Here is a 144,179-nt window from a genome sequence, read left to right as displayed (position 1 = left end):
ATCTACCTGTCGCAAGTCAAACAGATGAGTTTTAGTAAAATATTGATTCAGTATTGTAATCTACAAACACATCGATCCCTAGCATTTTATCAGCAATCTTTATTTACACTATAAATGATTTGTTCTATAAATGATTTTGTCTTTCTACTGCCACTTATATACCTAGTCTCTTGCAAAATATATTTTGCCATCTCAATGGCCTGCTCCTAGGTAAATAAAGTTCAGATGAGAACGATAACAACATGCTGTATAAGAAAGTGAAGTTAGTCCACAGTCTCAGGTTAATTCTCTGCCAAAGTGATTAGAAAGCTACTGGTTTTAGGAATGTTGTGCAGCAAGTAACCTCAAAAGTACCTAGCCACATTCTCAGAATATCATTCTCAATTTCCGCAAGAGATCATCACGGTAAAGACACATGAGAAGCTGACATATTCTATAATCTTAGAGTAGTGATTCTTACAGATAGATGTACTTTTGTACCCGCAAATTGCTTTACTTATATATTAATGTAAATCAATAAAAATATAAATATACCCAGCTTTGCTTTTAGAATCTTTTGTTGACAAGGAACAAGGAAGTGGTTGGATGCATGTCAGACATGACAATGTTGTGCTGTTTTTCATTTTTCACCAAAATGATTCACATTTACCCTGAAGTACCCCACCATACCAGATTCACCACTTCTGTTTTGACCATCTAACCCCCACCCTCAAAATAGCCTCGGTGAAGTATATGAATTTTCTTATTTTATGTGTTATGTTTGTTTTATATATGGACATTCCTTTTAGACTGTGCCAAAGACGTTTACTGACCCTTTTCAATGGTATTGACTGTCTTGTACTAAGAGCTGAATACTAAATTGAGATTCACACTGCCATGTACAAACCTAATCTTCCTTTCACTGAAACTGCACATCATCTGCATATTAAATGAGCCTGTATGGACAGGAACCCTAGCTGTTTTGAAATTGCTCGTCACTGCCTGTAAACAAGCCTGGTTTGAATCTCGCCCTCATCAACCCACTTGACCTACCGCTGAAACTGAGTTAATTAATTACCTATTGTATCTGTAGTGGGGGTGATAACAAATTACTAACGTGCTCATCGTTTCTGATAATACAGAAATGTTTGTCTTTTATAGCATGGCCATCTAGTGATTGCCCTCTACAGGTGAGCAGGAGCAGTATTTTTAAGCACAATACTGTGGGTAAACTGTTGGTATGGCATTGATTTGAATCAGTAGGCTACATGGCTGTGTGTTGTCAGGAGGGGTAATCTGGGTTAGCTCACAAGGGACAAAGCTATGTGGGTTTGGTATGTGACTGATTCAGGAACAGCCTAATTGGGCCCCAGTGTTTCCCAAAGGACCAAGAACTGTGATGACGTTGCGTGTTTACTTCCTGGTTTGGCTTATTTGTGCTGGAGCAGAGAAATAGGAGCCAGCCATGACCTGATCACTGCAGTGTTACATACAAACAAAACAGAGAGACAGGAGAGGAAAGGAGAGTTATACCTACCATCTCACAGATTATTTATAAAAGACGACTCTTTAAGTAGACATTAGTAGGGAGTCTGTAAGAAGCGTTATGGTACTATGCAGCCATCATTTAATTTGCCTGCTGTGGTGTACAATTATGTCCTGTAGATGGTGGTGTTGATTTTCTGGATTGGAGCTTTGTCAAAGGTTACTGAAACATTTACTGAGAGCAGTGGAAAAACTTGGGTTTCGGAATCATCTCATTAGAGATACAAGGTTCTTTGTAAAAATGTAGGAGTTGTTGGAAATATTAATGAAATTGAGATGATTTATTGATTATAGCTGCTATATTTTTTTTATCAGCCTCCAAAACCTGCACTGTTGATAACAATTCAATTCCAAGGGTGTGTGTGTGTGTGCGTTTGTGAGAGAGTGTGTTGGTGTGTGTGCATGGCAGGACTGGAAGTGTGCAGTGTGTGACTACAATGTGTTCACACTACACATCGGCATCGCTTGGTGAAACATCGGAAGCCATTCACTTTCAATGGAAGGAAAGCAAGAGAAGTGGAGTTGGTGGGGGACCGTTGAGCGATGCGCGCAGTGGCGAGGGAGCTGAACAAGGTAGGACTAAATTTGGGTAAATCTGAACTTCATGCAAATCCTCTGCGATATTGCGACTCGAGTGACCAGTCGAAGCTCACCATAGCTTCCAGACCCTACTGGAGTAGCTGAAAATGGCTGTTGTTACCTAGTACTACCTAGCTAGCTTGCTAGTTAGCATCCACATGAGGGAGAAACTAGCGTGGCTAGGCGAGTTCCGCTTGTGTAGTCAAAACCGGGCTTTCAATCCATATTGCTGAAGTTCAGCGTTACAGCGTGATTGAAATTTTAAAGTCAATTGCACTTCCTGATTTGGCCTAGTTTTTCATCAATGCTCATTAAGAAATGTTAGTGGCCATGACAGAAGGAAAACAAGAGTTGTCTTGGGGGTGTGGTTTGATGTGGGTGATTCTTGGGTGTGACTTTGCCATTCAATCACAACAAACAAGTGCAGTAGTGAAAACAGCGAAGTAAGATAAGCTAGCTTTGCTAAGGAGAGAGCGACGTTTTGAAGTTGAGGACTTCTCCCCTCCTGACTGACTCGCCATCTCAAGAAGGTCAGATAATTCAGTTCTACTGTATGTGTAGTCTGAAGCCTGTGCTGACCTTGTGTTTAGCTAAGGTGACAGCAGCTACCAAGCATAGGTTGGTGATAGCTGAACCTGGCTATACAATCTAGATGATATTTCTCTGCCAAATCAGTTATGTCAAGATAGCAAGAGCCAGTGTCTGGAATGTGTATTATAAGACACTCATTCTATACTGAACAAAAATATAAACGCCACATGCAACAATTTCAAAGATTTTACTCAGTTACAGTACATATAAGGAAATCAGTCAATTTAAATAAATTCATTACGCCCTAATCTATGGATATCACATGACTGGGAATACAGATATGCATCTGTTGGTCACAGATACCTTAAACAAGAAAGGTAGGGACGTGGATCAGAAAACCAGTCAGTATCTGGTGTGACCACCATTTGCCTCATGCAGCGTGACACACTTCCTGATCAGGCTGTTGATTGTGGCCTGTGGAATGTTGTCCCACTCCTCTTCAATGTCTGTGCGAAGTTGCTGGATATGGAACACAGTCGTACACATTGATCCAGAGCATCGCAAACATGCTCAATGGGTGACAGGTCTGGTGAGTATGCAAGCCATGGAAGAACTGGGACTTTTTCAGCTTCAAGGAATTGTGTACAGATCCTTGCGACATGGGGCTGTGCATTATCATGCTGAAACATGAGGTCATGGCGGCAGATGAATGGCATGACAATGGGCCTCAGGATCTTATGCCTGCCCATACCATAACCCCACCGCCACCATGGGACACTCTCCACTACTGTGGAGACGATACTACCTACTGGGAGTTGAATGCACACAGTCTTCAGTCAGCTCAGCTGTCCTACAACACAATATTCTATAACTGGCTCGTCTCATCTCTCCTTATGTCCGCTGGTAAATCTTTCCCGGAAGACAAATCCCAGAACTAATATCCCTACATGTGGACATTGCACAAACATCGCCCAGCTAGACTGTACATACATCAACAACAAAAAATTAGGAATGTGTTTGTGTTACAAAGACAAAACATTTTCTACTGTAATTATCATATTAATGTGCTTATAAAGACAGTATGCCAACACTTAACCTAACATATCAGTTGTGTGCGGAGTACAACTTCAGCTATCTAACCAGAACTAGAATGGCATTTCTATTTCTATGGTCCATTTGCCCAAATCTAAGGATTGGGCTGTCTAACACACTGACACGATTGGGTTCAGGTCCGGGCTCTGTCTGGGCCACTCAAGGACATTCAGAAACTTGTCCCAAAGACACTCCTGCGTTGTCTTGGCTGTGTGCTTAAGGTCATTGTCCTGCTGGAAGGTGAACCTTCACCCAAGTCTGAGGTCCTGAGCACTCTGGAGCAGGTTTTCACCAAGGATCTCTCTGTACCTTGCTCCATTCATCTGTGCCTCAATCCTGACTAGTTTCCCAGTCCCTGTCGCTGAAAAACATCCCCACAGGATGATTCTGCCACCACCATCCTTCAGACATGACTCTTGTCCTTCAAGCCAAAGAGTTCAATCTTGGTTTCATCAGACCCGAGAATATTGATTCTCATGGTCTGAGAGTCTTTAGATGCCTTTTGGCAAACTCCAAGCGGGCTGTCATGTGCCTTTTACTAAGGAGTGGCTCCGTCTGGCCACTCTACCATGAAGGCCTGATTGGTGGAGTCCTGCAGAGATGGTTGTCCTTCTGGAAGGTTCTCCCACCTCCACAGAGGAACTCTGGAGCTCTGTCAGAGTGACCATTGGGTTCTTGGTCACCTCCCTGACCAAGGCCCTTCTCCCCCGATTGCTCAGTTTAGCCAGGCGGCCAGCTCTAGAAAGAGTCTTGGTGGTTCCAAACTTCTTCCATTTAAGAATGATGGAGGCTGCTGTGTTCTTGGGGACCTTCAATGCTGCAGAAATTGTTTGGTACCCACCCAGATATGTGCTTCAACAAAATCCTGTCTCCAAGTTCTACGGACAATTCCTTCGATCTCATGGCTTGTTCTTGCTCTGACATGCATTGTCAAGTGTGGGACAGGTGTGTGCCTTTCCAAATCATGTCCAATCAACCTAATTTACCACAGGTGGACTCCAATCTGTCACGTTCCTGACCTGTTTTCTGTTATTTTTGTATGTGTTTAGTTGGTCAGGACGTGAGTTGGGGTGGGCATTCTATGTTTTGTGTTTCTATGTTTAGGTCATTGGGAATTAGCCTTATATGGTTCTCAATCAGAGACAGGTGTTTGTCGTTTTCCTCTGATTGAGAACCATATATAGGTATGTTGTTTCACATTGTTTGTTGTGGGTGGTTGTCTTCCGTGTCTGTGTATGTTACACCACACGGGACTGTTTCGTTGTCGTTCGTGTATGTAGTCTGTTCCTGTTCGTGAGTTCTTCGTGTATTTATGTAAGTTCCATGTTCAGGTCTGTCTACGTCGTTTTGTTATTTTGTTAATCATTTCAAGTGTTTATTGTTTTTTCGTCTGGATATAATACATTTGTTATGTCAAACTATCACGCTGCGCTTTGGTCAAATCCCTACTCCTCCTCTTCTTCTGAAGAGGAGGAGGACGACCGTTACACAATCAAGTTGTAGAAATATCTCAAGGATGATCATTGGAAACAGAATGCACCTAAGCTCAATTTCGAATCTCATAGCAAATGGTCTGAATACTTATGTAAAGGTATTTCTGTTTTATATTTTTATTAACTTTTCAAAAACATTCTAAAAAAACAGTTTTCGCTGTCATTATTGTGTATTGTGTGTAGATTGATGAGGAAAACAATTCATGTAATACAAAGGCTGTAACATAACAAAATGTGGAAAATGTCAAAGGGTATGAATACTTTCCGAATGTATTGCAGTTGTAGCAAAATGCTTGTGTTCCTAGCTCCAACAATGCAGTAGTCTCTAACAATTCACAACAATACACACAAATCTAAAAGTAAAAGAATGGAATATATAAATATTAGGACGAACTATGTCGGAGAGGCATTGACCAAAATACAGTATATACATACACTACCAGTCAAACGTTCTTCAAATACCCAACCTTTGCCTTGATGAAAGGTTGACCACAATCTTGTCATTCTCTCATGGAGCTTCATGAGGTAGTCAGCTGGAATGCATTTCAATTCTTAAAAGTTAATTTGTGGAATTTCTTTCCATCTTAATGCGTTTGAGCCAATCAGTTGTGTTGTGACAAGGTAGGGTTGCTAAACAGAAGATAGTCCTATTTGGTAAAAAACCTGGTCCATATTATGTCAAGAACAGCTCAAATAAGCAAAGAGAAACAACAGTCCGTCATTACTTTAAGACATGAAGGTCAGTCAATACGAAAAATTTAAAGAACTTTGAAAGTGCAATCGCGAAAACCATCAAGTGCTATGATGAAACTGGCTCTCATGAGGACCGCCACAGGAATGGAAGACCCAGAGTTACCTCTGCTGCAGTGGATAAATTCATTAAAAAGTTACCAAACTCGGAAATTGCAGCCCAAAAAAATGCTTCACAAAGGCCAAGTAACAGACACATCTCAACATCAACTGTTCAGAGGAGACTGTGTGAATCAGGCCTTCATGGTCGATTTGCTGCAAAGAAACCACTACTAAAGGACACCAATAAGTAGAAGAGACTTGCTTGGGCCAAGAAACATGAGCAATTGACCTTAGACCGGTGGAAATGTATCCTTTGGTCTGGAGTCTAAATTTGAGATTTTTGGTTCCAACTGCCGTGTCTTTGTGAGATGCATAGTAGGTGAACGGATGATCTGCGCATGTCTGGTTCCCACCATGAAGCATGGAGGAGGAGGTTTGAAGGTGTGGGGGTGCTTTGCTAGTGACACTGTCTGTGATTTATTTAGAATTTAAGGCACACTTAACCTGCATGGCCACCACAGCATTCTGCAGTGATACGCCATCCCATCTGGTTTGGGCTTAGTGGGACTAACATTTGTTTTTCAACAGGACAATGACCCGACACACCTCCAGGCTGTGTAAGGGCTATTTTACCAAGGAGAGTGATGGAGTGCTGCATCAGATGACCTGGCCTCCACAATCCCCTGACCTCAACCAAATTGAGATGGTTTGGGATGAGTCGGACTGCAGAGTGAAGGAAAAGCATCCAGCAAGTGTTCAGCATATGTGGAAACTCCTTCAAGACTGTTGGAAGAACATGCCAGGTGAAGCTGGTTGAAAGAATGCCAAGAGTGTGCAAAGCTGTCATCAAGGCAAAGGGTGGCTACTTGAACAATCTCAAATATTAAATATATTTTGATTTGTTTAACACGTTTTTGGTTACTACATGATTCCATATGTGTTATTTCATTGTTTTGATATCTTCACTATTATTCTACAATGTAGAAAATAGTAAAAATAAAGAAAAACCCTTGAATTGGTAGGTGTTCTAAAACTTTTAATCTGTAGTGTATGAAATGAGTAAAGCAGTATGTAAACATTATTAAAGTGACTCGTGTTCCATTATTAAAGTGACCAGTGATTCCATGTCTATGTATATTGGGCAGCAGCCTCTAATGGGCAGGGTTGAGTAACCAGGTGGTAGCCGGCTAGTGATGGCTATTTAACCGTCTGATGGCCTTGAGATAGAAGCTATTTTTCAGTCTCTCTATCCCAGCTGTGATGCACCTGTACTGATCTCACCTTCTGGATAGTAGTGGGGTGAACAGGCCTTGGCACGGGGGGTTGATGTTCTTGATTGTCTTTTTGGCCTTCCTGTGATACCGGGTGCTGCAGGTGTCCTGGTGTCAGGCAGTGTGCCCCCGGTGATGCGTTGGGCAGATCGCACCACACTCTGGAGAGCCCTGCGGTTGCGGGCGGTGCAGTTGCCGTACCAGCCTGTGATACAGACTGGCAAGATGCTATCAATTGTGCATCTGTAAAAATTTGATGGTCTTAGGGGCCAATGCCAAATTTATTCAGCTTCCTGAGGGGGTATTGTTTTTTAAGCCTCTGTGCAGGGGTACTGTTGTAGTCAGACATGAGTCAGCTAGTACCACCATAGCTGCATTAAATATGTAGTTGTGCCCTAGACATGGGTTGCACCTCGGAGGCTAATGTGACTGTCAAACCAGAGCCAGAGGCATGGTAAATCCATATAGGGCTTTTCAGTCTCAAATAGCCATGATCCTTTGAACGCGCTGCGAGTGATGAAACAATTGAGCCCTATTCAATGAAGCGCAGTGGGCGGAAGGGTGATTTACAGGTGGAGCTTGGCAAAAGGGGGCATGAATTGTTGACATAATTGTAATCCAAACCCATCCTTCATTTACTTGTGACGCACTCAGGTTCCAATCTCCGTTTTAGACGAGACTCCGTTGACACTAGAATAAAGGTTTCTGACTCATATCGATGCCACATAGCGATTATTTTTTTTAGGGCAGATGTTATTTAAAGACAATGTAATCGCGTTACACGGAACTCAAACTGGCTGCGCACGTGCGCCATCGTGCATTCAATTGTTTTGTTCCCCTACACCAAACACGATCAAGACACACAGGTTAAAATATCAAAACAAACTCTGAACCAATTACATTAATTTGGGGACAGGTCGAAAAGCATTAAACATTTATGGCAATTTAGCTAGTTAGCTTGCACTTGCTAGCTCCGACAATTAATCCACACATAAAACGGTCAACCGAATCGTTTCTAGTCATCTCTCCTCCTTCCAGGCTTTTTCATCTTTAAATTATATGCTGATTGGCATCTAAACTTTCATAGTATTACCACGACAACATTCTTTTATCTATCGCTATGCAAACAAGGCTGATTTCCACTACAATTTCGCTGTTTATACAGTTTTGTTTAGCTAATAAAATTAAAAAATTCATTTGAACTACTTTAGGGTACCTTGTTAACATTACAACATGAAATCCATGTCTTAAACATTGTTACGTTTCGGAAATGGCAAAGAAAACGTGTAATCTGCTTGACACATTAGTTACTTACCTTACAGATATCGAAGTCAGCTAATTTCCACTCCATTCATATGCAAATCCGTTTGATGCATACACTGGCTTGTCTGGCTGTCCTTTTTTTAAATTTTAACCTGCCCTTCTCTTGTCTACACTGAAATAACATCATTTCAGTAGTCCTCTATTATGACTTTTTTTTTTTTATCGCGCATACAGTAGCTCATTGGTACACCCTTGTGGTTGAATATATATGTATCTATTGTAGGTCCTAGGACACAATAATGAATAATGTGAAACAAATAACTACCATCAAAGGATACCTTTCAACTTACAATAATGATCACCTTGTGAAACAGGTGTGAATACCAACCTGGCAATATTTCAGATTTTAATACATAAACTTTGATTGTTTTTGGTACAGTTGTGTCATTCATTTATTTTCACAGATTTTTTTTTTAAACTCATGGCAATCAGACTGAAATAATGAATTATGGTGTGTGGAATAAAGAAGTGGGTGCTGTGTGGTTGGGAGGCTCTGCCTGTCACTTGTTTTCAATATTCAGTCTCGGAAGGGGGACTTGAAGAGGGAGACTGCGAAGTCCAGGGACTCTTTGTTCTGAGTGTTTGCAGTGCTAGCAAACTTTATTAGCAGATAATGACAACATGACAATAACAGTAGCTTTAGATAATGTAATGAGATGGAGGATGGGATGAGTGGGCAGATTGTTGGGCAATCAGATGCATAATTTCATCTCGAGGGAGAGGAGAGAAAGAGTTAAAGGATGAGGAGAGAGGAAAGAGTCAGAATCAAGAGATGCTTGATCAAGTGCTGCGGCTAGTTCTTCCTGTCACTTGTCCTCGACAGGCAGCCAGTCCCAGTCAGGGGTTCTACCTCAAGCTGGTCCCCTTACGCCTCAGAGCACAGAGAATCAGACTGAGCCGAACTTACTGGCTCTGGTGGATGGGATACTTCCTGGGTGGCTCGGACAGTTGACGGTCCTAAAGTCATTTGGAGAGGTAAATTGAAGAGGTACATTTTTATGAGCTCCGCATAACTACCATTTCTTGCATTCTCAAATGTCAACCAAAGCTTAACATACTTTGTCTCACAGGCTTCACCGAAGTGTAAGGTGTCAGGGATTTCAGTGGTCGACCATCCAACTACTCCAACTGGAGAAGATTGTTGGCTTACCCTTATGGCATTCTTGAGGGTCTGGTTAGTCCGTTCATCCAAACCTGGAGAAGGGGTAGGAAAGGGATATCTATTGACAATGCAAGATATTGAAATCTGTCTGATTATGTGCCATGGAAAAACAATAAAAATGAATTGAAAAAATAAATAAAAAAAGTTGGTCATTAGTTTTTACTTACACTTGTATGTTGACTTCTCCATTGATGTTGTTTTTAAGTTTTGGCTGACTTTTCTTAGCAGATGTACAATCGTCGCAAATTTAGTTATGGGGAGTTTCAAGCCTTGGAGTGAACATAATTGTACACTCGCAAACTCGACTAAAAACGAGGGCTGAGGGGCTTACGTTGCAAACTTCCCTTGCTTGGCTATTCATTTGGACCGTCCTCCAAGATGGTGACGGGGATTCCTCCATGGGCATAAGTCGAGGGTAAATGGACGAGGGTGTGTCTTTAATGAGTGTGAACCACAGCACTGACATTCATCAAAATCATAATAATTTCAGATATAATAGAATGTGATTGTTTCAACAAAAGGTTCTTTCACTTGCCGAGCTGTCCACATCCTTGACAATCCCTCGCCAGAAGAAGCGTAGGTTGATTTTGGAGATCATGCGCTTCACTCCGAAATGTCCAGCATGCGTCTCTGTCAGCATGGCCTCCTTCTCCTCCTTAGTGAAAATCACCCTCCTGTGTGGCTGGCCATCCTTCCCCCGTAGGTACATGGGATTTCTTAACAAGTTGGAAGACAAAAATGGTCGAAATACTAAAATCTAAGTAAATTTGCACTAATGTCTTTCTCTTACAATCTCTCTGTATGGGTCTCTAACAATGTGAGGGCAGTTTTTTATTTTTTTATTTAACCTTTTTTTAACTAGGCAGCAAGTCAGTTAATAACAAATTCTTATTTACAATGACGACCTACAAACAGTGGGTCAACTGCCTTGTTCAGGGGCAGAACAACCGAGTTTAACTTGTCAGCTCGGAGGATTCGACCTAACAACCTTTGCAGTTACTGGCCCAACGCTCTAACCATTAGGCTACCCAGTTGGAGTTTCCATAATTGTTTACACCTATCTATTTGATTCATCAGGGATAACGTATAGCTAGATGCCTCAATGTGACAGACATATAACTAAATGTATAGCTAGCAACATGTAGATGACCAACTAACGTTAGCTAGATGGAAAATTGTTGTTAACCTCTCTAGGGTATGTGGGACGGTAGCATCTCACCTCGTCAACAGCCAGTGAAACTGCAGGGCGCCAAATTCAAAACAACAGAAATCCCATAATTAAAATTCCTCAAACGTACAAGTATTTTACACCATTTTAAAGATACAATAGTTGTAAATCCAGCCACAGTGTACGATTTCAAAAAGGCTTTACGACGAAAGCACACCAAACGATTATGTTACGTCAGAGCCAAGTCACAGAAAAACACAGCCATTTTTCCAGCCAAAGAGAGGAGTCACAAAAAGCAGAAATAGAGATAAAATGAATCACTAATCTTTGATGATCTTTATCAGATGACACTCATAGGACTTCATGTTACACAATACATGTATGTTTTGTTCGGTAAAGTTCATATTTATATCCAAAAATCTGAGTTTACATTGGCGCATTATGTTCAGTAGTTCCAAAACATCCGGTAATTTTGCAGAAAACCACATTAATTTACAGAAATACTCATAATAAACATTGCTAAAAGATACAACTGTTATGCATGGAATTTTAGATCCACTTCTCCTTAATGCAACTGCTGTGTCAGATTTCAAAAAAACTTTACGGAAAAAGCACACCATGCAATAATCTGAGTCGGTCAGAGACTCTAAACGCTCAGAGACCAACACAACCCAAACAGATATCCGCCATGTTGTGGAGTCAACAGATGTCAGAATAGCATTATAAATATTCACTTACCTTTGATGATCTTCATCAGAATGCACTCCCAGGAATCCCAGTTCCACAATAAATGTTTGTTTTGTTCGATGAAGTCCATCATTTATGTCCTAATACCTCTTTGTTGTTCGCGCGTTTAGCCCAGTAAACAAAATTCATGACGCGCGATCACTAGGTGCAGACGAAAAGTCAAAAAGTTTCGTTACAGTCCGTAGAAACAGTAAAGTGGCTGTTCCACTGGATGTCATAAGGTGAATGCACCAATTTGTAAGTCGCTCTGGATAAGAGCGTCTGCTAAATGACTTAAATGTAAATGTCAAACGATGTATAGAATCAATCTTTAGGATGTTTTTAAAAATAAATCTTCAATAATGTTCCAACCAGAGAATTCCTTTGTCTTCAGAAATGCAGCGGAACGCAAGCTAACTATCACGTGAACGTGCATGGTCAGCTCATGGCTCTCTGGCAGACCTCTGACTCAATCCCCTCTCATTCGCCCCCACTTCACAGTAGAAGCCTCAAACAAGGTTCTAAAGACTGTTGACATCTAGTGGAAGCCTTAGAAAGTGCAATATGACCTTATTTCCACTGTATCTTGGATAAGCAAAGAGTTGAAAAACTACAAACCTCAGATTTCCCACTTCCTGGTTGGATTTTTTTCTCTGGTTTTTGCCTACCATGTGAGTTCTGTTATACTCACAGACATCATTCAAACAGTTTTAGAAACTTCAGGGTGTTTTCTATCAAAATCTACTACTTATATGCATATCCTAGCATCTGGGCCTAAGTAGCAGGCAGTTTACTCTGGGCACGCTTTTCATCCGGATGTGAAAATACTGCCCCTATCCCAAAGAAGTTAAATGGTTGTACATAAATCCTTCCAGTTATCTAACATTAACAGTAGAAATAGAACGTTACGTTACCTTGAATTGAGAATTTCTCTGCCCCCCTACGAATGTTGTACCTCATGTCGAGATCAGTGGTGCTACTGCCTTCATAGTACTTTGCCTGGTTGGAAAGATAAAAGAAAATCTCAGAGGGATGCCATTGAAGTGCAAGCTACATACAAACAGAAAGCAGCTACAATAACAGTTAGCTAGCTAGATAAGCAGAAAGCAGCTACAATAACAGTTAGCTAGCTAACCATAGATAACGTTAGCTAAATAAAACTGTCTGGCTGGGGTAAATAAGTAACTAGCAATGTCACAATAATAAATCTAAAAACAGCTTAAATGATTTATTCCTATTTAACAATATGTACTTATATAAGGACAAATATATGGTAAAGAAATAGTGTTCTCTTTCCAGTCTTTTCGGTCCTCTGAAGCAGCAGGTAGTCAGCAGGTTGTCACCGTCAAAAACACCGTCCTTGGAGAGCAATTCTGATGTAATAATTTTGCGCGGACTGAGCGAGCGCTTCTGAGGTGAAATAGAACTAGAACTGCTGACGTCCTCCTTCCTTTGCGACCGCTACGAGGTAACCATGCAACCAGTATAGCAACGGACGCTTTAGTTCATTACGTAATCCGGTCAGAATGTTGCAAGTTCTAGCAACAGAAACTAGAACTCATCGAATCCCATTGTGACGTTAAGAGGGACACTATTTGGCGGGGGGATACTATTTGGCATGACAGGCCCCCAAAACAAATTTTGCTTAGGGCCCCACACTGGCTAGAGGTGGCACTGTGTAGGCTCAATTGGAAATTACTTCAGCAGTAGAACAATAACAAAGCCGATTCCCCGCCACTCCCCGCAAACTCTCATGTTTTTAGGCTATATAGTATTTGTTTACATTTACTCTGTTTACAAACAAGGGAGTAAACAAAAAAGCTTATATTTTGGGTTCTGATAGGGTACAAGAGTTGAACTAACCTCATTTATAAGTTATATTCTTCAAGAATCAATGGGTATATATCATTAATTTAGAAGTCCAAAAACGTATGTAGCAACTGGATATTGCCCCTTCAAAGCTAGAATCTGTAGTTGTAACATTCATTTTTGGACTTCTAAATAAATAATATATACCCAATGATTTTTAAAGAATACAACTTGTAAATTCCTCTTGAGCTTAGTTCAACTGTCGTGCTCCATCAGAACCCAAAATATAAGCTTTTTTCCCTCCAATGTTTGTAAATAAGTAGATATGTAAATGTAAACAAACACAATAGCCTCAAAACATAGTAAAAACTACGATATCACAGATGGTCAATAATAGCATAATAGCTCTGTCAAAACATTTGAGTGGTTATATGCTTAATGCTTGATGGAACTATCTCAACTCTGCCATGTGATCTTAAACGGCCCAGAAAGCAAGAAGTTTAACACCAAAAGCTATATTTAGACAGTCTCAGACAGTGGTGTCAAGGCAAAGTCTCCCCCAAACCAGATACAGTATAACTGAGGACAAAGCCAAGAAATACTATTGAGGCCTGGGTAATGATGTTTTGTTGTTTTGTAGTAGCTGTATGGGAAGTTTCTCTCTCTCCTTCACTTTTAGTGTCTAGCGTTGTTTTTCGTGCTGGTGTTGTAAGTGTCGAGTAGATTTACTTCTGTCTCTCTCGTTACCCCCCTCTTTCTCTTTTCCTCTTGTTTTCTCTGTGTTTATCGGTCTCTCTGTCTCCGTCTCAATCTCTCAAGCATCTCTCTTCCCCCAGGCACGGCCTCCCTGTCAGCTTCTCCTCCTGTCTACTCTCTCTCTCTCACTCTCTCGCGCTCTCTCTCTCCCTTCCTGTCACTCAGAACTTGGTGACAGGGTTCTATCTCTAAGCCAGGATGACTTGCATAAACCACCATCTGAAAGTAGGTCAGAACAAAGCTCCAACTTCCTGCACATACATTGCTGCAGCTAAACCTATACAGTGGCAAGAAAAAGTATGTGAACCCTTTGGAATTACCTGGACTTCTGAATAAATTGGTCATTAAATTAGATCTGATCTTCGTCTAAGTCACAACAATAGACAAACACAGTCTGCTTAAACTAATAACACACAAACAATTATACTTTTTCATGTCTTTATTGAACACACCGTGTAAACATTCACAGTGCAGGATGTAAAAGGTATGTGAACCCTTGGTTTTAACAACTGGTTGACCCTACTTTGACAGCAATACCCTCAACCAGACGTTTTCTGTAGTTGTGGATCAGACCTGGACAATGGTCAGGAGAAATTTTGGACCATTCCTCTTTACAAAACAGTTTCAGTTCAGCAATATTCTTGGGATGTCTGGTGTAAACCGTTCTCTTGAGGTCATACCACAGCATCTCAATCAGGTTGAGGTCAGGACTCTGACTGGGCCACTCCAGAAGGCATATTTTCTTCTGTTGAAGCTATTCTGTTGTTGATTTACTTCTGTGTTTTGAGTCGTTGTCATGTTGCATCACCCAACTTCTGTTGAGCTTCAATTGGTGGACAGATAGCCTTACATTCTCCTGCAAAATGTCTTGATAAACTTGGGAATTAATTTTTCCGTCGATGATAGCAAGCTGTCCAGGCCCTGAGGCAGCAAAGCACCTCCAAACCATGATGCTCCTTTCAACATACGTTACAGTTGGGATGAGGTTTTGATGTTGGTGTGCTGTGCTTTGCTTTTTTTCTCCACTCATAGTGTTGTGTGTTCCTTCCAATTAACTCAACTGTAGTTTAATCTGTCCACAGAATATTTTGCCAGTAGCGCTGTGGAACATCCAGATGCTCTTTTGAGAACTTCAGACGTCCAGCAATGTGATTTTTGGACAGCAGGGTCCACCCATGAACACCATTCTTGTTTAGTGTTTTACGTATCGTAGACTCGTCAACAGAGATGTTAGCATCTTCCAGAGATTTTTTGAAGTCTTTAGCTGACACTCTAAGATTCTTCTTAACCTCATTGAGCATTCTGCTCTGTGCTCTTGCAGTCATCTTTGCAGGACGGCCACTCCTTGGGAGAGTAGCAACAGTGCTGAACTTTCTCCAATTATAGACAATTTGTCTTACTGTGAACTGATGAACATCACTGCTTTTAGAGATACCTTTGTAACCCTTTCCAGCTTTATGCAAGTCAACAATTCTTAATCTTGGGTCTTCTGAGGTCTCTTTTGTTCAAGGCATGGTTCACATCAGGCAATGCTTCTTGTGAATAGCAAACTCATTTTGTGAGTGTTTTTTATAGGGCAGGGCAGCTCTAACCAACATCTCCAATCTCATCTCAATGATTGTACTCCAGGTTAGCTGACTCCTGACTCCAATTAGCTTTTGGAGAAGTCATTAGCCTAGGGGTTCACATACTTTTCCCAACCTACACTGTGAATGTTTAAATTATGTATTCAATATAGGCAAGAAAAATACAATCATTTGTGTTATTAGTTTAAGCAGACTGTGTGTGTCTGTTGTTGTGACTTAGATGAAGACCAGATAACATTTTATGACCAATTTATGCAGAAATCCAGATAATTCCAAAGGGTTCCATGTCACAGTAGATTCCATGTCCAAAAACAATATTCTGATACTGGAAATGCTATCTGGTCCTATAACACAACTTCACTCATAGGATTCTACCTCTAACCCAGGATTACATGCATAAACCACCATCTTTAAGAGAGCAGTTGTGTTATTGGACCAGCGCTGAACAGAGCTCCACAGAGCTCGGTCAGTAAAACAGTGCAGGGAAAAAATGAGCACAGCGATGCGATGTGAACCAGGGTCAATAACTTGTCATATAAACCTTCAATTAGCTCGGTTCCAAACATTATTATGAGCCGCCCTCCCCTCAGCAGCCTCCTGTGCTCAGAGCCCTGCACTAGAGGTCGACCGATTATGATTTTTCAACGCCGATACAGATACGATTATTGGAGGACCAAAAATAGCCGATACCGATTAATTGGACTATTTTTATATAAACTCAGCAGAAAAGAAACGTCCGTTTTTCAGGACCCTGTCTTTCAAAGATCATTCGTAAAAATCAAAATAACTTCTCAGATCGTCATTGCAAAGGGTTTAAACACTGTTTCCCATGCTTGTTCAATGAACAATAAACAATTAATGAACACGCACCTGTGGAACAGTCGTTAAGACACTAACAACTTACAGACGGTAGGCAATTAAGGTCACAGTTATAAAAACTTAGAACACTAAAGAGGCCTTTCTACTGACTCTGAAAAACACCAAAAGAAAGATGCCCAGGGTCCCTGCTCATCTGCGTGAACGTGCCTTAGGCATGATGCAAGGAGGCATGAGGACTGTAGATGTGGCCAGGGAAATAAATTGCAATGTCCGTACTGTGAGACGCCTAAGACAGTGCTACAGGGAGACAGGACGGACAGCTGATTGTCCTCGCAGTGGCAGACCACAACAACTGCACAGAATCGTTACATTCGAACATCACACCTGCGGGACAGGTACAGGATGGCAACAACAACTGCCCGAGTTACACCAAGAACGCACAATCCCTCCATCAGTGCTCAGACTGTCCGCAATAGGCTGAGAGAGGCTGGACTGAGGGCTTGTAGACTTGTTGTAAGGCAGGTCCTCACCAGACATCACCGGCAACAACGTCGCCTATGGGCACAAACCCACTGTCATTGGACCAGACAGGACTGGCAAGAAGTGCTCTTCACTGACGAGTCGCGGTTTTGTGATGGTCAGATTTGGAGTGATGGTCAGATTTGCATTTATCGTCGAAGGAATTAACGTTACAACAAGGCCTGTTCTCTGGAGCGGGATCAATTGGAGGTGAAGGGTCTGTCATGGTCTGGACCGGTGTGTCACAGCTTCATCGGACTGAGCTTGTTGTCATTGCAGACAATCTCAACGCTGTGCGTTACAGGGAAGACATCCTCCTCCCTCATGTGGTACCCTCCCTGCAGGCTCATCGTGACATGACCCTCCAGGATGACAATGACACCAGCCATACTGCTTGTCTGTGCGTGATTTCCTGCAAGACAGGAATGTCAGTGTTCTGCCATGGCCAGCGAAGAGCTCGGATCTCAGTCCCATTGAGCACGTCTGGGACCTGTTGGATAGAAGGTTGACGGCTAAGGACATTCCCCTCAGAAATGTCCGGGAACTTGCATGTGTCTTGGTGGAAGAGTGGGGTAACATCTCACAGCAAGAACGGGCAAATCTGGTGCAGTCCATGAGGAGGAGATGCACTGCAGTACTTAATGCAGCTGGTGGCCACACCAGATACTGACTGTTACTTTTGATTTTGACCCCCTTTGTTCAGGGACACATTATTCCATTTCTGTTAGTCACATGTCTGTGGAACTTGTTCAGTTTATGTCTCAGTTGTTGAATCTTATGTTCATATAAATATTTACACATGTTAAGTTTGCTGAAATTAAACGCAGTTGACAGAGAGAGGATGTTTCTTTTTTGCTGAGTTTATATATTTTTAACAATGACAATTACAACAATACTGAATGAACAATGAACACTTTTATTTTAACTTAATATAATACATAGAATCTATTTAGTCTCAAAAGATAATGAAACATGTTCAATTTGGTTTAAATAATGCAAAAACACAGTGTTGGAGGAGAAAGTAAAAATGCAAAATGTGCCACGTAAAAAAGCTAACGTTTAAGTTCCTTTCTCAGAACATGAGAACATATGAATCAAATTTCAAATGAAATCAAATTTATTTATATAGCCCTTCTTGCATCAGCTGATATCTCAATGTGCTGTACAGACACCCAGCCTAAAACCCCAAACAGCAAGCAATGCAGGTGTAGAAGCACGGTGGCTAGGAAAAACTCCCTACAAAGGCCAAAACGTAGGAAGAAACCTAGAGAGGAACCAGGCTATGAGGGGTGGCCAGTCCACTTGCGTAACAGGTGGTCAGCCTGCCACGCAGTTTCCTCGTGGATTGCAATGTAATCGGCCATAATCGGCATCCAAAAAGACTGATTAACGATTGTTATGAAAACTTGAAATGTACCCTATTAATATGCCATGCCGATGAATCAGTCGACCTCTACCCTGCACCCCGACACCCAGGGTCTGTTGACCCAGTCAATGCTCCTGCAACCCCTGAGCCTGCACCCCGAGGCACCAAGGGTCCATTCTCGGTTGGTAAACAGTTCAATGTCTTGGTTGTCATGGTCACTTGTTTAGCCCTAATCACACAATGTAGCTGTCTTCAACAGGGGTGGGCAATCTTATCCCCAAAGGGCTTTTGTTACGGCAGGGTTATGTTCCTAAACATTATTCAAGGAGAGAGTGTGGATCAAGGAATGTACAGTTCCTTGAGAAAGTATTCACACACCTTGACCTTTTCCACATTTTGTTGTGATAAAGCCTAAATTAAAAATGTATAAAATGTAGATGTTTGTGTCACTGATCTACACACAATCCCCCATAATGTCAAAGTGGAATTTTTTTTGTAGATAGTTTTTTATTAATAAAAAATGAAAAGCTGAAATGTCTTGAGTCAATAAGTATTCAACCCCTTTGATATGGCATTCCTAAATAAGTTCAGGAGAAAAAAATGTGCTTAACAATTTGCATAATAAGTTGCATGGACTCATTCCGTGTTCAATAATAGAGATTAACATGATTTTTGAATGACTACTGTCACGTTCCTGACCTGTTTTCTGTTGTTTTGGTATGTGTTTAATTGGTCAGGGCGTGAATTTGGGTGGGTAGTCTATGTTATGTGTTTTCTATGTTGGGTTTATGGGTTGCCTGGTATGGCTCTCAATTAGAGGCAGGTGTTTGGCGTTTCCTCTAATTGAGAGTCATATTAAGGTAGGTTGTTTCACACTGTTTGTTGTGGGTGGTTGTCTTCCATGTCTGTGTATGTTGCACCACACGGGACTGTTTCGGTATGTTTGTTCGGTTTTTGTGTAGTCTGTTTTCCCTGTCCGTGCGTTCTTCGTGTTACATGTAAGTTCTTAAGTATAAGTCTGTTTAGGTCGGTTTCTTATTTTGTAATCCTTCCAAGTGTTTGTTTTCGTGTTTCGTCTTTGTGTTAATAAATCATTATGTATGCACAACCCGCTGCACGTTGGTCGAATCACTACTCCTCCTCTTCGTATGAAGCCGTTACAACTACCCCATCTCTGTACCTAATTCGTACAATTATCTGTCATGTCCCTCAATCGAGTAGTGAAATTCAAGCAAAGATTTAACCACAAATAATAGGGAGGTTTTTGAATGCCTCTCAAAGAAGGGCACCGGTAGGTACATTTGTAAAAAATATATAAAAATATAACAATAATAAAAACAGAAGCTGAATATCCCTTTGAGCATGGTGAAGTTATTAATTACACTTTGTATGGTGTATCAATAAGCTCAGTCACTGCAAAGATACAGGCATCCTTCCTAACTCAGTTGTCAGAGATGAAGGAAACCGCTCAGGGATTTCACCATGAGTCCAATGGTGATTTTAAAACAGTTACAGAGTTTAATTATTGTGATATGAGAGAACTTTGGATGGATCAACAACATTGTAGTTACTCCACAATACTAATGTAAATGACAGACTGAAAAGAAGGAAGCTTGTACAGAAAAAAAAATATTCCAAAACATAGATCCTGTTTGCAACAAGGCACTTAAGTAATACTGTGGCAAAGAAAATGTTGTCCTGAATACAAAGCATCATGTTTGGGGCAAATCCAACACATCAGTGAGTACCACTCTTCATATTTTCAATCATGGTAGTGGCTGCATAATGTATGCTTGTCATGGGCAAGGACTAGCGAGTCTATTAGAATCAAAAGAAACGGAAGACATTTATGTGCACAGGCAAAATCCTAGAGGAAAACCTGGTTCAGTTCTTTCTAACAGACACTGGTGTCACATATCCCTCTGGTACTGCTGCTCATTCCGTGCACCAGATCCAGAGTTCTACGTCACCGGCTTCTAGTTGTCACTGGGTTGGTTGGTGGTTCATTACCACCCGCCCCGGACTGTATTGTCTAATTACGCACACCTGGTTCCTATTTCCCCCTGATTAGTAATTTTATATAAATATATGTGCCCTTTGTTAACCATTGTGGTGTTCAGTTATTGTTCCCATGTCTGTTGATCCATTGTGGTGTTCAGTTATTGTTCCCATGTCCGTTGATCCTGTGAGTACCTGTGTTGTTGTTTCGGCTTTTTTTGTGCATGGTTTTTACTGGTCTCATCCCGTGCATTATTACAAGTCCCGTGCATTGTTATTACGTGCCTCGTCCAGCGTATTTATTAGAGGTTTAACCTTGATCTTTTGTTTGGGTTATATTCCTGTGTGTTTTGTATACGTGTTTGTTTTGGGCTTCGATTCCCTCATAGCTTTGACCATCCAAATCGATGGGCATCTACGGGAACGACGGAGGAAGAGGAAATTCGATTTCGCTCACACGCCCAGGGCTCCCACCTTGCCTCCGAGTCAACCCGAAGCTCCCGGCGGTCTCGTTGCTGAGAGGACCCGAGGCTTCCCAACCTGCCCTGAGGGCTGTCGAAGACGGCCGAGTCACCGCTTCCTGAGCCTAGGCCACTAAGCAGAGCTGGGCTGTCGCCAGCGGAACAGCAATATAGTATCGACAGGAAGAGTTGTCTGTATTGCGGTACTCTTGGTCATTTCTTGTCTTCTAAAGAAGCCAGGCTCACCGGTAGGAGCAAGGACTGGTGGGCCATATGTAGAACGTTCCTGCTTCCCTTTTCATGCTATTCTGCTGTGGGGAGACCCGTCCAAATCTCTTCGGGTGCTCATTGACTCGGAGGCCGATGATAGTTTTTTGGACGCTAATCTGGCGTCCGAGCTAAAAATCCCCACTTAGCCCCTCTCCATTCCCATGGACGTTAGAGCGCTGGACGGGCGCACTATAGACCGAGTCACCCACAACACCACTCCCATCCACCTACGGGTGTCAGGGAACCACAGCGAGGCTATCCAGTTCCTGCTCATCAAGTCCCCTCTAATTCCTGTGGTATTGGGATTCTCCTGGCTCCAATGACACAATCCCCTCATTAACTTGTCTACTGGTGCCATCATGAGCTGGAGCCCGTTCTGCCTCACCTATTGCCTGAAGTCAGCACAACCTGCCCCGGGACGTCTTCACGGGGGCTCGGAAGGTGCCCCGGACCTCTCCGCCATTCCCGCGGAGTACCAGGACCTTCGGGAGGTGTTCAGCAAGGCCCGGGCCACGTCGCGTCCCCCGCAATAACCCTATGACTGCAGGATTGACCTTCTCCCTAGAACCACGCCGCCCCGGGGACGTCTGTACTCTGTCGGGACCGGAGACCAAGGCTATAGACAACTACATTGGGGACACCCTCGCTGCTGGATTTATCCATCCCTCTTTCTCTCCCGCCGGCGCAGGCGTCTTCTTCGTGGATAAAAAGGACAAGAGGCTGCATCTGTGCATTGACTACCGGGGATACAACGACATTACGGTTAAGAACCGTTACCCACTACCACTCATCTCCTCAGCCTTCGAGCCGCTCCAGGGCAGCCACTGTGTTTTCCAAGCTGGATTGCCAAAATGCCAACCACCTGGTGCGGATACAAGAGGGGAACGAGTGGAAGACCGCCTTCAACATGGCCAGTGGCCACTACGAGTATCTGGTCATGCTCTTTGGCCTCAGCAATGCCCCTGCTGTGTTCCAGACTGGTGAATGATGTTCTCCGCGACATGTTGTACCGGTTTGTCTTCGTCTACATTGATGACATCCTTTTCTTCTCCCGCTCTCCTCAAAAACACGTAATCCACGTCCGGCAGGTCCTGAAAATGCCTTCTGGAGAATCAGCTGTTTGTGATGGCGGAGAAGTGCAAGTTCCATCGCTCCACCATTCCCTTTCTGAGTTACATCATCTCTGCTGGGAGTGTCCAGATGGATCCTGGAAAGGTGAGAGCAGTGATGGATTGGCCTCAGCCTACGTCCAGGGTCCAGCTGCAACGTTTCCTGAGGTTCGCCAATTTCTATCGCCGCTTTATCTAGGGTTACAGCACCCTGGCTTCCCCCCTGTCAGCACTCACCTCACCCAAGGTTCCATTCATGTGGTCCCCAGCTGCGGACCGGGCGTTTCCCGGGACCTCAAACATCGCTTCACCACAGCTCCCATCCTGGTTCATTTGGACCCATCTCGTCAGTTCGTGGTGGAGGCGTCGAACGTCGGAGTGGGGGCTGTCCTATCCCAGCGTTCTGCCATTGACCTCGAGCTACATCCATGCACCTTCTTCTCCCATCGCCTCAACGCCACGGAAAGGAACTACGATGTGGTGAATCGGGAGCTTCTCGCGGTGAAGATGGAGTTGGAGGAATGGAGGCACTGTCTGGAGGTCGGCGGCAGCCAGTGCATCAGACAGGTCAGCCAGGGCGGCTGAGATATCTCAGACCGCCTCGTTTAAGAACAACTTACTAGCTGTATTTTGGACAGTTTGTCCAGGCCATAAAAGGACATTAGACACCAGCAGCAGGCATGTCACTAGACTGAACTGGACTAAGCTAGCTGAAGTTCTATGTAAAATAAAACACAATTATTCCCTACACCAAAAGCATTGTGAACGTGGCTTTCAATTACTGTTCATTGAATTTAGCCTACTATTAAACAATGAACATTTTGTACATTTTGTAGCAATACACTTAAACATGCTTACTTAAACAAAACATTGGTCGAAAATTGAAGACACAATTGTGTAGCAGTGTATTTACAGGGTAAAAAACTAACTGTATAAGAACATAAGTCTAATGGTAAAATTAAAATAAGGGAGTATATAGTAGTACTGTATTAATACCCAAATGTAAAGTCATGTGATAGGGGGTACAGTAAACAAAAAAGGGAGAGAAGCACTGAGCTAAGGGACCAGGCTCGGTCTAAAATGTTAGGAGTTCTGTTGTTGGTCCAGGTGCTTTGTTGTCCAAAGGGTGTTGGTGGAGCTGGGTATCTGTGAGGGGAGGGAGAAAATCACAAAGAAAGAAAAAAGAGAATCTGTTATTAAACATTGTTTATTTGTCTTGTGGTCATTTTCTCTTTCTTTTGGCTACCTACACACCAGAGAGCATACGCCTTCGTTTTAGCAATCCTGTGTAATCCACGCTGATGTACCTAGTTGTCCATCACACACTGTGCTTACATTAATAACAGGACTCAGCCTGTTGCAGAGGAACTGGAAATCTCTGCCGACAAGCAGAAGTTATCAATCCATTAGGTGTCTGTAAATTCTGGAACACAGTTGTACCATCACTCAGTTGCCTGGGATCGGCTCCAGACAGTGGGTGCTCGCCTGCGGCTCTGCAACATGTGATAGATCTGAAACGCATACAATACTGTATATTGCATATTTTTTATATAGTTTCATGATATTATAATGTTCCTTAGGGAAATAGTACTTTGTCTGCAGTTTCTACCTTGGCACCTAAACCCCCACTCACAGACTTCCTGAGTGCAATTACAATTACCATCCAGATGGTAATGCACACCCGATCAGACCGTCTGGACCCAGGTGATCAATAGAATGTGAGCTGGCCACTCCAGTCAATAGGACATACATCAACTCACCACAGAATAGGTGGAGATAATATTGTTGATTGGGTTGAATAATTATCATCTGCTAAGGTCAGGAAGTGTTTCTCATCAGAATGTAAAGCTAAATTCTTCTTGCAGTATTGAATGAGGACAGCTAGCTGTTACACTTGCAATAAGGTGCAGTCTGCAATATTACTCTTGCAATATGTCGTGTATGATGTAGCGTTAGGCCTAGGTATGTACAAAGCACAGGAGGTTGGTGGCACCTTAATTGGGGAGGACGATGCACGTGGTAATGGCTGGAGTGGAATAAGTGGAAAGGTATCAACAACATCAAACACATGGTTTCCATGTGTTTGATGCCATTCCATTTGCTCTGTTTCATTCATTATTATGAGCCGACCTACCCTCAGCAGTCTCCACTGCTACAATGTATATCTATCCCAAAGATAGATAGACATTATGTAGCTAGCTAGCTAAATAGATTGTACATACCTCCTAGGGGCCTATCACATACAGCATACTGCAAGACTAATACAGTATCGCAGGACTGCACCCTATTGCAAGCAACTGTAACAGCTCTCTTCATTCCAACTAAGTTTTGAACAATTCACAAAGACAGATACACAAAGACAGATACACATACCTCTTGAGCCTTTCTTTCGACGCATGTTTGAACCAGCTGAAGAAATCCTCTCCTCGCATGACGATACGTCGTGTATATATCTGTTTTTTTTAAGCTGTCTCCTATATTCTGTTTAGTCTCAATTGCTGCCCACAAACAAAATTTAAAAGGATGGCACAACATAGCCACATTTCCCTCCCAAAAATGCCAGTCACCGAGGAGCACAACAATGTCGCTGTCGAATTTCATCATTGGTTGCGGACTTTAGCAGTTTTTCCCGATAATTAAACCTAATCCTGTTTCCAGTTCCACGGCAAATGGAAAACTACCAAGAACCAACAAGGCTAGTTCCTGCTGGTTCCGGCATGGCCCGGCACGGTTTGGTTTATCTAGTGGAATTGCGCCATTACATGGATCTGTCCTCTACCCTCTAATTCCCTCCCAATTTATCACTTTCCATAATTGGAAACATTTCCCATAATACATCTCAGAATTTAGGTTAATGAATAATACATCTGTGTTTCTTCAAAAGGGATGTTTCAAATTTCAACTAAATTATAAATATTTCTGCTGCTCTCATGAATGTTTAAGTGTAATTTCTCCAAACGTTAGGTTTGGATTGAGGTTAGCAATGCTATGCTTCACTGGTTGTCTGTGGAATGCTAAAATGTTACCACACAGAGTGCGTTCATATACACACACACACACACATAAACACACACACCCTTTGTGGTTCTGTCTGTCACACACACACGCTGACTGAGATCTAAGAGTAAAATATCACACCAGGAGTAAAAAGTTTCTCTAAATTGCTGGATTGCGCAACCATCCATCCCAGCCAAGTCACCCGTGATACAAGTCAGTATTCGACGTCCATCCATGTCTGAGGACATCAGGAGATGATGTGAAAACCGTCCACTAGGGGCAACAGTGAGCGCTGGTACCTTCAAGTAGGTTTCGGCTTTGCCTAGGTGTTGTGGATGGGGATGGCAGATGAGTGTAAGCAACTAACTCTGATTCCAAAGGTTGCAAGTTAAAATCTAGTGATAGTTATTAAGTTATTTTAATCCAGTGATAGTTATTAAGTTATTTTTTATATTTTTGTTTTAAGTCTATCCCGAACCTTAACCCTTACTGGTGTTAATGCCTAACCTGAAGAATACGGAGCTAGCCCTTTTCTGCAGTCAAATGACCTAGTGGCCTCATGGGTGGAATGTTATTCATATTTTTCATAATTTCATAATAAATAAACTTTATTTTAAAAAATCTGCCCGAAAATCCAGTATTTTGTGGGTGGCAGGTAGCCTAGTGGTTAGAGCATTGGCCCAGTAACCGAAAGGTTGCTATATCAAATCCCCGAGCTGACAAGGTAAAACTCTGTTGTTCTGGCCCTGAACAAGGCTGTTAATCCTTGCCATTAAGCCTAAGCCATCATTGTAAATAAGAATTTGTTCAAAACTGACTTGCCTAGTTAAATAAGTGAGAAAAAGAGTTTTGTTCTTTTACAGTCTTCTGTGGTGTATATAAAGTGTAATATTAGAATGCAAACTCAGAATTGAATACATTTCAACTCTATTCAACCCCTTGACTTTCTACGTTACAGCCTTATTCAAAAATGGATTACATTTTTAAAATCCTCAGCAATCTACACAAAATACCCCATAACAACAAAGTGAAGAGGTTTTTAGATTTTTTTGCTAATTTATTAGAAGAACAAATAACTAAACCTAGCAAAAAAAGAAACGTCCTCTCACTGTCAACTGCGTTTAATTTCAGCACACTTAACATCTGTAAATATTTGTATGAACATAACACGATTCAACAACTGAGACATAAACTGAACAAGTTCCACAGACATGTGACTAACATAAATGGAATAATGTGTCCCTGAACAAAGGGGGGGTCAAAATCAAAAGTAACAGTCAGTATCTGGTGTGGGCACCAGCTGCATTAAGTACTGAGGTGCATCTCCTCCTCATGGACTGCACCAGATTTGCCAGTTCTTGCTGTGAGATGATGTTACCCCACTCTTCCCCTAAGGCACCTGCAAGTTCCCGGACATTTCTGGGGGTATTGGCCTTAGCCCTCACCCTCCGATCCAACAGGTCCCAGATGTGCTCAATGAGATTGAGATCCGAGCTCTTCGCTGGCCATGGCAGAACACTGACATTCCTGTCTTGCAAGAAATCACGCACAGAACGAGCAGAATGGCTGGTGGCATTGTCATGCTGGAGGGTCATGTTAGGATGAGCCTGCAGGAAGGGTACCACATGAGGGAGGAGGATGTCTTCCCTGTAACGCACAGCGTTGAGATTGCCTGCAATGCCAAAAAGGGACATTTCTTTTTTTGCTGAGTTTACATTATTTACATATGCTTTCAGACCCTTTGCTATGACACTCAAAATTGAGCTCAGGTGCATCATGTTTCCATTGATCATCCTTGAGATGTTTCTACAACTTGACTGGAGTCCAGCTGTGTTAATTCAATTGATTGGACATGATTTGGAAAGGCACACACCTGTCTATATAAGGTGACAGCTGACAATGTATGTCAGAGCAAAAACCAAGCCATGAGGTCAAAGGAATTGTCCGTAGAGCTCTGTCACAGAATTGCGTCGAGGCACAGATCTGGGGAAGGGTACCAAAACCTTTCTGCAACATTAAAGGTCCCCAAGAATACAGTGGCCTCCATCATTCTTAAATGGAAGAATTTTGAAACCACTATGACTCTTCGTAGAGTCGGCCATACTGAGCAATCGGGGGAGAAGGGCCTTGGTCAGGGAGGTGACCAAGAACCCAATGGTCAATCTGACAGAGCTCTAGAGATCCTCTGTGGAGATGGGAGAACCTTCCAGAAGGACAACCATCTCTGCAGCACTCTACCAATCAGGCCTTTATGGTAGAGTGGCCAGACGGAAGCCACTCCTCAGTAAACTGCACATGACAGCCCACTTGGAGTTTGGCAAATGGCACCTAAAGACTCAGACCATGAGAAACAAGATTCACTGGTCTGATGAAACCAAGATTGAACTCTTTGGCCTGAATGCCAAGCGTCACATCTGGGCGAAACCTAGCACCATCCCTACGGTGAAGCATGGTGGTGGCAGAATATGCTGTGGGGATGTTTTTCAGTGGCAGGCACTGGGAGACTAGTCAGGATTGAGGCAAAGATGAACAAAGCAAAGTGCAGACAGGTCCTTGATGAAAACCTGCTCCAGAAAGCATCCTAATGGGTTGCATCACTGCCTGGTATGGCAAATGCTTGGCCTCTGACCGCAAGGCACTACAGAGGGTCGTGTGTATGGCCCAGTACATCACCGGGGCCAAGCTTCCTGCCATCGAGGACCTCTGTACCAGGCAGTGTCAGAGGAAGGCCCTAAAAATGGACAGTCTCCAGCCACCCTAGTCATAGACTGTTCTCTCTGCTACCGCACGGCAAGTGATACCGGAGCGCCAAGTCTAAGTCCAAGAGGCTTCTAAAAAGTTGTTAGCCAAGCCATAAGACTCCTGAACATCTAATCAAATGGCTACACACACAACCAATGCTGCTATCTCATGTATACTGAACAAAATATAAACACAACATGCGACAATTTCAAAGATTTTACTGAGTTACAGTATATATAAGGAAATATACTGTATTGTATATAAGAAACGATTCAGTTGACCGTTTTATGTGTGGATTAATTGTCGGAGTAGAAGACCTTGTGCATTTCAGGTAAAATAACAACTCAATGTTTATATCCCAGGACAAATTAGCTAGCAACAGCAAGCTAACTAAATAGGACAAATTATTTAGCAAGTGCAAGCTAACTAGCTAAATTGCCATACATGTTTATTGCTTTTCGACTTGTCCCCAAATTAATGTTATTGGTTCAGAGCTTGTTTTGATATTTTAACCTGCGTGTCGTGATCGCATTTGGTGTAGGGTTATGTCGATATAGGACTCATTTTACTGTGGATATAGATATTTTTGTACCTGTTTCCTCCAGCATCTTCAGAAGGTCCTCTGCTGTTGTTCTGGGATTGATTTGCACTTTTGCACCAAAATACGTTAATCTCTAGGAGACAGAACGCGTCTCCTTCCTGAGCGGTATGACGGCTGCGTGGTCCCATGGTGTTTATACTTGCGTACTATTGTTTGTATAGATGAACGTGGTACCTTCAGGCATTTAGAAATTGCTCCCAAGGATGAACCAGACTTGTGGTCTACAATTTTCTTTCTGGGGTCTTGGCTGATTTCTTTTGATTTTCCCATGATGTCAAGCAAAGAGGCACTGAGTTTGAAGGTAGGCCTTGAAATACATCCACAGGTACACCTCCAGTTGACTCAAATTATGTCAATTAGAAGCTTCTGATAGGCTAAAGCCTTGACATCCTTTTCTGGAATTTTCCAAGCTGTTTAAAGGCACTCAACTTAATGTATGTAAACGTCTGACCCACGGAAATTGTGATACAGTGAATTATAAGTGAAATAATCTGTCTGTAAACAATTGTTGGAAAAATTACTTGTGTCATGCACAAAGTAGATGTCCTAATCAACTTGTCAAAACTATAGTTTGTTATCAAGAAATTTGTGGAGTGGTTGAAAAACGAGTTAATGACTCCAACCAAGTGTATGTAAACTTCCGACTTCAACTGTATATGGGGCATAAAATAATGTCAGCTCGGTTTGGGCTTAGTGGGACTATCATTGGTTTTTCAACAGGACAAGCACCCCTTCTGATAGGCGATCGTGGGCCTCATTTGAGAGGTGTGGGGGAACGTGGTAGAGGAAAAGGCCACGGACCAAGACAGCGGCAACAACAGCAAAAAGTGTCCAATGAAATCCAAGCAATAGTTGTAGACCATGTCGTAAATCATGGCATGACAATGACTGAGGCAGCTACAATGATTCAACCAAACCTCAGAAGATCAACCATGGCCTCAATCATCAGAACTTTCTGCAATGAGAACCGGTAAGTCTTCAGCATGCACTAAACATTAGGCTACTCTCAATTGTCAAATGACTGTATACTGCATGCCAATGTGTACCACATAGTAGGTGATGTGACTAAATGTGTTCTTACTGTAATTTTCCCTTCAGAATTGAGACTAGGCCAAATAGGGGAGGCAGAGGCAAAATTCTGACTGACCAACAAGAGTGGGCTGTGGTCAATTTGGTTCGGGCCAGAAATGACATTTGCTTTACAGAAATTCAGCAGCACATCTTGGACAATGACGACATGTTCAACAATGTGGAAGCCATAAGTTTGCCGACTATTGCACGCATGCTGAAAAGGCACCAGGTGTCTCTTAAACAGCTATACCGTGTGTCTTTTGAAAGAAATGCAGACCGAGTGAAGCAACTGAGGACTGAGTACGTTCAGGTATGTTCAGTTTCAAGATGCTTGTTGTGAAAAATTCCCCCAAAATTCTACATCATTGTAATCAGTAATTCTCTTTCCAAAATGTATTTTTAGAGGGTGAAGGGGGCTGGATGCTGATCCAGCTCCGCCTGCCTCATCCAAAAATTCCTATTTTTGGATGAATCAGGCTTCAACCTGGCCAAGACAAGGAGGAAAGGTCAGAATTTCATTGGCCAGCGGGCAACCATCCAAGTACCTGGACAATGGGGGCCAACATCACCATCTGTGAGACTATATCGGAAGATGTTGTGGTGGGACGCAGACCTCGTATCGGATCATATAATGCAGCTCTCCTTGCAACCTTCCTTGATGAGCTAAATCAGGTCTGTAGAGCTGATGGCGTGACCTATGTCATTGTGTGGGATAATGTCAGGTTCAACCATGCTCAAATGTTGCAAGCATGGTTTCAGGCCCATCCACAATTTACCACCCTGTACTTACCCCCATACTCTCCTTTCCTTAACCTGATTGAGGAATTTTTCTCCACATGGAGGTGGAATGTACTGTAAATGATAGGCGCACTCACGGACAAGCCACCCTTCTCCAGGCCATGGATGATGCATGCAATGACATCACAGCAGACCAGTGTCAGGCCTGGATTCACCATACCTGAATATTCTTCCCAAGTTGTTTGGCTAATGAAAATATTCATTGTGATGTGGATGAGAACCTGTGGCCAAATCCACAAGACAGGGTTGATGGAAATATAGAAATACAGTAATCAATCCTTTGTTTTGCTTTTTACAGTAAGCCACTGCAGTTGATGTTTTACTGTAGTTTTTTTCTTTTTTGTAGCTAATTATTTTTGCTTTGATTCAAAGAAACCTGTTATGATTATATTGTATTTCATTAATACATTTCAGATTTTGTTCAAATGATTCCACTAGGTCTGTAGTATTCTCTTTACTAGTCCTTTTACAGTGATGTATTTACATGTAGTACCATAATGAAACATGTAATACAATATTTAATGATTGTACGAACAACTACACAGTGAAACTATCGGTATCTTGTGTGTGGGTGATCTAAATTAATGTTCCTATGGTATTTCATGATAAATTAGTTATTTGAACCAATGATTCTGAAAGTGCAAAGTTTCTTTAAAGATATGAATGCACAATGCAATGTTTTGAACATTGGACAGCCGGTGGTACAAGTGATGACCGTTTTGAGTTTTGTGTCCAGAGTTTTGAAAAATGACCACAAGGTTCTGAAATTAGTGCCAAAGTGATTGTAAAAAACTATATAAGCATGCTGTGAAAGTTAATTTGTGTGTGTGTGTGTGCGTGCATGTACTGTACTGTACTGATGTGGAGTCTTATAGGGATTAGGAGATGGTTCTGCCCACAGTGGGATTTATGGAAGAGGATTATGGTGACTTGGGGACAGATATCAAAGGCCCCTGCACACACACACACATCCGCACAGTACATACTGCCCCTACCCCCCATGCATGACAGTCACTGCTTTGCCTTATCTTGGTCAAGCAGAGCGGCTGAACAACTAGTGATGGTCAACTTCCAGACAACCTTTATTTGGAGTGGTAAAGACCAATTTAAACACCTCCCACTCATAGGCTACAGCTGGTGTCCAGTGATTTATCTGTCCGTGTGTCTCTTCATAATATGACAGTGTCACGGCTGTTGGAAAAAGAGGACCAAGGTGCAGCGTGGTGAGCGTACATTTTCTCTTTATTTGGAAACAAAGACGCCGAACAAAACAACAAACACTACAAAAACAAACCGTGAAGCTAAAGGCTATGTGCCCTAAACAAAAGTCAACTTCCCACCAAGACAGGTGGACAAAAGGGCTACCTAAGTATGGTTCTCAATCAGAGACAACGATAGACAGCTGCCTCTGATTGAGAACCACACCCGGCCAAACACAAAGAAATAGAAAACATGGAAATAAAGAAACTACACTGCTCAAAAAAATAAAGGGAACACTAAAATAACACATCCTAGATCTGAATGAATGAAATATTCTTATTAAATACTTTTTTCTCTACATAGTTGAATGTGCTGACAACAAAATCACACAAAAATGATCAATGGAAATCAAATTTATCAACCCATGGAGGTCTGGATTGGGAGTCACACTCAAAATTAAAGTGGAAAACCACACTACAGGCTGATCCAACTTTGATGTAATGTCCTTAAAACAAGTCAAAATGAGGCTGTAGTGTGTGTGGCCTCCACGTGCCTGTGTGACCTCCCTACAATGCCTGGGCATGCTCCTGATGAGGTGGCGGATGGTCTCCTGAGGGATCTCCTCCCAGACCTGGACTAAAGCATCCGCCAACTCCTGGACAGTCTGTGGTGCAACGTGACGTTGGTGGATGGAGCGAGACATGATGTCCCAGATGTGCTCAATTGGATTCAGGTCTGGGGAACGGGCGGGCCAGTCCATAGCATCAATGCCTTCCTCTTGCAGGAACTGCTGACACACTCCAGCCACATGAGGTCTAGCATTGTCTTGCATTAGGAGGAACCCAGGGCCAACCGCACCAGCATATGGTCTCACAAGGGGTCTGATGATCTCATCTCGGTACCTAATGGCAGTCAGGCTACCTCTGGCGAGCACATGGAGGGCTGTGCGGCCCCCCAAAGAAATGCCACCCCACACCATGACTGACCCACCGCCAAACCGGTCATGCTGGAGGATGTTGCAGGCAGCAGAACGTTCTCCACGGCGTCTCCAGACTCTGTCACATGTGCTCATGTGCTCAGTGTGAACCTGCTTTCATCTGTGAAGAGCACAGGGCGCCAGTGGCGAATTTGCCAATCTTGGTGTTCTCTGGCAAATGCCAAACGTCCTGCACGGTGTTGGGCTGTAAGCACAACCCCCACCTGTGGATGTCAGGCCCTCATACCACCCTCATGTAGTCTGTTTCTGACCGTTTGAGCAGACACATGCACATTTGTGGCCTGCTGGAGGTCATTTTGCAGGGCTCTGGCAGTGCTCCTCCTTGCACAAAGGCGGAGGTAGCGGTCCTGCTGCTGGGTTGTTGCCCTCCTACGGCCTCCTCCACGTCTCCTGATGTACTGGCCTGTCTCCTGGTAGCTCCTCCATGCTCTGGACACTACGCTGACAGACACAGCAAACCTTCTTGCCACAGCTCGCATTGATGTGCCATCCTGGATGAGCTGCACTACCCGAGCCACTTGTGTGGGTTGTAGACTCCCTCTTATGCTACCACTAGAGTGAAAGCACCGCCAGCATTCAAAAGTGACCAAAACATCAGCCAGGAAGCATAGGAACTGAGAAGTGGTCTGTGGTCACCACCTGCAGAACCACTCCTTTATTGGGGGTGTCTTGCTAATTGCCTATAATTTCCACCTGTTGTCTATTCCATTTGCACAACAGCATGTGAAATTTATTGTCAATCAGTGTTGCTTCCTAAGTGGACAGTTTGATTTCACAGAAGTGTGATTGACTTGGAGTTACATTGTGTTGTTTAAGTTTCCCTTTATTTTTTTGAGCAGTGTAGAATGCCCACCCTAGTCACACCCTGGCCTAAACAAAATAGAGAATAAAAACATCTCTATGGCCAGGGCGTGACAGACAGATAAATCACTATTATTTTGAGACTTTTACAATAAGTTTGTGAACACTTAGTTTATTCAAAGGCAGAGTGTTGCGTCATCGATCGAAAGGCTACAGATGGTCACTATCTGAAACGTCTTGTCGTATTTACTTCCTGTGAATGGATATGGGAAATATACATTGCAATGGAAGGGATGAGGCAAAGGATTCCGACATTTTCCCTCTGGAGCAATGATATCATCACTGACCCACCGGTGACCTCGACAGGTTGCCCCAGACACAAAGCCATAGGGACAAGCCCCTTCTGTACTGGACTAGTGCTCCATGCAGCATAAGATCTGTCTCATCTATCTCTCTCTGTCTCATCTCCGTCTCTCTGTCTCATCAATGTCTCTCTTGGATCTAAGTCTTTAGGTCTGTGACAATTAAATAAAGTTTGTGCTTTTAATGATGTTACTATACAAAAATCTCTCCTTTCTGTTTATCTATATTTTTATATTTCTGTTATTGTACATCTCTGTCTCCCTCCCTCACTCACCTCTCTTTCTATTTGTTGTGTTTGCATGTTGTGTGTGAATGCCTGAATTAATGTGTGTACATGCCTGTGCATGTTTGTAAAAGTGTGTTAGATCTCAGTGTCTGTCTAAGATCAGTAAACCTAGCCATTAATTCAGTCTAGTTTCACAACATTCTCGAAATAACAGATTAGTGCTTCTGGCAAGATTTGAGGGATTTTCCTCATTAGAAGGTGTTTTCTCTCTAAAAACAAAATGAATCATTGATACCACACAGGGCTTAAAGTCAACATTAATGGCTACTTTGAATAAGAGAGTTGAGGTCACATTTCCACTCTGTTTTTTATTTTCTTTACTATAGGTGATGGATGGAAGAGATAAAAAGAAAGATGAGAAGAGTTTGAGTGAATGAGGTGATCCTTCAGCGTCTTGCGTTCCCCAGTGTCCCTCTCCATTTATTCCCTTTCAGGTCACTCACACAGACACACACAAACACACACATTTGTGCGTGTGCGTGTTTGTGCAATGAAAATATTTGCCAAATGGAGGATGAGGGAGAGTATTGTACGTGTCGCTGTGTGTCGAGTAAAGGTGGTCTAGAGTTTTTTTCCCGTCTGGTTGCACGGTTAACATGCTGGTAGAAATGAGGTAAAACGGATTTAAGTTTCCCTGCAGTAAAGTCCGCGGCCACTCGGAGCTCCGCCTCTGGATGAGCGTTTTCCTGTTTGCTTATGGCCGTATACAGCTCATTGAGTGAGGTCTTAGTGCCAGCATCGGTTTGTGGTGGTAAATAGACAGCTAAGAAGAATATAGATGAAAACTCTCTTGGTAAATAGCGTGGTCTACAGCTTATCATGAGATACCTCAGGCAAGCAAACCCTTGAGACTTCCTTACTATTAGATTTTGTGTACCAGCTGTTTACAAATATACACAGACCGCCAACCCTTGTTTTACCGGAGGCGGCTGTTCCATCTTGCCGATGCAGCATAAAACCCATCAACTGTATGTTATTCATGTCGTCGTTCAGCCACGACTCGGTGAAATATAAGATATTCCAGTTTTTAATGTCCCATTGGTAGAATATTCGTGATCGTAGTTCGTCTATTTTGTTATCCTATGAGTGTACGTTGGCTAATAGTACTGATGGAAGAGGCAGATTACCCAATCGCCGTCGGATCCTTACAAGGCACCCCGAACTACGTCCCCGATATCTCCGTCTCTTTCTCATGCGAATCACGGGGATATGGGCCTTGACGGGTGTCTGACGTAAATCCTTCATGTCCTAATCGTTAACTACTTCACAGATATGAAACATCATAATACAATCACAATATCAGTCAAAATGATCAAATTCAGTTTATGCTACAAAACCAACTGTACAAGAGGTTTGAAATATAGGTTCTACCTGACTCACCATGGCGTACAATAAGGCATTGTTGGCAGAATAGATGGATGCAGTTCAATGTATGATTATATAACTCACCAATACATTTCTTGGTTCAAAAATGTTTGCTATCAGGTTGTAAATCACAGCTGGTCTGGTACGTTGTTTGCTGCCTCCACCCATTTGGGATGCACTGTTTCAGTTTCAATATTTTGGACAAAAAAGGACGCATGTAACTAAGGCTGGGATGGTCAATACAATCAAACTAGCAAGGGCAATGATCAATTGTCAGTCATAATATGGCTAATAGGCTAGCATATTTATTTAGAAAGCTAAAAACACAGAGCCTAACATTAGCTAGCTAGCTAGCTAGCTGCTGGGAGGATGTGATGTCATTGAAGGAGTCGGTGAGTGACTGACATTTTCCCTTCATATCATTTTGTGGCTACAGTTAGAGATGCAGGTGTCATTTCATTAGCTAGCAAGAAATGAGAATCTAGGCTGAACTTGAACAACTGTTATCCAGTTAGCCAGAGTGAATTTACAAACGCAAGATATATGCTATCTACTCCGATTTCAGAGTGTGCCAGAGCACAGAATAACTGATGAATTTACGAATGCGCAACAAAAAGTAATTACATTTTTGACAGCAGCACAGTTAGTCACTCACTAACTCTCTAGATAACATGCAGACAGATCTGCTGAGGCGAGTAAAGTGGTCAGACTGAGTGAGGTGTTCTCTCATTTGTGTCTGGAAGTAGATAGCAAGCTAGCCAACTTTAGCTAGTTAGCTTGGGTGCTTGACTGCCATTGTTGTGAGGACCGCTTGGATCAATCCTACTCCTTGTCCAGAGTGTCCAGTGTCAATAGTGCAGTGTGCACTCTGAATGCTCCAAATTTACGAACAGACATCAGAGCGTACTCAGACACACTGGAGGCAATTTACGAACACATCCTTAGTTGTCAATCAAATGTATTTGGCATCGATGAAATGGGTGGTCAGGCAGGCAAGTTCCCATTCAGTTGTCAAAATGTGGGTTGGGATAAACATGCATTGGCAGGAAAGCAGCAGAAGGACGAGCAGTCTACTGTTCTCCATCATTTATCAGTGCAATTTTGATGGCCAACTAGCTGAAAAACTAGCTTAAATAGACAAGAGAGAAGAGGTAGTATTTTGGAAATCCACATAGGGAAAGTCTAGCATGAGTGTCTCAGCGGAGCAGGAGAGACGGGGACACAGTGACCAGGGTTATTGATTAGTAGGACGATACACACACATTACTATCCTCACTCACTGTCTCAGTGATATTCACAGAAAAGAAAGTAGCAATATGATACACTTTGGATTGATTAGGATAAACTATATGTGTCTGGAACAAATGTTAGACAGAGGCATTGAGTGATACTGCGTAAAATCTTTGTTGTTTTGTGCTCTCAGCGTAATCAATCCTGTTTGGTGTCAGATGCAGCCTGATCACTTGAAATGAACTGTGATTTCGGAGGTTTGAAAAGGTCCTGAGAATGTCGATATATGCCTTCCTAAAAACGATTGACCAGCACTGGATGCAAACTTGTGATGCTCAGAGCCAGAACACGCTGCTTAGACCACTGCTCCACCGTAGTTCACAATGCTCTAGCAAGCTGCGAGAATACTTGATGGTAGTTGATGGAAACAGCAGAGTTTAATTATTTTGTTTTAAGCCCTTCCCAAACCATAGTCCTAACCTTAAAAACTCGAAATGAATACCTAAACTTAACCCTTTGAGTTGTTTCTGTTTTAACCTTGTAACCAAGCGGAATTAACCCTGTAGCCACGCAGAATTAACCCTGTAACCACACGGAATTAATGCATTAAAAAAAATATAATTCGTCAATTTTTGAAGGGAAAGTATGAGATCTTGTTGGTCAAATGGATATGCTCTGTGTGTGTTTGTGCATGCATGCAAGTGTGTTTGGGTAAGTGATGGAGAAGCCTTTATTAGAGCGCAGTATGGCTGAGGCATTCTGTTCTCTACAGAAGGGGATGTTCTCTTACCAAGACAGAAGAGAGAACACCCGGTCCTAGAAGGGAACAGTGTGTGTGTGTGTGTGTGTGTGTGTGTGTGTGTGTGTGTGTGTGTGTGTGTGTGTGTGTGTGTGTGTGTGTGTGTGTGTGTGTGTGTGTGTGTGTGTGTGTGTGTGTGTGTGTGTGTGTTTGTGAAAAATAGCAGGAACCTGTAAAAACATTTGAACATAATACGCTATAGCACAACAGGATTAGTCAGACAATGAGCACCACTATTGTTGAAGACAAAGTTTTACAGCCTGTTTTCTTTCAGGGACACCTGCCGAAAATGTGTATGTGCATTCGAACCCGCATCCCCAACTTCATTACACACTCAAGCCGACCGTTCAACCTTCTGAAGCAAGAAGCTAGCTGGTCACTGCAGTTACTTACAGTTGAAGTCGGAAGTTTACATACACCTTAGCCAAATACATTTAAACTCAGTATTTCACAATTCCTGACATTTAATCCTAGTAAATATTCCCTGCATTAGGTCAGTTAGGATGACCACTTTACTTTAAGAATGTAAAATGTCAGAATAATAGTAGAGAGAATCATTTATTTCAGCTTTGATTTCTTTCATCACATTCCCAGTGGGTCAGAAGTTTACATACACTCAATTAGTATTTGGTAGCATTGCCTTTATATTGTTTAACTTGGGTCAAACATTTTGGGTAGCCTTCCACAATAAGTTGGGTGAATTTTGGCCCATTCCTCCTGACAGAGCTGGTGTAACGGAGTCAGGTTTGTAGGCCTGCTTGCTCGAACACGCTTTTTCAGTTCTGCCCAGACATTTTCTATGGGATTGAGGTCAGGGCTTTGTGATTTTATTTATTTATTTATTTTTATTTTTATTTCACCTTTATTTAACCAGGTAGGCTAGTTGAGAACAAGTTCTCATTTGCAACTGCGACCTGGCCAAGATAAAGCGTAGCAGTGTGAACAGACAACAACACAGAGTTACACATGGAGTAAACAATAAACAAGTCAATAACATGGTAGAAAAAAAGAGTGCAAAAGGCATGAGGTAGGCAATAAATCGAATAATTACAATTTAGCAGATTAACACTGGAGTGATAAATCATGTGATGGCCACTCCAATACCTTGACTTTGTTGTCCTTAAAGCCATTTTTCCACAACTTTGGAAGAATGCTTGGGGTCGTTGTCCATTTGGTAGACCCATTTGCGAACAAGCTTTAACTTCCTCGCTGATGTCTTGAGATAATGCTTCAACATATCCACATAACTTTCCTCCTCATGATGCCATCTAATTTGTGAAGTGCACCAGTCCCTCCTGCAGCAAAGCACCCCCACAACATGATGCTGCCACCTCCTTGCTTCACAGTTGGGATGGTGTTCTTGGGCTTGCAAGCCTCCCCCTTTTTCCTCCAAAGATAATGATGGTCATTATGGCCAAAGAGTTACATTTTTGTTTCATCAGACCAGAGGATTTTCTCCAAAAAGTACAATCTTTGTCCCCATGTGCAGTTGCAAACCGTAGTCTGGCTTTTATATGGCGGTTTTGGAGCAGTGGCTTCTTCCTTGCTGAGCGGCCTTTCAAGTTATGTCGATATAGGACTTGTTTTACTGTGGATATAGATACTTTTGTACCGGTTTCCTCCAGCATCTTCACAAGGTCCATTGCTGTTGTTCTGGGATTGATTTGCACTTTTCGCACCAAAGTACGTTTATCTTTATGAGACAGAGCGTGTCTCCTTCCTGAGCTTCAGGCGTTTGGAAATTGCGCCCAAGGATGAACCAGACTTGGAGGTCTACAGTATATCCATTGTGTATTCACATAACAGACTGTACGGGGTTATAAATCTGATGTCAACCAGATGTCATCAATCGGGCACCAACTAACATCAGCAAAACTCTCAATCCAGTAGTATGGAACAATATCACCACAAACCCTCTTTTGCTCGCTCGCTCGCTCACACACACACACACACACACACACACACACACACACACACACACACACACACACACACACACACACACACACACACACACACACACACACACACACACACACCTCGAAATGCTTCACTGCAACCTTTGCTGATCTAAAGCCCCACAGAATCAATGGGAGAGGTTCACTTCACCAATAGCTGAGACAAATTACTGATCAGTGACCCAGGCACTAATAGCACACAGGGTATTGCCTATATAGGGACCAATATCCAAGTGACAGAGGAGGCTGAAACCTACCTGAAGAGGAGAGATTTTATGAGCTACTAAACCATCGAAGAAGTTTAACCAATACTGGGAAGTGCTAGAGAAGTTTTTTTGTAAATTGGTAAATGTGGCATGAAGCAGTGCATGATGGGTAAATGTGGCACTCAGTCCCTGACTACTTCCTCTTCATCATACAACAACAATCTCCCACATAAATCAGCAATATACTTTTTATTTAACCAGACAAGTCAGTTAAGAACAAATTCTTATTTACAATGACGGCCTATGCCGGCCAAACCCTCCCCAAACCCGGACGATGCTGGGCCAATTGTGCGCCGCTCTATGGGACTACCAATCACAGCTGGCTGTGATACAGCCCGAGATCTGAGATGCAGTGCTTTAGACTGCTGCGCCACTCGGAATCCCAAACAACCTGAAACCTGAGTCTCTCATTACAATGCGTTCTGCCAGTGGTGGCTGTGAAATATTCAATGCTAATCATTGGTAACTGTCTCTTCCTCCATAACTACAAGGTTATGCAATTATAACATTTGGGTAAACTATCTCTTGAAGTGGTATGTTATGTTTGGATAGGTCAATGTGTATCTACGAAGGCGCCATACAAATGTGGAGATAAATGTCTTTCATTAATAACAATATCTACTGTACCCGAGGCTGCCTGAAATTACATGGCTGCCACTGAGTGATGCATTAAGTGATGCATCTGAGTGATGCGTTCACTTACACAGCTGGCCACTCAGATACAGTTTGAAGCCTTTTAACTGGGTAAACAAAACGTCCATCTCTATTGATCAAAAGAAGGAGAAAGCAGAGCTCAATTGAACTGAAACCAGCTTCACACAGAGTTACAAGACTAACAGCACATCAAAGACTGGACAGGGACAAATCACGCCAGAGAGAGAGAGAGAAAGAGAGAGCGAGAGCGAGAGAGAGAGAGAAAGGGAGAAAGGGAGAAAGGGAGAAAGGGAGAAAGAGATCACACACTAGAGATGAAAAAATGTACAGCATTGCTGAAAGAGAGGGAGGAAAAGTGCATGAGCAAATGAATGCACAAGAGGATTAGAGGCGGGGAAAGAGAATAAGAGAGCGATAAACGTGTGGAAATAAGAGGGAATGTTGAAGATACCCCCTAGTTCTGCTTGGGCTAGCATTTAATTCCCAGTGAGGCTAACACAATACCCAAACCAGGTGCGTGCGACCGCGTGCGCCATTGTGCGCAAATAGATTTTGTCCCCCCCACACCAAACGCAATCACGGCACGCAGGTTGAAATATCAAAACAAACTCTACAATTATATTAATTTCCAGGCTTTTTCTTCTTTGGACTTTATATGGCGATTGGCATATAACTTTCATAGTATTACCACGACGACGACCGACCTAAGTTCGTCTTTCAATCACCCACGTGGGTACAACCAATGAGGAAATGGCACGTGGGTATCTGCTTCTATAAACCAATGAGGAGATGGGAGAGGCAGGACTTGCACTGCGTTCAGCGTCACAAATAGAACTGACTTCTATTTTTGCGCTTGGCAACGCAGACGCTCGTTGGTGTGTGCGAGCAGTGTGGGGGCAATGATTGAATAACGTGTATGTGTAAATTTAATTTGCAATGCTCACGCACACGATGTGACCGGTGTGGTCCGCATATTACCTAGCAAAACTCTTGAATCTCAGGTTCATTGTGTGTTTAAACCAGTCTTCCTCCTTCCCACTAAGGCAGCAGAAATTCTCAACGGCACTGAATCAAAAATCAGTTTCCTCATCATAATCCATTTGATTCAATTTTCCAATGTCCTGAATCCCTGCTGTGATGCGCTCTGGAACAGGATTATGTTCAATCCCGAAGTGTGTGTGTGTGTTTGTGTTTGTTTGAGCATATGCGTGTGTATGTGTGAGTGAGATTGTGCAAGTATGGACCAAGGAGCGATAGCTCTAATCTGGCAACTCATTGGCTAACACTCAATCAGAGGGCATTATGGGATAGTTGGGCCTGAGGACACCTCCATCCTGTGATTAATGTAAGTGCTTAAAATGCACTATGAATGTTTCTGGCTTGGGAGGAACAGAGGGTGTTACCTTTGACCCCAATCAACTGGAGTGTGTGTGGTCAACCTGTTGTTCAGTCTATTGAGGCTGACTACTTTATACTACATACTGAATGGAGGCTGATACTGAACATGAACCTGCTGATGAGTGGAATGCATCAAAAGCTTAGTGGAGTGGGTATATGCTGGGTCTCACCGGGTTAGAGGTCAACCTGTGATTATGAGATAATGAAGGAGAGGAGAGTGGTGCGGTGCATGAGTGTTAAGATTGACATTCACCCACAGTGTGTGTGTGTGTGTGTGTGTGTTTGTTTGTGTGTGCCTGACATTCGCATGCAAAGGATTGCCATCCAAATTGCCATCCATTGCCAAACGGATTTACTACAATAGGCTATCTGAAAGACACGATGGAATATGGGCCTACTGCGTCCAGGAGAGGGCAACGATGAGCGCGTCTTTTTTTGTTCCAAATAACGCCTGCTGCTTCAAAAATGTATCCCACTGGGCACATACGCAAGTTCAACGTCTAGTGTTGATTTACATTTGATTGTGTTGTCAATTAACCTGAATTAAACATTAAATCATAAAAAATGTCAACCATAGGCCAGTTCTGTTGGCTATAGCTTTACAATCGCTCTCTCTCTCACACACACACACACACTCCTCCCCTCTCTTTTCTGCGCTCTCTCTTCAACATCACCAGCCTCGCTGCAGACTGTGTCCTGCGAGAACTGGCACCAAACTGAAGCATCCATGGAGTGTTCCGTCCTCTCGCAACAGCCACAACGCACAACAACACTTCGGTCCGAAGTAATATAGAAGACAACATCGCAACCGACGCAAGATAGAATAACAACATTTTCTTTCACCCATCGACAGCCCATCTCTTCCGTTGTGTAACTTTCCGAAACCCTCTTTCTCGCGGCTTCCCTCCACGTTCACTTTCCGGGACCCCAGAAGCCTTGTCGCCGTAAAAACGTATCCATGGATGGGATGGCTGTTGGCATGATGCCCGGGACCGTCCTGGTGCGTTGTGGGCCGCTTCAAGTGATGCTGAACCAGCAGAAAACCAAAGCTCGGCGGAAAAAGCGAAAGGAGTTGCTCGGTGTGCAGATGTGCTTCATTGGGGTGCTGCTCGTGCTTGTAATGGGGCTCTCGTGTTTGGCGGAGAAAGCAGGTGAGATACTTGTTGCCAGAATGTATTATTGAACAGTTGCATATTTGCAATCGTTTGGGAGAGTGTTTGTATTGAGTTTCACTATTGTATGAGGCTCCTAAGAATGGACAGGCAGTGATGCTAGAACTTTGTTCAATAATATCAGTTTTAGTAGGCACTTCATAGTGAGTGTGCAGCTTGGTCTCATATTCAAGACGTAATATAGGAAAGGTAAATCAGGGACACTGCAACTAGTATATGTTACATTTGGTATGGTTACTTAAGGCAAAAATTAAAGTAGGGTGGTTGGTCGGGCGTATAACACGAACGTCTAGTAACCCAAAGGTTGTGAGTTCAAATCTCATTACAGGCAATTTTAGCAAATTTTTTGCTAATTACTACTTTATAATAAGCTAACACTTCCCCTACCTTAGCCCTAAATGTAACCGTTTAACCTAACTCCTAACCTAACCCCTAGCCTAGCTAACATTAACCAGCTAAATAATGTTAGCCACCTAGCTAAAATTAATAACATATAATATGAATTGTAATTCGTAACATATCATACGAAATGGGTGAAGGACATCAACAAATAAATACATACCATACATACCATACGAAACATAATATATTGTATGATATACTATATTGTATAATATATTGTAAATGGGTATTCCGGATTTACATACAGAATAATATGAAATGCTCTGAGACCAGGTTGGAGTGTGACCTTTTAGTTTCCATGAGAATGGTCTTTGTTATGTTGGCCTAAAGCGAGGATTGTCCATAAATTAGTTACAACAAAACATGCCTATTTTTAATTGTATTTAACTAGGCAAGTCAGTTAACAACAGATTTTTACCTTGTCAGCTCTGGGATTTGATATTGCAACCTTTCAGTACTAGTCCAACACACACTCTAACCACTAGGCTACCTGCTGCCCATGTGTGGTGCAAGAACTGTAATTTGTTAAATGTTACAAATTTGCTAAATTGATGCTATGTTACGAATTCCAATTTGTTGTGGCTAACATTAACTAGGCTATGAGTTAAGTTAAAGCGAAGGTGTCAAACTCATTCCGTGGACAGCAGTGTCTGCGGGTTTTCGCTCCTCTCTTGTACTTGATTGATAAATTAAAGTCACTCATTGAGAAACTCTCCACACCTGGTTGTCTAGGGCTTAATTGAAAGGAAAAAACATAAACCTGCTGACACTAGGCCCTCCATGGAATTAGACCTAGACAACCAGGCGAGGGGAGTTTCTTACTAATTAGTGACCTTAATTCATCAAGTACAAGGGAGAAGGGTGAACCCGCAGAAGCTCTGCCCTCCGTGGAATTAGTTTGACACATATGGTATAGATCAATAAAAAGAATGAATGCTATTAAAAATTACTTTTACTAGTATGATGTGTGTCCCTCAGTTTTATGTCGTTGATGTTACCCCCTTCAAAATCACTCTTTACAAAGATATACAAGGACCTTGAGCATTCTCTCCAATGGCAAACTGTTATTGGGGGATATGTTAAATACAATTATTAGTTAATCACACCCCTTTAGTATGCCATAAATTTGAGGATTCCATTGATCATTTGTTATCTAAATCCAAAGTGTTACGTGGCGTTACTCAATTTAAAATTATTAATTATCACTTTAGTAAATTATTTTGAAATATTGCGTACCTTAGTTTGAAAATTTTCGCCATTTAAGAAAATCCTTATTTACCAAAAATGTCACATTGGTGTTACCATCATTGGCGTTACCATCATTGGTGTTACTACTCCTACTGGTGGCACAATGTTATTGTAATGGTAAAAAGTCATTAAGCTACCATATTAGATGATTTACTATGGAAAGATGTACCCAAATACATTTAAATGAAAACCATCTTGAAAGTATATTTCTTTTTTTCTCAAATGCCATTTCCAAATGCCACCGTAATTCAAGCACAACCCAGCTACGTGTCTCTTGCTCTGTCAACAAATTTCTTAACCTGTGTTTAAAATCCTATGTCCAATATGGGTCTATTGAAAGAAGAACTTAACATGAGAAACTGAACATGACCATAATATGATATTTGATCACCACTGAACGAAAAGTGGAGAAAAGTGAAACAATTCACATTCTTGCAAGGTCAAAAAAAAAAACCAAGAGGGGAGAGGGACACTTGTGACATCTTCCTCCATTATTTCCCTTTTACACTGTCAAAGCAAGAGAGATCATAAAATGAAAGATTTTAGATTTCACAAAATGCTACATACCAAATACAGAGTTAGGTTTTATCTTAGGGGAAGCAAGCTCAAAGTTGAATGTTAGTTGCAACTCAATGTGTCTAAGAAAATTCATCACTGACATCACTTGTAGGCTATTTGGAGGTAAAGTACAACATGATATTGTATCAATGACACATTGTACCTTGAATTTTATTTGGAACCCAAAAGTCTGCTCTGATATAGAATGCTAGTGAAGAATATTAGTAGTCATCTTGGAACAACTCATTGTATCTTATTAAATTATTGTATTTACACCTATACTGACGTAATGGATTGGATTATTATAACACTCTCCCAGATTGTCAAAGTAGGCGTACATTCCATCATCCACTAGTTTTCTACAGAACCAAGGTGCTGATGCTCTGTGGTATCTACAGTTGAAGTCGGAAGTTTACATACACCTTAGCCAAATACATTTAAACTCAGTTTTTCACAATTCCTGACATTTAATCTGAGTAAAAGTTCCCTGTCTTAGGTCAGTTAGGATCACCACTTTATTTTAAGAATGTAAAATGTCAGAATAATAGTAGAGAGAATGATTTATTTCAGCTTTTATTTCTTTCATCACATTCCCAGTGGGTCAGAAGTTTACATACACTCAATTAGTATTTGGTAGCATTGCCTTTAAATTGTTTAACTTGGGTCAAACCTTTTGGGTAGCCTTCCACAAGCTTCCCACAATAAGTTGGGTGAATTTTGGCCCATTCCTCCTGACAGAACTGGTGTAACTAAGTCAGGTTTGTAGGCCTCCTTGCTCGCACACACTTTTTCAGGTCTGCCCACAAATTTTCTATAGGATTGAGGTCAGGGCTTTGTGATGGCCACTCCAATACCTTGACTTTGTTGTCCTTAAGCCATTTTGCCACAACTTTGGAAGTATGCTTGGGGTCATTGACCATTTGCAAGACCCATTTGCGACCAAGCTTTAACTTCCTGACTGATGTCTTGAGATGTTGCTTCAATATATCCACATGATTTTCCTACCTCATGATGCCATATATTTTGTGAAGTGCACAAGTTCCTCCTGCAGCAAAGCACCCCCAAAACATGATGCTGCCACCCCTTTGCTTCACTGTTGGGAGGGTTTTCTTCGGCTTGCAAGGCTCCCCCTTTTTCCTCCAAACATAACGATGGTCATTATGGCCTAATAGTTCTATTTTTGTTTCATCATTTCTCATTTCATTTCATCATTTCTCAAAAAAAGTATGATCTTTGTCCCCATGTGCAGTTGCAAACCGTAGTCTGGCTTTTTTATGGCGGTTTTGGAGCAGTGGCTTCTTCCTTGCTGAGCGGCCTTTCAAGTTATGCTGATATAGGACTTGTTTTACTGTGGATATAGATACTTTTGTACCTGTTTCCTCCAGCATCTTCACAAGGTCCTACGCTGTTGTTCTGGAATCAATTTGCACTTTTCACATCAAAGTACGTTCATCTCTGAGCGGTATGACAGCTGCGTGGTCCCATGGTGTTTATACTGCGTACTATTGTTTATATAGATGAACGTGTTACCTTCAGGCGTTTGGAAATTGCTCCCAAGGATGAACCAGACTTGTGGAGGTCTACAATTTATTTTCTGAGGTTTTTTGATTTTCTGATTTCTTTTGATTTTCCCATGATGTCAAGCAAAGAGGCACTGAGTTTGAAGGTAGGCCTTGAAATACATCCACAGGTACACCTCCAATTGACTCAAATTATGTCAATTAGGCTATCAGAAGCTTCTTAAGCTATGACATAATTTTCTTGAATTTTCCAAGCTGTTTAGAGGCACAGTCAACTTAGTGTATGTAAACTTCTGACCCACTGGAATTGTGATACAGTGAAACAATCTGTCAACAATTGTTGGAAAAATTACTTGTGTCTTGCACAAAGTAGATGTCCTACCCAACTAGCCAAAACTATAGTTTGTTAACAAGAAATTTGTGGAGTGGTTGACAAACGAGTTTTAATGACTCCAACTTAAGTGTATATAAACCTCCGACTTCAACTGTATGTTGTCAAGCACCTGTATGAATGTTGTTATTTTCCTCTACTGATAAGATGGCGGTGTCAGGGACTGTAAGCTTGATCACTGGTTGTGTTGTCAGATGGTGCTGATTTCCTTCCTCAGAGTATAGTGATGTTTTCCAGGGCTGACCGTCAGTCATCATGAACCCACACCAACAAATTGTGCCTGTGTGCACTGTTTACTCTGTCTCCCATATAGCATCAACCCCTTCACGTCCCTCGCTCTGTTCCTCCTCAATCTGCTCCTATGTCTTTCCATTCAGGCCCTTTTTCTTAAACAAAGCAATATAATAATTACACTTAGGGTTCTATTTTCGTCTGGCGGTAAGGTGGCGCAAGTGTCAAACGCACATTAGTTTGCAATTTCGTTATGTAAAAACTGGTGCACTGGCATTTTCCAGACCTAATGCCAGGTTTGGCAATTTACCTGTCTAACATCAGCTCACTTGCGCTGAGGTGGAAGGGGTGGCAATATTTGAGGTGTGTCCTTAACAAGCGCAAAAGTGACAATTTCATGCAGGGTAATGGGAAGTTTTAAGACCCACAAAAAGCCGGCCTTAACAGTAATGCAGTTGATAATGGAATGGGTTTTGAGAGTGGAAGCACAGCCTACCCAGCCTTGATGCTGCCCATGGAAGAGATGTGCATTTTGTGTCTGAATTTCCCCCCAAAATAAAAAATACTTGGTTTCTGCCTATTTCGCCTTCCCTCCCTTAATCCAGGCTAGTTTAGCAGAGTCACTTAGGTGCATCTTTTTATCTGGCCATTAGCCAACTAGCCTATGAATAAAGAGGTTTTAAATGGTCTACTAAGAGGGCTTTGAAATAATTTGGAGGTATTTGCCCTCCTGCTTTTCCATTGTTCACAATTCACATACCTGCATACTTCATTTAGCTTGTTCGAGTAGGCTATCCATCCCAATTTTCAAAGAGCGCCCCTCAAACGATTAGGCTACCAAAAATATATTTGTGCTCGTGCTGTTCGGGTTGACTCAACCAGCAGTCCCTACAGTTATATCAGTCGGGCAGGTTTAGGGTCATGAAATATTGTGTGGATGAAAGGCGGACGGGTTGAATAGAGAACAATACCTTAAATCCATAAATGTATGATTCTTGTGCAATTTATATTTATAGGCTACATTGAGGTTTTTCTTTCATTATTTTAGGCTATCTGGCATTAGTGTGTAAGCATAAACTTATGCGTGCCAAATAGCCTACACAGCAATCGCCAAATGCTTTTGGGAATGTGCAGAAAAAGTTGAGGTCGAACCACGGATGCCGAAAAGGACAATGTCTCTGTGGTAAGTTTAATTCAATAAGAAAAAAGCTGCGAAAGGGAGAGTTGAAAATTAAAAGAAGCGAGAGCCAGAAAAGTAATGTTTGGGAAAGATTTGGTGAAGTGGTAAAATGATGATAGCAGTGCAGTCAATGTTATGTGTGAAGATTGAGGCGGTTAACAAATTCAACAGTCACAAGACTGACAGAAGAGAAGCTGCATGTATCTAATTATTGACAAGTTGACTAACAAATAGCCTACCAAAATGTCTGAAATGATAAGCAGAAACATAGGCTACATCTAAATTAGGTTAGAAAAATCATGCACCCCCAGTCAAAACCTATGGCACATCAACAGAACTGGAACCTACTGTTCAGATGATGGTTAAATGGAAACAGAAATCTTGACACTGAATGTAGGTCTATATCCTCTCACATAGCCTTAATATTACCTTCTGCAGAATATAACATTTCTTTCAGTAATTTATAGACCAAACGTAACCAATATTTTTGACAAGGGAAAAGGATTGGAGAAATCCGATTGATTTCTTTCAGCATCCTGAGAGAATGGAATTAGATATTGTCTGTAGAGGTGCTATCTTTATCAGCGTCATAAAAGCTGATAGTATTTTACAACCACATAACATGAATCCAAGCCGAACTGAAACTTGATCAGAAACAGAGGCCTACATGTTGGGTCGTTTCCACAGCTTCCTATTTCCTTACAACCGGCCAAACTGATGTCATTTGGACATTTTGCAAAGAAAATCTTTCCTGTTATAATTTTTTTTATTTCATTGGATTTTCTCTGTACTGATGAAAACTACATTAAAGCATTCATTCTATCGATTTATGACATTCTGGTGATCAAGGGTTTATTTAGTCTTCTAGTAATGACAGAAGAGAAGCTGCATGTATCTAATTATTGACAAGTTGACTAACAAATAGCCTACCAAGATGTCTGAAATGATAAGCAGAAACCTAGGCTACATCTAAATTAGGTTAGAAAAATCATGCACCCCCAGTCAAAAAATAGTCTCTGACCAGCCTACAGCGCATTTTCTATATTAGCGGGTTTGGGTCTGGTGCGGGACTCAGATTTTCACTTTATCACATATAGTCTAGTCGGGCAGTTGTGGGTGTGTGCGGGTGAACAGAAAACTGACCCGCACACCACTAACACGCGCTCCTCCAAACTATTCAATTCTCTTATAATGCCATGTCGACGGCCATTTAATTATTATTTTTTTAATCTGCCTCACACATAGACAACGACACCATTGACAGGAGCCTTGTAGCTTCTATAGACAAGCAAATGTTATGAATAAAGACATTTAGGCTTATATGTGCACATGAAGCACATGGGGATGTGTGTTACTCCTCAGCCCTAAGTGTCCCGCTTTCGGCGCCCCATTAGCTAGCTTTTGAGGTGGCACAATCGGCTAAGACGCTCGAGGAGGGCGGTCAGTGTGTTTGTGAGGCAGAGGTCCAGAGTTTAAGCCAGGTATGGGCCGGGAGGAAGTGGTACTCGCTAAGTGACATACTTTACACACACAGTGCCATGGAATGAGAAGTGATTTATGATATCATGCTTCTGACCCAATCCTATTTAGAATTATCATTGTTGGTTTAAAAAGCAGATTGATTGATTATTTTTTGTTTAACTTGATTAAAAACCAGACTAATTAGAAAGATTCACCTTCCTTGGGTTTATGGTGAGAACGTAGGCTACATGGCTTGAATGCAATGCAAATCCGTCTGCTATTGATGGAGAAGTGCAAATTTGATCTGTAAGATGGTTCCATGATGTTTATAAAACACAACATGTTTTAGCACTATAATGGTGAGTGGACATTCACCTTTTCTCTTTATTTTGGATCTTTATCCAGCTCCTGTGAAAAGTGAGGATGTGCGTAAAACCCTCCATAGTCTAAGTTGCCTTGTCTGTATTATACGCCCCCAGCAATGTCCAGCCTGCAATTTACACTAGGCCTAGCCACTATATCAGTGCAAATGCTATAGCCTATGTTTAACAATGTATTTCCATATTGAAGCAACGCAATTAGAACAATGCGGACTGCAAACAAGTTTAACATATTTAGCAAATGGGGCAGGCTATTTAGTGAGCTAGGCTAACATTCAAATTGGAGTTGATGACATTGCAATACATAAAATTAATACAAATCAAATGTTGTCACATGTGCCGAATACAACAGGTTTACACCTTACAGTGAAATGCTTACTTAAAATGCAGTTTTAAGAAAATACAGAGGAGAAAAAAAAGTAAGAGATAAGAATACCAAATAATTAAATAGCAGCAGTAAATGACAATAGCGGGGGGTACCAGTACAGAGTCAATGTCAATGTGAGGGGGCACCGGTGTCGAGGTAATTAATATGTACATGTAGGTAGAGTCATTAAAGTGACTATGCATAGATAATAACAGAGTAGCAGCAGTGTTCCGGGGGGCGGGGGCAATGCAAATAGTCTGGGTAGCCATTTGATTACCTGTTCAGGAGTCTTATGGCTTGGGGGTAAAAGTTGTTTAGAAGCCTCTAGGACCTAGACTTGGCACATCGGTACAGCTTGCCGTGCGGTAGCAGAGAGAACAGTCTATGACTAGGGTGGTTGGAGTCTTTGACAATTTTTAGGGCCTTTCTCTGACACCTCCTGGTATAGAGGTCCTGGATGGCAGGAAGCTTGGCCCCAGTGATGTACTGTACTGGGCCGTACGCACTACCCTCTGTAGTGCCTTGCGGTTGGAGGCCGAACAGTTGCCATACCAGGCAGTGATACAACCCGTCAGGATGCTCTCGATGGTGCAGCTGTAAAGGATCTGAGGACCCATGCCAAATCTTTTCAGTCTCCTGAGGAGGAATAGGTTTTGTCGTACCCTCTTCATGACTGTCTTGGTGTGCTTGGGACCATGATAGTTTGTTGGTGATGTGGACGCCAAGGAACTTGAAGCTCTCAACCTGCTCTACTACAGCCCTGTCGATGACAATAGGGGCGTGCTCGGTCCTCCTTTTCCTGTAGTCCACAATCATCTCCTTTGTCTTGATCACGATGCGGGAGAGGTTGTTGTCCTTGCACCACACGGTCAGATCTCTGACCTCCTCCCTATAGGCTGTCTCATCGTTGTCGGTGATCAGGCCTACCGCTATTGTGTCATCAGCAAACTTAATGATGGTGTTGGAGTTGTGCCTGGCCGTGCAGTCATGAGTGAACATGGAGTACAGGAGGGGGCTGAACACGCACCCCTGAGGGGCCCCCGTGTTGAGGATCAGCATGCCGAATGTGTTGTTACCTACCCTTTCCACCTGGGGGCGGCCCGTCAGTAAGTCCAGGATCCAGTTGCAGAGGAAGGTGTTTAGTCCCAGGTTCCTTAGCTTAGTGGTGAGCTTTGAGGACACTATGGTGTTGAATGCTGAGCTGTAGTCAATGAATAGCATTCTCAGATAGGCGTTCCTTTTGTCCAGGTGTGACAGGGCAGTGTGGAGTGCAATAGAGATTGCATCATCTGTGGATATGTTGGTGTGGTATGCAAATTGGAGTGGGTTTAGGGTTTCTGGGATAATGGGATAATGGTGTTGATGTGAGCCATGGCCAGTCTCGAAAAATCATTTCATGGCTAGAGACGTGAGTGCTACTGGTCAGTAGTCATTTAGGCAGGTTACCTTAGTGTTCTTGGGCACAGGGACCATGGTGGTCTGCTTGAAAGATGTTGGTATTACAGACTCAGACAGGGAAAGGTTGAAAATGTCAGTGAAGACACTTGCCAGTTCGTCAGCACATGCTCGGAGTACACGTCCTGGTAATCCGTCTGGTCCTGCGGCCTTGTGAATGTTGACCTGTTTTGAAGGTCTTACTCACATCGGCTGCGGAGAGCGTGATCACACAGTCGTCCGGAACGGCTGATGTTCTCATGCATGTTTCAGTGTTACTTGCCTCGAAGCGAACATGGAAGTTATTTAGCTCGTCTGGTAGGTTTGTGTCACTGGGCAGCTCTCAGCTGTGCATCCCTTTGTAGTCTGTAATAGTTTGCAAGCCCTGCCACACCCAACGAGCATTGGAGCTGGTGTAGTAGGACTCGATCGTTGTCCTGTATTGACGCTTTGCCTGTTTGATGTTTCTTTGGATGGCATAGCGTGATTTCTTATAAGCTTCCGGGTTAGAGTCCCGCTCCTTGAAAGCGGCAGCTGTACCCTTTAGCTCAGTGTGAATGTTGCCTGTAATCCATGGCTTCTGGTTGGGTTATGTACTTACAGTCACTGTGGGGACGATGTCCTCAATGCACTTATTGATAAAGCCAGTGACTGATGTGGTGTACTCCTCAATTCCATCGGAAGAATCCTGGAACATATTCCAGTCTGTGCTAGCAAAACAGTCCTGTAGTTTAGCATCTTCTTCATCTGACCACTTATTTATAGACCGAGTCACTGGTGCTTCCTGCTTAAATATTTTCTTGTAAGCAGGAATCAGGAGGATAGAGTTTGCCAAATGGAGGGCGAGGGAGAGCTTTGTACACGTCTCTGTGTGTGGAGTAAAGGTGGTCTAGAATTATTTCCTCTGGTTACACATTTAACATGCTGGTAAAACTGATTTAAGTTTCCCTGCATTAAAGTCCCCGCCCACTAGGAGCGCAGCCTCTGCATGAGCGTTTCCTGCTTATAGCGATATACAGCTCATTGAGCGCAGTAATAGTGCCAGCATCGGTCTGTGGTGGTGTGTAGACAGTTACGAAAAATCCAGTTGAAAACTCTCTAGGTACAGTTGAAGTCGGAAGTTTACATACACTTAGGTTGGAGTCATTAAAACTCGTTTTTCAACCACTCTACAAATTTCTCACTGGCAAGTCAGTTAGGACATCTACTTTGTGCATGACACAAGTAGTTTTTCCAACAATTGTTTACAGACAGATTATTTCACTTATAATTCACTGTATCACAATTTCCGTGGTTCAGAAGTTTACATACACTAAGTTGACTGTGCCTTTAAACAGCTTGGAAAATTCCAGAAAAGGATTTCATGGCTTTAGAAGCTTCTAGTAGGTTAATTGGCATAATTTGTGTCAATTGGAGGTGTACCTGTGGATGTATTTCAAGGCCTACCATCAAACTCAGTGCCTCTTTGCTTGACATCATGGGAAAATCAAAAGAAATCAGCCAAGACCTCAGAAAATAAATTGGAGACCTCCACAAGTCTGGTTCATCCTTGGGAGAAATTTCCAAACATCTAAAGGTACCACGTTCATCTGTACAAACAATATTACACAAGTATTAACACCATGGCACCACGCAGCCGTCATTCCGCTCAGGAAGGAGACGTGTTCTGTCTCCTAGAGATGAACGTACTTTGGTGCGAAAAGTTCAAATTGATCCCAGAACAACAGCAAAGGACCTTGTAAAGATGCTGGAGGAAACAGGAACAAAAGTATCTATATCCACAGTAAAACGAGTCCTATATCGACATAACCTGAAAGGCCGCTCAGCAAGGAAAAAGCCACTGCTCCAAAACCGCCATGAAAAAGCCACACTACGGTTTGGAACTGCACATGGGGACAAAGATCATACTTTTTTGGAGAAATGTCCTCTGGTCTGATGAAACAAAAATAGAACTGTTTGGCCATACTGACCATCGTTATGTTTGGAGGAAAAAGGGGGAGGCTTGCAAGCCAAAGGACACCATCCCAACCATGAAGCACAGGGGTGGCAGCATCATGTTGTGGGGTTGCTTTTTTGTAGGAGGGACTGGTGCACTTCACAAAATATATGGCAACATGAGGAAGGAATATTATGTGGATATATTGAAACAACATCTCAAGACATCAGTCAGGAAGTTAAAGCTTGGTCGCAAATGGGTCTTCCAAATGAACAATGACACCAAGCATTCTTCCAAAGTTGTGGCAAAATGGCTTAAGGACAACAAAGTCAAGGTATTGGAGTGGCCATCACAAAGTCCTGACCTCAATCCTATACAAAATGTGTGGGCAGAACTGAAAAAACCGTGTGCGAGCAAGGAGGTCTACAAACCTGACTCAGTTACATCAGCTCTGTCAGGGGGAATGGGCCAAAATTCACTCAACTTATTATGGGAAGCTTGTGGAAGGCTTCCCGAAATGTGTAACCCAAGTTAAACAATTTAAAGGGAATGCTATCAAATACTAATTGAGTGTATGTAAACTTCTGACCCACTGGGAATGTGATGAAAGAAATCAAATCTGAAATAAATCATTCTCTGGTCAGGTGTCTGTAGTATTATATCCCTCCCGTCCGACTCATTGAAGAATAACTTTTTGTCCAGTTTGAGGTGAGCAATCGCAGTTCTGTCCAGCAGCTCTTTTCGGTCATAAGAGACGGTAGCAGCAACATTATGTACAAAACAAGTTACAAACGCGGAAAAACAAACAAAATAGCATGATTGGTTAAGAGCCGATAAGACGGCAGCCCTCCCATCATAAATACACAACTTGAATTAATCACATACTTAGCCAGGGGCATGTTCTGATTGGCTAGTGAGGAGCCAAGCCTCGACACACCCACAACTTCTTTATTTATCAAAACCCAACCCTTTTGCGCCATCGCCAGCAACTGCGCCCATAATTGTGGTTGTGAAAATAGCAAAAATATTTATGACACCCCCGAACCTACAGTATAGCGTTACCACCAGCGCTTAGATTTATCATTGCATTAGGTTTGTTAAAATAGAACCCTTAGAGAAAGCCATGGTAATTAATATGAGCAAACATGTTTTAGCAGATTTATTATCTCCTGCCATTTAAAATGATTGGCCTTGACACTTTACTTAAGTCAGACCATTACGCCCTAAGGGTTGGTGAGTGATCCCTGAAAGACATGCAATCTACGTAGATGTCACTGATTCAAATGAACACAGGCAATGTATGGAGTGTCATCTGGGCACTAATGTGCTTTTCCTATGGTCTGCTAGATAATCTCATTGCGTAACATGGTTGTGTTGTGGCAGCGATGGCAGAACACAAAAAAACAGCACAGAGCAAAGGAGTACTTTATAGATTTGGACCATGATGTTGTTATTGATTGAGGACACTGACTAAAGAGCGTGTGACGTAGGTATAGAGGTAGATTGGGAATGAGAGAGCAAGAGAAAAATGGAGTTGAGATGGTTGGCAGAGGTGGAGAGAGAGTGGACAGAGGAAAGGGGCAGAGAGCGGCTGGAATTGAGAAGGGTAGTTGGGAGATAGTGGTGTAGAGATGGAAACGGAAAGGGAGGAGGTATGATAGTGAGAGGGAAATAAGGGGTAAAGATGAAGAGGAAATGAGAGGTATGATGATGAAATAAGGGGTAGAGATGAAGAGGAAATGAGAGGTATGATGATGAAATAAGGGGTAGAGATGAAGAGGAAATGAGAGGTATGATGGTGAAATAAGGGTTAGAGATGAAGAGGAAATGAGAGAGGATGGTGAAATAAAGGGTAAAGATGAAGAGGAAATGAGAGGTATGATGGTGAAATAAGGGGTAGAGATGAAGAGGAAATGAGAGGTATGATGGTGAAATAAGGGGTAGAGATGAAGAGGAAATGAGATATGATGGTGAAATAAGGGTTAGAGATGAAGAGGAAATGAGAGGTATGATGGTGAAATAAGGGGTAGAGATGAAGAGGAAATGAGAGAGGATGGTGAAATAAGGGGTAGAGATGAAGAGGAAATGAGAGAGGCAAAGATCTTGGTGGAGAATGGAGATGTAGACAGCAACTTGTCATCATCAGCGAGTCTGAGGCAAAGTGACATTTGCTCTCTTTCACTTGCACTCTCTCTCTTTCTGTCTCCCTTTCCATCACCCTCTTTCTCTTTGCCCCCCTTCTCTCTTTTTCTTCCTCTCACTTCCTGTCTTACACAAACACACTTTCTCTCTCTGCTCTTTGAGGCTGTCACTAATTCGGCTGTATCTGGGTCAGCCGGTTTGAACAGAGAGCAGCGCTCCGCTCTGCACCAGTCTGACTGGGAGAACACAACGTATTTTCCCCTCCATCACTCGGTGCGTCTGTCTCCATCTCTCTCTAAAACACTATCACCTTAGTTCACTTGCAATTTCTGTCAGTCTCTCTTACTTTTTATTTTTTCCCCTCCCTCTCTCTAATGCGCTCTCCTTCTTTCGTTTATCTATCGCTCTCTTATGCTTTCTCACTACCTCTCTTTTGCACTCTCCAACCTTCAATCCACTTCATCAGTAAAGTGGAGGCTGTTTTTTTTGGTTGTATGTACGGGATACACATGGTAAACATTGTCCAACAAAATGCTTACGTGCAGGTTCCTTCTCAACAATGCAACAACAAGAAGATTATTTTTGTTCAAAAGATGAGAATACGAACAAAGTAAATGGCTCAGTAGAATAAACATTTTAGCATAAGTATAATACAGAAATACACAATTTATAGTCCAATATTTACACATGTATGTATTGGGGATAGGGGGGCAATGTATAAATTGAGCAGTATAAGAAGTATGTGTGTGGTCAGTCCAGTTCAAGTGTTCAGCAATCTGATGGCTCAGAGACAATTTCTATCAGACCTCATGCTCAGATACCGTCTTCCCGAACAGCTTGTGGCTGGGGTGTGTGGGGTCCTTGATGATGCTGCGTGCCTTCATCAGGCACCGTTTCGAGTAGATGTCCTGGATGGGTGGGAGCACAGTCTCAGTGATGGACTGGGCCATTTTCACCACCCGCTGGAGGACCTTGCCGTCCTGGACGGAGCAATTCCCATACCAGGCCATGATGCAACCAGACGAGATGCTCCCGATGGTGCAGCGGTAGTATTTGGAGAGGACCCGGGGAAGCATGCTGAATTTCTCCAGCCGCCTTAGGAGGTAGAGACGCTGTTGCGCCCTCTTGACAAGAGTGGTGGTTGTGTTGGTCCATGACAAGTCCACTGTGACGTGGATGCCTTGGAACTTAAAACTCGTGACTCTCTACTGCCGTCCCGTTGATGTGGATCGGGGCATGTTCCTTCCTTTGCTTCCTGAAGTCAACACCACAATGCCAGTTCACTTACCTTCTCCATATTGGCTGACTCGTCGTTGTTGGTTATCAGGCCGACAACCCTGGTGTCGTCATCAAACTAGATGATGGAGCTGGTGCTGTGCAAAGTCACACAGTCTTGGGTGAACAGGGAGTACAGCAGAGGACTGAGGACACATCCCTGGGGGGCCCTGTGTTAAGTCAGTGTGGAGGAGATGTTGTTGCCAATCCTTACAGCCTGTGGTCTGTCCGTCAGGAAGTCCAGGATCCAGTTGAAGAGGGTTGTGCCCAGGGCTCTGAGCTTGGTGTTGAACTTGGAGGGAACGATAATGCTGAATGCTGAACTGTAGTCCATGAACAGCATTCTCACATAGATGTTCCTCTTGTCCAGATGTGTTAAGGCCATCTAAATAGCGATGGAAATGCCATCTTCTGTGGATCTGTTGGAGTAGTAGGCAAATTGGAGTGGGTCCAGTATGCCTGGCATCTGGGCCATGACCAGCCTCTCGAAGCACTTCATGATGACCGAGGTGAGCGTGACGATAGTCAATAGTCATTTGGGAATGTCACCTTGTTTTTCTTGGGCACCTAGCAGGTGGGGACTAGAGCCTGGGACAGGGACAGGTTAAAGATGTCCGAGAAGACACCCGCCAGCTGGTCAGCACATACTCTGAGGACGTGGCCAGGGATGCCATCTGGGCCGGCAGCTCTGTGAGTATTCACTCTTTTGAGAGTTTTCCTCAGTCAGCCTCGGAGACTGGTCGTCCGGAGCAGTGAGTCTTCCTGGATGGCTCGGTATTGACTGCTTCGAAGCAAGCGTAGAATGTGTAAAGCTCGGCTGGATTTGCCTTTGTAGTCTGTGATTGATAGTCTGTAGTACTTTCCACATGACACGAGTCTGAGTTGTCGAACATAAATTCAAGTTTGAGTCTGTGTTGTCTTTTTGCATCCCTAATGGATTTGCGGAGCTCGTATCTGCTTGCCTTGTATGCGCCACGCACCACCGAGTCCTCGGGGTTCATTCTGCTGACATTGAACGCTGCTGTACCGGCTCTCAACATTGTACGAATATCTCCATTCATTCACGGTTTTTGGTTGGGGTATGTCCGGATTGTTATTGAGGTACATCATCAACACATTTCCTAATGAAGCCTGTAACTGACGGTCCATCAACGTTGATGGTTGAGTCCTGGATGGAGGAATCTTTGAACATATTCCAATCAGTAATCTTGAAACAATCCTCCAGCATTGTCTGCCTCCTCTGTCCAGTGCCTCATTGTTCTCTGTTGGTGATTCCCTCTTGAGTTGCTGCTTGTAGGCAGGGAGTAGGAACAGAGATGTGATCTGATTGGCCGAAGTGGGTGCGGGGGATGGCTTTGTACGCGACAGATGTTTGTGTATACATGGTCAAGCACACTGGATCCTCTTGTGGGGCAGGATACATGTTAGTAATATTTTGGGGAAATTTATTTTAGACGGGCTTGGTTAAAGTCACCTGCGACAATAGACCTCTTCTGGGTGAGAGGATTCTTGCTGGCTAATAATCTTGTACAGTTTGCGTAGTGCCGCCTTGGCATAGCTGTGATAATAACACATGTGAATTCCCTCGGCATATAGTGGGGTTGGCATCGCAGCATCAGAAACTCCAGGTCGGGTGAACAGGAGCTTGCGATGTTTTCAACTTCGGTACACCAGGAATTGTTTGAGGAAACATACCCCTCCCCTCGGGGCTGAGAGAAGTGTCTAGCTTCTGAGTCATGATCCAGAAGTGTTTGTCGAAAGTAGGAAATTATGGCACGAACATTCTTAGCAAACAAAGTAATAATTAACACACAAATAGCCATAAAAAAGCTATGTTGAGCAGGAACCGGCAAAACGAGTGCCCTCAGCGCCGCCATCTTAGGGTATGTGATAGACAAGGTCCTGGACAGGAGAACAGAGATGATTTACATCAAATCTATTTGAGTGTACCTGGTGGGAGAGAGTGACAGACTAGGGTAAAGTTGCCCCCTAGAGACGCTGCTCTAAGGTGTTGCGTTTTCTCTATTTCTTAACAGTTAAGGTTTAGTATTGGGAAATGTAAGCTGATTTTTAGAGAGGTTCCCACCAGCAGGATTTATATACTGATATAACAACCAGTGGAATGAACGACACCTTTAATCTCCTCAATCAAAGAAGAGAGCTGCCTGGGCTGTACTCACTCTCACACACGCACACACACACATACACACACACAGAGATATTGTACACGTACTCCAATCCCAATACTACAAATAATAACAGCCAATGATTATATATCTTTGAAACATGGCAGAGGGAAGAATGTCTTGTTAGAGTGCTGTACGTGCCTTTCTGACGGCAAATACATCTGATACAGTATAGCCTCTGGCTCAGAAACAAAGACAGCTAGCTAGCAAGAATACCTGCAGAGACTGACACACTCACATAGGAGCCGGGCCCAGATTCAAGTAACTAAAATCTGCTTTACGGTGACCTCAGGCCAAATTCCAATAGGGAATAATCATCAGAAAACGGAATTCTTAGCAGATAATGGGAAAGACTGTGGGGGTGTGTAGGTGTGGGTGGATGTAGGTGGAGATGTGTGCTTGAGAAAGAAATCCACAAGGTCCCTAGTGAAGGGAGCAGTATCTTTGCTCCCACTATATCTTGACTACCTCATTCATCAGTCATCACACAGAGCAGCCTGTATCGGGTTGCTTTCCCTCGCTGTCTCACACTGTTTCTGCCTTTCATGTTCTCTCTCTCTCTCTCTCTCTCTCTGCAGTAAAGCACTTCATTATTTTACCTAGTTTTATATTGTTCTGTGGGCGCACAGTGTGACAGACAGCGTGTTTAGATATGTGGCTGTATATTAAACCAGTCCTTTCATAGAGAGTCTCTATAGGTTAAACCAAGGTGGTACCTTGCTACACAACAGACCAGTGGTATTCAATGTCGGGGGAAATGCAGTGGGGTAGCAACATTTTTATGAAGAGTACAGATTAGTTTATGGGAAAATATACAAATGCTTTTGAGAAAGATCATTTAAAAAAGTTTATTGAGTAAATGTACTTATTGTTTTTATTTTATTTAGTGAATGGTGAGCACAGCGGTCAGTCTGGTTGTACTCCATACCCTAAGTATGGAGTAAGCTAGATTCATGAACCTGTAAAGTAGATGGGCCAGTACGTTGACTAGATTGCAAAACAAAGATGATCTAGAAACAACTTCTCAGATATTCTACCGTCCACAACATATTCAAATTATAGCGTAGGCACTTCCTTAGTTGGGTTTGACATAAGGTTATAGTGTTGTTCCATTACAGGAATATTGAAAAAAGTAAACAGTTGAAGAGAATAAGAGCTAAGTATGTATGTAGGTAGGGGGTAATAGAGGGATTGTGTGTATTCTATGTAGTCCTCCTGTGTCTGCTTTTACTGCGACACCATGCTGTCAGCTGAAAACTAGCTGACGGTGTGACATAGTGGAGACTCCCGTTGTATGTATGTGTGAGTGGCACCACTCATGCTTTTGTCATAGAATAATGAGTATTATTATAGCTAGGGGGCCCAAACACACCTGCTGTCTCTTTCTCTCAAACAGACATCATACACATACTCCCATCTAGTGCAGCACTTTTCTAGTCCATCTGGAAGAGGTCTGTTGTAAATGTCATTGACACCCAGGGAAACAGGTTGTCTGTCTCTAGACTGTCATGCTGGTTACCTTGGCGTCCATTGATTTTAGTGATGGTTAATGGGTTTATGACCGAAAGGTTGGACTGTATGACCACCATTGAGCTATTTGACTATGTGAGGGGAAAATATGTTTTATGACCACATTCTATGGTATCTGTGTCGGCTTGTTCGTTGTTCATTTCATAGTGCCCTCCCCTTTTCTTGATCTCTCACATGCACACGAACACATGCACCCTCACTCCTTTTAGGTATCTCTTAAGCATATACACCCATCCTGTCTGATTATGTTCAGTCAGTTCCAATGTCATTACTATAAAAAGGCTGTTGATTCTATGGAAGTCCTAGACTATTACTAATTCAGTCCCCGATATGAAATAATGAATACTTATGGGAGTTGATGCGTACAATGTTCATTGTGTAAAAGAGCGAGTAGGAAAACTGTGTTGGTTTCTGTGCTTGCTGAATTCAAACAGTAGTTGACTCTGAGGCCTGTGTTTGGTCAAAGTCAGGGAATTCGGCTGATTTGAAATGGTAGTCACATTTTTGTAAATCGTACCAAATTTTTTTTATTGAGGAGAGCATTCATTTCTGTCACTGCGCGAGCAGCCCACACACACACACTAGTGTTGAGCGATTAACCAACATTTTGGTTTTTCAGTTATTCATCAGCTAATTGACCGACAGACGTCGGTTCAAATACTTGAATCCATTTTGTTCTAGTTTTTTTGTGCCCAACGTGCGTTGTCTCTAGAGAGAATTCAAATAATTCACGAGAGAAATCTGAAAAATCAAGTCAAGAACTATGTGGGACGCTTTGCTGAAGGGAGTTGTAGTTTTCATTAAGCAGATATTCAACCTAGTTCAGTATTTAACTACATTGACCACAATCCATTGCTCCAGTTTTTTCTGGCTCAGAGAAGGATCAGAGATGAGGAGGCGAAGCGAGAGGTTTCACTCACCAAAATATGTCCAAAATAAGCAGAAGCAAAATGCTTTTCTTTTGGCTTATTTTGGACATGAGCTTGTCGCCTGCCTTCCCGCCTTTGGGACAACATGAGCATCTCATCATTATATACAGATTTCTGGACGGATACACTTTTACGCCTGCTACGTTAGGTTAGATACACACAGACCACATGAGAGCGGAATGTACAGAAGACAACGAGGAGAGGGACAGAGACAATTCAGGAAAGTGTACCGTATCTACTTTGAAGAACTAGTAATATGAACTAGTAATGACTTTGTCAGACAGCTCTGCAGCATACTTAGGCAGGCTAGCTAAATAGAATGACTAAAGACAGTACAGTATGGGGCAAACATAACGTCAGATGGCCTAGCTGGTTGCTTCTACCTGAGCAGAGATTAGATGATTACTTTAAAAGGAATGAAACATAATAAAGTCATCAAATACAAACAAAGTATTACACAACTAAAATTGTTTTATTTCATAATTTCCTATTTTTCTTTTGATGTCCACCCAATGTGGACCTGACCGAGACAATGGAATATTTTTAATGTTTTGGCAATCGAATGTTCACAATTTTTGGCTTTGGAATTTCCACTTAAAAAGCTCTAAAATTATTTGAAAATCATCATTTCATAATACATTTCATGTAAAAAAAGAAAATTATAATACTGACATTGAAAACTGTAATTGTTTAATAATCGAACCAACCGAACTCTAATCACTAATCGCTCAGCACAAACACACACAGGCAGTAGATATTTCATTCCCAGCATTGGGAGTAGAGCAGTGTGTCTGTCCTCCCAGTGAAAACTGCTGATGGATGTGCTGATAGGAGCAGGGGTCAGTGAGACTATTCATGCTCTGCAGTACAGTATTAGCTCTGGCTGTGATTAAACACTATTCCAGCTCCCCAAATACACCCTGCCTAATTCATCACCCCCGCCCAGATTAGCACTTCATGTATTCTGGGAACCCACAGGACCTGGAGAAGAATGGAGGACGGGAGGAGACAGGGATAGGAGGTGGGGGAGAGCGTTCTGTACCTGAAGAGTACAGAATGCTCCTCTGCCTTCATCTCCTCTTCCCCCCCTTTCACACCAACCATTGATGGGGAGAGTAGTGGGCTTGTACCTCACACCGGTAATTCTTGAGAGGGGTGGTGGTTTGTTGGCTATGAGGTCCATCCCACATCCCCACCTGGTATATAGGTGGGGCAACAGGTAGCCTAGTGGTTGGAGTGTTGGGCCAGTAACCGAAAGGTTGCTAGATCGAATCCCCGAGCTTACAAGGTAAAAATCTGTCGTTCTGCCCCTGAACAAGGCAGTTAACCCACTGTTCCTCAGCCGTCATTGTAAATATAAATTTGTTCTTAAATGACTTGCCTAGTTTTTAAATAAAATAAAAAATATTTAAGTCCCATAAATGTCTTCATTAACCAGGTCATTGACGAGTCCTGCTATCCCACTCTATGGGTGTCTACCTCATCCAATGGGCCATAGGAGAACACAGGAAGGGAGGCGGCGCCCCACACTTCAGAGGAGTAAAGACTCGGGGCTTACAGTTCCGAGCCTCCATGATCCATTATGTAGGGCAGAGTCTGCCCAGATACAGCCCAGATTCACATGATGTCATTGTCACCCAAATTACATGTTTATGCAGTTTCATAATGGCATGCAGTTTTCTACGGGTAGTTTCAACATTTTATTTTCTACTGGACCCCAGGACTCATCACAAAGCAGTCATAAGAGCTTTACCGAACCAGTCACAACTCTAAACCTTGGCCTTTTAACCTCGTAAGAGCACTGAACTCTTTTTATGTCTGAGGGGAAGTAGAGATGGGTGGCAGGCAGCTGGTTTGAATAGCTCTGACGCTAGAGGAGGAGAAACAGACCGGGACTGTAATTGTGTAAAGATGTGTTGAGTGCACACACACACATACACACACACACTTACAGCAATGTGAGTAATGTAACAAGCTCCCTGACTACATGCCTGGGGTCAGATGTGCAAGGCTCTGTTGTGCACTCGACACACACAGAGATATTCATACTGTTATACACTAGCGTACATGCACTTTACGTCATTTACTCCTGTCAGATTTGGCCATTTGGAGAATGAACTTTCAGGCAATCCATGACGTCTTGGAATTCATAACATCGACCATTGGAGAGGCATTGTATTGGAAGGGAATATTAGGAAAGAGTTTCCCAGACAACATCAAAATGAAATGGCAAATATACTGTATACTCCCCATACTCAACTGGCGGACCGCGCTCCGGATCCAGACCCAGAATGCGGTCAATACGGACCCCATTATATCACATTTTTAGAACTCAGTTGTGCTTCGACTCCTGGTATCACATAAACACAAATAAGACCTGGAAAATGTGTAGAATTGCAGGACATTTGCTTTTAAAACTGCAAAATGTTCTCCGCCAACAAGAGGGGTGTAAACAATTTTTGGTCACATTGGGTTGCGAGGTGGGGGTGTGTTACTACAGCAATAAATGACAATATCCATCCAGACCTTTTCCACCTAGGAAATGTGGGACCGGACCTTCTCAAATAATACTTAAGTACCCCTACTGTATTGTACTGGCAGGAAGGTCCCATCTGTGTGGAACTCTCTGAGTCCACTGTGACTGGATGACGCACACAGCAGGTACCACACTCACAGAGAGGGAATGTTCGAGGACCACTTTGTGGGAGAGGGAGGGAGGGGGTGTTCATATTGTATACAGCCTGAGCCAACAGACGCTTATCTCCCCATCATCATCACGCCCCGCTATCCGTCATCCTATTCACGGCTGTGATAAGTCTCTCACTGTGTGTGAAATAGCCGGAGCTCTCCAACAGAGATTAGCCCGGAGCCTTTGTTCACTTGAACAAAGCAAACACAATCAGAGCTCTCTTCACCTGCACTTCCAGGGCTAGAGAACCCATTAGCTTTTTAATTACTCAGAGCACATCAATCGTCTGCTCAGAGTCTCTTGGAGGGAAAATGAAGTTTGTGTGTGTGTGTGTGTGTGTGTGTGTGTGTGTGTGTGTGTGTGTGTGTGTGTGTGTGTGTGTGTGTGTGTGTGTGTGTGTGTGTGTGTGTGTGTGTGTGTGTGTGTGTGTGTGTGTGTGCGTGTGTGTGTGTGCGCACATATACAGTGATCTCCAAAAGTATTGGGACGGTGACAATTTTTGGGGGCTCTGTACTCCAGCACTTTGGATTTGAATTGATACAATGACTGAGGTTAAAGTGCAGACTGTCAGCTTTACTTTAAGGGTGAACAGTTTTACGTGTATTAACCCTGTGCGTGAATTCCAAATATCTCTAACGGTCGCCCCAGCGTGAGTTTTTTTTATGCACGTGATGTTAGAACGTCCTCTCCATTCCAGAATGTGATTGTTACGCAACGGTACATTTAATCCGCGCTGCCCTCAAACCAAGGCACGCCGCCTGTTTTTATTTATAGGCTGTTTCAACTTCAATTTCAAATGATTTTCTAACAAGTTTTTATTTTCTAAGAACAGTTTGAATTGAGGTGTGTTCTGCCTCCTCATTCATTCACATAAAAGTAGTCATTTTTACTTTTGCTGACAATTCATTTTTGGGACATTTCTGACCCGGACAAAATTCCCCAAGCACTTCCCAATTGTTTGCATGCATTCCGATTATTGCATAGGTTGTAATGGGCACATATTATGTGTGTAAAATACTTTTTTGAAGGTTGTACTGATTATGATGAGCTAATTCCAGCTGAGTGTAGCCATGTTTGTTGACATACAATGCATTATGTGTTTCACGTAATCGTCTGTTGGACCAAAGATGTTATAACAAAATGAGGTGAGTAAGGGTTCACTCATTTTTGAGGACTTCCGGAAATGAATGGTGGGATGTGAACGATGGTGGACGACACCCCCCTTGAACATGCATACTATAAACAGACCAAACTCATCTTGTCTCCTCTTCTTATCTTTGGTTTCTGTGAGGGGAGAAAAAGCATGGCAGCGCGCAGAAACGACCCATCGTTGGATTACTTTCAATTTCTAGAGTGTTTTACGGAATTATTTCGATCAAGAGTGAGGTCACCCGTGATGTGATTAACTCTATATAGTAATTTCTATTAACTAATTCATATTGTAGTTGGTCAGCGAGAGTTATACAAATATGACCGCTTGTGTTACCTCAATCTTTCCTCAGCGCTAGGACAAATTGTAGCCTACATTTTTCCGGTTTGGATGATTGTGTTATGCTGTAGACACTTCTGTGAATGTCTGAAAATTGCATCCAAAAATAAACTGCTCACATTCTGGACATAACTTTGTAAGGACTGTGTTTTTTCTTATTTTTCTAAGGGGTGGATCAGCTTAATATTGCGGAAAGAATGTTGCTTCCATCAATGTAATTGTCTGCATCATTTCCAATCCCCCATATATTTTGGGGGTAAATATATATATATCCATACACGCATGCATACATATACACATATATTCATACACATACCTAAATAGACATACATACTTTTAAAAAGAATATACCTTTATTATTATTCACTGCAAACCCTACCACCGATCCCCCAATTGGAGTAAACTAATAAACCCTAAGGCTTTTACCTTCAATTTATACATCTTATACACATTTTACAATAGTTATTTTTTGTTTGTTTTTAGTCCTTCCTCTATTTCTGATGTCCATCCAGTTTGATTTCTATTTGTAACTGCTATTTCACAAAAGTTCTGAACCTATATACATTTTACAGATCCCGTATGCTTTACATTGTTTATCTTGTTATTAGTCCCACCCTTCAGCTCCATTCAATCCCTCCCATCTATCTCTCAACATCATCCATTTCGGATTTCTATTTGCCATATATTTTTCAACTGTGCTGTGATGCTTCCCAAAATAATTGAACTTTTTTATTGTCATATCTTCTACAGATTGTAAATTAAAAATAAACATTTTTGCTAAAATATATTATTCTATTATTGATTGATTGACTATGGCTTTTCAAATCACCCAGTATTGCTATCTGTAGCTTAGTTCTAGGCAAATGTTGCAATTCTTCAGCCATTCCTGGACCTGTGACCAAAAACGAGCTACATATGGACAATACCAAAATAAATCATCTAATGACTGCCTCCTCACAGCAGAATCTGCAGAGCTGGGAAGATTGTATCCCCCATGTATATAACATTCTATTAGTTGCAAGAATTTTGTATAGTAATTAAAATTGAAAAATTCGACGTTTTGAATCTGGCGTTGTTTTGTGTATCAATTCATCAACCATATGCCATGGAATGGATACATCGAAAATCTCTTCCCAACTATTTAGCAATTTATATGGCACAGCTGTCAGTTTTTTGGTCCTTAAATGAAATTGGTATTTGTTTTTATATATCACACTTTTCTTTAACCATTTATGTTCTTTAATACAGTCCACCAGTCCATACAAGTTCCTTACTTTTTCCCCTTTTACTTGTTTCTTCCATTTCTGTGGTAATGTTGCAATTAGTTGGTTGTAATTTTGGGTAGAGCAGACATTTCCATATGTCTGTGTTAGCTGCATGTGTGACATAACTCCACCAGTCCTATTTATAATATCATTCACTAAAATTATATTGTATTAAGAATTAAATTGTCTATCAATCGCTGTCCACCCTATATTTTTTAGTCACGTTTATGAGTATTTATGTATACGACTAGATCACTGTCTAATGTGGCGCAGGACATTTTCTGACCAGCTGAGCTACTTTTCTCATTGTCTAACCATGATTTTGGTGGCTAAATATGCACATTTTTGAACAAACTGTATATGTATGTTGTAATGTGATGTTACAGGACTGTCATCTGAAGAATTCTGAGAAGGTTAGTGAAAAAATTAATACATTTTGGCGATGTTTACGTTATCGCTCTCTTTGGCTAGAATCAATGCTGGGGTAATGTTTGCACATGTGCTATGCTAATATAACGATTTATTGTGTTTTCGCTGTAAGACACTTAGAAAATCTGAAATATTGTCTGTATTCACAGGATCTGTGTCTTTCGATTAGTGTATGCTGTGTATTTTTACGAAATGTTTGATGATTAGTAGTTAGGTAAACACGTTGCTCATAGTAATTATTCTAGTCCATTTGTGACGGTGGGTGCAATTGTAAACTATGCCATCTACCTGAAATATGCACATTTTTCTAACAAAACCTATCCTATACCATAAATATGTTATCAGACTGTCATCTGATGAGTTTTTTTCTTGGTTAGGGGCTATCAATATCTTAGTTTAGCCGAATTGGTGATAGCTACTGTTGTTGGTGGACAAAGTAAAGATGGTGGATTATGCTAATGTGTTTTTAGCTAATAGATTTACATCTTTACATATTGTGTCTTCCCTGTAAAACATTTTAAAAATCGGACATGTTGGCTGGATTCACAAGATCTGTGTCTTTCATTAGCTGTATTGGACTTTAATGTGTGAAAGTTAAATATTTAAAAAAAAAAAAAAATTGAATTTCGCGGCTCTGCCTTTTCAGTGGGGGTGGGGGGGATGTGCCGCTAGCGGCACCCCAGTCCTAGACAGGTTAATGAGTCCGACAAGAAAGATATTCTGTTCTCCCGGGAAGAGGCCCAGATCCCTGTCATTTGCGTGAAGAGAAGATGGAGAAAAAGAGGACGCAGATCGGGCTGCATTTTCAGAATCCGTAGGTGAGCAAGTAAACTCCCACTGCCATCAATTCTACTTGCTAACATGCAATCATTGGAAAATAAAATTGATGACCTACGATTATCCTACCAACGGGACATTAAGAACTGTAATATCTTATGTTTCACCGAGTCGTGGCTGAACGACGACATGGATAATATAGAGCTGGTGTCACGACTTTCGCCGAAGTCGGTCCCTCTCCTTGTTCGGGCGGTGTTCGGCGGTCGAGGTCACCGATCTTCTAGCCATCACTGATCCATTTTCCATTGGTTATGTCTTGTCTTCCTTCACACCTGGTTCCAATCCCATCAATTACATGTTGTGTATTTAACCCTCTGTTTCCCATCATGTTCTTATCGGAGATATTTATGTTGTATTTTGGTTTTGGAGGTTTTGTTAAGTTTATTAAACAACTCCATTTATAACAAGTTCGATTCTCCTGCGCCTGACTTCCCTGCCACCTACACACACGGTGTTACAGCTGGAGAGATTTTCCATGCACCGGCAGAACAGAGAAGCTACGTCTGGTAAGACGAGGGGAGGGGGTGTGTGTCTTTTTGTCCATAACAGCTGGTGCGCGATGTGAAATATTAAAAAAGTCTCGATGTATTGCTCACCTGACTTAGAGTACCTTATGAAAAGCTGTAGACCACACTATCTACCAAGAGAGTTCTCATCTATATTATTCGTAGCCGTCTATTTACCACCACAGACCGATGCTGGCACTAAGACTGCAATCAATCAACTCTTTAAGGCCATAAGCAACCAAGAAAATGCTCACCCAGAAGCGGCGCTCCTAGTGGCCGGAGACTTTAATACAGGCAAACTTAATAAATCAGTTTTACCAAATTTGTACCAGCAAGTCACTTGTGCAACCAGATTGGAAAAAAATCTCGACCACCTTTACTCCACACACAGAGATGCATACAAAGCTCTTCCCCGCCCTCCATTTGGAAAATCTGACCATAATTCTATCCTCCTGATTCCTGCTTGCAAGCAAAAACTAAAGCAGGAAGTACCAGTGACTCGCTCAATACGGAAGTGGTCAGATGACGCGGATGCTACGCTACAGGATTGTTTTGCTAGCACAGACTGGAATATGTTCCGGGATTCATCCAATGGCATTGAGGAGTATACCACCTCAGTCACCAGCTTCATCAATAAGTGCATCGACGACGTCGTCCCCACAGTGAACGGATTACAGGCAACATCCGCATCAATGGATTACAGGCAATATCCGCATCGAGCTAAAGGCTAGAGCTGCCGGTTTCAAGGAGCGGGACACTAATCCGGACGCCTATAAGAAATCCTGCTATGCCCTCAGATAAACCATCAAACAAGCAAAGCGTCAATACAGGATTAAGATTGAATCCTACTACACCGGTTCTGACCCTCATCGGATGTGGCAGGGCTTGGAAAGTATTACGGACTACAAAGGGAACCCCAGATGCGAGCTGCCCAGATGAGCTAAATGCCTTTTATGCTTGCTTCGAGGCAAGCAACACTGAAACATGCACGAGAGCACCAGCTGTGTGATAACGCTCTCGGTAGTCGATGTGAGCAAGACCTTTAAACAGGTCAACATTCACAAAGCCACGGGGCCAGGTGGATTACCAGGACTTGGGCAGCCCTGCCCTAGACCCACTCCAATTCGCATACCGCCCCAACAGATCCACAGATGACACCATCTCAATCGCACTTCACACTGCCCTTTCCAACCTGGACAAAAGGAACACCTATGTGAGAATGCTGTTCATTGACTACAGCTTAGCGTTCAACATCATAGTGCCCACGAAGCTCATCACTAAGCTGAGGACCTGGATCCTGGACTTCCTGACGGGTCACCCCCAGGTGGTAAGGGTAGGCAACAACATGTCTGCCACGCTGATCCTCAACGCTGGGGCCCCTCAATGGTGTGTACTTAGTCCCCTCCTGTACTCCCTGTTCACCCACAACTGTGTGGCCAAACACGACTTCAACACAATCATTAAGTTTGCTGACAACACAACAGTGGTAGGCCTGATCACCGACAACAATGAGACAGCCTACAGGGAGGAGGTCAGAGAACTGGCAATGTGGTGCCAGTACAACAACGTCTCCCTCAATGTGAGCAAGACAAAGGAGCACTACAGGAAAGGCGGCGTGAACAGGCCCCCATTAACATCAACTGGGCTGTAGTGGAGCGGGTTGAGAGTTTCAAGTTCCTTGGTGTCCACATCGCCAACGATCTATCATGGTCCAAACACATCAAGACAGTTGTGAAGAGGGCACGACAAAACCTTTTCCCCCTCAGGAGACTGAAAAGATTTGGCATGGGTCCCCAGATCCTCAAAAAGTTCTACAGCTGCACCATAGAGAGCATCCTGACCGGTTGCGTCACCGCCTGCTATGGCAACTGCTCGGCATCTGACCATAAGGCTCTACAGAGGGTAGTGCGTACGGCCCAGTACATCACTCGGGCCAAGCTTCCTACAATCCAGGACCTATATAATAGGCGTGTCAGAGGAAAGCCCATAAAATTGTCAGACTCCAGTCACCCAAGTCATAGACTGTTTTTGCTGCTACCACACGGCAAGCAGTATCGGAGCGCCAAGTCTAGGACCAAAAGGTTCCTTAACAGCTTCTACCCCCAAGCCATAAGACTGCTGAACAACTAATCAAATGGCCACCGGACTATTACATTGACCCCCCCCCCCCCCCCCCCCCCCCACCTTCGTTTGTTTTGTACACTGCTGCTACTCACTGTTTGTTATCAATGAATAGTCACTTCACCCCAACCTACATGTAATTACCGCTAACCTGTACCCCGCACACTGACTCGGGAACCAGTACCCCCTGTACAGTCATGGCCAAAAGTTTTGAGAATAACACGAATATACATTTTCACAAAGTCTGATGCCTCAGTTTGTATGATGGCAATTTGCATATACTCCAGAATGTTATGAAGAGTGATCAGATGATTTGCAATTAATTGCAAAGTCCCTCTTTGCCATGCAAATGAACTGAATCCCCAAAAAACATTTCCACTGCATTTCAGCCCTGCCACAAAAGGACCAGCTGACAATCATGTCAGTGATTCTCTCGTTAACCTGTCTGACTCAGGCGTTCCGCCAGCGGAACTCCTCCCACATTCCACTGAAAAGGCAGAGCGCGAAGTTCAAATATATTTTTTTGAAATATTTAACTTTCACACATTAACAAGTCCAATACAGCAAATGAAAGGTACACATCTTGTGAATCCAGCCAACATGTCCGATTTTTAAAATGTTTTACAGCGAAAACAGCATGTATATTTATGTTAGCTCACCACCAAATACAAAGAAGGACAGACATTTTTCACAGCACAGGTAGCATGCACAAAGCCAACCTAACTAACCAAGAACCAACCAAGCTAACCAAGAAACAACTTCATCAGATGACAGTCATATAACATGTTACACAATAAATCTATGTTTTGTTCGAAAAATGTGCATATTTGAGGTATAAATCAGTTTTACATTGCAGCTACCGTCAAACATAGCACCGAAGCAGCCAGTGCAATTATAGAGACCAACGTGGAATACCTAAATACTCATCATAAAACATTTCTTAAAAATACACAGCGTACAGCAAATGAAAGACACAGATCTTGTGAATCCAGACAATATTTCAGATTGTCTAAGTGTTTTACAGCGAAAACACAATATAGCGTTATATTAGCTTAGCACAATAGCAAACATTACAACAGCATTGATTCAAGCCAAACATAGCAATAACGTATAAACCACCAAATATATAAAAAATTTCACTAACCTTCTCAGAATTCTTCAGATGACAGTCCTGTAACATCATATCACACAATGCATATAGAGTTTGTTCGAAAATGTGCATATTTAGCGGCACAAATCGTGTTATACAATGAGAAAAGTAGCAGAGCTGCCCAGAAAATGGCAGGAGAAATCTTTGAAGAGGCACCTAATCTAATCAGTAACTATTCCAAAACTTGACTAAAAAATACAGGTTGGACAGCAATTGAAAGACAAATTAGTTCTTAATGCAATCGCTGAATTACATGTTTAAAATTATCGTTACTGCGCAATACAGGCTGCGATAACGCAATGCTATACTGCAAGTAATGGCGTCTCATGCATTTTACTTTTAACAACAGAACAATTAATTAACAGCATAAAGACTGCTTACTATTAGCTGAGCTTCAATCAGAATCTTGGGCAAGGTGTCCTTTCTTCAAAACAATCGTCTTTCGGCTGAAAGATGTCCTCTTGTCCAGTCGAATTAGCCGCTAAACGTTAGCTACCCACTGGAGAGGTGCCCAACAAATGGAAGCGCGTCACAAAGAAATCCAGGAAAATCGCAATAAACTGCTATAAACTGCTATAAGTCGGTTTAAATTAACTACCTTATGATGTCTTTAACACCTATAACGAATAAAAACATGACCGGAGATATAGAAATACTAAAACGAAAGCGTTTGCAGGACGCCATTCTGATGTCTTCATGCGTCAAGCGCACTGTTGAAAAGAACGGTACTTCCTGTTCCACGGTCTAATATAAGGTCCCAGATTGCGCAATCGACTCCATTCAAAGTCTCACCGCTTACTGACATCTAGAGGAAGGCGTATGCAGTGCATGTACCCTCATAGCTTGCATGGGGACTTATAAACTGATCTCAGAACAGGGACCTGGATTTCTGAAATCTCACTCCCTGACAGGAAAAGTGCTGCAGAATGAGTTCTGTTTCACTCAGAGAAATAATTCAAATGGTTTTTAGAAACTAGAGAGTGTTTTCTATCCAATAGTAATAATAATATGCATATTGTACGAGCAAGAATTGAGTACGAGGCAGTTTAATTTGGGAACTCATTTTTCCAAGATCGAAATAGCACCCCCCATAGGCTCAAGAGGTTTAACCTCTCTAGGGTATGTGGGACGCTAACGTCCCACATGGCCAAAAGGCAGTAAAAATGCAGCGCGCCAAATTCAAATAAATAACTATAAAAATCTATCTTTCATGAAATCACACATGAAAGACACCAAATTAAAGCTACACATGTTGTGAATCCAGCCAACATGTCTGATTTCAAAAAGGATTTACAGCGAAAGCACACCAAACGATTATGTTAGGTCAGTACATAGCCACAGAAAAACACAGCCATTTCCCCAGCCAAAGATAGGAGTCACAAAAAGCAGAAATAGAGATAAAATGAATCACTAACCTTTGATGATCTTCATCAGATGACACTCATAGGACATCATGTTACACAATACATGTATGTTTTGTTCGATAATGTGCATATTTATATCCACAAATCTCGGTTTACATTGTCGCCATGTTCAGAAATGCCTCCAAAATATCCGGAGAAATTGCAGAGAGCCACGTCAAATAACAGAAATACTCATCATAAACTTTGATGAAAGATACATGTTTTACATAAAATTAAAGATACACTTGTTCTTAATGCAACCGCTGTGTCAGATTTCAAAAAAAAATTACGGAAAAAGCAAACCATGCAATAATCTGAGATGGTGCTCAGATATAAAAAACATTTCTCCGCCATGTTGGAGTCAAAAGAAATACGAAATTACATCATAAATATTCCCTTACCTTTGATCTTCATAAGAATGCACTGCCAGGAATCCTAGTTCCACAATAAATTGTTGTTTAGTTCGATAATGTCCATTAATTATGTCCAAGTAGCTACATTTGCTAGCACATTTAGTACACATGTCCAAACGCTCGCGCAGGTCCAGGCGAACATCGGACGAAAATTTCAAAAAGTTATATTACAAGGTTGAATAAACTTGTCAAACTAAGTATAGAATCAATCTTCAGGATGTTGTTATCATAAATATTCAATAACGTTCCAACCAGAGAATTCCTTTGTGTCTACAGAAGTAATGGAACGCAAGGCGAAATCATGTGGAATGCGCGTGACCAGGAACTGGCTCTCTGCCAGACCACTGACTGAAACACCTCCCATCCGGCCCCACATCACAGTAGAGGCTTCATTCAACGTTCTACAGACTGTTGACATCTAGTGGAAGGCGTAGGAAGTGCAAACAGATCCATATCTTACTGGGATTTGAATAGGCGATGAGTTGAAAATCGACCAGCCTCAGAATTCTCACTTCCTGTTTGGATTTTTTCTCAGGGTTTTGCCTACCATATGAGTTCTGTTATACTCACAGACATCATTCAAACAGTTTCAAAACTTCTGAGTGTGTTCTATCCAATAGTAATAATAATATGCATATATTAGCATCTGGGACAGAGTAGGAGGCAGTTCACTCTGGGCACTCTCTTCATCCAAAGTGAAAATGCTGCCCCCTATCCTAGAGAAGTTAACACAGGTGTGAGTGTTGACGAGGACAAGGCTGGAGATCACTCTGTCATGCTGATTGAGTTCGAAGAACAGACTGGAAGCTTCAAAAGGAAGGTGGTGCTTGGAATCATTGGTCTTCCTCTGTCAACCATGGTTACCTGCAAGGAGACACGTGCCGTCATCATTGCTTTGCACAAAAAGGGCTTCACAGGCAAGGATATGGCTGCCAGTAAGATTGCACCTAAATCAACAATTTATCGGATCATCAAGAACTTCAAGGAGAGCGGTTCAATTGTTGTGAAGAAGGCTTCAGGGCGCCCAAGAAAGTCCAGCAAGCGCCAGGACCGTCTCCTAAAGTTGATTCAGCTGCGGGATCGGGGCACCATCAGTACAGAGCTTGCTCAGGAATGGCAGCAGGCAGATGTGAGTGCATCTGAGGCGAAGACTTTTGGAGAATGGCCTGGTGTCAAGAAGGGCAGCAAAGAAGCCCCTTCTCTCCAGGAAAAACATCAGGGACAGACTGATGTTCTGCAAAAGGTACAGGGATTGGACTGCTGAGGACTGGGGTAAAGTCATTTTCTCTGATGAATGCCCTTTCCGATTGTTTGGGCATCCAGAAAAAAGATTGTCCGGAGAAGAGAAGGTGAACGCTACCATCAGTCCTGTGTCATGCCAACAGTAAAGCATCCTGAGACCACTCACAATTTTGCCTAAGAATACAGCCATGAATAAAGGATGGTACCAACACATCCTCCGAGAGCAACTTCTCCCAACCATCCAGGAACAGTTTGGTGACGAACAATGCATTTTCCAGGATGATGGAGCACCTTGCCATAAGGCAAAAGTGATAACTAAGTGACTCGGGGAACAAAACATCGATAATTTGGGTCCATGGCCAGGAAATTCCCCAGACCTTAATCCCATTGAGAATTTGTGGTCAATCCTCAAGAGGCTGGTGGACAAACAAAAACCCACAAATTCTGACAAACTTCAAGTATTGATTATGCAAGAATGGGCTGCCATCAGTCAGGATGTTGCCCAGAAGTTAATTGACAGCATGCCAGGGCAGATTGCAGAGGTCTTGAAAAAGAAGGGACAACACTGCAAATATTGACTCTTTGCATCAACTTCATGTAATTGTCAATAAAAGCCTTTGACACTTATGAAATGCTTGTAATTATACTTCAGTATTCCATAGTAACATCTAACAAAAATATCTAAAGACACTGAAGCAGCAAACTTTGTGAAAATTAATATTTCTGTCATTCTCAAAACCTTTGACCACGACTGTATATAGCCTCGTTATTGTCACGTTCCTGACCTGTTTTCCTTTGTTTTGTATTCATTTTAGTTGGTCAGGGCGTGAGTTGGGTGGGTTTGTCTATGTTTGTATTTCTATGTGGGGTTTTGTGTTCGGCCTGGTATGATTCTCAATTAGAGACAGGTGTGTATTGTTTGTCTCTAATTGAGAGTCATACAAAGGCAGCCAGGGTTTCACTGGTGTTTTGTGGGTGTTTGTTCCTGTGTCCTCACAGGACAGTTGAAGGTTAGTCACGTTTGTTGTTTTGTAGTTTGTAGTGTCTTGTTTGCTGTTTTTTATTAAAAGATGGCTTATTTCCCTCAATCCGCATCTTGGTCCTATCCATGCTCCTCCTCGTCTAAGGGGGAGAACAACAATGACTGCCTTTACAGAAACACCCACCACAACAGGACCAAGCGGATTGAGGAGAGAGAGAAAGAACTAAGGCACTGGACACAGGAGGAATGGTCTTGGGAGATCATGGACGGAAAAGGACCCTGGGGAAGGGTTGGAGAGAATCGCCGCTCTCGGGAGGTGAAGAAGGCAGCCACAGCCCAGGAGCGGTGGATTGAGGAGGCAGCACGGATGAGAGGCTGGAAGCCCGAGAGGCTCACCCAAGAATTTCTTGGGGGGGGGCTAAAGGGGAGTGTGGCGAAGCCGGGTTGGATACCTGAGCCAACTCCCCGGGCTTGCCATGGAGTAAGAGGGCGTCGTACTGGTCAGACACCGTGTTATGCGGTAAAGCGCACGGTGTCCCCAGTACGCGTGCTTAGCCCAGTGCGGGCTATTCCACCTTGCCGCACTGGGAGGGCTAGGTTGGGCATCGAGCCGAGTGCCATGAAGCCGGCCCAACGTATCTGGTCTCCAGTACGTCTCCTCGGGCCGGTGTACATGGCACCAGCCTTACAGGTGGTGTCCCCGGTTCGCCTGCATAGCCCAGTGCGGGCTATTCCACCTCGCCGCACTGGCAGGGCTACGGGGTCCATTCAACCTGGTAAGGTTGGGGAGGCTCGGTGCTCAAGAGCACGTGTCCTCCTTCACGGTCCGGTATATCCGGCGCCACCTTCCCACCCCAGCTCAGTACCACCAGTGCCTACACCACGCACCAGGCTTCCAGTGCATCTCCAGAGCCCTGTTCCTCTTCCACGTACTCTCCCTATGGTGCGTGTCTCCAGCCCGGTGCCTCCAGTTCCGGCACCACGCACCAAGCCTCCTGTGCGTCTCCAGAGCCCTGGACGCACTGTTCCTTCTCCCCGCACTCGCCCTGAGGTGCGTGCCCTCAGCCCGGTACCTCCAGTTCCGGTACCACGCACCAGGCCTAGAGTGCGCCACGAGAGTCCAGTGTGCCCTGTTCCTGTTCCCCGCACTCGCCCTGAGGTGCGTACCCTCAGCCCGGTACCTCCAGTTCCGGTACCACGCACCAGGCCTATAGTGCGTCTCAGCCGGCCAGAGTCTGCCGTCTGCCCAGCGGTGCCTGAACGGCCCGTCTGCCCAGCTCCGTCTGAGCCATCTGTCTGCCCAGCGCCGTCTGAGCCATCTGTCTGCCCAGCGCCGTCTGAGCCATCTGTCTGCCCAGCGCCGTCTGAGCCATCTGTCTGCCCAGCGCCGTCTGAGCCATCTGTCTGCCCAGCGCCGTCTGAGCCATCTGTCTGCCCAGCGCCATCTGAGTCAGCCGTCTGCCACGAGCCATTAGAGCCGCCCGTCTGTCCCGAGCCAGTAGAGCCGTCCGTCAGTCAGGAGCCGCTAGAGCCGTCCGTCAGTCAGGAGCCGCTAGAGCCGTCCGCCAGTCAGGAGCTGCCAGAGACGCCCGCCAGTCAGGAGCTGCCAGAGACGCCCGCCAGTCAGGAGCTGCCAGAGACGCCCGCCAGTCAGGAGCTGCCAGAGACGCCCGCCAGTCAGGAGCTGCCAGAGACGCCCGCCAGTCAGGAGCTGCCAGAGACGCCCGCCAGTCAGGAGCTGCCAGAGACGCCCGCCAGTCAGGAGCTGCCCGCCAGTCAGGAGCTGCCCTACAGTCAGGAGCTGCCCTACAGTCCGGAGCTGCCCTACAGTCCGGAGCTGCCCTACAGTCCGGAGCTGCCCTACAGTCCAGAGCTGCCACTCAGCCCGGACCTGCCGGAGTCCCTCAGCCCGGACCTGCCGGAGTCCCTCAGTCAGGACCTGCCGGAGTCCCTCAGCCAGGACCTGCCGGAGTCCCTCAGCCAGGACCTGCCGCCCCTTATCCCGGTGCTGCCCCTTGTCCCGGTGCTGCCCCTTGTCCCGGTGCTGCCCCTTGTCCCGGTGCTGCCCCTTGTCCCGGTGCTGCCCCTTGTCCCGGTGCTGCCCCTTGTCCCGGTGCTGCCCCTTGTCCCGGTGCTGCCCCTTGTCCCGGTGCTGCCCCTTGTCCCGGTGCTGCCCCTTATCCCGGTGCTGCCCCTTATCCCGGTGCTGCCCCTTCATTTAGGTGGGGTTAGTGGGAGGGTGGTCATTGGGAGGGGGATAAAGAAGCGGGGATTGATTATGGTGGGGTGGGGACCTCGTCCACCGCCAGAGCCGCCACCGTGGACAGACGCCCACCCAGACCCTCCCCTAGACTTTGTGCTGGTGCGCCCGGAGTTCGCACCTTAAGGGGGGGGTTCTGTCACGTTCCTGACCTGTTTTCCTTTGTTTTGTATTCATTTTAGTTGGTCAGGGCGTGAGTTGGGTGGGTTTGTCTATGTTTGTATTTCTATGTGGGGTTTTGTGTTCGGCCTGGTATGATTCTCAATTAGAGACAGGTGTGTATTGTTTGTCTCTAATTGAGAGTCATACAAAGGCAGCCAGGGTTTCACTGGTGTTTTGTGGGTGTTTGTTCCTGTGTCCTCACAGGACAGTTGAAGGTTAGTCACGTTTGTTGTTTTGTAGTTTGTAGTGTCTTGTTTGCTGTTTTTTATTAAAAGATGGCTTATTTCCCTCAATCCGCATCTTGGTCCTATCCATGCTCCTCCTCGTCTAAGGGGGAGAACAACAATGACTGCCTTTACAGTTATTATGTTATTGTGTTACATTTTATAATTGTTTTTCTTTAGTTTATTTGGTAAATATTTTCTTAACTCTTCTTGAACTGCACTGTTGGTTAAGGGCTTGTAAGTAAGCATTTCACGAAAAGGTCTACACTTGTTGTATTCGGCGCATGTGACAAAGTTTGATTGATTTGATTACACCAATTAATTTCAAGCTATCAAATGTCAGAATTGGTTAGAGGTGGGTGTGTGGGGTGGGGGGGGGGGGCTCTGAAGTCATTTTTGTATAGGGAGCTATTTTGTACAGATCCTGTGCTGTAAGCATTAGCTGTGCTGGGGTGTGGTGTCATTCTGTGAGGTCAAGTAGCCATAACTCAAATCAAATCTAATCAAATGTTATTTGTCACATACACATGGTTAGCAGATGTTAATGCGAGTGTAGCGAAATGCTTGTGCTTCTAGTTCCGACAATGCAGTAATAACCAACGAGTAATCTAACCTAACAATTCCACAACTACTACCTTATACACACAAGTGTAAAGGGACAAAGAATATGTACATACAGATATATGAATGAGTGATGGTACAGAACGGCATAGGCAAGATGCAGTAGATGGTATAGAGTACAGTATATACATACGAAATGAGTAATGTAGGGTATATAAACATAAAGTGGCATAGTTTAAAGTGGCTAGTGATACATGTATTACATAAAGATGGCAAGATGCAGTAGATGATATAGAGTACAGTATATACATATACATATGAGATGAGTAATGTGGGGTATGTAAACATTATATTAAGTGGTATTGTTTAAAGTGGCTAGTGATATATTTTTACATACATTTCCATCAATTCCCATTACTAAAGTGGCTGGAGTTGAGTCAGTATGTTGGCAGCAGCCACTAAATGTTAGTGGTGGCCGTTTAACAGTCTGATGGCCTTGAGATAGAAGCTGTTTTTCATTCTCTCGGTCCCTGCTTTGATGCACCTGTACTGACCTCGCCTTCTGGATGATAGCGGGGTGAACAGGCAGTGGCTCGGGTGGTTGTTGTCCTTGATGATCTTTATGGCCTTCCTGTGACATCGGGTGGTGTAGGTGTCCTGTAGGGCAGGTAGTTTGCCCCCGATGATGCGTTGTGCAGACCTCACTACCCTCTGGAGAGCCTTACGATTGTGGGCGGAGCAGTTGCCGTACCAGGCGGTGATACAGCCCGACAGGATGCTCTCGATTGTGCATCTTTAGAAGTTTGTGAGTGCTTTTGGTGACAAGCCGAATTTCTTCAGCCTCCTGAGGTTGAAGAGGCGCTGCTGCGCCTTCTTCACAACGCTGTCTGTGTGGGTGGACCAATTCAGTTTGTCCGTGATGTGTACGCCGAGGAACTTAAAACTTACTACCCTCTCCACTACTGTCCCGTCGATGTGGATAGGGGGGTGCTCCCTCTGCTGTTTCCTGAAGTCCACAACCATCTCCTTTGTTTTGTTGACGTTGAGTGTGAGGTTATTTTCCTGGCACCACACTCCGAGGGCCCTCACCTCCTCCCTTTAGGCCGTCTCGTCGTTGTTGGTAATCAAGCCTACCACTGTAGTGTCGTCCGCAAACTTGATGATTGAGTTGGAGGCGAGCATGGCCATGCAGTCGTGGGTGAACAGGGAGTACAGGAGAGGGCTCAGAACGCACCCTTGTGGGGCCCCAGTGTTGAGGATCAGCGGGGTGGAGATGTTGTTACCTACCCTCACCACCTGGGGCGGCCCGTCAGGAAGTCCAGTACCCAGTTGCACAGGGCGGGGTCGAGACCCAGGGTGACGAGTTTGGAGGCTACTATGGTGTTAAATGCTGAGCTGTAGTCGATGAACAGCATTCTCACATAGATATTCCTCTTGTCCAGATGGGTTAGAGCAGTGTGCAGTGTGGTTGCTATTGCGTCATCTGTGGACCTATTGGGTCGGTAAGCAAATTGGAGTGGGTCTAGAGTGTCAGGTAGGGTGGAGGTGATATGGTCCTTGACTAGTCTCTCAAAGCACTTCATGATGACGGAAGTGAGTGCTACGGGGCAGTAGTCGTTTAGCTCAGTTACCTTAGCTTTCTTGGGAACAGGAACAATGGTGGCCCTCTTGAAGCATGTGGGAACAGCACACTGGGACAAGGATTGATTGAATATGTCCGTAAACACACCAGCCAGCTGGTCTGCGCATGCTCTGAGGAAGCGGCTGGGAATGCCGTCTGGGCCTGCAGCCTTGCCAGGGTTAACACGTTTAAATGTTTTACTCACCTCGGATGCAGTGAAGGAGAGCCCGCAGGTTTTGGTAGCGGGCCGTGCCAGTGGCACTGTATTTTCCTCAAAGCGAGCAAAAAGGTTATTTAGTCTGTCTGGGAGCAAGACATCCTGGTCCGCGACGGGGCTGGTTTTCTTTTTGTAATCCGTGATTGACTGTAGACCCTGCCACAAACCTCGTGTCTGAGCTGTTGAATTGCGACTCTACTTTGTCTCTATACTGCCACTTAGCTTGTTTGATTGCCTTGCGGAGGGAATAGCTACACTGTTTGTATTCGGTCATGTTTCCGGTCACCTTGCCCTGGTTAAAAACAGTGGTTCGCGCTTTCAGTTTCGCGCGAATGCTGCCATCAATCCACGGTTTCTGGTTTGGGAATGTTTTAATCTTTGCTGTGGGTATTACGTCGCTGATGCACTTTCTAATGAACTCGCTCACCGAATCAGCGTATTCGTCAATGTTGTTGTTGGACGCATTGCGGAACATATCCCAATCCACGTGAACGAAGCAGGCTTGAAGCGTGGAATCAGATTGGTCGGACCAGCGTTGAACAGACCTGAGTGCGGGAACTTCTTGTTTTAATTTCTGTTTGTAGGCTGGAAGCAACAAAATGGAGTCGTGGTCAGCTTTTCCGAAAGGAGGGCGGGGGAGGGCCTTATATGCGTCGCGGAAGTTAGAATAACAATGATCTAGGGTTTTACCAGCCCTGGTATCACAATCGATATGCTGATAGAATTTAGGGAGTTTTGTTTTCAGAGTAGCCTCTTCCCTCTACCTGGGAAGAGGGGTGTGACAATCTTTATCACTGTTGTGACCTGGACATGTCACATCCCATTGGTCGAGTGATTAGTTGTTAATGTTTAAGTCCAGATGTGACGACCGACAGTGGGGTATTTTTGGAATTGCAGAAGAGGTGACTTCACCTCTCTCTCTCTCTCTCACACACACACACACGCACACAGTCATGCACTGTGGACGTAAAGGGCCAGTAACATAAAAAAAAGGGGCCACTCTAAATGGTCATGGCAACAGTCCAACTCATCTACGGTCAAACTCAAACAACCACCTCACTGCTCTGGTGCCTGCTCTCTCCGTGAATAAAATCATCTGACATCATCTTGATTGCTTGTGGACATCTAATTTGATTAGTGCTATTGCCAGAGAACAGAATGTGGAGAAAACAAACCTGCTTGGAAGCTGTGATACTGCTTGTATATTGGCTGAGGCTGATACCTTAAAAGGCCTGTTAAAGGCCCGCTCGTCTCTAGAGCTGTAGAGGATTGTGAATGTATGGGTCTGAGAGAGCCGATGAGGTTGAGGCAGCTACAGTGTTTGTTTGTCTGCGTAATTGAGCATATGCCTGCAGATACCTCCATATGTGAGATGCTGCTTGCCTAGCCTGCCATGAGCTCCACAGGAGAGAGAGATTGGGGACTTCACAGAGCACTGTAGCCTACAAAACTCTTCTCCCGCTGTGTGAAGCAGCTCCTCAAAGCCTGCCTGTCTTGAGCTTCTGATGGAGAGATAGAAGACCATTAGAAACCCTTCAAACTGACAACTCACACTCACACACACATAGTGGGAGGGCTGCTGACACCTTCAGCTAAAAAGCTTATTAACAAACCCGCTAATGAGCTGTCACACTCATAAATGGCCAATTACTGATGCCCTCAGATGGGCCTTTTATTTTTTTTATCCACTGTTGACGCGTTGTGTTTTTATTTTTCTGTTCAGGCCCATCCTCGGCCACCCGTAATGACCTCATTTGTGGGTGAGGTGGCCTAGACGGATGTTGCCGTTATTTTTATCCAGTGTCATTCATCCCACTTAATGCCATATTGATTTATTTATGGAGAAATTGTGACCAGCGGCTGCTGACAATTCCTAGAGACTTCCCACTCGGCACAGACGTCAGTTCAATGTCTAGTTTTGATCTACATGTCACTGGATTTAGGTTAAAAGTTATGAAAATAATATGAAATTCCCTTAAAAAATCCAATAAGTTTTCCACGTTGATTCAACATCATTAAATATTTGTCCCCCACGATGAAATCGGGGAGGGGACTGTGGATCTGTGTCCGTCCATCCGTATGTTAGTAGGTACGTTAGTCACACGCAATATATCAGACGTCACTTGCACAATTTTGACAAAACTTGGGTGAATGATGCGACTTGCCATAGAAATCCGGCATTCACAAAATTACACTGATTGGCGCTGTGTCATTCGTGGGGGACTACATGCTTACTGTTGCCTTTTTTGACTCTTATCTATCCTGAAGTCTAGTCCCTTTACCCTGCTTCATGTACATATCGACCTCATATACCTCATACCCCTACAGATTGATCTTGTATTAGTACTCTCTGTGTATAGCGCCATTTTTGTGTATTTTATTGTCCCCTACGATTAAATCGGGGAGGGGACTGTGGATCTGTCTCCGTTTGTACGTTAGTCATACTCAATATCTGACTGGCCCGATTCTGATGCAACTTGGGTGAAGTTTGCACATTTCTAGATAATTGCTGTTAAAGGTTACATTTTAGAGGTTTTATATGAAATATATATATATATATTTAAGAAATTATAAAATATTTTGCCAAATGTTTGTAAGCTTTTAAATAATATCAAACTCAATCGTTTTATATTTTCCAGTGAGGAAGACATGGATATCTCATGGTATGGTGGGTTATGCAAAATGGGTCAACTTTGAGCACCTTTATCTACTAATAATGATTTGACATTCAGGTTCAAAAAGTCATTTTCTGATCACTTCTTCCATGGGAAAACATGTATGGAAAGTTTTGTTTAAATCAAAAGGGATGCTGTCAAAAAGTGATTGCATTCAAATGGATTTACCCAATACAGACAAATAGCAAGGCTTACACTGAGGGTACAAAACATTATGAACACCTGCTCTTTCCATAACAGCTGAAAGCTATGATCCCTTATTGATGTCACTTGTTAAATCCACTTCAATCAGTGTAGATGAAGGGGAGGAGACGGGTAAAAAAAAAATAAGCCTTGAGACAATTGAGACCTCGATTGTGTATGTGTGCCATCCAGAGGGTGAATGGGCAAGACAAAAGAGTGCCTTTGAAAGGGATATGGTAGTAGGTACCAGGCGCACCGGTTTGTGTCAAGAACTGCAACACTGCTGAGTTTTTCACGCTCAACAGTTTCCCGTGTGTATCAAGAATAGTCCACAATCCAAAGGACATCCAGCCAACGTGACACAACTTTGGGAAGCATTGAAGTCAACATGGGCCAGCATTCCTGTGGAACCCTTTCGACACCTTGTTTCTATGCCCCCACGAATTGAGGCTGTTCTCAACATGTTGTAGCATACATCAGTAGGCGACATGCAGTGGCACGTGCCCCTTCCTTGATTCTCCACTCTCCAGGGAAGTGAATGCAGCTCTTCTCTAACTAGCCCAGATGTGGCCCAGATGAAGACACACATGTCTGGGTTACTAATGAAGATAAACTACCTGATTAAGCATGGCAGGACAGGATACAGGAGGGATAGATGAACCGCCAAATATACCCCCACAAAGACATTATGGGGTCAGTCTAAACCTATAGGACTGGGTGGGGACTCTAGAGATCTGGGACATTATTGTGTGTGTGTGTGTGTGTGTGTGTGTCGTTTACACGCACAAAGTGAGACAATTAGTCAGACAATGGTCGCAAAGCACAGAGGGAGAACACATACAGCTTGCCTGCTGTCATAAATAGTACACACACACAGTTAGCCCAGATTCCTGTTGGAAAATACCTGTAGGTTCAGCACATCCTTACATTATGTCAGTGAACAGGCAAATGTAGCACCACATGTATTCATTTGGTCACCTCCTTACTTTAATACACTCTGAAACCGGGACTTTGTAACAGTTGGAAGAGTATAAATGTTGCAAGAGGCAGGCAGAATAAATTGGCATAAATTGTGCTTTTATTTACTATTGAAGATGGCGGTCTACAGGTGCAATTGACAATATTTACAAACTGATCAAAAACTGATATTTATAAAATGCCTAGGAGCAGGGACTCCTGTCCATTCCGTTAAGATTTAGGTTGTGGTATACCAGGTCAGCCTCCCTCTCGCACATTACCAAAACGAATCTGCCCAAGACAGGAGCAACTTCACTGTTTGAAAACAGCCTATAAACATTTATTCTAGTGTCAAAATTGACTACAAAGTAGGATAATGTGGATCATAAAGTCAATCTTGTCCAAAACTGAGTTTTGTAAGTGAGTGGTCAAGATTATGTCAACATATACATGCCCGCTTTTTGCCCATTAATACATGGTGGCCGTTCCAAGGGCGAAATGTCATGCACGGACAATACGGTGTGGTTACTTCCTCTGGCGATGACTGGTGGTCTGCCACAGATGCTCTGTAAATACTCTAGTGAAAATAGGTTTCCATAAAGCTGTTCAACAATCTTGGGAAGATGGTCAGCATAGGGATTACATTCGACGCTAACTACTACTTCTGCGGGCTGTCAACTGTCAAACCTGAGACTAGTGTTGTTGGTGACTGGTACACCAACAACACTATTACATTTAGGTTATACTAGCATAAGGAGAGGCAAGACAAATTTAGTAGTGATTGGAAACGTTCTGATGCCTTTGAGGCTTTCACCAAATTGTGCCAAAAACGGTTCATTACTCTGAGCTTTTAAGACAATGCAAATTAGTGTTCATATACAGTTTTTTCCACAATATTCATCAAATCTCTGTGGCACAGCTGTTAGTCGTGGGTGTCAATAGCCTACAATCAGCTACCATTACAGTTTTGCACGGTACATCATGCTCCCCTTTTTGCTGTGAATCCCTTCGTTTGCTGTCAAACTGAATCTATGGCATTATTTAGGATGCTTAAGACCGAAGTTTATACTATATACACTGTACAAAAATAAAAACTCAACATGTAAAGTGTTGGTCCCATGTTTCATGAGCTAAAATAAAAGATCCCAGAGAACTTCCATACGCCTATTTCTCTAAAATGTTGAGCACACATTTGTTTACATCCCTGTTAGTTAGCATTTCTCCTTTGCCAAGATAATCCATCCACCTGACAGGTGTGGCATATCAAGAAGCTGATTAAACAGCATGATCATTACACAGGTGCATCTTGTGCTGGGGACAATAAAAGGCCACTCTAAAATGTGCGGTTTTGTCACACAACACAATGCCACAGATGTCTCAAGTTTTAAGGGAGCTTATAATTGGCATACCGTGATGAAATCCCGAGGCCATTCATTCGCCGCCATCACCTCGCGTTTCAGCAAGATAATGCAAGGATCTGTACACAATTCCTGGAAGATAAAAATATCCCAGTTCTTTCATGAACTGTATACTCACCAGTAATGTCACACATTGAGCATGTTTGGGATGCTCTGGATCGACTTGTACAACAGCAACAATATCCAGCAACTTCGCACAGCCATTGAAGAGGAATGGGACAACATTCCACCAGCCACAATCAACAGCCTGATCAACTATATGTAAAGGAGATGTCGCTCTGCATGAGACAAATGGTGGTCACACTTTTATTTTAAAGTTATCTGTGACCAACAGATGCATATCGGTATTCCCAGTCATGTGAAATTCATAGACTAAAGCCTCATTTATTTATTTATATTGTTTGATTTCCTTATGAACTGTTAAAATATTTGAAATTGTTGCATGTTGCATTTATATTTTTGTTCAGTATAAATAAGATAAATTGTTTGAACAACAATATGCAGAAAGTGTGGCGTCACATAAAATTATTTTAGAAATATGCCTTCACTGGGATTTGACCCCATTCTCTGTTGTCAGTGAGTGTTCTATTGTCCTCTAATCTACCTGCTTAGGCACCGTTCAGGTGAGGCTACATGGAAAAATCCTAACTACTGTACATTGTAGGCCTAAATACGGTGTCCAGTCGAGGTTGGTGTTTGAAAGCACTGGAACCACGGCGAAATCGGTGGCATCTCGCATTTTGCAAAACACGGTTTGAAAAACCATGTGATAAAATGAAGCTTCGGACGTCATTGATTACGTCGGACGTCATTGATTACGTCGGACGTCATTGATTACGTCGGACGTCTGTCACGATCGTCTTCTTGAGAGAGAGAGAGGACCAAGGCGCAGCGTGTGAAAAATACATCTTCTTTTAATGAAGGAAAAAACAAACACTTACAAAATGAACAAAACAAACGATCGTGAAGCTAAACAGAACTAAGTGCACACATGCAACATAGAACATAGACATACACAATTACCCACAAAACCCAAATGCCTATGGCTGCCTTAAATATGGCTCTCAATCAGAGACAATAAACCACAGCTGTCTCTAATTGAGAACCAATCTAGGCAGCCATAGACATACATACACCTAGACAAGACACTGCCCCATTAAACATACAAACCCCTAGACAAACCAAAACACATACATCCCCATGTCACACCCTGACCTAACTAAAATAATAATGCAAACAAAGATAACTAAGGCCAGGGTGTGACAACGTCATTGATTACGTCGGACGTCATTGATTACGTCGGACGTCATTGATTACGTGATAATGTTCTTTCAAACGAGCATTTGTACATTTGTCGAATCAGTAGGGCTTTAAAAACTGAATCGGCGCTCCGGTATCAATCGTCCCATCACAAAAAAAATAGCCAGTTATAGAATATTGTGTTGTAGGACAGCTGAGCTGACTGAAGACAGGGCATTCCACTCACAGTTGACATCGGTTCCACGGTCTTTGCATGACGTGATGAAACTCTGAAACTAAGTTGCAAGCTACTTTTGTAGCAAAGCGTTGTAGAACGAGTGTTTCATGAAACACATTCCAGACACTGGTTCTTGCCATCTTGGCATAACTGAGTTGACAGAGAAATATCCGTTAACTAGATAGGCTAGCTAGCTGCAGCTATCCCCAAGCAATGCTAGCTAGCTGCTGTCAGCTTGGCTAAACACAAGGTTAGCGCAGGCTTTAGCCTACACATAGAACGGAATTATCTGACTTTCTCGAGATGGTGAGTCAGTCAGGAGGGGAGAAGTCTTCAAATTCAAAACTTCTCTCCATAGCAAAGCTAGCTTAGTTTACCTCGCTGTCACTACTCACTACTGCCCTTGGTTTGTTGTGATTGAATGGCAGTCACACACAAGAAAACCCACATCAAACCCAACATTGTGCCCACTCAGAGGAGAAGAAATGGTAATTTCATACCAAAATGAAACATGTAAGATTATATTGAGTATACAGTACCAGTCAAAAGTTTGGACACCTACTCATTCCAGGGTTTTTCTTTATTTTTACTATTTTCTACATTGTAGAATAATAGTAAAGACATCAGATCTATTAAATAACACACATATAATCATGTAGTAACCAAAAAAGTATTAAACAAATTCAAATATATTTTACATTATTCAAAGTAGCCACCCTTTGCATTGATGACAACTTTGTATTCGCTCAACCAGCTTCATGATACAATTTGAGTGAAATTGAGGCTTTATTTTTCTCTGTTAAGATGTGATCTACAGTATGAATACGCTCAACTCAGCCGCCATGTATGCAGCTGAAAACTGGGACCCACAAAGACCAGTATAGAGGAGGTTTCCTGTGAGAGGAGGGAATGAGGGAGCCTCTTCCAGCAGACTTGTGAGCCTGACGTGTCTGACATGGAGATTTATTTCATACTTGCCCAGGGATTACATCCGTATGCATTTACTCAGGCCCAGACACATCCCCTCCCCACCACAAAATCTGTTACTGGACTACTGGATGCAAGGGACGACGTGGTCACTACATTGTTAAAGTCTGTGTGTGTGTTATGTCATCTACTCTCCCTGGTCCCAGCATTGGCAATTAAGTCACATCACCATAGTAACTCCAGCTCCCGGGTGCATTATGGCTCATTGAACAGGTAATGCATGTACTCACAACAGAAAAGCACAAGATGTAGTGTTTTGTGTGTGTTTGTGCCTGAGTGTGTGCGTGTGTGTGTGTGTGTGTGTATGCATCCATCCAGAAAGCATCAGGAACCTATCAGAAGTCTCTGGTGTCTGCTGTGTTTGAATAGTTGTGTTCCTGTTACCTGTGGTTGTGTCCAGTCATGGAGACAGGTACAGCTTTATGGGTGGCCCTTAGGGGGCCTTGCCCACCCTACCATACCACCTTGCCCATCCAAATACAAATATTGATCATTTATTTGACAGAGATGCGCGGACAGAAAGATGCATCAATCTCAGATAAATCATCAAAGCGAGCAAAACAGCGCCCCTCTGTCTCAGTATTTTTATACCAAGTATCTGATGCTGTCTGGACCAAAAGAGTATGGCATGTCATACTATTTCTGGCCAGACAGAATCAGATACATGGGTTACATATAGAGGGGCGCTGTTTTGCCCACTCTAATGCTTTCTCCAGTGACATATTTTAAGCAGAGGAAGAGGTTGAAGCGAGAGGGCTCACTCTCATCAAAATCTGTCAAGAATAAGACCATGCGTTTTTATGGGAATAATATGCAGACCTAACCCTTCGTGTACACTAGCACGCGGTGAAACACCGCTTCCCATTCATTTTCAATGAAAGGAAAACGGTGAGAAGTGGAGTGGGCGGGAGACCGTTGGGTGGCACGAACGTGGCGTGGGAGGCACGAATGTGGCGTGGGAGGCGGTGAAAAAGTTCAGCATTTCCCAACTTTCTGCAAATCACCAGCGGCGACAGCTGGGCAATGACCAATCATATCGAGTGGTTCCCATGATGAATTTGACGCTAGTTAACCCAACGCTGGAGACTTTCTTCAGCAAAGATGGCTGACAAAAATACTAGGATGGAAGCAAATGTTAGTAATTATAATGTCATTAGGAATCATGCAAAAATATTTACAGTTGAGAGGAATATGTTAGTTAATGTAGAGACAAACAATTATGCATATGAAATTATGGATACGAAAATTGCTATTTTGCAAGCTAGCTGACAAGCTAACATTAGCCAGCTAGCTTTGTGGGCATTGTAACATGAGTTTGAAATTGTAATTTGGGTTGTTTAATTAGGGACTCCTGAGAAAACAGTAGTGAAGACATCTAAACTATGAAATCGTACATATGGAATCATGTAGTAATCAAATCAAAATGTATTTGATATTCTTCAAAGTAGCCACCCTTTGCCTTGATGACAGCTTTGCAGACTTTTGGCATTCTCTCAACCAGCGTCACCTGGAATGCTTTTCCAACAGTCTTGAAGTTGTTCCCACATATGCTGAGCACTTGTTGGCTGCTTTTCCTTCACTCTGCGGTCCAACTCATCCCAAACCATCTCAATTTGGTTGAGGTCGGATGATAGTGGAAGCCAGGTCATCTGATGCAGCACTCCATCACTCTCCTTCTTGGTCAAAGAGCCCTTACACAGCCTGGAGGTGTGTTGGGTCATTGTCCTGTTGAAAAACAAATAATAGTCCCACTAAGCGCAAACCAGGTGGGATGGCGTATTGCTGCAGAATGCTGTGGTAACCATGCCGGTTAAGTGTGCCTTAAATTCTAAATAAATCAGACAGTGTCACCAGCAAAGCACCCTCACACCATCACACCTCCTCTTCCATGCTTCACAGTGGGTACCACACATGCGGAGATCATCCGTTCACCTACTCATCGTCTCACAAAGACACGGCAGTTGGAACCAAAAATCTCAAATTTGGACTCATCAGACCAAAAGACGGATTTCCACCAGTCTAAAGTCCATTGCTCGTGTTTCTTGGCCCAAGCAAGTCTCTTCTTAATATTGGTGTCCTTTAGTAGTGGTTTCTTTGCAGCACTTCGACAATGAAGGCCTGATTCATGGAGTCTCCTCTGAACAGTTGATGTTGATGTCTGTTACTTGAACTCTGAAGCATTTATTTGGGCTGCAATTTCTGAGGCTGGTAACTCTAAGGAACCTATCCTCTGCAACAGAGGTAAATCTGGGTTTTCCTTTTCTGTGGCGGTCCTCATGAGAGCCAGTTTCATCATAGCACTTGATGGTTTTTGTGACTGCACTTGAATAAACTTTCAAAGTTCTTCCGGATTGACTGACCTTCATGTCTTAAAGTAATGATGGACTGTTGTTTCTCTTTACTTATTTGAGTTGTTCTTGCCATAATATGAGTTAGCCCTATTTGGTAAAATACCATCTTCTGTATACCAACCCTACCTTGTCACAAAACAATTGATTGTCTCAAACGCGTTAAGAAGGAAAGAAATTTCACAAATTAACTTTTAACAAGGCACACCTGTTAATTGAAATGCATTCCAGGTGACTACCTCATGAAGCTGGTTGAGAGAATGCCAAGAGTGTGCAAAGCTGTCATCAAGGCAAAGGGTGGCTACTTTGAAGAATGTGAAATATAAAATATATTTTGATTTGTTTAACACTTTTTTGGTTACTACACGATTTCATAGTTTTGATGTTTTCACTATTATTCTACAATGTAGAAAAGAGTAAATAAAGAAAAATTCTGGAATGAGTAAGTGTGTCCAAACTTTTGACTGGTTCTATATATGTTCTCAATTTTAAAGCAATACCAGTAGACAATGTATATGAGGCTAATCATTATATGGATTACAAATATACACTTCAGAAGTGTTTACTGGACCAATCCTGGTCCTGGGACATCAACGGTTACACATTGTAACTATGCAATAGACTAGAAACATGATTTAACTAGTTAAAGGCTGATTTGTAATTAATATATACAGAAACAGATTTTTTTTTAACAGTACACTACACTTCCTATGCATCATGTAATACTCTAAAACCGGTTCATCTCAGTATCTAATTTCCTTCATCTGCACTGATCTGACCCTGTACCAAGGCGCTTTGAGATTTATTTTAAACGGCAAAACCCTTACGCACCACTGCACTTTGTTTACCAGGGTTGGCTGGCCTTCTCTAGTCACTCGTAGGCTCAGTCACTGGTATACTTTTATTTACAAAGCCATTTTGGGTTTACTACCATTTTATTTGGGCATTTTTATTGTTCAGAAATGTGGTGGGTACTCTCTTCATTCACAGGACTTTATCCTGCTAACTGTTCCAAATGTCCGAATTGAATTTGGTAGAAGGGCTTTTATGTACTCTGCGCCATTGTCTTGGAACGCCTTATAAAATACTTTTAAACTGGAAGAACTTGTCCCGATTGCTGTTTTTAAATCACTGAGGAAGGATTTTGAGATTGATTCCCTGACCTGTCAATGTTTTTAATTTGCTGTTTTATGATTTTGTTATACTCTTGTGAATTCTATGGTTTTTACTAGATTACTTGTAGTTTTTCATGTTGTCTGTCTGTAATTTTTGTAATGTTTTGGTGCTGCCTATCTTGGCCAGGACGCTCTTGAAAAAGAGATTTAAATCTCAATGAGCCCTTCCTGGTTAAATAAAAGTTAAATAAAATAAAAACCTGAGGACACAGGATAGGTGTAGTATTTAAACGCTTTATTGAAAAGTTCATTATCCAAGTGTTATAAATACATAATACATGCATTCTTAGTTAAAGGTTTAAAAAATAAACAATCATCATAAAAAATAAAAAAATACAAGTTCAATCTTCAATGCACATCTGGTGTGCATTATTACAACATAAGGAGGTGAGGAGAGAGGTGTGAGAAGACCAAGGGAAAGTGGTAAGAACAGGAGCAGGGAAGACAGCATATGATTGATGAATTACAGTGCAACTAAACTTAACATTCTCTCAGTTCATCACAACACTTTAATAATACTTCCTGTCGACCCGACCAAGTGACCTCTCACTTCTGATCATGCTGTGCCCTCTATGTAGCCAGTTCAGATGCAGGAGGGGTTCACCGACACAGCTGATATAACCTAGAGGCTTTAGGGAGATGGGGATAGAGGGATGAAGTGAAGGAGAGAGACTGTTATTGAGAAGATAAGGTAGTTAAAGACTGTGGTCAACAGGAATCTGTGTGTGTGTGTGTGTGTGTGTGTGTGTGTGTGTGTGTGTGTGTGTGTGTGTGTGTGTGTGTGTGTGTGTGTGTGTGTGTGTGTGTGTGTGTGTGGCCCACACTGTGGCTGCAGTGTACTTTATACTGAAAAACATGCACAGACACATGAGGACAAACAATATAGCGTAGGTATATAAATGGAAATAATGAAGTGTCTTACTATTCTCCATGGTTGGTCCTCTTGCCTAATGTGGAAGGAGCCACAGTTATACACCTGAGCCTGCTTAATGCACAATTCAGTCCATCAATCAGATTGATACACAAGTGTGTATGTATGGGTTATAGGGTGTCTAATTGTTCCTTTTTTTCAATATGGGTGACTCTTAAAAGAGGACTGCTTGTTTTTGTACAGACATCACCCTTATCTACATAAGTGACTTACCTGAACAACACCCTCACCTGAGAAGTAGAAATCAAAGGGAGAGAAACTGAGAGTTGAATAACTGCAGTTGACATAGCTAAGTAAATGGAACAATACTCTTATTGCAATGTGGATGCCTCTTAAAAGAGCCTTTGGTTGTGCATAGTGTAGTCTATGGTGTTGCCAGGGAACAGCACCCTCTTCGAAAGAAGTAGGAGGTGAAGGTCTCCTGCACACGGATTGCCTCACGTGCTGCATTGTTGGACCCCATCCTTGAAACATCCTGCAGAGCAGCAGACTCCTCCTATGGCACACGGCGGCGAGCTGCAGATCCCCTCCTGGTCCTCGTGTCCATCCTCATGAAGTTATGCAGGACACAGGTAGCCTTCACACACCTGAATTCCCCCAGGAGGCAGTCCCAGATGGCCCTAGTCACCCCACCTTGCCATTCCCTATACGATAACTGTAGGAAATCGTTTTGAAGGAATCTCCAGTTCAAGGTATCTGTAGGAATATGGAAGATAATGTCATCACCAGGTCATTATGGATTACTAAAGTATAATATCTCTTAAAACAAATCATAACATTGGATAGATGCATCCCAGCTAGCAATGAGGAATCGGCCCAGAAGCGGCCCTTTTCTGAGGGGGCTGATTGAATCGGCCAGGAATCGGGTGTCGGATTCGGCCCGGAATCAAAATGAATGACTGCCCATAATCCGTCTAACGGAATTCAGCCGACTTTGCCGGCATCTTACCAGAATCCCCCCAGAAGCGGCCCGATGCAAATTTAAATAAATCTATACAAAATTACCCAATTTAGTAATTTTAAATATTCAAATGAACACATACAAGAACACACACATACATGTAATAGTGCCAGACATGCACACAAACATATACAGTTGGCATTGCTGTTATGATTTTAATTTTCCTTGATGTCCTTTGTTTAAAATGTTTTATTTTATTTTTTATTATTGTTGTTGTTTGCTGTTTTCTTCTGTCTTTTCCTTTTTTTCTCTTTAGTTCATTCTCTTGGTTGTTGGTGCATTGGGGGGGGTTCTTGGGGGAATGGAATGAATTGTATTTTTTATTTTTCTTCCTGGGGAGGGACTGTGGGAGGGGTCTCGAATGGTTGATAGCTACTGGGGAACTGTGGGGGGATCTTGGAGAGTTCGGGTTCACGTTTTTTGGCCTGGTGGTAGATCAGTCCATTGACCCTGGATGCTTCTGTGTGTCGCTCTGAATGGGAATCTGTTGGATGACTGGTATGATGTAGTTGTTGAGCGGCTTCACTGCAAGTATATTGTATGTTTCGAATATTCAATAAATTAAAAAATTACTATAATTATTTTTTTAATATTACTATTATACATTTCATACATACCCATCCACAAAAAAAAACATTTTGTGTCAGAGGAAACACCATACACCTGGTGATGCGCCTGGCCCGCCAAAGGAGTCGCTACAGTGCGATGGGACAAGGACATTCCAGCCGGCTAAACCCTCCCCTAACTCGGACGACTCTGGGCCAATTGTGCATCGCCTCATGGGTCTCATTGAAAATACTTCACCAGGGAACATGACTTAGCCACAGAGCATAATTATCTTCTTTTTTTTTGCTGTGGATTGTTTCAAATCACAATCGTGTAGGCCTATAGTATGCCTATTTGGGAAGAAGCGCAATTTGAATAGTGCTCGTGGCACTAGGTCTAGCTGATTGAGTTGCGGTTGTCAGTGATAAGCATTTAAAATATGTGTGAAGATAATGTGTCGTGAGTATAGTGTAGCAAGATCAAGGGTGTGGGGTTTCCATGTCACCAAGTTCAGTAACAAAACAGGCACCAATAGCACAAATAGAATGCAAAGGGGAAGTTTATTAGGGATTTTTGCACACGGGGAAAGAAGAGGGAATTCACCACAGTCCACAAGCCGTTCCGTTCTCCAGGGGTAATCCTCACACTCGGGTCCTCACCCAATCCAGTACACAAGGGGGTTAGTCTGCCAGTCCAGGTCAGGTCAGACACACACACACCATGTAATCTCACAGATCGTATGCTCTCTTCTCCTACTCTGCCCGGTTGTGCAGGCTGCTTCCCCCTTTTATCCCCAAACACTCCCTGGCTTAAAGAGTTACAGTCTTCCCTCTTTGGGGCAGGAAGTCCATATAAGGCCCGGGGGTGGAGCCAACGGACTGCCAGATATCTCCCCTCACCGGTCCCTGCCGGCTGCCACAATAGTTTACAATGTTGCAACAAGATGGGTGTGCATTCTCTTTCCAGAATGCTCAGCTGTCTCCCGCTAATTCTTGCACATTTGTTGTTTCATTGTGTGAAAGATTTGCTCTTTGATTGCTTATATTTTTTATCAATTCTCCATTACATATCACCAGTAGGCCTAATCAATGTACCATTATTCCCCCATTTTACATTAATTTCTGTTAATTAGTCATTTGCCGTTCTCATTCTCGGACTGGAAACATTGTTTGTGGAGTTCCCAACCTGCTACACTTGTGAGAAACAAGTTTTGGTTTGTTTCATAACCATTAAAAATGCATTGTCTTTTGTTTCATGTGCTCCATGTGCACAATGAGCATGTGTCTGGTTTCTCTGTCCTGATAACATTGAGGGAGCACGCCTGAGCACGCACAGAAGTAGACCTACCTGGCCTGCTGCGTGCAAAAATAAGAGTGCCCATTTGGCCATTTCTGATTGTCATAACTCCCCACGTCCACCACTAATAAGCTGAGCTTCTCAGTCATTTTATCTTCGCCTCAAACAGTAAGTCAATAAAGTCTGTTTTTTTAACATTCATTGCCAATGATAGTTCCTCAGTATTTGACAAATCTTTCCAACACTCCCGGCCTCGATAACCACCAAGCCTCGGTGTGACGGAGCAAAATATCATGATCTGAGGATTCCATATATTTAGTAAAAACATCATAAATACAGCGGTCTGTCCCAAGCTCACTGGCAAGGGAAACTCACAGTGCCCGGAATAGGCTAGTTCATAAAATGTTGCAAGTTCGCTATAGGGCCCCACAGTGGAGGTGTCATAAAACCTACAGTAGCGGTCAAACAGGGAAATGGTTCCAATCGTTTTTCCACCATTCATTTTTTCCATAGGGGATTTTAGAAACACTTAGAATAAGGGCTGGGTTTCGTGTAGGCTTACCATGGCTTGACGTTTTGATAACCGTGTAAATCTCTCTAGGACAAGGTGACTTTATCAATATATTCTATTTGACCTCTAGGTTTTATGGTTATTATTACTCATACTGTGGTACTCTATAGCGACAGCTTCAGGCTGAACCCAGTTAATTATTTGATACAATGGTGCACTTCACCAACAATAGCTCAAGTCAAGAGATAGAAAGGGAGGCAGACAGGCAGAGTATAGAGAGATGAATGTGATTGAAAGAACCAGCATTTTCATCAGGATATTTTGAAAAAAAAAATCTGGTTTTAGACCTATGTATTTTACTTCGTTGAAGATGAAGTTGTAGGCTCACTGCTGTATTGGCTCATTTCTTTAGCTGCCAATGGATCTGTTTATCAATGTGTCAATATGGCAGAGGCTGGTGCTCTCGCCTTAGTTGAATTTTTACTTTTCGATTTGTATCATTTTACTTCAGATTTTTATGATTAACAATGTGACAATAATTTTGAGAAACCAAAATGATATTATTGAAATAAAACTGTTCCACGAAAATAATCATATAAAAATAATCAACTGGCACACAGATCGATAGAAATTGTAGGATAAATTGTAAAATTCCCCAAACTTGAAACTCATGAGCTGCCTATGGTCTTTACTATAACACCAATAAAAAATGTATGCATAGGAGATCCCATGAAAAAATGTGCCTGCCTATGGTAACCAATGGCCAATCCAACTAATTTGTTCTGGCGCTGTCCCTGCATGGAGAAGGCCTCTGTCCTCTAACATGTAGAGTCTGCTCAGTGCTCCCACAGCTTAATGAGAAGGAAAGGGAAAGGGGATACCTAGTCAGTTGCACAGCTGAATGCATTGCATGTGTCTTACGCATTTAACCCAACCCCTCTGAATCAGAGAGGTGCAGGGGGCTGCCCTAATCAATGTCAACGTCATCGGCGCCCGGGGAGCAGTTGTTGTGGGGGTTCATTTCCAGAATGACAGATTTTTTCCACCTTGCTAACTTGGGGATTCAAACAAGCAACCTTTCGGTTACTGTCCCAACGCTCTAACTGCTAGGCTACCTGCCTGGGACACGCGTCATCAGAGAGCCCCAGAGAGAGCCACTCCAGTGTTTTGGTATGGGGGGGGGGAGAGAGAAACACACACAGTGGGCCTTTCTGATACACCAAGGTTGAAATAAACACTTCAGATCATAAATAGAATATTGTCCTACAAAGACAAGACGAAATTGTCTGCAGTCTTGTGCAGGTTGCACAAACAAACACAAGGACAGACATTCTATTTATTTCAAGGCTCTGTATTAATTTCTATGATTACAGACAACATGGACCCATTCTTGGTTCTCTGGTCAGCGTCCACATGTTATCATCCTATCCGCCTGCTCCTCAACATGTAGATAGGCGAGCGAAGCTGTGATTTTGTTTTTAATCCCTGTTTTGATAAATATAGTAAGGGCTATTATTAGCAGGCATTGCCAAATCCTAATGTCAGGCCCTGTTGCATCTTGGGAGCTGCATTGAGTTGGAGGCGGTGGCCTGAGGACATGGTGACCCAGATGACTGAGCCGCCAGAATCATCACCCCAGGGCCTCCGGAGCACGCCACCGCAGACTGTGTTGCCGTAGGAATGATCTCATCTTATTCCGACTTACCAGATTTTCAGAGCGCTGGTATCTAATAATGGGAATGGGGCTGAGCTCTGCATCCTATGTGACATTCTTACATTCTGAATAACACATTCCATGAACTCTGCACTGCTAGCTCCAACCTAGCCTCACACGACCGACAGACATATCCACATATATGTCATGGAAGTCAAAATATATTTGTACACTATGTGAATGTTATGGGATGTATTCGCTCCACTGTTACATTTTTTTGTTGGTAGCCCACTCTTTTATGGTATACGCACCTAACAGAGTGTGATTTTAACTCTTAACAATATTCTCTTGTTCCATCCCAGGATATGACCTCTCCAGCATTACTACTGAGGAGGATGCCGGGTGGGAGAGTCGAAGGCTACTACAGGAGTCCTGGGACAACGAGACAGACCCTCTGTTGGGCCCCCCGTCCAAAAACTGCACTGAGCCAGGTAGGTCAGGCCCCGTTTTGGAAGTTGAGATTCATGTTTTGGTTGCCAGGTTGGTGAAACTATTTAGCCAAAAGGTAAGATTCCAGGTAGGTCTTGTCCTAAAACCTAATACGGTGGGGAAGTCTGATACACACACACACACATCTCCTATTCCCACAATAACAAAGTATATGTTTACAGAGACATGCCTGCTATATTGCAACCTGTGTTTTCCTGCAGTGGCTGAAATGTGTTTGGTGTCGTTTTCCCCCTCTCTGTAAAACCAATTGCTCAGATAGCAGGAAGTGAGAGATTCTGTAGAAGATTCAAATTGACGCTTCAGAATGAGTGTACATGGCACTCCTATGGGGAAGACCGGAGGGATTCCTGGAGGAAATACTGTAGGGAAGACTGGAGTACAGATGAAAGAAAAGAAAGTAACAAGGGTTGAGAATTCAGACACACAGGGCAGGCAGGGATAGTGTTATAGGTAGTGCTGTGATTAAGGAATGTTTGGTAATGATCCATTGTCATGCAAATTACCATGGTTAATGTCATTATTGTAATGTTTGAAAAATGTTTGAGCTTGTAATGCAATATTGTAATAAACACGATGGGAGAGAGAGCTGGTTTCAAGCGCAGGTGTTTATTTGTAAAGGACCACAGGAGGAGACAGGTAGCTGGGTCCAAGGGGCAGGCAGAAGGTCATACACAGGGGGTCCAAAAAGGCAACAGTACAGGCAGGGAAAAGGCTAGTAACATCGTCCGGAAGATCAGGCAATAGGTTGATAACAGGAAATCCAATAGGCTAAAGTACAGGGAGGCAAAAGGCGTCGTTAGTGAGGCAGGCCAAAACTATCATACACGGGAGGATGAAATCACGGGGAAACCAGCACTCCGACTAGAAGTGGGTCACAAAACAAACAATACCTCATAATGATGGGGTGCAAAGAACTGAACTAAATAGTGTGTGATAATGACATACAGGTGTGTGAACAGGTGATCAGAATTCACGTGATTGGGATCTGGAGAGTGAGCTGCGTTCAGGGGTTCTATGTGTTTGGGAGTGTGAGTTGGAAGCAGACGTTACAATTCTAATGCATATTTAAAAATGAGCTACAACACAGGGGTGACACCCCCATCTAAAAAAAACAATAGTTTAGACCACTTTTGGAAATGAAGCTGACTGTCATTCTGCTCATGAACTTTTCCCACTTCATGTAAAAAAGAAAATACTATTGGGTAAGGGTAAACTATATCTACTTGAATATAATGTTGAATCCCCATTTCTCCTAAAATGAAGGTATTAAGATGATTGACTATTAAAAAAATGTAGTTTGGTTATTGTCCATAATTGTCAGTTGCACGATTTAAACATAATTCTGCCTTCCCTATTTTTACACATTGTTCTATCAGTATTATTGCTGTTTGAGCTTTGGTTTATTGCAGTCAATGCAGTCTGTGTGTATGGGGAGTGAGTTTTGTGTGTGAGTGCACGTGTGTGTTGTGAGGATGTGCAGATATGTACGCTGTATTCTAATGGCACTTGGTGTGTTTGCAATGCCCGTGGGTTGGTTGGCGTGTTGGTTTTTTCCGTGGGCGTGTGTGTTTTTCTGGGCACTTGTGTGTTTTTCTGGGCCATTGTGTGTGAGGGTTTTCCATGTGGAATCCTGGGGTTTAACGAGACTGCGTTCCTGCCAAGCATTCTCTTGATCTCACTGTTAACACACCACCTCCCAAATCTCGCCCCTGTCCTAGATGCAACACACAGACACCAACCAAACACACACCTAAGTCAAACGCGCGCACAGTCAATCACTCACTCACACACACAGATGCACATAAGCAACTCTTTACCCTACACTCTTAGAAAAAAAGGGTTCCAACGGGTTCTTCGGCTGTCCCCATAGGATAACCCTTTGAAGAACCCTTTTTGGTTCCGGGTAGAACTATTTTGGGTTCCACGTAGAACCTCTGGGGAAAGGGTTATCCTATGGGGACAGCCAAAGAACCCTTTTAAGTTCTAGTTGGGACCTTTTTTTTCTAGGAGTGTATTGCCTGCTCCCAAACCCTGCCCTCTCTGAGTGAGTTATATGGGAGTTATATTTAGACAGAAATACTTAATAGCCTGTTTTCCGCTTAATCGCTTTGCCTCCTGAAACGCTGTAATTATTTTAATAGGGATTATTCCTGCTTTTCTGCACAAGAGCCTGTCTCATCTCTCACTCCCTCTTGATCGTTCTCCCCCCTTCCCCCCTTTTCTCTCCATCTCTCTCTCTCTCTCTCTCCTTTCCACTACTCCTCCAATCCAACTTCCTTGCACATCTCTCAACTTGGACCAGTAGACCAGGCTACAGTGCCTTCAGAAAGTCTTAAGACCCCTTGACTTTTTCCACATTTTGTTACATTACAGCCTTATTCTAAAAGGGATTAAATAAGAACAATTCCTCAGCAATCTACACAGCTGGCCACCTGACCAAACTGAGCAATCGGGGGAGAAGGGCCTTGGTCAGGGAGGTGACCAAGAATCTGATGGTCAATCTGATGGAGCTCCATAGTTCTTCTGTAGAAATGGGAGAACCTTCCAGGAGGACAACCATCTCTGCAGCACTCCACCAATCAGGCCTTTATGGTAGAGTGGCCAGACGGAAGCCTTTCCTCAGTAAAAGGCACATGACAGCACACTTGGAGTTTGCCAAAAGGCACCTAAATACTCTCAGACGATGATAATCAAGATTCTCTGGTCTGATGAAACCAAGATTGAACTCTTTGGCCTAAATGCCAAGCGTCACATCTGGAGGAAACCTGGCACCATCCCTACGGTGAAGCATGGTCATGGCAGCATGCTGTCTTTTTTTTTTTCCAGCGGCAGGGACTGGGACACTAGTCAGGATCGAGGCAAAGATGAAGGGAGCAAAGTACAGAGATCCTTGATGAAAACCTGCTATAGTGCACTCAGGACCTCAAACTGGGGTGAAGGTTTACCTTTACCAGGACAACGACTCTAAGCACACAGCTAAGACATTGCAGGAGTGGCTTCAGGACAAGTCTCTGAATGTCCTTTAGTGGCCCAGCCAGAGCCCGAACTTGAACCCTATCGAACACCTCTGAAGAGACCTGAAAATAGCTGTGCAGCAACGCTCCCCATCCAACCTGACAGAGCTTGAGTTGATCTGCTGAGAGGAATGGGAGAAACTCCCCAAATACAGGTTTGCCAAGCTTGTAGCGTCATACCCAAGAAGACGATAGGCTGTAATCGCTCCCTAAGGTGATTCAACAAAGTACTGCGTAAAGAGTCTGAATATTTATGTAAATGTAATAGTTCCGTTTTTTTTAACCTGTTTTTGCTTTGTCATTGTGGGGTGTTGTGTGTAGATTGATGAGAGGGGAAAAAACGATTTAATACATTTTAGAATAACCTAACAAATAGAGTAACCTAACAAAATGTGGGAAAAGTCAAGGGGTCTGAATACTTTCTGAAGGCACTGTATGTATGTATGTATGTATGTATGTATGTATGTATGTATGTATGTATGTATGTATGTATGTATGTATGTATGTATGTATGTATGTATGTATGCATACAAAGGGAGAGATCAGATATTCATCATTACAAATGAATGTGAGTGCCCATTCACTTCATTAGTAATGATAACAAATTGACAATGATCTCAATATCAATCAGATCTCCTTCTATTCACTGGAACCAGTCAATTCTCATTGAGTATGGCCTTATTCCTTCCAGAACTTTCCCACTGTACGACACAGAAGGACACAAAATCACACAATGTGCAGTAAAACACATACAAACACACGCATGCACACTCTGCCTGCCTGCTTGACTGCCCGTGTGTGAGTTTAACCTGTGGGTCAGCTGTATCCATACTGACTGGGGGAATTGAACCTGCTAATCGTTCACGTCTTGTTTCTATTGACCCATGTGGACAAGAAGGATTAGAGGGAGATTTGTGTTACTCTGCACCTGATTCAGAATTTGGGTTTATTTTCAGCGTTATAATCAGGGATTTTGTCAGCATTTCTGGTGTATTTGCTTCATGACACTGTCACTCAGCAAACTAACAGTGGCAAGAAAATGTAAGTGTCAACTGTATTCCTGTTGCGAAAATGAATTCAATATTCATAGGGGCTCATCTGTTTCAAATCAGCTGCATGTCAACAACAGACAGGAGGCTTAAATGTCATATTACTCAGCACAGTGACGGGAAGCAACGCTAACTATCATGAGATGTATCACTTCATTAGCATCTATGGGGTGTGTTTTTAAAAAATATATATATTTCACCTTTATTTAACCAGGTAGGCCAGTTGAGAACAAGTTCTAATTTACAACCTCGACCTGGCCAAGATAAAGCAAAGCAGTGCGACCATAAACAACAATACGGAGTTACACATGGGATAAAAAAAGTACAGTCAATAACACAATAGAAAAATCTATATATCTCCTTCTATTCACTGGAACCAGTCAATTCTCATTGAGTATGGCCTTATTCCTTCCAGAACAACAACAATATTGAATTCATAGAGCAAATGGCGTAAGGAGGTAAGGCAATAAATAGGCTATAGTAGCGAAGTAATTACAATTTAGCAAATTAACACTGGAGTGATAGATACTGGAGTGAAATACTGGTGTGCAAAAGAGCAAAAAATAAATTATAAAATGAATATGGGGATGAGGTAGTTGGATGGGCTATTTACAGATGGGCTGTGTACAGCTGCAGCGAGAGGTAAGCTGCTCAGATAGCTGATGCTTAAAGTTAGTGAGGGAGATATAAGTCTCCAACTTCAGCGATTTTTGCAATTCGTTCCAGTCATTGGCAACAGAGAACTGGAAGGAGGTGTTGGCTTTGGGGATGACCAGTGAAATATACCTGCTGGAGTGCGTGCTACAGGTGGGTGCTGTTATGGTGATCAGTTAGCTGAGATAAGGTGGAGCTTTACCTAGCAAAGACTTATAGATGACCTGGAGCCAGTGGGTCTGGCGACGAATATGTAGCGAGGGCCAGCCGACGAGAGCATGCAGGTCGCAGTGGTGGGTGGTATATTGGGCTTTGGTGACAAAACGGATGGCACTGTGATAGACTGCATCCAGTTTGCTAAATAGAGTGTTGGAGGCTATTTTGTAAATGACATCGCCGAAGTCGAGGATCGGTAGGATAGTCAGTTTTATGAGGGTATGTTTGGCAGCGTGAGTGAAGGACGCTTTGTTGCGAAATAGGAAGCCAATTCTAGATTTAATTTTGGATTGGAGATGCATAATATGAGTCTGGAAGGAGAGTTTACAGTCCAGCCAGACACCTAGGTATTTGTAGTTGTCCACATATTCTAAGTCAGAACCGTCCAGAGTAGTGATGCTAGTCGGGCGGCGGGTGCAGGCAGCGATCGGTTAAAAAGCACGCATTTAGTTTTACTAGCATTTAAGAGCAGTTGGAGGCCACGGAAGGAGTGTTGTATGACATTGAAGCTCGTTTAGAGGTTTGTTAACACAGTGTCCAAAGGAGGGCCAGAAGTATACAGAATGGTGTCATCTGCGTAGAGGTGGATCAAGGAATCACCCTCAGCAAGAGCGACGCCGTTGATATATACAGAGAAGAGAGTCGGCCCGAGAATTTAACCCTGTGGTACCCACATAGAGACTGCCAGAGGTCCGGACAACAGGCCCTCCGATTTGACACACTGAACTCTATCTGAGAAGTAGTTGGTGAACCAGGCGGGGCAGTCATTTGAGAAACCAAGGCTGTTGAGTCTGCCAATAAGAATACGGTGATTGACAGAGTCGAAAGCCTTGGCCAGGTCGATGAAGACGGCTGCACAGTACTGTCTTTTATCGATGGCGGTTATGATATCGTTTAGTACCTTGAGCGTGGGTGAGGTGCACCCATGACCAGCTCGGAAACCTGATTGCACAGCGGAAAAGGTACGGTGGGATTCGAAATGGTCAGTGATCTGTTTGTTAACTTGGCTTTCGAAGACTTTAGAAAGGCAGGGCAGGATGGATATAGGTCTGTAACAGTTTGGGTCTAGAGTGTCACCCCCTTTGAAGAGGGGGATGACCGTGGCAGCTTTCCAGTCTTTAGGAATCTTGGATGATGTGAAAGAGAGGTTGAACAGACTAGTAATAGGGGTTGCAACAATGGAACCTCTTAGAAAGAGAGGGTCCAGATTGTCTAGCCCAGCTGATTTCTACGGGTCCAGGTTTTGCAGCTCTTTCAGAACATCTGCTATCTGGATTTGGGTGAAGGAGAAGCTGGGAGGCTTGGGCAAGTAGCTGCGGGGGGTGCGGAGCTGTTGGCCGGTTTGGGGTAGCCAGGAGGAAAGCATGGCCAGCCGTAGAGAAATGTTATTGAAATTCTCGGTTATCGTGAATTTATCGGTAGTGACAGTGTTTCCTAGCCTCAGTGCAGTGGGCAGCTGGGAGGAGGTGCTCTTATTCTTCTTGGACTTTACAGTGTCCCAAAACTTTTTGGAGTTAGAGCTACAGGATGCAAATCTCTGTTTGAAAAAGCTAGCCTTTGCTTTCCTAACTGACTGTGTGTATTGGTTCCTGACTTCCCTGAAAAGTTGCAAATCGGCACCTCAAAAAATGTTTTGGGGCCGCCTCTCGGGTTTCCGTCCTGTCCTCTCCTCCAGGTCCGTTTGTGGTGGGTAGTTCTGTCACGGGCTGATGAAAGAACTGGACCAAGGTGCAGCGTGGTGAGCGTACATTTTCCCTTTATTTTAGAAATGTCGCCAACAAAACAATAAACCATACAAAACGACCGTGAAGCTTAAGGGCATTAGTGCCACAAACAAAGTTAACTACCCACACTGAAGGAGGGAAAAAGGGCTACCTAAGTATGGTTCCCAATCAGAGACAACGATAGACAGCTGTCCCTGATTGAGAACCATACCCGGCCAAAACATAGAAATAAAGAAACATAGAAAACAAAACATAGAATGCCCACCCCAAATCACACCCTGACCAAACCAAATAGAGACATAAAAATGCTCTCTAAGGTCAGGGCGTGACAGCTAGTGCAGTACGCCACAGGATGTTTTTGTGCTGGTCGAGGGCATTCATGTCTGGAGTGAAACAAGGGCTATATCTGTTCTTAGTTCTACATTTTTTGAAAGGGGCATGCTTATTTAAGATGGTGAGGAAATTACTTTTAAAGAACAACCAGGCATCCTCTATTGACGGGATCAGGTCAATATCCTTCCAGGATACCCGTGCCAGGTCGATTAGAAAGGCCTGCTCGTAGAGGTGTTTTAGAGAGCGTTTGACAGTGATGAGGGGTGGTCGTTTGACCGCGGACCCATAACGGATGCAGGCAATGAGGCAGTGATCGCTGAGATCCTGATTGAAAACAGCACAGGTGTATTTGGAGGGCAAGTTGGTCAGGATAATATCTATGAGGGTGCCCATGTTTATGGATTCAGGGTTGTACCTGGTGCGTTCCTTGATAATTTGTGTGAGATTGAGGGCATCTAGTTTAGATTGTAGGATGGCCGGGGTGTTAAGCATATCCCAGTTTAGGTCACCTAACAGAATGAACTCTGAAGATAGATGGGGGGCAATCAATTCACATATGGTGTCCAGGGCACAGCTGGGAGCTGAGGGGGGTCTAAAACAAGCGGGAACAGTGAGAGACTTATTTCTGGAGAGATTCATTTTTTAAATTAGAAGCTCGAACTCTTTGGGCATAGACCTGGATAGTATGACAGAACTTTGCAGACTATCTCTGCAGTAGATTGCAACTTCTCCCCCTTTGGCAGTTCTATCTTGACGAAAAATGTTGTGCCTTCCTAAGCCAGAATTCAGACACGGCAAGGACATCAGGGTTGCCGGAGTGTGCTAAATCAGTGAGTAAAACAAACTTAGGGAGGAGGCTTCTGATGTTAACATGCATGAAACAAAGGCTTTTACGGTTACAGAAGTCAACAAATGAGAGTGCCTGGGGACACACAGGGCCTGGGTTAACCTCTACATCAACCGAGGAACAGAGGAGGAGTAGGATGAGGGTACGGCTAAAGGCTATCAAAACTGGTCGTCTAGTGCGTTGGGGACAGAGAATAAAAGGAGCAGATTTCTGGGCGTGGTAGGATAGATTCAGGGCATAATGTACAGACAGGGGTATGGTAGGCTGCGGGTACAGTGGAGATAAACCTAGGCATTGATTGACGATAAGAGAGGTTGCATCTCTGGAGGCACTAGTTATGCTAGGTGAGAGGTGGGACAAAAGAGCTATCTGAGGCATGTTGAGTGGGACTAGGGCCTCCACAGTGAACTAAAACAATGATAACTATCCTAAAGAACAGTATACAAGGCATATTGACTGAGAGAGACATAAAGCAATCACAGGTGTTGATTGGGAGAGCTAGCTAAGACAACAACGGGTAAGACAAAAACAGCTAATCAGCTAAGACAAAAACAACAGGTAAAATGGTGATGAATGGGCAGAGAGGGTCAGTTAACTACACACATGGCCTGAGTTCGAGGCTGGGGCCGACAGATAAACAAAATAAACAAAATAGAGTACCGTGATTAATGAACAGTCCAGCAGGCATCAGCTATGTAGCCAAGTGATCATAGGGTCCAGTGATAAGCAATAGATGAAACAGGGAAGCCGTTATGTAGTCGTTAGTACGCTAGCAAGCGGGAGACACAGCGTTCATAAAGTTAGCAGGCCGGGAGTAGCAGAAGCGTCTTCACCGACATCCGACAAATGCCAGTTGAGTGCACATCGAACGGAATTACGTCGGCAGTCCAGTCGTGATGGACCGGCGGGGCTCCGTGTCAAGAAAGGGTCCAGGCCAATTGGCAAAGGAGGTATTGTAGCTGGAGTAATTTTGTTTGCTAGCCGGGAGATGCGCCTGTCTCGAGGCTAACTGGTGCTAGCTTCGGGACAAGGGTGTTAGCCACTATAGCCACTCGGTAGTGTAAAGGCAGTCAATGTTGTTCTCCTCCTCAAACGAGGAGGAGCATGGATAGGACCAAGATGCGGATTGAGGGAAATAAGCCATCTTTTAATGAAAAAACAGCAAAACAATACACTACAAAACTACAAAACAACAAATGAGACTAACCTTCAACTGTCCTGTGAGGACACAGGAACAAACACCCACAAAAGCCTACTGCCTATGGCTACCTTAAATCTGGCTCCCAATCAGAGACAAATGAATGACAGCTGTCTCTGATTGAGACCCAATCTAGGCAGCCATAGACATAACTAGACAACCTAACAAACACTATCCCATACACATACAACACCCATGGACTAACCAAACACACACAACATACAATGCCCACCCCAACTCACGCCCTGACCAACTAAACATAATCAAAATAACATAAAAATAGGTCAGGAACGTTACAGAACCCCCCCCTCAAGGTGCGAACGCCGGGCGCACCAGCACAAAGTCCAGGGGAGGGTCTGGGTGGGCAGTTGACCACGGTGGTGGCTCAGGCTGAGGGCGAGGTCCCCACCCCACCATAATCAATCCCCGCTTCTTTATCCCCCTCCCAATGACCACCCTCCCACTAACACCACATAAATGAGCGACCAGCACCGGGAGAAGGGGCAGCACCGGGACAAGGGGCAGCACCGGGACAAGGGGCAGCACCGGGACAAGGGGCAGCACCGGGACAAGGGGCAGCACCGGGACAAGGGGCAGCACCGGGACAAGGGGCAGCACCGGGACAAGGGGCAGCACCGGGACAAGGGGCAGCACCGGGACAAGGGGCAGCACCGGGACAAGGGGCAGCACCGGGACAAGGGGCAGCACCGGGACAAGGGGCAGCACCGGGATAAGGGGCAGCACCGGGATAAGGGGCGGCAGGTCCTGGCTGAGGGACTCCGGCAGGTCCTGGCTGAGGGACTCCGGCAGGTCCTGGCTGAGGGACTCCGGCAGGTCCTGGCTGAGGGACTCCGGCAGGTCCTGGCTGAGGGACTCCGGCAGGTCCGGGCTGAGTGGCAGCTCCGGACTGTAGGGCAGCTCCGGACTGTAGGGCAGCTCCGGACTGTAGGGCAGCTCCGGACTGTAGGGCAGCTCCGGACTGTCGGGCGTCTCTGGCAGCTCCTGACTGGCGGGCGTCTCTGGCAGCTCCTGACTGGCGGGCGTCTCTGGCAGCTCCTGACTGGCGGGCGTCTCTGGCAGCTCCTGACTGGCGGGCGTCTCTGGCAGCTCCTGACTGGCGGGCGTCTCTGGCAGCTCCTGACTGGCGGGCGTCTCTGGCAGCTCCTGACTGACGGACGGCTCTAGCGGCTCCTGACTGACGGACGGCTCTACTGGCTCGGGACAGACGGGCGGCTCTAATGGCTCGTGGCAGACGGATGACTCAGATGGCGCTGGGCAGACAGATGGCTCAGACGGCGCTGGGCAGACAGATGGCTCAGACGGCGCTGGGCAGACAGATGGCTCAGACGGCGCTGGGCAGACAGATGGCTCAGACGGCGCTGGGCAGACAGATGGCTCAGACGGCGCTGGGCAGACAGATGGCTCAGACGGCGCTGGGCAGACAGATGGCTCAGATGGCGCTGGGCAGACAGATGGCTCAGACGGCGCTGGGCAGACAGATGGCTCAGACGGCGCTGGGCAGACAGATGGCTCAGACGGCGCTGGGCAGACAGATGGCTCAGACGGAGCTGGGCAGACAGATGGCTCAGACGGAGCTGGGCAGACGGGCCGTTCAGGCACCGCTGGGCAGACGGCAGACTCTGGCCGGCTGAGACGCACTATAGGCCTGGTGCGTGGTACCGGAACTGGAGGTACCGGGCTGAGGGCACGCACCTCAGGGCGAGTGCGGGGAACAGGAACAGGGCACACTGGACTCTCGTGGCGCACTCTAGGCCTGGTGCGTGGTACCGGAACTGGAGGTACCGGGCTGAGGGCACGCACCTCAGGGCGAGTGCGGGGAGAAGGAACAGTGCGTCCAGGGCTCTGGAGACGCACAGGAGGCTTGGTGCGTGGTGCCGGAACTGGAGGCACTGGGCTGGAGACACGCACCATAGGGAGAGTACGTGGAGGAGGAACAGGGCTCTGGAGATGCACTGGAAGCCTGGTGCGTGGTGTAGGCACTGGTGGTACTGAGCTGGGGTGGGAAGGTGGCGCCGGATATACCGGACCGTGAAGGAGGACACGTGCTCTTGAGCACCGAGCCTCCCCAACCCTACCAGGTTGAATGGTCCCCGTAGCCCTGCCAGTGCGGCGAGGTGGAATATCCCGCACTGGGCTATGCAGGCGAACCGGGGACACCACCTGTAAGGCTGGTGCCATGTACGCCGGCCCGAGGAGACGTACTGGAGGCCAGATACGTTGGGCCGGCTTCATGGCATCCGGCTCGATGCCCAACCTAGCCCTCCCAGTGCGGCAAGGTGGAATAGCCCGCACTGGGCTAAGCACGCGTACTGGGGACACCGTGCGCTTTACCGCATAACACGGTGTCTGACCAGTACGACGCCCTCTCACTCCACGGCAAGCCCGGGGAGTTGGCTCAGGTATCCAACCCGGCTTCGCCACACTCCCCTTTACCCCCCCCCAAGAAATTTTTGGGTGAGCCTCTCAGGCTTCCAGCCGCTCTGCCTTGCTTTTGCCTCATAAAACCTCCTCTCCGCCTTTGCTGCCTCCAGCTCCGCTTTGGGGCGGCGACACTCCTCTGGTTCTGCCCAGGGTCCTTCTCCGTCCAGAATCTCCTCCCAAGTCCATTCCTCTTTTCCCCATTGCTGTAGTTCCTTCTCTCTCTCCTCAATCCGCTTGGTCCTGTTGTGGTGGGTGTTTCTGTAAAGGCAGTCAATGTTGTTCTCCTCCTCAAACGAGGAGGAGCATGGATAGGACCAAGATGCGGATTGAGGGAAATAAGCCATCTTTTAATGAAAAAACAGCAAAACAATACACTACAAAACTACAAAACAACAAATGAGACTAACCTTCAACTGTCCTGTGAGGACACAGGAACAAACACCCACAAAAGCCTACTGCCTATGGCTACCTTAAATCTGGCTCCCAATCAGAGACAAATGAATGACAGCTGTCTCTGATTGAGACCCAATCTAGGCAGCCATAGACATAACTAGACAACCTAACAAACACTATCCCATACACATACAACACCCATGGACTAACCAAACACACACAACATACAATGCCCACCCCAACTCACGCCCTGACCAACTAAACATAATCAAAATAACATAAAAATAGGTCAGGAACGTTACAGGTAGCAGCTAGCTAGCTGCGATGATCCGATGCAAAGGTCCAGAGCTTACGGCAGGAATCCGGTGATGTAGTGGCTTCTAGTCGTGTTAGTGAAGAGTCCGGGAGGCGTCAGCTGTGTAGCCGTGTGATCATTGGGTCCACTGAGCAGGCCGGGAGATGGGCCTGGCTCAAGGCTAGCTTCGGGGCTGGGCCACTCGGTAGCAGCTAGCTAGCTGCGATGACCCGGAGTGTGTGTGTTTTATTGCAACAAATAAACACAGAACAGAAAAAATACATTCAGAGGTACAGGTAAAAAATACATATTGTTTTTCCTGGCCTTGAGCTTATAAAACGAGTATAAACAACCAAAAACACTGATTGACATCCCAACACACCTACCACACCTTAAAGGAACCATCTGTTACTTACATTTCCAGTTCAACGTTTTGAAGTTAGAACTGCTACTATACCGAAACAGACGGTACCTAAAACATATCAAATAGGGTTCAGCAGAATTCTACTATAATGCTGTTCAATCATTGGCATATCAATTTGTGTCCTCTGCTGTTGAACATAGTTATTTATCACATTCCTGCATGTATTAATGATTAAACATCCATCACTCTGGTAGGTGTATGACACTATGTGACCTTGGCCTATATACCAGAAATACACCAAGGTTGTCTAATTAGGATGGCCTGTCTTGATCTGCAATTAAACTAGAGCAATAAATCACACATGCGCAAACATAGGCCTGTTACGGTGTATTACCATGACACCAGGAGTCACAAATCATGACCTACAGTATAGGCTTCTCCAAAACCGCTCTCTGATGCCTCTGATGGTCATTAGTAGCCTACCAAACTTGCTAAAGGAAAGTCGCTAATGGGCTGGTACTCAGCGCTCCATTGTCCCTCTAATCACTCTGGCATCAATGCAGATGATTTTGAAAATCAAATCGAACACGTCATGAGATCCCTGACATTAAGTTTGAGCGGAATAGGATCACCTGTTGCGCAGTGAGAGCCAGCTCCTCATAGCTGGTTGATGCATGGAATGAAATGTGTTCCGAAAAGCAAGCCTATGTTGCGCAACATTTTTATTTCGCCTAGGCTATGTGTGAGAAAACAGAGTTGAGATGGCCTCTTAAAAAGAGGATCCCGTCAGCTTTCTATAGGCTAGGCCTACTATATTTATTTATCAACTCTCCATATATTAAGCACATTGCGTCGCTTTACAGCCGGAGTAGCCTACCTGGCTGACATGAAAATGAACCGCGGGAAAAGGGTCCTCCATTCACTATTCAAGTGCATGCAACGGATGACGTATTTTTTTTCCCTGGCCCTTTTCCGACAGGTGGGTGATAATGTCCCATTCTAAATCAAAACTAATTTCACACATATTATTTAGGATATGTAAAAACAAAATTAGGCCTGCCTAAAATAAACAATGGATTTATTATGATGGTGTTGGCTACATTAAAGCAGTAAGGTATGTAAAAGGTTGCGTCAATCGAATCTGGTATCAGGATAAAATGTGATTCAGAGTCACCGAATATACTTTAAATATTTTTATTTAACATAAGCTATAAATGGTAAATGCAATTTTCGTATATACGGGTTCACTGTATCACCACGCAGGGTAAAGCAGAGAACTGACTGAAATAGTACAGACATCTTTTTTTATACTGTGACAGATGTAGTTCCAACTTTAGAGTTGGCCTGTCACAGTAGAGGCTTAGCGTGGTTTAAACTTGCTAGCATATCGGTGGTGCCCAAGCTGGTCCCAGCCTCACAGCACACAGGATCCAGATATCTGTTTGTTGTGAAGTTTGAGCTAAGTTGTCGGTGGCTACACTGCTCAGTTCCTGTTTTCTTGTTATTCAGCATTTTTCCATCTTGTCTCAACCTTCTGGTTAGCACAGTCGACACCCTAGATTAACAACAGCTTTTCTGCAGTCACGCTATGTTTTGTGATTGTCACGTTCCTGACCTGTTTTCTTTTGTCTTGTATTTATTTAGTTGGTCAGGGCGTGAGTTGGGTGGGTTTGTCTATGTGTGATTTTCTATGTTGGGATGTTTGTGTTCGGCCGGGTATGATTCTCAATCAGAGGCAGCTGTCAATCGTTGTTCCTGATTGAGAATCATACTTAGGCAGCCTGGGTTTTACGTGTGTGTTGTGGGTGTTTGTTTCCGTGTTTGTATTCGTGCCACACGGGACTGTTGTCGGTTGTATTCGTTTTGTTATTTTGTTTCATGTTAGTGTTCAGTTTCGATTTAATAAATTATCATGAGCACTACCCACTCTGCGTGTTGGTCCGATCCATGCTCCTCCTCGTCTGAGGAGAAGAACGACTATGACGACCGTTACAGAAACACCCACCCCAAAAGGATCAAGCAGAGTGGGAACAGACAGCAGCAGCAGCAGAGACGGAGGACACAGGACTCGTGGACTTGGGAGGAGATCCTGGACGGCAAAGGACCCTGGGCTCAGCCAGGGGAATATCAACGTCCCAAGGCGGAGTTGGAGGCAGCGAAGGCAGAGAGGCGCTGGTATGAGGAGGCAGCGCGGCGACGCGGTTGGGAGCCCGAGAGTCAGACCCAAACATTTCTTGGGGGGGGGGGGGGGGGCACACGCAGAGTGTGGCAAAGCCGGGTAGGATACCTGAGCCAACTCCCCGTGCTTACTGTGGAGTGAGAGGGCGTCGTACTGGTCAGACACCGTGTTATGCGGTAAAGCGCACGGTGTCCCCAGTACGCGTGCTTAGTCCAGTGCGGGCTATTCCACCTTGCCGCACTGGCCGGGCTAGGTTGGGCATCGAGCCGGGTGTCATGAAGCCGGCCCAACGCATCTGGCCTCCAGTGCGTCTCCTCGGGCCGGCGTACATGGCACCAGCCTTACAAATGGTGTCCCCGGTTAGCCAGCATAGCCCAGTGCGGGTTTTTCCGCCTCGCCGCACTGGCAGGGCTACGGGGACCATTCAACCTGGTAAGGTTGGGCAGGCTCGGTGCTCAAGAGCGCGTGTCCTCCTTCACGGTCCGTTTTTTTCGGTGCCACCTCCACGTACCAGTCCTCCGGTGGCAGACCCCCGCACCAGGCTGTCTCTCGGTCTTCTCTCTCCAGTTGCTCCCACCTGTCCAGCGCTGTCAGAGCCTTCCTCCTCTCCAGCGCAGCCAGTGTCTGAGCTGCCTGCCTGCCCAGCGCTGTCTGAACTGTCTGCCTGCCCAGCGCTGTCTGAACTGTCTGCCTGCCCAGCGCTGTCTGAACTGTCTGCCTGCCCAGCGCTGTCTGAACTGTCTGCCTGCCCAGCGCTGTCTGAGCTGCCTGCCTGCCCAGCGCTGTCTGAGCTGCCTGCCACAAACTCCCGAGGTGCCTAATTACTATTATAAACTGGTTACCAATGTAATTAGAGCAGTAAAAATAAATGTTTTGTCATACCCGTGGTATATGGTCTGATATACTACAGCTGTCACACAATCAGAATTCAGGTCTCTAACCACCCAGTTTATAGTAAAGAGTAATCATGAAAATAACATTGAAAACCAGATGTTTTATGCTTAGTTATAGTCAAACACGTCAATTCTGATCTTTATTTTGACACTGCTTTGCAAAAGTTATATATTTTGGTCTTTTCGTAGTAAATCTAGCTCTTTTTGCCCCTAGAAGTTCAACTCTGTCATTGAAATGTTGATGTAGAGGCACTTTGAGAAGGTCCCTCCCTCTACATCATCTCAATGGAGAATGAAATCCACTCCCTTCTAGATGTGCTGTGTCGTACCACCTCAAGGCCTACTATTAAATCAGGAGATAGCGCTCCTTATTTGGCAATGGTCTCAGTACGTGGAGTGTGCCATTATATTTTGGATGATGCTTCCTTGACTAAACTACTGACGTTCCACAAAATTCAAGAGGCATTAAGGCACATTTCTACATGTGACCAAATTCAAAGTTAATGCTTACAGTTTCATACACATCGGTATTGTGTTGGGAAGAAAAGTGCAATCATCAACTTGAAAATGAAGATTAGGGGCTCAATTCAATCCAACCCACATTGAAGTATTTACGCAGTAGCTCTTTTCCCACTGGTACTGTATATACCGCAAGTGTCAATAGATGTCAGGAACTTAGTGCCACTGTGAGCGAACTGTCCAGAGCCATATTTCAATCAATCAATCAAATGTAATTTTAAATCCCCTTTTACATCAACAAAGTGCTTATAAAGAAATCCAAGCAATGCAGAAGTAGAAGCACGGTGACTAGGAAAAACTCACTAGAAAGGTAGGAACCTAGGAAGAAACCTAGAGAGGAACCAGGCTCTGAAGGGTGGCCAGACCTCTTCTGGCTGTGCCGGGGGGGAGATTATAAGAGTATATTGTGTGCTTGCGATGCACACAATTTTATTGTCAGAGCGGGTAAGTATGCTTTAGTGAGAAAGGGTTTGGGATCAGGTACAACTACATTTATGAGGGGGTTGGGCAGAGGCTGAATTTGGGGTTGAGAGTTACCCTTTAAATGGATTTATTAGACTTTTTAAAATGTAGATGTTCCAAAGGTCCACATAAGTAGCTTGTAGGCTATGCGTGGAAGCCAGGAGATGCTAAACTTGTTTATGTTAATTAACGGTCAATTACCGTGAGACCGGCAGTAATTTGCTTGACAGTAATGTCATGACCGCCACAGCCCTACTCACACACACACACACACACACACACACACACACACACACACACACACACACACACACACACACACACACACACACACACACACACACACACACACACACACCTGTTCCTGCACTGAGGAACATTACGTCTCCCTGCCAATCCATTCTTCTGCATCTCTCCACACTCAGTCAGGATTTCTGTCTGTTAACCTTTAACACCTCATGTTCTTGACAGGATGACCTACACTCTCTTTTTTTCTCCTCCTCTCTCCCTCTCTCTCTTTTGAGGACTTGTGAGTTTTTTATTATTATTGGTGTGTATATGTGACTGATCTAAGGACAGTGTATTCTATTTCCTTGCTCAGACGAGTCAGCATCTCCCATCAGGTATGCACACGGGCAGCCTCGCCGATGCACTGAACAACCCCCCAGTCCCCCTCCAGTTACCATGGCAACCTGCCATGTCCCTTGTCTCCTGCCAGGATGTGTGTGTGTGTGTGTGTGATTATGCGTGCATGTATGCGTGTGCTCATGCACGTGTGCGCTGGCACATAAGTTAACGGACATGACCCTCACACCACTGCAGAGTGCCAGCTGTGATACTCACGCACCCAGGCATTCACTACCTCTTGCCGGGCCTCTCCTCTCAACATTCCACCTCCATGCTGGCCCGCAGGGGATGTTTTCCTTTCAGCAACTCACAACGGCAGAAGGGAGGTAGAACTGGAGAGGGTAGAGGACCCAAGAAAAAAGGAAAAGGGATCTGCGCATTTGAAGACTGTACTCTTATGCTGTACTCTCTGTATTAGTCTCACTCTTGCTCTCTCCTCTTTCTCTGTCTCCCACCCTTTCTCTCTCTCCCGCTCTCTCTCTCTCTCACTCTCCCCTAAGCCAAACTTAAAATAGCTGATGTAGCCTTCAGTCGCCTTTATAAGATTCCATCCTCAAAATCGCCCGTGCGTTCATTCATTGAATGTATGTTACCAAGACAACCAGTTCTGGTAAGATGTCATCACGATTGCAGCTCTGTTTGAGCCGTCTGTGCCGAGTAGCCAGATCAGATCACTTTGATTACGCAACACACCGAGGCTCAACGCTAGGGATGATGTCATCATTGAGAGCGAGGACAGGGGAGTAAAGAGGGATTGGACGGTAATCTAATCCTATGGAATAAAAGGCATATTAGATGTATATCTTTTTTAAATTGAACCTTTATTTAACTAGGCAAGTCAGTTAAGAACAAATTCTTATTTTACAATGACGGCCTACTCCAGCTAAACCCTCCTCTGACCCTGACAACGCTGGGCCAATTGTGCGCCACCCTATGGGGACTCCCGATCACGGCTGGTTATGATACAGCCCGGAATTGAACCAGGGTCTCTAATGATGCCTCTAGAACTGATATGCAGTGCCATAGACTTCTGAGCCACTCGGGAGCCCCTTTGTTTTAGTTTTATGTATATGTTTATCTGGCAATATAGATCTAATGTAACTACACACTTGTGAAAATGCAATAGGGCGCACGCGCACACACACGTAAGTGAGAAAAGAAGCAAATATTTCAAAAGTTACCGATGTCTGAAACCTGAAAACAGAGTTCGTAGAGATACTTTTTCTTCAGCAGCTGACACATAGCAATACCTTGCCAGCTACTTTGCGCTTTTTTTGGCAGGCATGCACGCACGCACACACGCACGCACACACACACGCACACACACACACAGTAATGATGGCTCTTTTGCACACACACACACTTCATGGGCTGACTCTGCATAGCACATAATGATCTCTCTTGCCAGTATGGTGAGAGCTGCAAGGGCTCAGGTGTAGTGGAGTGTTGGACTGTAGCTACATGATTTAAAACGAGAACACAGCTTAATTATTAACACTTCTCTGAATTATGAACTGAGTCTTATGAGGACATTTCTTTCTGCTCCCCGTGTGTGTGTGTGTGTGTGTGTGTGTGTGTGTGTGTGTGTGTGTGTGTGTGTGTGTGTGTGTGTGTGTGTGTGTGTGTGTGTGTGTGTGTGTGTGTGTGTGTGTGTGTGTGTGTGTGTGTGTGTGTGTGTGTGTGTGTGTGTTTTACTCTGTGCTAGCTACTGCTGAGTGATTAGTGCTTTTTGAGTTCGGTTCGGTTTCTGTTCGATTAAACAAAATTGATTTTGGTTTCGATAATTGTTTTAAAAATTAATTGAAAAATATATTTTTTAGCTTTTTAATGGAAATTCCAAAGCCCAAAACAGTGAACATTCAATTGCCAAAACATTTAAAATATTCCATTGTCTTGTTTTACATTGGGTAAACATCAATAAAAAATATGAAATTACTATGAAATAATAAAATATTTCAGTTGTGTATATTACTTTTTATTTGATGGCTTTATTAATTTTCAGTCCTTATATAGTCATCTCATCTCTGCCCAGGCCATAGCAGCCAGCCAGCCAGACAACGTTATCTCAATGCTCCCCATACAGTACTGTCGTTAGTCATCCTAGCTTTAGTTAGGCTAGCCTGCTTAACAGTGGAGGCTCCTCAGAGGAGGAAGGGGAGGACTATCCACCTCAGTGAATTTCAAAAAAATAAAAATAGTGAAACATTAAAGTTATCCTTTTTAGATCAAACTATACTAAACATATTCACGTCACCAAATATTTTATTAAAACACACTGTTTTGCAATGAAGGTTACAGTAGCCTCAACAGCACTCTGTAGGGTAGCACCATGTTGTAGCTGAAGGACAGCTAGTTTCAGTCCTCCTCTGGGTACATTGACTTCAATACAAAACCTAGGAGGCTCATGGTTCTCACCCCCTTCCATAGACTTACACAGTAATTGACAACTTCCAGAGGACGTTCTCCAACCTATCAGAGCTCTTGCAACATGAACTGACATTGTCCACCCAATCAAATGATCAGAAAATGAATCTAGTACTGAAAGCATAAGCAACAGCTAGCCTGCACTGCAGTGCATAAAATGTGGTGAGTAGTTGACTCGAAAGACAGTAGTTGAACAGTTTTGAACAAATTAATTTCTTAAAAAATTAAGAACCAAGCACTAAAGAGGTAGCTATATTTCATAGTATTTTTTTTCACTTAGCTAGCGAATGCAACTAGCTAGTTTAGCCTACTCAAACACATGTCTGAAACAGAGTGGGATGCTATGTAAGCTAGCTGGCTATGGCTATCCAGCACTGGAACTCTTCCAAGTCAAGGTAAGATTTTGGTTTTATTAATTTATTGCCACCAGTGCCCACTGGTGTAACTGCTAAACTGCTGGCTGACTGTACTGCATGATTGTACTGGGTTTACTAATGCATTAATTCTAGGAGCTATGCCGTTAGCTTATATGGTGACACCGATGTAGGCTGTGTGTAGCGGTTAGCGGTTATGGTATGAAGGTTTGGAAAGTTTTTTTTGCCTGGTCACGGACAGCTTATGTGTTATGCTCTAAAGTCCACAAGCAAAGGGAAAATGTGAGAGGAGGAGAGTGAGTAGAACAAATTATGCAACTAGCAAAGTGATGATGCTGTTTGTATGTGGCTGCTATGAAAGTGAACTGTGTTTGCGTGTGATCAGGGGTGTATTCATGCCACCAAGTCTGTTGAAATTTTTTTATTAAACAGAACAAAACAGGGATAAACATACCTGAATTTGTCCAATAGAAACTCTTGTACTAATGATTACACCATAGATCCGCTAGATACAGGCAAGAGTGTGCAAGGCAGTATTGAATGTGTCACTGTCACCTTGATTGCTCACATTTTCTTCTCAACCTGTGCACCTACTTTTTAAACTTTCACTAATAGACTAGGTTGTAGAAACCTCATGATGGGTATAGGAAACATGTGAGTATCATGTAGTAGTCTAAACCTATCGATGTTACATTGAACTGGGTGAATGGAATATGAATGACAGTCATCCAATATGGTGTAATATAAATAAGGCCACGCTCATAAAAAAAAATATCGTCCTCCCTCATCTTAAACATCGCCAACCTCCACTACTGCTTAAGTATGCTGTAGAGCTGTCTGAAAAAATAATTTAGCTAGTTCTTCAAAGTAGATGAGGCATACTTTCACGAACTGTCGCTATCCCTCTCTCTCATCCATTGTGTTGTGTACCTTCCTCTTTCATGCGGTCTGTGTGTTTCTAACCTATTGTAGCAGGCGCAAAAGTGTATCCATTTCTGTCTGAGCTAGAAAGAACAGGCGCAGTGGATTATGGTCATTGTAGTTAATTACCATGTTTATGCGCTGAACTTGGTTGAACATTTACTTAATGAAAACTACAACTCCCTTCAGCCCAACGTCCCACAGTTGACTTGATTTCGCTCGTGAGTGATCTGATTTCTCTCCAGAGAAGTGGAGTGTTGGGCTCACAAAAAAATGAACTGAATGGAATTCAAGTAATTGAACAGACGTCTGTCAATTAGTTGTTAATAACATTTTTTTGAAATACATTTTGGTGAATCGCTCAGCGTTATGTGTCATGCATGCGTTACGTATGTGTATGTCTGATGTCTATCCATAGTACAAACCTATCATCCTCCTCTCCATCACTACATGTACTCTTAGTCCCATAGGATTCATACATTTCCAACGGAAATGTCTCTGTGAAAACCAACATAGCTCTCCACGACCCATGCCCCTTGCCCAGAAGGGAACTGCAGCCTCTTAATAAAACATTATATGTTAATGCTCTTAAGTGGCTTTCAAACAAGCCAGACCAATTTTGAGCTATTTACATCATGTCATGAGTGTGTGTGCATGCATACATGTGTTGCTAATTTACGACAGGCTATCCGTGCTATGTTTAAACTGCAGGGATTGATCTTGTTGTTTTCCTCATTGATGCTCCCACCTCTCTCTAATGGGCCACATGGTTGAGAGAGAAGGGAAGTGGTCAGGAGACAGTGAGATATTTCTATTAGTTACTCTCCCACAGGAAATATGCAACCTGGACTCAGAGGTAGACATAACATAGTCAAACAATATCCAGTGTGATATGTTGCATTTATTATGGTATGTATTAATTTGTGGATGTCCATCATTCATTTCGTATGATAATGTTAATTACAATTCGTATGATATGTTACGAATTGCAATATGTAACGAATTTGCAATACGTATGATATATTACAAATTTCAATTGGTCTTGGCTAACTTTAGCTAGGTGGCTAACGTTAGCTACACTCTGGGTTAGGGTTAAGATTAGGGTTAGGAGTTAGCTAACCCTTTCCCTAACCATTTAACTAACCATGTTAAGTAGTTGCAAAGTAGCTAAAAAGTAGTAATAGTTGCAAAGGTGCTAAAATACAAAAGTTGTCCGTGATGAGATTCACATTATACGCCCACCCCGACCAACAAACCTCCTTACGTTTTTGCCTAAAGTAACAATCTGTCTTATGTAGCTATACCAAACTTAGCATATCATACTAATTTGAGTGTCCCTGATTTTCATTTCCTATGTTATGTCTAGTCTATGAGACCAGGCTGAAATATGCTAAGATGTTTGTGTGTATTGTAGGATGTTTTCTGATGCTCATTTTTAGATGCAACACACAATCTCATCAGAATTACAACTCTGCTACAGATTCATAACGGTACATGTTTCTCTCCCTCTGCCTGTCTGTTTCTCTCTCTCTCTCTCTCTCTCTCTCTCTCTCTCTCTCTCTCGCTCTCTCTCGCTCTCTCTCGCTCTCTCCACATACCACTCTGGCACATAACCTTTTCTTTACAAGCATTCTACTTCCTTAAATGTGTTTGCAATTAAGCACTAGGACTGTCACGTGATTCCTCCAATCCCTCAAAACAACTCAGACACAGTAGAGTAAAGTAGCATATCCCCACCCAAAATCTGTGTCCCCTTAAGTCCCTACACTCCACTGGGGCCTTTATGGGGAGCAATGAGTAGGCTACTGAAGAATTATGTTAGTTTCCCCTAGACACTGACAGGAGGTCAGTTTTGTGTTTTTCTCACCAGTTAAGGTTAGGATTTGGCTTCTGGTTTCCAGCTCTGTGATATATTTCTGTTGTATCAATCAAATAGCTATGCAAACTTACTATATTTGAATTGTACTTTCAGGGTAAGCCGTTTTCATAGGATGGCTCTTGTAATCTTTGATGTTATATTATTCACCACGACGGCATTTTTGTATTCTCTTATGAGCTGCACTCTTCTGAGAGTTACTAGAGCTGTAGAGGGCTTACTGGTTTACTGAGGGATTAATGTCATCCGTTCATAATTTACACACTTTCTTTTAGACACCCTTTATCCTACATTGTAGAATACCACTGTGGGATGTAATCTGAATTTAGATAGTTAGATCATAGAGCAGCGTTTCCTCTATCATTACTTAGACAAGAGAGACCACGGGTGTGCTGGTGACGTCACTCACCTGCAGTAAACCACAAGCAATGTATCCTAATAAGGACAACAAAATCATGCAATTAGCACTCGAAAATCTATAGAGTTTGCGTCCTAGAATGTTTTGTCAGGGGGCCTGTGTGCCCTGCCTGGGAACAATGTATTTAGCAGTGACTTTCTTTGTGAGACTGCACTCTTCAACTGTGTTCCTGTTGCCTAGGTCAGTGGAGCGATCTCAGCACCATGATTTCTTTCTACGCACGTTGGCTGGCACTCTGATTAAATGGCAGCATTACCATGTAACCTTTCGCTGGTTGCTGGTCCCCCTGACCAAGCGCGTTCCTTTCCCTCACACAGTCGACCTGCTTCCTCACGCACACAAGCCCGTGCACACAGATACAGACTCAATCCCTTTCTCTCGCTCTCCTTCTCTCTTTCTCTCTCTGACTATCTGTCGGTGTCTCACACTCGCTCTCTTGCTCTCTCTCGCTCTCTCGCACTCTCTTGCTCCCTTGCGCCCTCGCTCTCTCTCTATCACACACACACACACACACACACACACACACACACACACACACACACACACACACACACACACACACACACACACACACACACACACACACACACACACACACACACACACACACACACACACACACACACACTCCCTCCTGATGCGCCGCTGCTGACCTGATCCTTGTGTTGCATGATTTATGTTCTCTCTTCTCTGAGTCGGAAATAGACGCGTTTCCGTGAATATGACGTCTCTAGGGAACAAGCCTCCTTGGAGACCAGAACGCTGTAACTTCCGACGAGGAGAAGTGCCTATTTCAGGCTGTGGCGCAGGAGCGGACTGGAGCCTTAAACCTGTCGCCACGGAGACGCTGATAATTGACAGAGATTGAACTCTGGGGGTATGGTTGTGTTACAAGTCGTATGACGCAATACTCTAATTTAGATGTTAGCTGTTCCATTAAGGGAGACGTGGAGAAGTGAATCATAATGAGTGTGGAACGTTAGATAAATATGTTGTTGAGCCTGGCATACATTAGATTAGATCACAAATGGTATTAACCTCAATGAGGAAATTCATTGTGCAGCGTATGCAAACAAAACAATTAATAGAAAAACTAAACCCTTGAATCACACTTGCTTTAATTAGTTCCAGGAAAACGGGGGTTATATTATTTGAAAATCTCACACATGAGAGATTACCATCCATTGTTTCACACTTTCGTGCACACTGCATTTAATGAGTGACTAAATGATTGACAGGAGCTAATTGAGGAGTGGTGGTTTTGGCATGATCTGGGGCTCTGGATGTCTGAGTTAGTGAGCAGGGCTGTGCGAGGTCAGTAACGCAGCCAGAGGAGCTCGGAGCTGGGCTAAGATGAACTAACCCACCCTCTCTCAGAGTCACCCCTGGTGCTAATTGCAGCTCATAGCTGGAGACATTCATAGGAGCACTTTACAGAGTGGTAGAGCCTGGGGATATTCAACCTGTGCGGCTGACCCTCTACCCTTTACTCTCATTTAATTCCTTTCCATTGCTGAGGGATGATCAGACTCATATCCTAATGTCACAACTGGAGAGCATACCATCACTAAACTCACTCACTATTTACCCTTTTTCTTTCCCCCCCATCCTCTTCCCGTTTCTGCACAATTAGATGAATGTCCGACACATTAGGTAATGCCACCCAGTTGTTTTTAAGCACGTGGTGAAAATGAAATGCAACCACATGTTTCCGTGTACACATGTTTTCAGGAGCGCTACAGAGAGGTGGAAAATGCAAAGGGTGGGAGGCTTTGATCCCTTTTCGAGGGTGACTGTTCATTTCGGTGTGTATGGCACGGCTGCCTTAGTTCAACTACCTTGGCTATTTCTTTGTTGGTGGTCGCTTTTGTCCCATCTGGGAGCATAAGGACCACACAGCACTCAGTGGGTGTCCATAGAGGTCAGAAACAAGAGTGTTTCATAGATGAGTGCTGGATTTGTGCTTCTAAAGCTGCTTGATTTTTAAAATTCATATTAAAGATGAACTTCAAAAGCCACATGCAACACTGTATGACACCGCTAATCTAACACGCACACATATGCATACACCTGATCCAGCGTACACTGGCACGTGTGTGTGTGAGTGATTTGGGCTTGCAGGCACAATCTGTATTCACATAGCACATTTAAAACAAACATGTGCAATCCAATGTGCTTCCCCCAAAGGAAATAAACTATAAATAGGTGTGTATGCGTTCTGTGAGACACGGAAGACAGCTAGCTCTGTTATCTCTCTAACAATGCACCTCTATATTCCCATCACGAAGGTAAACAAACCACACCGCCAGGTGAAAACCATCAATGTGGTCTTTTCTACTGTTTAAACCTCCTGAGATCTCTGTAATGATGCAGAGAATTTGGAGGACTCGTCTCTCTATCTCTCTCCAAAACACCGCCTTATGTAATGATTGTGATGCTTATGTAAGAAGAGAGAGAGAGTAGTCAAGTCTCTGTTGTTCCTCAGCAGCCCTCTGCCCCCAGCAAGCCATCACAGCTCACAGCTCAGTTCAATCCTGCCTGATCCAGTCCAGATTTCAAAGTCAGGGATTTGAGGTGTGTGTGTGTGTGTGTGTGTGTGTGTGCGTGTGTGTGTGTGTGTGTGTGTGTGTGTGTGTGTGTGTGTGTGTGTGTGTGTGTGTGCGCACCATCCACACTGTGATGCCACACAGAAGTGACAGGTTATCTTAACTTCACATACTGTCCCATGGAGCAAAGTTATCACTGATATAAAACCCCTCTCACACAACAAAACACAAAGCCCTATCAGAGGTGTTGGCTTTTTTTTGTTACTTACACTGAACAAAAATATAAACGCAACATGTAATGTTTCATGAGCTGAACTAAAAGATCCCCAAAATGTTCCATACGCACAGAAGGCTTATTTCTCTCAAATTATGTGCACAAATTTGTTTAAATCCCTCTTAGTGAGCATTTCTCTTTTACCAAGACAATCCATCCACCTGACAGGTGTGGCATATCAAGAAGCTGACACAGGTGCACTTTGTGCTGGGGACAATAAAAGGCCACTCTAAAATGTGCAGTTTTATCACACAACACAATGCCACAGATGTCTCATTTTTTGAGGGAGCGTGCAATTGGAATGCTGACTGCAGGAATGTCCACCAGAGCTGTTGCCAGAGACTTTAATGTTAATTTCTCTACCATAAACCACCTCCAACATCATTTTAGAGAAATTGGCAGTACATCCAATTGCCTCACAACCGCAGACAATGTATATGGGGTCATGTGGGCGAGCAGTTTGCTGATGTTAATGTTGTGAACAGAGTGCCCCATGGTGGCGGTGGGGTTATGGTATGGGCAGGCATAAGCTATGGACAACAAACACAATTGCATTGTAATCGATGGCAATTTGAACGCACAGAAATACCTTGACAAGATCCTGATGCCCATTGTGAGGCCCATTTCTTTTAAGGTATCTGTGACCAACTGATGCATATCCATTTTCCCAGTCATTTGAAATCCATAGACTGGGACCTAATGAATTGATTTCAATTGACTGATTTCCTCATATGAACTGTAACTCAGTAAAATCTTTGAAATGTTGCGTTTTATATTTTTGTTCAGTATATATTTAACCATGCCTGAAACCTTCAGAAGAAATCGATTGAGGGACTGAAAGGATTGACTTCTAGCTTGACAATGCAATAAACGAAAGAGGTGTTCAACAGTCTTAAACTATACAATAACTACAACCACCTCTGAAGCCTCAATATATTGGATTGGAATTATGTGTCCAAATGAAAAGCTTTCCAGATTACTTTTTACATTGGAATCGATTGCTCTTTGACCCTTGGTTATAGTAACCATCATGTGCTATGAGAGAGTCCGTGGAGCGTGTGCGTTTATCTCGTGCTAGCTACTATGTGTAATGTGCTTTCGAGTAAAACCAAATCGTATCTTACCTCTCTGACGGTTTTTAAGAGCAGATACAACAGCCGTAGCTCCTCTATCACCCTTTACAGCACTTTGTGTTGTCCCAATACCATGTAATTCTCCCTAGCCATACCAGAGGATCAAGCTTTTTCCAGTATGGCACTACGCACTTAGCCAGACTGTTGCAGTATGTACAGTAGAATCGATTATGTATTTCCAGCAATGGTTAATGCAGCCGAAAGCATATTGTTTTGAGCCGTCAGACAGGACATTGAGTAGACTTTAGCGTAGGGATTTAAACATGAGGATGTCTAAATAAGGGCCAGGGCACTGAAAGCTATTACTGTGGCATCAGAATATTTACAGAATCTATGATGAGATTACTCGCGGGGTGTGTGTGTGATGCCTCATCGCCATGGTAACAATAACTTTTTCTACATGGGGGTGGGGTCTCGGTCAGCAGTTACTGTAATGTATGTGGATGTGGAGCTTTGCCCTTCCTCCAGGGGTGTTTTCTCCCTGTGCCAGGCTGAGCAGAGATGAGTCTCTGTGGGCATGACCTGTCAGACTAGCCCCCTCTCCTCTCCAGCCCTCCACACACGCTCTCTTCTCCAACCCTGCACCCTCACACCGCTTAGGGCTTAATCCTAACTGGGCTGTCTCTTTTCAATGAGGGATTTATTCAGTTGATTCATGGACATAATTGACCCCAACCCTGGCCACTACCACCACATTTAACCATGGCAAGTTGACAGGGGATAATGCCAAATACAAACAGTGTAGTTATTCCCTCCGTAAGGCAATCAAAAAGTCGCAATTCAACGGCTCAGACATGAGATGTATGTGGCAGGGTCTACAGACAGGAAAACCAGCCACGTCACAGGAACTGACGTCTTGCTTCCAGATAAGCTAAACCCCTTTTTCGCCGACGTTGAGGATAACACAGTGCCACCGACGCAGCCAGCCACCAAGGACTGTGGGTTCTCCTTCTCCATGGCTGACATGATTAAGACATTTAAGCGTGTTAACCCTCGAAGGTCCAGGCGGCACCCCTAGCCGCTTCCTCAGAGCATGCGCAGACCAGCTGGCTGGTGTTTATGGACATATTCAATCTCTCCCTATCCCAGTCTGCTGTCCCCAAATGCTTCAAGATGTCCGCCATTGTTCCTGTACCCAAGAAAGCAAAGGTAATTGAACTAAATGACTATCGCCCTGTAGCACTCACTTCTGTCATCATGAAGTGCTTTGAGAGACTAGTCAAGGATCATAGCAGATCTACCTTACCTGACACCCTAGACCCATTTCAATTTGCTTACCACCCTAATAGATCCACAGATCATGCAATCGCCATTGCACTGTACACTGCCCTATCCCATCTGGACAAGAGGAATACCTATGTAAGAATGCTGTTGATTGACTACAGCTCAGCATTCAACACCATAGTACCCTCCAAGCTCATCATTAAGCTCGGGGCTCAGGGTCTGAACCCCGCCCTGTGCAACTGGGTCCTGAACTTCCTGACAGGCCGCCCCCAGGTGGTGAAGGTAGGAAACAACACCTACACTTCGCTGATCCTCAACACCGGGGCCTCACAAGGGTGCGTGCTCAGCCCACTCCTGTACTCCCTGTTCACCCATGACTGCGTGGCCACGCACACGCCTCCAACTCAATCAACAAGTTTGCAGACGACACAACAGTAGTGGGCCTGATTACCAACAATGACGAGGCAGCCTACAGGGAGGAGGTGAGGGCCCTGGGAGTGTGGTGCCAGGAAAATAACCTCTCACTCAACGTAAACAAAACAAAGGAGCTGATCGTGGACTTCAGGAAACAGCAGAGGGAGCACGCCCCTATCCACATTGACAGGACCGCAGTGGAGAAGGTGGAAAGCTTCAAGTTTCTCTGAGTACACATCACAAACAAACTGAAATGGTCCACCCACACAGACAGTGTGGTAAAGAAGGCACAACAGCACCTCTTCAACCTCAGGAGGCTGAAGAAATTTGGATTGGCACCTAAAACCCTCACAAACTTCTATAGATGCACAAATGTATCACCGCCTGGAACGGCAACTGCACCGCACGCAACCACAGGGCTCTCCAGAGGGTGGTGCGGTCTGACCAACGCATCACGGGGGCACAATACCTGCCCTCCAGGACACCTACAGCACCCGATGTCACAGGAAGGCCAAAAGGATCATCAAGGACAACAACCACCCGAGCCACTGCCTGTTCACCCTGCTATCATCCAGAAGGCGAGGTCACTACAGATGCATCAAAGCTGGGACTGAGAGACAGAAGCTGTGTTTCAATCTCAAGGCCATCAGACTGTTAAATAGCCATCACTAGCACCCTAGAGGCTGCTGCCCTATATACATAGACTTGAAATCACTGGCCACTTTAGTAATGTTTACATATTTTGCATTACTCATCTCATATGTATATACTGTATTCTATTTTAGTCTATGCCACTCCGACATTGCTCGTCCAAATATTTATATATTCTTAATTCTATTCATTTATTTCAGATTTGTGTGTATTGTTAGATATTACTGCACTGTTAGAGATAGAAACACAAGCATTTCGTAATTACATCAGCTTAACGTGTATGTGACCAATAATTTTATTTTATTTTTACCAAGAATCACTGAACTAAGCTGAAGTGAACTCCAACACAAAATTGGGTAAGGGAGCAATCTTGTTTACCTAAGCGTCTAGCCAACTGTTGTTTTGGTGTTTGTTGATGTTGTTATTTGTTTGTTGTTGGTTTGAGTGTGGTTGAGGTATTTGTAATTACTCGCACCGTGTGTGTGCCTGTGTGTGGAGCTTTGTTTAGTGGAGCCCTACTTGCTAGTTGCGCTGTTGGCAGCAGGGTTGGTTGGGTGAGTGGCTCCCTGAGTGACTCCCCTGTATGAGAGTGGGCAGCACTGGGCACAGAGTGGGCACTAGCCCTAGCACTGGTTGCTTTGGCTGCAGAGCCACAGTGTGAAATGCATTCCGGTGTGTTGCTGACCTGCCAACTGAATGGTACAGTAGTGTCTACTGGGAGAATATCTCTGTACTGTACTAAAAGGATGGTGGGAGGAAGGGATGGATTGAGGGTTTTGAAGCCAGGTTTTCTAACCATGATCGTACTATGTAGTTGATTCAGCTTACTGGAACACACTATTTGAAAGCAACTCTGGATAATAGTGTCTGTTAAATGATTAAAATGGGAATGTAAAATTGGAAGGAGGTAGGGAGATAGATATTATACACTTTCTAAGGGACGAGGCCATTAAAATCCAACACAACGATATGTCTTACAACCCTACACAATTCACACATCCTCACCACCTCTCTCTCTCTCTCTCTCTCTCTCTCTCTCTCTCTCTCTCTCTCTCTCTCTCTCTCTCTCTCTCTCTCTCTCTCTCTCTCTCTCTCTCTCTCTCTCTCTCTCTCTCTCTCTCTCTCTCGGGCCTTGTCAGTTCTTATGAGTTGAAATGTTCGGGCACTGAGGGCAGGCTGAAGCTCGCTGACTCACACAACCTCTTGGGTGTTCAGAGGGAGAATGTCACCGCACATTGTGTAGCCATCAACACGCACATACATTCACACACACGGCTCCACTTAGAAATACACACAAACAAACACACCCTGGCATGTGTGCGTGTACACACACACTCATGGCAATGCTGTTTTTAGGTCCTGTCACTCAAATGGACTATATATGATACTGCCATTGGACAAGTTTCTGCTGCACTAAATGAGACCGTGTTTTCCCTGTAATATTGTGTGTGTTTTCTCTCCAGCACTACATGAGTTCCCCACAGACCTGTTCACCAACAAGGAGCGCACAGAGGGAGCGGTGGCCTTACATGTCCTATTTGTGAGTGTAACCCCCCCCCCCCCCCACCACCACCACCTCCCCGTTCTACACTCAACACACTATCTACTCTACACACAATGGCCACCTGCCATTGACCGTGTGATGCAATGCATTGACAAGCAGGATTGTGTCTTTAACACTGCAGTGGTGGAAGATGTACCCAGTTGTCATAAAAGTAAAGATACCTTAATAAAAAATTACTCAAGTAAAAGTAAGTCACCCAGTAAAATACTACTTGAAGAAAATATACTTAAGTAGCAAAATAAAAGTATAAATTATTTAACATTCCTTATATTAAGCAGACGTCACTATTTTCTTGTTTTATTATTATATGGATAGCCAGGGGCACTCTCCAACACTCGGACATAATTTATAAACGAAGGATTCGTGTTTAGTGAGTCCGCCAGATCAGAGACAGTAGGGATGACCAGGGATGTTCTCTTGATAAGTGTGTGAATTGGACAAATGTTTTGTCCTGCTAAGCATTCGAAATGTAACTAGTACTTTTGGGTGTAAGGGAAAATGTATGGAGTAAAAAAGTACATCATTGTCTTTAGTAATGTAGTGAAGTAAAAGATACTCCAAAAAACGACTTAAGTAGTACTTTAAAGTATTTTAACCTAAGTACTTTACACCATGGCAAAGTTGCCTAGCCATCATAAAGAGGGCAGCGTCTCTCTGGCAGGCTTGGGTGCCAGATGTTGTATAGAGACTTAGCTGGCATATGAGGCCACTGGCACCGAGTGTCTCAGCTTAGGATACCTCCTCAGAAAAGAACTGACACATTGGGACACTATCACTGCATCGCATTGGGATCTGAAAGGTTCCAGAACACTGCTGAGATTTGTTTGTTCTTATATGTTCTGTTACGTGTAATTCCTCTATAGGCAATGTACATGTTCTATGCGCTGGCCCTAGTGTGTGATGACTACTTTGTTCCGTCTCTGGAGAAGATATGCGAGGTAAGAATGTAATACACTATTAGGGTCGGGGTCAATTCAACTGGAATTAATTTTAAGCACACAATTCAAGATGTGCTTTCTACTCCCCCTATACTCACTCTCTTTCGCTCTCTCTCTGCCTCTGTCGCTCTGGCTCTCTCAGCGTCTTCATCTGAGTGAGGATGTGGCAGGTGCAACCTTCATGGCGGCCGGCAGCTCAGCTCCTGAACTCTTCACCTCTGTCATCGGTGAGACGTACAGACACGTAGATGGACAGATCTTTTCATTGGACACACACATACTTTTTTAATGTTTTACTTTATCAGCAGTCCCAGTATGTTTTAATGAGTGATAGTGATATGCAGTACCTTCAGACCCCTTGACTTTTTCCACATTTTATTAGGTCACAGCCTTATTCTAAAATGTATTCTTTTAAATCTCATCAATCTCGACACAATACCCCATAATGACTTTTTTTCTGCAAATGTATTTTATTACAAAAACCTGAAATATCACATTTACATAAGTATTCAGACTCTTTACACAGTACTTTGTGGAAGCACCTTTGGCAGCTATTACAGCATCGAGTCTTTTTGGGTATGATACTACAAGCTTGGCACACCTGTATTTGGGGAGTTTCTCGCATTCTTCTCTGCAGATCCTCTCGAGCTCTGTGAGGTTGGATGGGGAGTGTTGCTGCACAGCTATTTTCAGGTCTCTCCAGAGAAGTTCGCTTCCGTCTGGCCACTACCATAAAGGCCTAATTGGTGCAGTGCTGCAGAGATGGTTGTTCTCCCATTTCAACAGAGGAGCTCTAGAGCTGTCAGTGACCATTGAGTTCTTGGTCACTTCCCTGACCAAGGCCCTTCTCCCCCGATTGCTCAGTTTGGCCGGGCGACCAGCTCTAGGAAGGGTGTTGGTGGTTCCAAACTTCTTTCATTTAAGAATGATGGAGGCCACTGTGTTCTTTGGGACCTTCAATGCTGCAGACATGTTTTGGTACCCTTCCCCAGATCTGTGCCTTGTCACTATCCTGTCTCGGAGCTCTACGGACAATTCTTTCAACCTAATGGCTTGGTTTTTGCTCTGACATGCACTGCCGGCTGTGGGACTGTATATGGACAGGTGTGTGCCTTTCCAAATCATGTCCAATTAATTGAATTTACCACAGATAGACTCCAATCAAGTTGTAGAAACATCTCAAGGATGATCAATGGAAGAGGCCTCCCGAGGGGCGCAGCGGTCTAAGGCACTGCTAGAGGCGTCACTACAGATCTGGGTTCGAGCCCGGGCTGTGTCGCAACCGGCCGCGACCGGGAGACGATTAGGCGGTGCACAATTGGCCCAGCGTCATCCGGGTTTGGGGAGGGTTTGGCCGCCCGGGATGTCCTTGTCCCATCATGCTCTAGCGACTCCTGTGGCGGGCCGGGCACATGCACGCTGACTCGGTCGTCAGTTGGACGATGCTTCCTCTGACAAATTGGTGGGCCTGGCTTCCGGGTTAAGAGAGCAGTGTGTCAAGAAGCAGCGTGGCTTGGCAGGGTCATGTTTCGGAGGCTGCGTGGCTCTCAACCTTCGCCTCTCCCGAGTCTGTACAGAAGTGGCAGCGAAAAGGAGTATAAAATAAGGATGATCAATGGAAACAGGGTGCACCTTAGCTCAATTTCAAGTCCCATAGCAATGGTTCTGAATACTTATGTAAATAAGGTTTTTCTGTTTTTTTGTTTTGAATACATTTTTCCAAAATGTCTAAAAACCTGTTTTCGCTTTGTCATTATGGGTCATTGTGTGTAGATTGCTGATTGCAAATTGTTTTATTTAATCCATTTTAGAATATGGCTGTAACGTAACAAAATATAGAACAAGTCAAGGGGTCTGAATACTTTTTGAAGGCACTGTATGTTGGCCATGTCAATACTTTACATATACAAGCTTGTAACACTCCATTCCCAACCATTGTATAACTTTTCTCTGTCCCTGTGCAGGTGTGTTTATCACTAAAGGGGATGTGGGGGTGGGCACGATTGTGGGCTCCGCCGTCTTCAATATCCTCTGCATTATCGGAGTGTGTGGAATATTTGCTGGCCAGGTAGGTTTCTGTACCTTGGCTTGCTCAGGTATACACACATACACCGGAAGGGATGAATACCCCGGGGTAAAATGTTGTCTATTCCACTCTCCCCTTCTCTTTATCTTTTTTCTCTCTCTCTTTCTCACTCTCAGGCGGTGCATCTGTCTCGATGGTCTCTTCTGAGAGACTCCGTGTATTACACCCTGTCCATCGCTGCTCTCATAGTGGTGAGTGGAGCCTGACCATTGCAAACCAGTGAAGTGAGCCGTAATGGCTCTGCATGGTCAATCCGAGATCTGCAGTGACCTCCGCAGAAGTCAGACCATTCTTACTTCTTGCGCTTCGTAGAGCAGAGCTGTTGTGAAGGAAGTTGTCAAGGAAGCGAGTTTGTGTTTACACAGGACATCCCGCCCCCACCTACCATCAACCAATCATGTCAATGCGGAACTATACGGAGCCCTCCGCATTGTTACAAAAATTGGGAGGCGCACGGCGATGCGGTATAGAGCTCAATTGGGGCTCCAGAGGCACCCTCCATACGGAGCCTCCGGATCGCAATCCCAGAGTAGGATTTGGATTTTAGTATGTTGCATCCTGTTGATGAGAGGGTGCAACTACAGTGGATCCATACAATACTGTTTACATCAGAGAATGGTGAACCACAATGTTTTTTTTTTACCGTACTTCCAGTCATTCTTCCAAATGTTCAGTATCATTCTTCTTTTTCTCCTTACAGTTCATATATGATGAAAAGGTTTCGTGGTAAATATGGCTTTCACTTTCTTGTGTATACAGTACATACACCTATATGTTATGTGTTGTATTGTATAGCTGTTCAAAATCCGCTTCAATTGAATCCCTCTTAATGTTTGTTCCAGGTGGGAGTCTCTGACACTGGTTCTGATGTATTTCGGCTACATTTTGATTATGAAGTAAGTCTTGTGTCTGAAACCATCGGTGCTTCAAAACAATTAGAGGTATGAAGTCAGATCCATGTCCTTGTTCTGTCCCTCTTTGTCTAGGTTTAACTGTGGCGTTGTTTCTGTGTATAGGTTTAACTCGAACATTGTGCGTTTCCTGGAGAGGCGGAAGAAGAACTCGTCCAGCCTGGGGAATGGCACAGCCAGTAACGCCGACCTGGATGACAACTGTGATGCCACCGCTGTCCTGCTGAAGAAAGGCATGGTCTGCCTGTTCTGTCATACGTGTGTCTGTGTGTGTGTGTTTATATCATGTCTCTCTCCCTCTCTCTCTTTCTCTCACGCTCTCTTGTAGCTAACTTCCACAGAAAGCAGTCAGTGTTGATGGTAGATGAGTTGCTGTCAGCCTACCCCCACCAGCTGTCCTTCTCTGATGCCGGCATGAGGATCATGATCACCAGCCACTTCTCCCCTCGCACACGCCTCACCATGGCCTCACGCATGCTCATCACTGAGGTAGGACCACACACACACACACACACACACACACACACACACACACACACACACACACACACACACACACACACACACACACACACACACACACACACACACACACACACACACACACACACACACACACACACACACAAACACACACGCCTCACCATGGCCTCACGCATGCTCATCACTGAGGTAGGACCACACACACACACACACACACACACACACACACACACACACACACACACACACACACAAACACACATGCCTCACCATGGCCTCACGCATGTGTAACGGATGTGAAATGGCTAGCTAGTTATCAGTTACGTCACTTGCTCTGAGACTTAAGTAGTGTTGCCCCTTGCTCTGCAAGGGCCACGGCTTTTGTGGAGCGATGGGTAACGACGCTTCGTGGGTGTCAGTTGTTGATGTGTGCAGAGGGTCCCTGGTTCGCGCCCGTGTCGGGGCGAGGGGACGGTTTAAAGTTATACTGTTACATTGATGCTGTTGACCCGGATCACTGGTTGCTGCGGAAAAAGGAGGAGGTTGAAAGGGGGGTGAGTGTAACGGATGTGAAATGGCTAGCTAGTTAGCGGGTATGCGCTAGTAGCATTTCAATCAGTTACGTCACTTGCTCTGAGAATTAAGTAGTGTTGCCCCTTGCTCTGCAAGGGCCGCGGCTTTTGTGGAGCGATGGGTAACGACGCTTCGTGGGTGTCAGTTGTTGATGTGTGCAGAGGGTCCCTGGTTCGCGCCCGTGTCGGGGCGAGGGGACGGTTTAAAGTTATACTGTTACACATGCTCATCACTGAGGTAGGACCACACACACACACACACACATGCCTCACCATGGTCTCACGCATGCTCATCACTGAGGTAGGACCACACAGACACACAGACACAGACACACACACACACACACATGCCTCACCATGGTCTCACGCATGCTCATCACTGAGGTAGGACCACACAGACACACAGACACACACACACACCTCACCATGGCCTCACGCATGCTCATCACTGAGGTAGGACCACACAAACACAAACACAAACACACACACGCTTTGCCATGGCCTTCAGCACTCGTGGGTATTTCTGTTTGCTGTGTGGGTATGAAGAAATTATATTCTTACAGCATACTTATGCTGTACATACATGTTCAGAATATGGCATGTGTTTGTACAGTATAGGCTATGACTAGAGACCTGTTTTTTGTTGAGTCATGTCATATGACATGGATTTTAACCTTTATTTTAAGCCTTTTCCAGAAATGGGAATTAGACCACAAAATTAAAGCAATTTTCTGAGGGTGGTTCTGGTCTATCTGACATTAAAAGAAAAGGGGATAGTTTGATGAAAAAGCTTTAAATGAAGTTTAAAATCCAGGTCATGTGACATGATTAACCAAAACACAGGGCCTTAGCTATGATGTGTGCATGCATTTGTGCAGAGACAGCGTCTGATTAGCACCCGGCCGTTCACGAACGGAGACTCGGAGGTCACGGTGAAAGTCGGCGGTAGGCGGGGCCTGGAGAATGGACTGAGCGGGCCCGAAAGGGGCGTCAATGGTCGCCGTGGTCACCATGGCGAGGACGACAGGGGAGGGGTGGAGTCTGGCAACGAGACGGAAAACGAGAACGAAGACAATGAGAATAATGAGAATGACGAGGAAGAGGAGGAGGAGGAAGAAGGGGAGGGACCTTTCGTGCCCTTTCACGTCCCAGGTATCATTTTTTTAAATAACATTTAAGGGTTTCAAACTATTTTCAGTCTCTCTTTATTGTGCTGGTCAGCCACATTCACACCCACCTAAAGGTATTTTTAGATTTCCTCAATATAAGCATCACACTTAATGTAATCTAAGCAAAGAACACATTGAAACTACATCTCTTCTTCCTTTCTCTATCTCTATCTCTCTCTCTCTCTCTAGCTGGGTGCTGTAATAAGATCAAGTGGCTGTTAGCCTGGCCTCTGTGCCTGCTGTTGTTCTTCACGGTGCCTAACTGTGCCAACCCTCGCTGGGAGAGATGGTTCATGGTCTCCTTCGTCAACTCCACCCTCTGGATTGCTGGCTTTTCCTATGTCATGGTCTGGATGGTGAGGACACACAGACAGACAGACAGACAGACAGACAGACAGACAGACAGACAGACAGACAGACTGATGTGTGTCTATTCCCTTCAGGTGACAGTGATCGGGTTCACTCTGGGTATCCCTGATGTTATCATGGGCATCACCTTCCTGGCAGCTGGCACCAGTGTCCCTGATTGCATGGCCAGTCTTATAGTGGCACGGCAAGGTGAGGACTCACAGAGTATTTTCTCTACCAGGGCAGTTTGCATTGCTGCTCACCTGTCCCATGCACCAACACCCAGGAATCAAAGAGCTCCATACGGTGCTCTCTCTGGTCAACAGAGAGAGGGGAAAGAGAGAAGGGATGAGGCAGTCTGGGTGTCACCCAGGTCCCCTCCCAACCTCTGTGACAGAGTCGTGTGGCAGTGACGGAAGAAAACACAGTGTTGTTCCTTCCTCCATTTTTTAATCTGTGTTTATTCCCACTCCCCCTGTCAAATATTCATCAGTCTGTCTGAGAGGGGGAAATGGGAACCACATTCCCTGACAGTCTGTTTGTTGTTGTTGTGTTTGTTGTTTGTGGCAACCTGAATACCTCAGCAAGTTGGAATTCTTTATTGATGTTACAGATGTTTACCAACATCTCTCTCTCTCTGCCTCCCTCTCCCATCTTCTGTCTTTTGATTTATATTTCTCGGCCTATGCCTCATCTCTCTCTCTCTCTCTCTCTCTCAGGTCTCGGGGACATGGCTGTGTCTAACTCTATAGGCAGTAATGTGTTTGATATCCTCATTGGACTGGGACTACCCTGGGCCCTGCAGACCCTGGCCATCAACTACGGCTCCTACGTAAGTAGCAAACACCATATCTCCTAACCCTGACTGTGTAAGGTCTTTAGTAAACCTCTACTAGCAATACACAATCCAAACAGGCATGTACACTGAGACACTTAGACATGCTCGGCCTATTCTGAGAAGGTAATTTTGATGTTGCTTTATGATGTGAAAGATGACACAATTGATCTTCTGTCCAGAGCCCTCTCTGCTCATGTCACATGGTACCAATGTTATGTAGGTTTATATACAATATTAGTCATGTCATGCTAACATAGCCATTGGAGCATGTGTTATTTGTGATCTCTGTAGATAAACATATCTTCCAGCTTGGCATGAGAGGGAGATGGTCCTAACAGTTGAAAGAGGGAGGAGAAAAGTAGCTGTCGGCAGTCCAAGTGAAATATAGAGCTGAGTGCACCTGCAGCGCATAATCCCATAACCCCACTAGCGCATAACCCCACTAGCGCATAACCCCACTAGCGCATAACCCCACTAGCGCATAGCCCCACTAGATTCCTTCACAGCATAACCCCACGTGGGGGTGCTGTGAAGGAATGCCTACATACAGCTTTGCTACTTTTGGAGTGTGACATGATTATTCTGAATGAAGGCTTTGACGGTGTGTTAGAGAATTGAGCTGTGTATTGAGGGTGTAGAATAGGATACACAGAGAACAGCTGATGTACTGTATTCATTTCAGAAGGGCTCGAATTCAAAAGAGATGGCGTCCTTCTAATGCATCAGTTTGGTCGTGTAAAGTTGGTGGTGTTTTTGAAACTGTTATTCTCTTTTGGAAATAGCAGGTGTACACTTTACACTGGTGCAAAAGTGTTGTAAATCAGTTCCCAACCCCATGGTTTATCTTTTTCTGTTTAACCCGTTCTTCTCTTAGATTCAACTGAACAGCAAAGGGCTCATCTTCTCTGTGGGACTTCTGTTGGGGTCTGTGTTCCTCACGGTGAGTGACCTATTAGTACTTTTTAAAATACTCAAATGTACTTGTGTTTTTTATTTTACACAGTTTATGCACAATTGAATTTGAATTGAGCAACTATAAATAGAATTTCTTCAACTCTTCCCACCTCTCTCTCTCTCTCTCTCAGGTCCTGGGGGTACATCTGAACGGGTGGAAACTGGACCGTCGTCTGGGCCTGGTGTGTCTGTTCATGTACTCCATCTTTCTCTGCTTCTCCATCCTCATAGAGTACAACATCTTCACTTTCGTCAACCTGCCCACCTGCAGAGACCGCTGAGGCTCGCTTCTCTCTCCTCTTTCTCCTCCCTGTCGCCCCCTGTCTGTCTGCGGCTCAGATCATTTTTTTATTATTCAAAGCATTCGTTTTTGAATTTTGTCTCTTTTCTTTATGGTCAGTGTAATATGGAGCAGCTCTGGTGTGTGGGGGTTTTTAAACAGGAGAGATGATTGGGCACACACATGCGGGAGCACAAACTGACTTGTAAAAAAGCTCTCACATGAGGACTCGTGAACAAAGCTATTTTTGTCGACTACTGCCTGCTTTGATGTGAAGATTGTTTTTGTTTGGGATTTTTTTGTAAAGGTGATTGAAACTGCGTTATATTCTACAGCGTGATCTTGATTATATTTTATAATGTAATGTGTTTAATAGCTGCTAACTGGCTTAGAGGATAGCCGGGCCGGAAGAAAATTGATAGTCTACTGGAATAGCGTTGGTTCTTTGAACAATATTAGCAATGATTCTTACGGTTGATCATGTCAATGGAAATCATTTAAGGTGAAAGTGCCAGGTGACTTGATGTAAATAGTTGACAGAGGACATTTAGCTGAATGACACCCCAGACTTCTCATCATGATCTGTGGGTATTACCCCCCCCCCCCCCCACCCCCCCACCCCTCTACAAACACACACACAGACACTGTTGTTGAGCAGCAGTATGTACACAAAGATACTTTTAAACATCGCTTAAGCAGCTTTTATTGAATCTGTCCCTTTTGATTTAATGTATAGAGTCGATTTCAGGAGAGGACAGGATAAATGGAGTGCATTTGGTTGGAATAGGCTAAAGCAATATGAGGTCAGATATGCTGTTGGAAAGTGAAAGGTATCTCTAAAAGATAATGAAATGTGTTGAATTAGGGGTTTTGTAAATTTTTACCCTTTGTAAATACACCTAGACGACAGATATTTTATTTATTAACTTATTGAACATTATTTATGCATATTTGGAGGGGGGCTGTCTGCATTTTAAATCCAAACCAACCCATATTGGTCTCAAAGATTAGTTCATTTTGGAGATACTGTCTGCAGAGCTTAGTGGCACCAATACTCCTTGGTATGTTGTGAGACTCAAGTCACTTTTAGGAAAAACATCCTTTCAACACTCTTTTGACTCTTGCAAGAGAGGAATTTCTACTTAAGTTATTCTGAACATTTACTTTATGATGGACTTGATTTGAGATGGTAACAATTTATGGAAGAAAATGTATTGTTCCTCAGCAAGTCAAACCTCTTCAGTGAGAATTTATTTGCACTGAGGTATAGTATATGTGGTACGTATCCAAGGTGGGAGACTCTGTTTCAATGGCCATGAGTGTCCCTACTTGCTGATTGTTAGGACAATCTCCTGGTAAAATGAAGCAAGCGGTTGTGACAAACAGTGAACTCCTTTTTTTCCACTCATGTAGCTCAAGAGAATGAGATGTGCTGCTACCTAGGGGCACAACTGTGAACAACAGCACAATGTTGGATTCCTACAGACTTTCTCTTATTCAAAGTAACTTTTACCAAATGTACATTGCCTGGAAGGACTTCCTGTTTAAAGGATGGATTTTCTGTTCCGCTGGCACACAGAGGAAATGAGGCGTATCTGTACTAATTACTCCTAGTGATATTATTCATAGGAGTAGAAATCATTGAGAATGACAGAGGCCTCTAGTGGCCAAAAAGTCATATTAGCATGGGCAGCGCCATTGAGGGCTTACACCATTTCAATATAGTCAACTGGGTGGGACTTCCAACTTCATTGGCTGATACCTCCTTGTGACCCTGTTGGCATCATGTCCACCCCGTGTCATCAGGAGGGATCAGCCAATCATGAAGAAGAAAATGTACTACTTAAACATGGAGATGCGCTCATGTTGTCATAGATGCTATAATGGCACAGATACAAAGATTAGTCCTCGATCTATCTCTATGGTAGAGATGCACTTTGAATAAAGCATCTGAACTTTGACCTGACCTGGTGTTGGTTGGGCTGTGGTAATTTGTGTTTTGTAATGCACAATGTTTAGAAGTTGTGCCACATTTAAATCAATGCTTATGTCCTTTACGCCTTTAGTTTAAAGGGAATATATCAGACATCATCTGTCGACCTACAGGGGATTCTGAGAGACTGTTGCTCAAGGCAAGACAACCAGCAAAGCACCATAATTACATTTGCCCTACAGAAAGTATTATATTTCTCTCTCTATCCTCTCCTGAAATCAGGGTAACACTGTTAAAATGTTGATGTTTCACCTGGTGGATTTATTTCATAAATGCAAATAACACATTTATTGGAGAAAAAAAAACATTGTTTTACAAACTGCTCTGAATTACTTATCTTGTGAACACTCATTTCATGGACCAATAGCACAACATCTCAAATGCATAAGTTATAATGAAAAAAGTCTCAGAATGTACAAAGTCTTAGGGTTGCATTTGTTTTTAAAGGATGTTTGTTTGTTTTTGTTCATATCATATTTATCATATTTTCTCGGGAGATTAGTATAGACAGAGCACAACTCTAATGTCAAAGGAAAACAGGGTTTATCGTTAAAATGTCAAATTATTTATAATGCAATAATTATGAGCTTTACAATGTAAATATGTTGTTTGTTTGAAGGCACATATGACAGTTTTCTAGATGGTACATACACGTACACAGTAGCACATCTCTCTGTCAATAGAGGAAAATCTATCTTGTAGAACAGGCTAAATGGTTTACAGAAATCTGCACTGGAAGCTTGTTATGAAAATGGGACTTATCTAAATATCTACCAGCCTATAAGTTAAAGGCTCCCAACTCTCTTTTTTTGGCAAATATCATACAAATATCCCCGTGCAGCATTCAATATACAGGTATTTATGTTGAAAAAAAACTATATTCAGTGGCACATCTACTGTAACTGAAATGTTAACCAGTGACAAGTTCATCATTGGCCATAATAGCATTGACAATATGGTCAGATGTCATGAGTTGCTGTTAATTTATCCCGGTATTACAGCTTCTACAGTACGTTAGAGGATTATGTTCTAAAAACATATACTATATGATCATGTGCTTGAAATTAACCAAACTATTGCCAAGAGCTCATCTGCAGATATGAGTGTTTTGAAGAAAGGAACATTTTAATAATTGGTGATATAAACATGGTGATATATTGCTGATGTACATAGATATACATACATGTAAATGTATTTATATATTTAGTCAATCTATCTGTTGAATATATTTTCATAGATGTGATCCTACGTCCACCTTGTTACCCTCCTTAGTCCTTGTTTTGTGTTTGAGATGTTATTGATATCACTGTATCCTTTGTTAACTCGCATGGATATATTTTAATATAATACATTATTTATGGTAATTATAATGTAATTGAATCATAGTTATATACAGTACCAGTCAAGTTCGGACACACCTACTCATTCCAAGGTTTTTCTTTATTTTGACTATTTTCTACATTGTAGAATAATAGTGGAGACATCAAAACTATGGAATAACACATGGAATCATGTAGTAACCAAAAAAAAGAGTTAAACAAATCAAAATAGATTTTGTATTTGAGATTCTTCAAAGTAACCACCCTTTGCCTTGATGGCAGTGTTGCACAGTCTTGGCATTCTCTCAACCAGCTTCATGAGGTAGTCATCTGGAATGTAGAAAAACCCTTGAATGAGTAGGTGTGTCCAAACTTTTGACTGGTACTGTATATATATATATATATATATTAAAGATGGACTAGACGCAGCTGTTAAACTGGATTTCCTAGATGACTGCATTGTTGCTGATAGGATTGCTGAGTTTAATGACGTAATGTTAATCAAATGGCCCAAGGTATGCTTCCTGAACAGGGAGATCTAGACAGGATGGTTTACTTTATATTCTAATGTTTCAGATGTTTAGAATAATTTTGCTACTTGAGCATAAATAAAGTAATTTTTGCTTAAGGTAATGCATGTATCCTTGTGTTGCTTTTGAATCCACATTAGCTCCAGAAAAGCTGTTTTTGTTCAACAAAATCCATGATGTACCTTTAGATGTAACCGAGAAAGGTACAGAGAGAAACTCACTAAAACTGTATTTTCATGAGTCAATTACCTTATGTATAATTAAGCAATACGGCCCAAGGAGGTGTGGTATATGGGCAGTATGCCACGGTTAAGGACTGTTCTTAGGTGCAACGTGGAGTGCCTGGATACAGCCCGTAGCTGTTGTGTATATTGGCCATATTCCACAAACCACAGAGATGCCTTATTGCTATTATAAACTGGTTACCAACGTAATTAGACCAGTAATTTTTGTTTTTTAAATGGTCATACCCATGGTATATGGTCTGATATACCATGGCTTTTAGACAATCAGCATTCAGGGCTTGAATCACGTGGTTTATAATTTCGCAATACATACTGCCTCCTATATTGTGTACAGAGTTTTGGGGCATTCACAACTTTTGGAGCACACATTGGACAAATTAGCACAAAGTAGTTACCATCACTCTAGTCTGCAAAAATGCTATCAGACTCTCAAAATGCAGAATAGTATGTTGCTACTCCCACACTCAAGTAGATGTTCCCCCAAGTAATCAGTCTCAGCATATTATAATGTTTTTAACATTCCATCAGAGCTATGTGAAAACATTATAGAACGTTGCATCAACTAGTCCAAGCCAGGGGGGTCAGTCGGGCTCACTTGGGCCGACGATGTCTCATAGGGATTTTCTTCAAGGTCTGTGTTCCTAGAGTTGGAAAATGTGTGCTAGTCCCATAATTTTTCCCATAGGGATTTTACCCTATAACAAACAATGTCAGCATACAACAAGTTATTGCTCACGTATTCCCTTTATTGATATATAATTGAAAAGCTTAGAATCACAGCTATCAATCAAATACATTTCTGGAATTTGACCTCCAGAGTACATCTCAGAATTACCTATACTACCGTTCAAAAGTTTGGGGCCACTTAGAAATGTTCCTGTTTTCCATGACAACATACATGAAATTAGTTGTAAAATTAATAGGAAATATAGTCAAGACGTTGACAAGGTTATAAATATTGATTTTTAATTGAAATAATAATTGGGTCCTTCAACCTTTGCTTTCGTCAAAGAATCCTCCATTTGCAGTAATTAGAGCCTTGCAGACCTTTGGCATTCTAGTT

General features: G+C 43.6%; 2 protein-coding genes across 2 annotated transcripts in view; both read left to right on the top strand.

Moving 5' to 3' along the window:
* soul2 (heme-binding protein soul2) overlaps positions 1-955 on the top strand; it is a 3,916-nt gene extending 2,961 nt beyond the window's left edge. The window contains exon 4 of the mRNA XM_055902354.1: positions 1-955. This exon is cut by the window's left edge and continues 549 nt beyond it. The gene's annotated coding sequence lies outside the window, so the exon portion shown is untranslated.
* Positions 956-42,363: 41,408 nt separating this feature from the next.
* slc24a3 (solute carrier family 24 member 3) lies at positions 42,364-142,974 on the top strand. Its single transcript, XM_055902353.1, has 17 exons — positions 42,364-43,031; positions 99,275-99,403; positions 130,350-130,426; positions 131,314-131,388; positions 131,531-131,615; positions 133,353-133,456; positions 133,591-133,665; positions 134,175-134,200; positions 134,317-134,370; positions 134,491-134,618; positions 134,714-134,874; positions 136,319-136,592; positions 136,799-136,965; positions 137,053-137,167; positions 137,677-137,789; positions 138,670-138,735; positions 138,881-142,974. The coding sequence occupies exons 1-17, from the start codon at positions 42,839-42,841 to the stop codon at positions 139,028-139,030; spliced, it is 1,992 nt and encodes a 663-aa protein (XP_055758328.1). The 5' UTR covers positions 42,364-42,838; the 3' UTR covers positions 139,031-142,974.
* Positions 142,975-144,179: the final 1,205 nt, after the last annotated feature.

The sequence above is a fragment of the Salvelinus fontinalis genome, chromosome 37 (assembly GCF_029448725.1).
Source record: "Salvelinus fontinalis isolate EN_2023a chromosome 37, ASM2944872v1, whole genome shotgun sequence".
NCBI classification, from domain to species: domain Eukaryota; kingdom Metazoa; phylum Chordata; class Actinopteri; order Salmoniformes; family Salmonidae; genus Salvelinus; species Salvelinus fontinalis.
Note: the sequence above shows the minus strand (reverse complement) of the source record. Positions and strands in the feature narration are given on the sequence as shown.

Excerpts from the sequence above, each read along its gene's own strand:
- slc24a3 (XM_055902353.1), top strand. The coding sequence starts at position 42,839 with ATGGATGGGATGGCTGTTGGCATGATGCCCGGGACCGTCCTGGTGCGT. Across the intron at positions 131,389-131,530 it reads CTCTGGAGAAGATATGCGAG|CGTCTTCATCTGAGTGAGGA; the intron begins GTAAGAATGTAA and ends TGGCTCTCTCAG. Across the intron at positions 137,790-138,669 it reads CCATCAACTACGGCTCCTAC|ATTCAACTGAACAGCAAAGG; the intron begins GTAAGTAGCAAA and ends TTCTTCTCTTAG.